This window comes from Plectrocnemia conspersa, unplaced genomic scaffold (assembly GCF_051122295.1).
Source record: "Plectrocnemia conspersa isolate PC_06_02 unplaced genomic scaffold, ASM5112229v1 ptg000005l, whole genome shotgun sequence".
Lineage (NCBI taxonomy): Eukaryota > Metazoa > Arthropoda > Insecta > Trichoptera > Polycentropodidae > Plectrocnemia > Plectrocnemia conspersa.
This window is the reverse complement of record NW_028277169.1, coordinates 30,953,284-31,097,462: the sequence shown is the minus strand read 5'-3', so window position 1 is coordinate 31,097,462 and position 144,179 is coordinate 30,953,284. Positions and strand designations below refer to the sequence as shown.

General features: G+C 29.3%; 2 protein-coding genes, 1 long non-coding RNA gene and 1 other non-coding gene across 5 annotated transcripts; 2 read left to right on the top strand and 2 right to left on the bottom strand.

Annotated features, from left to right (window-relative positions):
- The first annotated feature begins 652 nt into the window (after positions 1-652).
- On the top strand, positions 653-2,311 carry LOC148235422 (dehydrogenase/reductase SDR family protein 7-like). 2 transcript variants are annotated; one of them, XM_088187035.1, is made up of 6 exons: positions 653-688; positions 779-890; positions 955-1,098; positions 1,283-1,502; positions 1,571-1,816; positions 2,078-2,311. In XM_088187035.1, exons 2-6 carry the CDS (start codon positions 849-851, stop codon positions 2,287-2,289), a joined length of 864 nt encoding a protein of 287 aa, XP_088043161.1. In that variant the 5' UTR covers positions 653-688; positions 779-848; the 3' UTR covers positions 2,290-2,311. The 2 variants fall into 2 exon arrangements, with proteins under 2 accessions (XP_088043161.1, XP_088043160.1); XM_088187034.1 differs by lacking the exon at positions 653-688 and having other exon boundaries at positions 695-890.
- Positions 2,312-8,599, bottom strand: Pmi (Transmembrane protein Pmi). The gene is made up of 3 exons (XM_088187036.1): positions 8,527-8,599; positions 8,014-8,234; positions 2,312-3,328 (listed from the first exon to the last, which is right to left on the bottom strand). Exons 1-3 carry the CDS (start codon positions 8,553-8,555, stop codon positions 3,048-3,050), a joined length of 531 nt encoding a protein of 176 aa, XP_088043162.1. The 5' UTR covers positions 8,556-8,599; the 3' UTR covers positions 2,312-3,047.
- Positions 8,600-58,372: 49,773 nt separating this feature from the next.
- LOC148235420 (uncharacterized) lies at positions 58,373-132,508 on the top strand. Its single transcript, XR_015809506.1, has 4 exons — positions 58,373-58,456; positions 58,530-58,606; positions 131,512-131,562; positions 132,410-132,508. It is a non-coding gene; the product is annotated as an uncharacterized LOC148235420 (long non-coding RNA).
- A 6,914-nt stretch (positions 132,509-139,422) lies between these two features.
- On the bottom strand, positions 139,423-139,496 carry TRNAT-AGU (transfer RNA threonine (anticodon AGU)). Its single transcript has one exon. It is a non-coding gene; the product is annotated as a tRNA-Thr (tRNA).
- Positions 139,497-144,179: the final 4,683 nt, after the last annotated feature.

The window sequence follows — 144,179 nt, the reverse complement described above, 5'->3', positions numbered from 1 at the left end:
AGAAATAGAGATTGCCACAGATTTTTAAAAACATAAACAATGCACGATTACGAGACCATTCATAAAAGCCAGACAACGTACATTAAAACTTAAATAATTATGATCAATATTTTTATACACGTTTATCTACATTCAAGACAAAGACTTTTGTTCTTAATCATTCACGTAGAAGAACCGTAAAAATACTCTTATTTATGGATTGCAATCCAGTATAAATATACTTCAAACACGCTAATTAGAGGGCGGTGATTAAACATATGGCAATTGCTCTAAATAAACCCGTTCAACATTTATTAAGGCTGCTCGAGAGAAACATAAAAATATTTGCAAGAATTCGGACTACACACAGACATTCATTCGAGTGGCACTAAGACGTTTCATTTCTCCAGAAGCTCTTTGGATGCTTACACCACTACGATATGTACTTCTAATTTTAATGGAATACATATAAATTAATTGTGCTGACCCGATAGTTCTTATTTATACACAATTAATCTCTTAGAGCCACTTATCTGCAGGCTGGAACGGACTTTTTACAATTCTTCGACCATCATAATTTATGCTGCTACAATCTAAGTACACACTTTTTAATTTACCACATGGTCACAGTAGTGCACTTTTGACTTTAGAAACGTGGAATTAAAGTACAAATGTCGTTTTTAGTGTGCTTCGAGTAGCTGATTCAAGTGTTAGTTTGCATTTCTCTATTCAAACGTGTAGCATCTTTTTCATAAAAGATTTGAGTCTTAAGATTTACCATTATGGACAAACGTTACAGGTTCAGCGGGTTAGAGTGGTTGTCGACAGCAATTACAATTACTCTCGCATACAAATTCTTCAGATACAACATGTCGAGGATTGTGAAAAATGACGAAGTGCTCGTTAATAAGGTAAAGAAGTGAAATTTTCAACAGGCGATAGACTGCTTATTTTTTATTCATTATTATTTTAAAGGTGGTTTTGATTACTGGTGCGAGTTCCGGTATCGGCGAGGCGGCAGCCCATAAGTTCTTCGCAAAACGGTGTAAGCTAGTATTGGTGGCTAGAAGATTAGATGAGCTTGAAAGAGTGAAGAGAGACCTTCTAAAAAATAATATTGTAAGTAATTTTATAACAATAAATACTGCAACTCTTTCTTATCCATCAGTAAGCAAAAAAAGCGTCAAGCTAATTTTAAAACTGATTCAAAGGCCTATTTTGCATGCCAAAAATAAGCCAATTAAATATGAAGATTTTGTAAGTACCAACTTAATACAATACCTCTCATAATATTTATTTTAAGGACAATTGTGTACACGAACCGTTGGTTATGAAACTCGATCTCGAAGACATCAATTCCATGCCATCGATAATCGACTACATAATTAAAAATGTCGGTGAAATCGATATATTAATAAACAACGCAGGAGTCAGTTCCAGAGGCAAGGTAATGGAGACAGAGATAGAGATATACAAAAAGATAATGAATGTCAATTTCTTTGGACAGATTGCTTTTACCAAAGGTAATTGTCTGTTAAATTAATATAAATATTATATAACTGTAATCATATATATATACTATGTTTTACAGCGGTTTTAAAGCATATGATACCTAGAAAGCGTGGACACATATTGTTTGTGAGTTCATTCCAAGGTAAATATTGTTTGCCTAATCGTTCGGCTTACGGAGCTTCAAAGCATGCTCTACAAACGTTCACCGAAAATCTCAGAACTGAAATGCAAAGGTACAATATAAAGGTTTCAGTTGTGTATCCTCCGTATGTGAACACAGCATTGTCTATGAACGCTATAATGGGAAATGGAGAGAAATATGGAAGTGAGTTCAATTTATGAAATTTACATAGATCATGCAGATTTTTTTTATTGCTATTTTAGCCATCTATATTGAAATAGGATAGCTTTTTATTAGTTAACTTAGAAGTGGATATAACATTGTGCCTGCTGCGGTGTGAGTCGGTGCATGACTTACAGAAAAATCGTTTAGCAAATGAGAAGTTCTAATAGTTTTTTAAATGCTTAAAAAAATCTGCTTGATTTGCATATATTATTGGAGAGTAAAGTATTATTTTGTTTATAGTAACGGATCAGAACACGGCAACTGGAGAATCGACGGATGTAATAGCAGATGATATTGTTAAGACTATAATCGAAGAAAAGAAAGAGTTTACAAGATCACCATTAAAACCGCATATCTATCATTACTCGAGGACAATATGGCCATCGCTTTATTTCAGAATTTTGACGAAATTGCAAAACGAAGCCGACATGATGGCCAAAGCTAAATTGTAATCAATAAAGAAAGATCAACTTGTTCTATTGTTCATATTTATAATTCAACAGCTTTACAACATTTTATTAACACTAATTCAAACATTTTATATCGATTTATAATAAATACGGCACAATAGATACAAAATAAATTTTATATGGCATTTGAGCAATTTATAAATTGATATGTATTTTTACATATCAAAAAGATTGTACATTAGCATTTTGATAATGCAATTTTGATCTCTCAAATATACAGCAAAGAAGATTTGACTATCTAAGAATAGTGCAATAAAAAAATATTTCATTTGCTCTGAAAATAGTTCATTTAGGAAGCTTGTATCTATGTTATACATTCATAAATAAAATAAACACAATTATGTACAGGAAAGAAACTAATATCTAATCACAACTTAAGCAAATACGAGTTATAAAAATATATAAAAAAAACAATCGTTGTTATAAAAAAATCACAATAGTCTACAATCCAAATCCAAACTCTTAAAAATCATAATAAAATGTCAATTTTTGTACATAAGACCTAATAAAAATATTAAATATCACTTTTAAGTTTTCACTTAATGGTTAATGTAATAAAATTCATTATCTACAACCTCAACACTCCCACCTAACTCATGGGACATTAATATCGTTTGCGAATATATTTGACTAAAGCATCAGTTTTTAGGTACGTTCAACGGGGATAAGAGTCAAATTGACACGAGATATTTCTAACCTACGAAAGGTGTAAGCTAACGACTTATTTATAAGTATCGTTTTTATTTGATGCAACGATAAATTTTCCATATGCATACTGCGGTGGCGGCCAGTGTCACCGTACAGTGGAGCGCTATTTTCTTCTTGTTGTCTTTCCTGACTAATACTAGTGGAGTGGTCGACGTCAACTCGGTTAATATTGACATTCGGCCCAATTTCCTGGGATTTCTTTCTTGCTGGTATTTCGAACAGGCATCCGTTTGCCAAGATAAAGTATAGCAGCTGGTGCAGAGGACAGAGAGGACTCCGAATGGTACACATATAGGTGGCTGCCATAACAAACCTGAAAAAATTAAGTATATTTAGCAAATTTTTCTTGAGATTATAGGTTAAAACAAACTCAATATACATATATTTTTTTTATAAAATACTGATATATAATGAACTGTTAATGTATATTTTTATTATATAACTTATGTATTATTTTTGTTTATATCGTCGGCTTGAAGGAAGACTGTTAATATTTAAAATTAAATATGGCAAAATACGAAGAGTGTTGTGAGATAAGGGGTGACTCATACAAATCTTACTTTCGGCAAGTTTTGTTGAACCAACAGAATGGTTTTTATCCAATTCTTTTCAGTCACTAGCCTGTCTTTTACCAAAACAGTGACGAAATTCCTTGATGTGGGAGTACAAGTAGATGTTGTATATATACTGATTTTGAAAAAGCCTTTGACAAAGTTTGTCATAAATTTAATTAGTAAAAAAATTGTCTGGCCTTGTTTGCTGAGATGATAAAACTCGATTATTCAGGAGTTATTTGAGCAATCGACAGGACGGAACTTTTGCCCCCCCTCTATAAAACTAATTTTATGAATATTTTGTTTGAAAAATATATAAAAAAATAAAATTAAAATAAATATTGGACAAACTTTAACAAAGTAATATTATGTACATATATAAATAAAAAATATAGCAATTTATTATAGACAAATATTAACGACACTATAATCATGTTATTTATATTTTATTATTATATATACATACATTAAGGAAAGTGTCTAGGTAAAATTTATAAAAATTAACACATAGTGTAATGAAATTTGTTAACGAGATCTCTCTTCTGTTATTATGTAAAATACTGTATGTGGCCTTACTTTAGAGACAAAGATTTTTCTTTTCGTTTGTTCATAATAGTCGTTAGAATGACCTCTAAATTATAACGAATTGTGCAGGTGGTTGAAACCCTCATAACCGTATAATTTCCATAAGGATTGGGAATTAGCCTATTTTTCGTCATTATTGAAGAGAACATTATGTTTGATATGTGGTGTTTTCGTCGCAATACTTAAGAAAGAGAATTTGAAGCGTCATTTTAATGTTATATGTTAAGTTTCGATCTAAAGTTCTTGTTAATTTTAAAATAAGGAAAAATAAGTTGCAAGTACATAAGTCTAGTTTAATTAACGCTCGGTTATCTAGCGTTTATATTATGACTTACAATCTACAATAAATAAGAATTAAAATGAAGCATATCCAAAATGAAATTTGACAAATAGGAGACCGCAAAAAGCAATTATCCATTATCAGAAGTCAAAACTCCACATCAAAAGCAGTAAAATCGTGCTGTCGCGTAGCTGTGGGAACGCTTGTTACCGAGTGTTCGATACTTCGACAGCGCAGACACGATTCTATTGCTTTTGACATGAATTTTTGACTTCTGAGAAGTGATAATTGTTTTGCGTCCTCCTACAGACCAAAATTCGGTTTGAATGCACTTAAACCAATACGCTCATATGTAGTCTGTAGTAATATCGGTAAGGATAGCTATCATATTTTTAAAACATAGTGTAATATCGAAGCGCAGACAAACTATAGAGCAACTGTCTGTACTTCTTTCTCTTATTTTCTCTTGAGTGTCTTGGCTTAGTTTGTACAAATAGTCAGATACCGTGGCTCAGAAATAACAAACCAAAATTTTTATTTATAAATTTAAAAAATGAGAAAGCTTTTTTAAAATAGGTATTAAATACTAGTCTATTGACGATTCTCACTTACTTCAATCAATAATTTTTTTATTAATATTTTGTCACAAATTTTAATGAGTAGCTGATTGGTTTTGTAAAAAAACGAGTCAGAGGGCAAAGGGTTAATGTTAGCGTCAAGTATTCACCTGATTTTCTTATTTTTGACGGAAGAAATAAAAAGTACAATCTAAAAAAGAAAGTGCAATAAAAATATTTTTTGGTTATGTATATTTTGTATTGTATTGTTAAAATAAGTCAATCGAAGAGTGTCAGAAAAATATATAGTTGATCGCAATCTGGAACAAGTTGGCCATTCCTACTGTATCAAATTTCGTAAATATTTTTTTATAATTTTCAATTTTGAAAAAGATCATTCAACTGTTGCAACAAAAATTAGTAGTAAAAAATAGTTGTAATGGTGGAATACTCAATTATTAACAATTCGGTGAATTCTCTTATAGATGAAATTTTGGAAATTTTTGTCTAAAGTGTAGGTTATAACGACCATTTAAAGAGGAAAATGTAATAGATTTTCATTAAATCTGTTTTGCAATATTTCCGCGGATTTAAAATCAGAATCTTGCATATATAATAATTTTAACGTTGAACGAATGAAAACAACATGGCAACTCATTCTATTCCTTTTAAGCTAATTTATAGCTGAGTATTGATCATATCCAAACTTTTAATAAATACATTTATATAATAATAATCTTCAATTGTGTCAAAGTAATGATCATCTACCAAATCATCAAATTTCCTTATCTTGTTTTCAAATATAGGTTTGTTTTTCATTTAAAGGCCATCTCTATTGCTTCAGCTTTTGCTGATGCATATTTCTATATGTTTTTAATTCACTTGTGGCTGATTCTAAAGTGTCTATTGCAGTAATAAGGTCAATATCATTATTGTTTAATAACTTTATTGACCTATTTATTGCTGCTAATATTTTTGATAACAGAATGCGTGAAAATTTAAATTCGAAACGGTTCATTTTATTTTGAATTCTACACTTCTTTGCTCAGAGTTTTCATTATATCTAAAAAGCGAAGTTTGACAGCCAACAGTGACATATATTACATCTTTCAGTCCAGTGTGGGATTGAACTATTTTAACGTAACTTTTGAATTAATTTAGTAAAATTGGATAGTAGATTTCCTTTATTTATACTATTTCTAAAAAATGTATCAACATATTTAAGTATAGCGAAAAATGATCGAATTTCTGGAGAACATCGTTTATAACTTAATTTAAATTATGAGAAACACGATGCAAGTATCAAGCGTTTGGATTATATAATATTGGCAGTCATATCTTTGTCTTTATCTACATTCATTTAGTCGAATACCATTCTTTTCCAGTAATTTTAATGTTATTTCCATAAGTCCCATGAAATTTTTTCGAATGTTTAACACCAGATTTATAGGTATAAGCCCGTCAATTTGACAGGTGTTATTAAAAATAGGTATAGAGTGAGCAGATTTTCAAAAATAAAAATAGGGTTAATATATTCAAGTAAAAAAGGTCGTAAAAAACCCAGAAAAAATACTGTCTGATACAAATCGAATGAGAAACTTGTCAATTTGACGAGTGCCATAGTGTTAAAGTCTTCCGTTGATTTTTCATCATCCATAGGTAAGGTAAATTATAATAAAAACCTTTCTTTCTTATATTTTCATGGAAGCTATTTTCTGTTTCTCCCACTAGGTTGATTTTATTCATTTCGCTGTATTCTCCGACGAGAAAAAGGTATGTTAAATCATTCTAAAGTATTAGATATAGTTTCAATTTTATAATTTAGTCGAACCCGCTGGTAATCGCTTGTCTATATTTTTAAGTCGAAGAAATTCTCTTTCGAAAAATCCTTGAGTATTATTTTTTTATTTTTTAGAAAAGGATTCTTCCATTTTCATAGGCAAATAACAAAATCGGGAAAGTTGGTAATCTTTCTCTAAATGAATATTCATATTTTATTACCCTCATACCAATTCTTGTTTTTATTGTACTATTCTTCTTGAAAGTACTTGAGGAATATGGGTTCTTGCTCTCGCTTCTTTAAGTAAAGCTTTTAAGCCATTGAAAATGCATTTTCGAAATAAACGCTTTCGATCAATTTTGATATGAAATTTTTCTGTAAATATAATTATAAGTAATTAGCTCGACCGAAACAATACATATTACATACTGGAGGGAAACGGTAGAAAACTTACTATATTTCTTTAATTCACATTTATTTTATAAAATGGTAATTTTATTTTAAATATTGCTCATTTAAATTGTACTCGATTTTATTACAATAAACTCAAATTAAACATGATTTCAAAACATATAAAACTATTCCAGAAATTTTATAAGCGGTCGCTAATGCGCAGTTTATATATTTTAATGCACAATACAAATAAAATGTTGCTCTATCTATGCATCTATTTAATGCTCATTTATTATTATTGTAATGCATAAACAATCCGTTTTATGAAACAAAGTATTTATTTAAATGCTAAATCTCTTAAAATAATACCCTGTTAAATAGCACCCTTAATTTTTGACCATTGTGAGGCATTGGAATATCCTACAAGGTCATAATTTTGTAATTTAAATGATAAATAAAATAAATATGAATGTTTTCTCTGTTCTATATAATTATTTATAAATTGTTGACTTAAAATCATAAATATTTCATCATAGAACATATATATGTACTTTTTATGTATATGGAAAACATAATTCCATATTAAATGGACATGGCATAAGTGATGTTTTATAATACATGCATTTAATAATTATTTCAATTATATTTAAACTTCATACAAACTATTGCATAATGTAACATCATTAATGTTAACATAATTAAAATATCAATTGATAAAATATCAATAACAAATACTTTTTACATAGTCTAAAGTACACGACTATTAAACAATCGAAGGTCATTTACCAATACAATCATAATAAATTATCACTCAATTTATAGTGTTGCGAAATAATGACGAAATCTTACCGGTTGCTATACTAGACAGACCGCTGTACACCGCTATTCTATGCAACGCGTTTCCTAAGGAGATCCATCTAGAAGTTACGTCGGCCAAACGTTCCGGCTCGACTATGATTATGGCACACCCCGTTTCCAGGGCGTGCTCTAGTTCCATTTCAAACTTTAAAAGAAAATTTTCACTATTGTAGACCTCCCTGATGACGGCGACGCCCGAAGGCCGCAGATCACTGTAATAAAAAAAATACATTCTTGAAAATCAATATATCTAGAAGCTTAATCGATGCGAGTAAAATAATTTAAATATAACACACGAATCTAACTCGTAAAGTTATCAATAAAAACACGGATATGTGCAATTATAGTAATAGAATAAGTATTAATTGGACTTAGGAGATTGATATTGACAGTTGATTTTTAAATTGTCACAGATTGTAAGAGACTCGATCGATTTATGTAAAATTTTGCTTTAAGCTAGGTTATATATATAATAATCCAAAAGTTGTCCAAGAAAGTTGATACCTGAGGTCAGAACTCTGAGAGGCCTCCATTTCGCCGGCTCACGTGCACCCACGACGGCTTCACATTGTCGACTGGGTCTTAGCACAAACTTTTGCGGCCATCTTGTTATGTAAAACGTCAAAAGTAAAATTAAATAAAAACATATTTTTAAATTAAAATCACTTATTAAATTGAAAAAATATTTTTATTTTAATATTAAATAAAAAAAACATAATTTATTATTATTATAAATAATTGTATTAGCCAAATGTAAGTCAACGTTCGTAATTACCCCTTAATTTAAAACAATGATTTCAGTTTTTTTCAAGGGGTGGCAAAAGTTAGCTAGGCAGTGGTCGTTTTTTTAATATTTCCATTTCAATAATATTCATAGTATTTTATTACATAACATGCATTTTTCTGGTCAAATTCAAAGGGCTCCCTGATTAGAATCTATGCCAAAAAAAATAAAATCAGCAGTATTTTCACTGCTCGGTTATCTAGCATTTATATTAAGAATTTTTATAACAATATTACGACTATTAATAAATGAGAATCGAATGAAGCACGTCTAAACCGTATTTTGATCAATAGGACAATTTAAATACTTACGGTCTTTCGAGAAAGTATGAATATTATCATACATCTAGCAAGAACACATTCGGAAAGGTTTCTTATCTGAGCGGCTTCTTTTATTACTTAAACAAAAATAAGGCGATTTCGAGTGTTAAAAATTTGTATTTTTTTGCCATTCCCAGACTCCTATTAAAACCTTCCAAGAATTATGCAGATTAGGCATGAATCTGCCTTTATTTATGCAGTTTTATACAAAGGGCAGTGGTTGTAAACCCTTTAAAAACATTCGTACAAATTTAATTTTATATAATAAAATAGGTCTTATAAAATTTCTTGAGAAATTAGAAAGTTTTCTTACGCTATCTTCTCCCTTGTAAGATGCAATCATATTTATCTTGGATTTTACTACGAAATAATCCGTGACGTATTAAAATCATATGTCTTCTCAATTTATGCGGTAGATTGTCGGTTTGGGACTAGTTTCTATGATTTAATCCAGGAAGATGTACAATTTTATTATATTTCCCCCCTAATTCTTGGTCGTGCTTGATTAGTAGATCCGCGTAAAGGCGAGGGGTCGATTGGATATGGATATCGGTTATTAACTTTTTGTGTCGCTGTTCCAGCAAGCTCCCCCTATTTCTTGGTCGCGCTTGATTATTACATCCGCGCGTCGGTGAAGGGTCAATTAAATTACATGCGAAAATATTTTATTCCTACGCTTCCAGAATATCATAATGTGAAGTATTGAAATAGTGCTCCGCAATCGGCGGTCCCACAATTATTTAAAACGCGTTGCTTCTCAAACTTCTTTATAAAAATTTTTTCTTAGCGGTCTCTTTAACAATAATTGATGGCTCGCAGAAATCTTTAAAATTTAAATTAATTATAATTAACATACAGAGTAGACTTTTTTTATTTATGCTTTATAAAATTTGCAACGCTAAAAAAACCCTCAACTATAGACTGTGAAGTTGTAGAAGGTCAATTTGATAATGAGGCATTTTTTGAATCAGAATATCTGTTAGTTTCTATGTATATGTACTCAATTATTTAATTGTCGAAATACAACTTCAAAAACCACAAAATATTATTTGGGATCTCTTTGAATATTATTCCAGGTTCTTCATAAAACGTAGTAAATCTAGGTGGTAGAGTTGACGTATTAGTGTCGCTTTTTTCACTTCGGAGCAATGTGTGTTCTACGGTAATTGGATAATAGTATCAGAAGTGCTATTAATATGTATTATTTAATATAAAATATTATAATTAAATAAGGAATATTTCAGGACCAGTTATAATTTTTTCATATTTTTTTTAAATCATAATATATCATGTTATTCGATAAATTTTTGCATTTAAAATTTTTAAAAATTTAAACGTGTAATACTACTACTAAATTATATATACTTTGACGATTCAGAGGTGCAGAAATTGGTTGGCCAGTTGCATCTCTTGCATATTCGACCAATGAAATATGTTCATACTTTGAATAAGTGAAACTGCAAAATAAGCGCATTTCAAAGGTCGTTAATTCAAGGGGTAGAATACAATAGCGGGTTTTTCGCCAGAGACGCATTTTCTATTGCATAATTTATGAACAAAAGGGTAGTTTTATGGTGGCGGAAATTGACAGGGAAGTGAAATCTCCGATAATTATGGTATCTATTAGCACAATTGTTGCAATTGTAATATTGAGTATTATCTTAATGTTATTAAAGCTTTTGTTAAAACGCGTTGCTATTTCCTTTTCATAAGTTTGAAATTGTTGTTTGAATTATTTTGGTGTTAACTGCCTACAATTGATTAAATAGTAGGCAGAGTATATTATGGAAATAATTCACGTGTAAAACATAGTTGCTTTATTTTTGGACCACCCTGAATCTATAAGGATTATGTCACGCTGCTTTTACAAAACCACGTTTATGATCTTTATGAGATAACTTGTATTTAGGACACGCTGTACTGCGGTTTGCGGTTTGCAGGTCTTAAATGATAATACGATCACCTGTGAAAATTATTAACGGGTAAAACAAGCTGTATGTGCAATATTATTATTTGATAATATAAAATAAATCTAAAATAAGTATGTATTATAAAGAAAAAGTAGATGGGTTTAAAATTGATAGTAAAATAACTTTCTATAGGAAAAATATAAATTAATAAATGGAAGCAAATACATTATTAGCATATTGGTCAAAAATTTAATAAATTTAATTAACCTAAATATTTGCAAAAAATTAGGAAATTTAAATATAAAATATATTTCTGTCTTATATATTGCGCACTTACAAAATTTGTAATAAAACTAGGGGTAGTTTTGCAAAAAAATACTAGTATAAACTAGTAAAAATTTTGGAAAAAAATATTTTGGACTGTTTTTTCATAACCTATTGTATTAAAATATATTATTTTTTGAATGGTTTTCAATTACAAGTGTTTATTTGTTATACTTAAATAATAAAATCTTTGTGTCTTGAAACAACAAATACAAAAACGTAACGTAAACTTCTAAAAATTTGTGACGCACACATATTTGAAATAAGCGTTAAATTATAATAAAGGGTGGGCGTTTCCAACGTTTTGTTTCGTTCAACAAACGAATTCTATGAATTTCGCTCATAGTAGATACGCCGATAATGAAGCGTCTCATTGTCTCGCATTCCGAAACAAAATAAAGGTTGTTAATGAATAAGATAACAATATATTATAGATCTGTATTGAAAATAGTTTTCTACATTCGACATAGGGTTAACATATATATGCAAGCTAATCATGCTGTATTGCGTATTGTTTCGTTGTTTATTGTAAAAAACAGCGATGAAAGGAGTAGTCAGAACACGACCGCATTTATGGACAGGGCTACCGATCTCGCCGACCCTACAGGTCGGTAGTCACGCCATGTCTAATTTTATCTGCAAGATGCAAACAAATGTTCACGGCGGCCGCGTCCAATGCAAATACGCCGACCCTTTTGATCTCCAGACGAGGCCCTTGAGACAAAGGGTCTCCGTCCAGCGAGTGGCCTTACAGACTTGAAACTCGGATAGAGTCGTTACTGGGCGCTCTTAAGTAAGAGGTCATAGATATGGCATCGGGAATGGGTAATGAATATGCTACCTGTTCGACAAAAAGTACAATTGTTATTATAATTATTTATCCTAGATTAATTCCAAATTTAGACTAGTATTTCCCAATTTTCATGAAGACATGATTTTCTTTTTCTAACGGTCAAGTTTGTGTTTCAAGCTTAGCTCAGTAATGGTCGTTAATACAATTGAAAATCTTATATGAAAAAGTAGCAATGTCCACTTTTTTAGAAATTAATTTTATTGTTAAAGTGGATAGGGCTAGGTATTTTCTATAAAAAAACAAAATTGCCTCAAAAAAATTAAGGCAAAAAAATCATCACTTTTGGAAAAACAACTAATGTCCAAATATTTTGTATGAACAACTACCAATGTCCTGAACATTGGTGGTTATTTACATTAAACTGACTAAACAATACATTTATGTCTTTTTCCTTGAAATTTAAAAAGGTTTAAATAAGCAATAAAATATTTTTACTTATATCTCATATAAATATAAATATTTTTTTAAATTTCTCGTTTTTGTTAAATGCCAGTAGTTCACAGACACCAGGGTGGAGTTAAAAATAAATTAAAATGTGATGATATATGTATGTATAACTAAATAAACTGTCGATCCTTAGCGACCCTTTTTTTACACAGAAGGCTTGAGCACCACATATTACAAAAAACGCCGCAAAAACACATGAGCAAACGCATCACGTGCATACACAAAACAGATATTCTCTAGTCTGTGCCTGTATATCATGTTTCTGTTATATAAACAAATTTTTGTTTTCTTAAATATCGAGGGGATACTAATTTATTACATTACTCAAATAAAGAAAGAAAAAATGTGCAACATGTACAAATAATCTCTGTTTACATGCATTCAAATTTAAAAAACACATCAGTTGCAGTCATTTTGGTGATTCCTTTGTGATTTTTTAATAGCTTACATTTTATAGTAGAAAGTTTTTCATTTAATATAACTAGTAAGCCAAAAAACGCTTTTAGCTTTTATGTCGAAGAAAACATATCACGTGTTTCTAACAGATTGATTTGTATTTTTATATTATAATTTATAAATATTGAAAATAACATTGCGTTAGTTTTCATTAAATTTTTTTTTATATTGAGAATTACTTATGGCTAATATTTTACACATATGTTTAGTGAAGCGGATTATTTGGGTAAAAATATGTCTGAATGGAAATAAAAATAATAATATAAAAATAAACATGTACAGATAGAAAAAATTGTGTATGCAATACCTGCTTTTGTTTTTATTTCGCCAGCTATCCCTATCGTAAAAAATGAGCAAGCCACTGCGGTGTGGTCATTTCTCTGCTATATAATATAATAATTACAAGGAAATGCTAGGTACCGTTATGCCTCCTTTACACTCTCTCGAAGTTGCCCGAGCCGAAGTCGGCCGAGTAGCCTTCCACACTCTTATGCGACTCTGAGAGGATCTTATACGCGCGCGCGCTTTTCTTCTCAAATAAATTTCATTTGAGTATTTTCACAAATACGTACATATGTAATTTTTTAATTGAGGTTTGTTCAATCTGCTTAATTTGTAATAATTAAAAAAAAATTTTCTTACCATTTAATTTGTAATCCGTTTTTTTTATTATAATCAAAAGTGTTCCTTGACTTCAAAAAAGTTAAGAACCACTGGCTTATAATGTAATTTTACATAACGCTATTTTTTTTATAGAATGCAGTAATTTTATTCTTACTGAGATTAATGAAATCATCACTTATAAAAGTTTATATATAGCTAGAAATAATAATATGTATTATCGCCAGAAGATGTCACTAGTAATCCAGTTTTCAGAATATAATCATTCATGTATTATCACGGTCTTCAACAACTCTCGCTTTTATGCAATACCATAAACGATTACCGCCACATGGTCACTCAAATTAATTACACCGTTAAATTTAGACCATAGACAAACGTTAAACCAGTCTATTGCGTTTTCTTTAAATTTCCGTGAACGTATAGCCTCATCGCCCGTCACTCTCAGCCTTTGACCCGAATGTCTTTCATCATAAGTCCTAATTTATACATATATAATTTAATACATGGTCATCAGCCTACAGTGCGATGCTCTTAGAGTTCAGGGGTATTCGGTGGGCAGCTAACACCGAATGTGGTTCACCCACGTTTCCTGCCAAATAGTTATCCCACGTTCACTGTCCCTGTCGTTTCTGCACTCGAGCTGGTAATCGATTTGCTTCCAATAAATAATTCAGAGCTCTGCTTGTAGATGTGTCTAGAGGGCAAGTCCTTCTTTAAACGCACATGTGTCATGCACCATCAGATACGTCCGCGTGGTCATATTTCAACTGGCTACAAGCGCTGACTGGGGGCGATATATTATAATCACTGCGTGTATGCTGTTGCTGTGGCTTGTTACGTCGGTTGGCATTGCACTAAATCTGAATCGGGATTATCTAAATGGGATGAGACGGGAATAATTAGAGATGGAGTTGCAAGCACGTTTTCTTTTACAATGGTTTAAATCAAATTGTAATGTGAAAATCAGATTGCTGGATGTAACAAAGTTTCAGATTATATTTATTTTTCTTTACTTCTCCTAATGGTTTTAAGTGGTATTTTAATCAAAAAGGCTGCTATAGAAACCAGTAAAATTATTATAATAAATGTGAAAATAAGGACTCGAATTTAATGAGGTCCCGTCCTTTGTGCGTCGGACAAAAGCATCCCGACATAAGTGCGCCGTCATAATCGCGCAGCGTCATATACGCGCCGTAATTTGCGAGAATTAAAATAGAATTTGTATAAAATAAATATAAACTAAGATATACGGTATACCTACCGTCGATTAGATGGATTAGAGAGGTGTCAAACGGAATCCCAAATATGTTTGTTATTAATTATTTTTAAAATATTTTAATAATAATTAAAAAAAATGTTATAGCATTTATAAATAGAAATAGACAATATTTATTTTTATTTTTAAATGTCTTATATAATATCTCGCTTGCATATAAGCAGTTAGATGGGTTTATTTCGAGTGAGCGTTGGTTAGAATAGTGAATACCCCATGAATAACTTCCAACGAATCTGCAACGAGTCTATTTTATTGTATCCAGGACGCGAAGGTATTCAGAGGGACAATTGAAAAATGCATAAAGTCATGTATATCAGCGATACTTCAGTCAAAAGCGAGAAGGGTCGTAGTGATGGTTGTAGTGAAATTCTTAAATTGGTATTGTTGAAAGGAAATGTTGTCCGCGGGCGACTGTTTGTCTCTTCGAGTGTCTGCTGGAGTCTGCTTATGACTCACCGGAGTCCATGACTGAATATCCAAGGCTGCAAAGCTTGCTGACCAGTCACAATCATGCAGCGATCATCAAGGCGATTCTTAAAAAACGAAATAAGTGACATTTGATATTTACGAGGTCGAAAAATTGTGTAACGGAATGTTATACCTTTACGGTGCTATATTGTTTCCTGTGACCGTTTCATAACAAAGAAATATTCATTCAATGCAGCGGAGAACCCTTGTGTGTTATTTATGAAGGAATCCTTTGGTTTTAGTCGTCACAAGAGTCGTAACAAGAGCCTTTGTGTAAATCGCACTATTGTTAAATATCACTTTTGGTCACAAACGTGGGTATCTGTGTGGTCCACCACAAAATATCTAAGAATGTTTTTTTATCTCATTTATAATTCACCATGTTGAGAATAACTATAAAATAGTAGTAGAGGTACCGACAGTTAAAATTTAATACTATAAGTCTTATATTGAAACAGAAGTATTATAATTTATCAATATAAAATTTTTACTTATAATAAAATATGTAGAGTTTAGTGAAATTATTTTTATTCCCTGAAATGTATAAAATGAGGAACGAATGTACAGAAAATTGTTGATTTATTAATGCGTGTAGTACTAGTATATAATAATTGCAATTATTAAATCTCAAAATAAAATAGAAACCATTCTACCGAATGGAATAGACAAAATTAATAGCAAATCAGAATGAGTTTACCAAATTTCTTTTAACGATTGTGACAAAATTTACATTTTCAAGATAGAACATAGAAACGTGATAAAAAATCTACTTTGGCAAACCACACTTTAAATGATATAACCATCATCATATAATCTTTGATACAACTATAACTTTTAGCAAAATTAAAAATTCAAGTGCAAAAAATTATATAAAGTGAAAGAAAAATAGCACTAAATAAAAGATATTTCAGATAATTGGTTACGGGTTTTAAACCATGCTAAGTTAAATTTTAAGAATATTCATATACATATATATATATATATACATTTATTTAAACAAACCAATTCTAAAATTAATGTACTTGTTGTTCCTTTAGTAATGAACAAACGGAAAAATAATAAAACACAAGATCGAGCCAAGGACGACGCAGCTCAAGAATCTGCGGTGGCTGAGATAAGGGAAAAATTACGCTCAAGATGATGACCCCAACAACAGCGGTCGAAACGTCGGCAAACGAGATGAAGAAAAGGCGCGATATGAAAACCGTCACATCGTAAAAAGCTAAGTAACGTGTTGAATAAATTCGGTATAAACTTTAACAAAAATATAAAACGAGACGTAATTTAAAAATATATATAAATAATAATATTTATGTATATATATTTCTGCTTTTTAATTAAGAAATATTTTAAAAGCCACAAATGTGAGTGTTAACAGCCACAAATCGTTACGGGAACATTAGTATTATACGACACAATGAGTTGTAAATATCCTGGCGTGTAATGATGCAATTTTCATTGTATACCTCGATGACAATTCGCTTGTATTGGTTTGAAGGCTTTTTTATTCATAATACAAACGGCGATAATTACAATATTAATATAATCCAATCGAGATAACGTTCGTCAGCGTCCCATTTGGAAGCTGAGTGGGCCGTATCAACCCACTTGGACAAGTATGTTAAATGACAAGGTTCCCAAGACTTAAAAAAAAATGTAACGATATTGTGTGTAAGTGGAATGGAATCCAGTTTTAGCAAAGGACATCGAATCGGCTGCGCAAGAATCGTATTCCGGGTTTAAATCGTATTCAAAATATTTAGTTCAAGAATATTGGTCGGTTAATTGGCATCTGAGCTATTTTTGATAAAAATAAAAAGTACAGTTAAAAAGGTATAATCATTACCGGTTAGTAAAACTTGAGGAAAATAATATTTATAAATGTATTTGTTAAGCTATTTTTTTAATATATTATGCATTAAATACATACATAGTTTCAATATGATTTGATAGCCTATGAATTTTCTTGTATAATATTTTTAGCAACTTAATAAGCCTTTTGCTCTTTTTTGAAAATTGTTTATAAAATTTATTATTACCGCTTGTAAGTACTGCTTCATCGTCATTTGTTGAATTGATAAGAATTCTTTATTGAAAATAAGGTCATCTAAAATATTTTTATTATATAGCACTTCCGTTCTGAGTCGCTAATCAAAGCACTCTTTATTTGGAAAGGATGCACGGTGGATAATACGTTCTACCAGCGCATTAGATTATTACTCTTCTATTATTGATTTACGGGTTGGTTAACAATTGCTGAAGTGGCAATCTTAACATTTGTGTAAATTTTCATATACTGCCACAAATTTTATTATTCTATTTACTATATCGCTGATTCGATGCTTTTTAGAAGTAAATAAGTTTTAGGTTTCACTATAAATTATTGAAAATCCTTCTCTTTTTTTCATCATAGAAACCAGTGAATTAACTTTGGTAATTTTCTTTAGAGCGTGATTCTATGAGCTGAGTTAAATTTTTTTTGTGAAGGACTTGAGATGAATTCTACGAGCGATACACAATTAGTGTTCCAGCTTGTTAAGTTTTTCAATACGTACCATGACGTGTGCACCGTCTGTTACAATAAAAACTATATCATTACTCATTAAAATACGGTGCTTTTAAAATAAGTTTATATTTAAAATTTGTAATAAAATTTAAAAAACAATAGATTGTTTATTGAATTTTAAAAAAAATGTCACTTCAAATATTTTTGAAGGCATGAAGTATACAAACAAAAATTTCTGAGATGAGAACAGCAAAAGATTTGCCCCCTGAAATGTTTGCAAAAGAAAACGTGGACTAAGAAGTTGCATTGCGTTGCTTCTAGACGATGATTTAAATGCGTTGGGTTATATATGGGCGGCTTAATATGGCTTTGCTCTGTTATAAAACCTTCAATGAATGCCTGATAAACCAAAGGTTGGTTGAAAAAACCATGATGTCAAGGCAAAAATAGGACTGTGCATATCCTCTCTATTCTGTTAAACGACCCAAGATCTACTGTACATTTAATGGCTCAAAATTTTTGGTGTCGCCTGGCAGGGGAATCTGGTCTATCAGATGTTTTTAGAAACGTGTAATAAACGTGTTATGGCCTTTGGGTGTCAGAGAGGATAGAACACGTTTGCCACATTGTATTTATTGAGAAAAAAATATATTAAAATAGGTATAAAACCACAAATTAACTTATGCTCTATTCATAAATTACATTCAGTAGTCAACTTATAGCAAAAAAATCATTGATTTTCTAGCGTATGTCTATTAATATTATTGGTATACATTAGTTTTGACAGTATCCATAAGATATACATTAGTTTTGTTATTTAAAAAAAATAATATACTATACACAAATGTACCTAATGCTAAAAACTGTTTATTTTCTCATCGCTTAACAGGAGATGGTAAAAAGGTAATAACAAAAAAACGGTATGAAGCATTCGCGGGCATATAATCAACGATTACATCTGAAAAGATCATCAAGTCTCATTATCTCACATTGAGCATCTCACCGGCAATTACGTCGACGTTGATAGCTCTTGTTTGCTCTTTGTAATATTCTTCGACGTGCTCCCAATCAATCAAAGTTTGATCGTTAGTTGAACTTGGGTTCCTTTGAATCGAGTCTACATGTAATTCAGTACGTGTAAATAAATCCGTGTGCAAGAAGACCTTGACACTATAAACAGCAACAAATGACATAATACACCAAAGACCATTGAATGCAAATTTGAACCGAGAGGACATCCAGATAGCCAGAGGTTAAGGATGTAAACAATGGGTGCGGTATGGGGCTCCCGGTCGATTTATTAACTCGGACTCTTAATTAAGATGAATAATGTAAATACAGTGAGTATGGTAATCCTGAATATATAACACGGGTATTTACCTTGTGCATGGTAAGGATTCGTGCGAATGGTGCTCCTATAGTTTGCATGAGTGCTTTTATGGTAATACGATCGGCGATGGTATGGTAATAAGATTTACAAGCTATTTGTAATATTCTACGCCAATTTTACTATACGTAGAATTGCGTAAGATAAAATGGATTCATTATTAAATTTAAATAATATAATATAATACTTAAAATCCCAATAAATAGCTTATATATTTTACTCTCTGTTATCATTTTCAGTTATTGATTATGTTTTATTTCTTTCAATGAAAAACTGTTTTATTGTATTCTGTTTATGTTTTTCACTCATTTGAAAAAAAATATATGTAAATAGAATAGAGAATATTAAAATATTAATCATGCATTAAACAGAAATTTAACACTTAATTGACGCGTCATTTTTTGCCGCGTGATTTTCGCGCAACAAAGAGTTACATCAATACAATTATTTTATCAGTGGCTTGCATCCTGCATGAAAAATTAATTTAAATATTAAATTTCGCGCATCTGCAGTTTTAAATCTAAAGAGGCGAGTATGATGCCAGTTTAAGATATGTTTTATTGCTTAGCTTCACGCTTAAATAAAACTTCCACTGACATTTTACGATCTCTATGTATAAATTATACAAAGAAATAATTATATTTCCATACTAGAAAATATACATTTGGCATACTCCATTCCTATCTTTTGTCGTCGCCAAATGTCAGTTTGTCAGATTTTTTATGTTATATGTATATTTTTGCATTTTTGTATTATCCGTCCACTCACGATATTTGGTACATAAAATTTTATTCGAAATATTTTTAAATGTACTTGCATATTAAATTCCATTGCAATTAAAGTGCCATGGCGACGTCCTGACTCAAAAGGAACTACACTACTGGGAGTACCACAGTGATCCAATCTAGGTCCTCTCATTTTTTTGTTATTTATTAATGACATAAATGCATAAATTAATAATTTTGAATATTGAAGCGATTCAGAGTATTTGCAAAAAATCTGTTTTTTTAATCAGTACATCCTCCTGTATGTTTTAACTTTGAATCACGTAGTATTTTTGCTAGCGGATAATACGGGAACAAAATGAAAAGCCAGCTTGTGTTATAAATACATAAAATAAACAAGAATCGTCATGCGATAATATAGCAATCGTTTGATTTCATACTGTTAAATATATGATGGTAATAAACGATAATCACACGAGAGCATTATCTTCTTCAGCTAAAAGCATATTAAAGTATATGTTAACGCATTAGTCACGGGGTAATATGCTCAAAAATGCTTAAAGTCGAACTTAATCCATTATGGGCGGGGTCACATCAAACATTAAAAAATCTTCAATGAAACGGCGGGGCGGGTCTTTAATTCATCTCCTCGGGTCTTGTTAACAAACACGTACAATTTTAAAGCTATCTTGTGCAAGTATCGCGTCCTAGCTCAGCGCGATTATGTCGTGTGTTAGGGTGCTTAAACTGTTTTGTTAAATTAATAAATTCAATTAATTCTGAAAATAAATATAGCGGTGAAATAAAAAAATGTGATTGTGTTTTATATTATATTTTTTAATATTGAAATATGTTCATTCAAACGATCATTTAAAATATTATGAAAAGGAAATAAATGACTCGTTTTGACAAAAGGACTAACTAACAATAAACGAATATGCCATACTATAATTGTGCAATTTTACAGACAACGTAGATGTTAGCATATCTAACATTTAATCGCTCAAAAGCATAAAAAAACAACCCTTTTATGCGGAAATGACGCGCGATAGATGCGTCTAAGCGGCGTAAAAACATTTTGCATTAACGATCTTCAATCAATGTAATGCAATGTTAAATAATCAAGCGATGCAATTCGCCCACCAACATCCACATCTGTGATTCGCCAGAGCTGTCTTGAATCAAGAATATAAAAGATGTGTTGCTTTGTAACATTCAAGGCGAAAGGGTCAGACGTGATTCAAGGCATTTGAAGCAAACCAAGAGAGGATCGTATCCACACGAGAGACATCAACGGAGCGTCAAGAGGACATCACTTCTCAGTACACGAAATAAAATTCGACACTATTTATCTACGCTGGTAAATTGTACATAATATAAATTTATTTTGGCTGCAAAGTCACACTCCTTCAGCCGCAAAGCCCCCAAAAAATAATATTTGTCTGTGTTGCAAATCATTTAATTAATAATTTTAAAACACAGCTTATATTTTATTTTGGTACAAATACAATGTTGCATTAGGTTTACAATTTATATTTTCTTAAATATATAATGAGTTAAACACTGCAATAAAAATAGTAGCGACAATTATTATTACTTTGCTTTTTTTAAGCAAAAATATCTGTATGATATCTTAACTTTCCTAAATAAATTTAATTATTATAAATATTTTTATCGTGAAAATAGTAATTATTTTAGTTTAATTATTTAATTTACGTTTTTCTCATTTCATTATTTTAATTGTTTTTATATTTTTCGTTTATATTATTTATTTTTATATTTTATATTTTACAATTATTATTTATTTTTAATTAAAATTTAGTTATAATAATGTTTTTTGTTTCTGTTATTTTTAAACGATTTACAAACAAATAAATATGCTATAAATGGCAACAATTTTTAATATGTTTATAATCAATAAAATAAAAGCATTATTTATTTATTTATAGGTTTTGATGGCTCTTAAAATAATAGTAAAATAATATAAATTCAATTTACTTTTCTACAGTACCATTAAGCACTTATAAAGCTAAGAGCTATATAGAATAAATATAATAAAAAGCTCAACGACCTAAGAGCTTCATTAATTTTTATTATACATAGGAGGACGCGTTCCTAAGATTAAATATAACGTATATTATTAAAATATATATGTACATAAAGTATTATATTTCACTCCAGTTTATGTTTAAAGAGCACATTGTTTGTATTACATAATTATTTAATAACACATATCGATAATGATGATGAGGTTACTCAAATTTTGACCACCAAAGTTGAATTTCGTGGTTCTATTGTATTAAGAACACTAACTAAATGGTAACATTGTTATATGCATACATATACTTAATGTAAAAAATATCATGATTGCTTTCAATATTATTTTTATTTTTCTGATAGAGTAAATGTTACTGAAATACTGCCATATTAATAAATAAATAATATTAGTGTGAATAGTATAATATCTAATATAGATTTTCAAGAGCAAAAACTTTGTTTAGCTCCTTGTAAAAAATAATTGTTTTTTGAAAGAAAGCTAGCGAGATGTATGATACGCTTTGCTAAAGAACCAGCTTTTCTGATCTACTATCGGCCTTAGAAGCTCTAGACTTGTTATACATGCATAATAAAAAGGCTTTGGCTTAATTAAATCCAGATTGAGACGTTACCGAGGCGAATTTTTCAGCACTATCTCAACGTTAAAGATCTTTTGCGTCGATCTATGTGTGAGTGTGTTCAGGGTTGGAGGTTTAGCTCGTGACAATGGACGAGCTTTTATTTTCGCGGAATGCAAAAAGCTCTTCGTCATGGCATGGGTGAAGAATTTCGCTTTGGTACTTAGATCTAGGAAGTGCTGTGGCACCTGAGCATATTACACCGCGGGTCGGCTGCCTTTGAAAATTATACATAATCACACGTTTTTAGCGTTCGACCATAATAATCACGAACGGTAGCCGAGATGATGAGTTGTGATGTATCGCATGACTACCGGAATGTATAATATGATGAAAGCTTAATTTTCGATTAAATGCTGTGTGTTTAATTTTTCGTAATTCTATATACAACTTTTTTGATTTTTATTATTACACAATCTGTTTTTTTTTAGTCAGAAGTATGTTATCCGTTGTGTGCGCCACTACCGTTACCAGTACTAAGGCCCTACAAGTCCGACCCTTATGGGCGGGCACCCAGCTTTTTACGGCCAGATGAGCGGGATCCTCACCCCCCGTAGCGCTCAATATTTTATTAGAGCTGCATTAGTATTTATTCCAAGCGCTTGGGAAGACGCGCTATATATTTTCTTCCAGCAACTAGGCATCTAGAAAATTAAAAAAAAACATGTAGGAAGTCTTCCACTGGAGTAAGATAGTTTTTAACTATTCGAATATTGAATAAAATATTACATTCTTGACTTTTATCTATATTTATTTTTTAACCAATTGGTGTAAAAAAAATAATATATTTGATTAAAAAATATTTATTGGTTTATAATTATTATTTTAATTAATCATTAATTACTGTGATAAGTATTAAACTGTTTGACTTTTTAGAATAAACATAACTCAATACTGTGCGAATTACTGATCAGTGAAAGAATTTAATAAATACTTTTTTTTTATCATACTTCTTAATAAGGGAGGGACATTATTTTAGATTTTTCTAGAGTAAAGTAAAATTTAGCCAGTTTGTTCCCTATTTTCACTCCTTACCTCCCTTCTCATATAAAAAATTGTGCATATTTTTGTCTTCCGATGAAATATTGTTTCTCGTGACCGTCTCGTGATATATTATATGACAGAACCCTTATTTTTTTCTAGTGCTAATGAGGGCCTTTGTGCTCCCATTATTGTCTAGTTTATCCTTATTGATGAATAATCATTTTAGGTAATAGTAATTAACGCGAGTTTCAAAAATAAAATCTCCCACAAACGAGAGCATTTCTGTGGTCTGCCACATTTTAATTAAACGCTAAATTTTTAAAGAATTATATTTTATAATTGCAATTGGTCAGCAAGCTTTGCAGCCTGGAGACCACGAGACGTTCGTCGCCCGCGGACAACATACGATCATGAACACTACACATCCCGCCGCCAGCTTCTCTACCACCGCTCAGAGAATATATTGTCGTTGCCACACTAATCAGAACTCTGAGGATCGTCCACTGATATAATCTCTCAGCCAGCTTCACCAACACCGCTCGGAGAAAACTTTTTGCCATTTATCGTCTGTCGCAACATATGTAAATATAATGTAATAAAACTCTAACTAGATTCCACTCTAAGTCGCACTAGCTACGAAGTCACACCACTAGGGTTCTCAAACCTTCTCAAAACTTATCGGTCTGTATGATACGGTCTGGTTTCAGTAAAATTATTATTTAAATTTAATATAATTACTGAGTCAATAATCTGATGACTTTCACCAGCAATTATTTTTTAAATTTGCCGCTTTTTATGCTACACACAGTATATTTGTAGCAATAGAATAGCGAGATCTCGCAACCAAATAATTGCGTTAATAACTAGAAATATTGCATTGCCCACTAAATAGCACATCCATCCTGAGACGTTATTCACCCCTAGGTAACAGCAAAAATACTTTTTGCTTAGATAACACATACTACCCTGCGCACATTACTATTGTCCTATGACTCATTGGTTACCGATCGCCTGCGATTCGGCAGAATTGTATCGAAACACGACACGACACCCACAAAACTGCATTGAGGTTCTCTTTGTATAGCTAAATCTCTCTTGTCTGAAGTATTTTTAAGCGACTTTGGGCTGACAAGTTGATGGTATATAAAAGCCCTGCCTTCATTACCACTGTTTCGAAACCGAGAGCATTAAGCACAGCCACCGCAAACGAGGCGAAAATATAATCTGGAGCCTGAACGGAGTTAATTAACCGAGATTAAGGCTACCCATCTTTAGAGATGGGCGTAGATGCCTTTTGCGTAACATCGCCATCCGCGACACTGCATTAGTTTTCGCCTTGATTATTCTACCTGCATGCACTCTCTCCATAGTGGTTGGAGTATAATCGCTTCACGAATCACCAGTCACGATTTACACGTTTTGGACCCGATTGTCGAAGGCGACAAGAAGTCAATGTCATGACGTTGGCTTAATTCTGCCAGACATGACGTTATGGTATGGTCATTGCGTGGTTTGGTCGTTGCGACACTCGATCGTGTCGCTAAATAAGCCATAAACGTAAACGCGATAAGAGTATGTTACGTGTAGGTCGGAGAGATGACGATTCTGATTGGAGTGTGGGGATAATCAATTGGCACTGGATAAGTGACGAGTTCACTCACCGATTTTGTTTAAAAATTAATATAGTGAACTCCCATAAATATTGTACAAATTCAGGATTGCATTATATAACAGTTTTAGGATTTTTATGTCACAGTTCTATATTTTACACAAAAAACTGTGTCTTAACCTTTAAAAGTCCAGAGGCATGTATGTCATGGTTTTGTCATTGCAGTAATGAAAAATATAATTTATATTTTCTGAAGCATTTTTGTATGACTTACTGATGTATTTTCAGTAATTTATATCGTAGGTTACTTAGGAATATTACTAGTATAGTAATATCTATTTATTTTACTTGGAATTGTCAAATTATTAGCATAAAATATGTATATATCCAGCGATGAATTTTGATATTTTTTTAATAATCTGTGCCTATCGTTTCGCGAATGGCAAACATAAAACGATTCATGGTTCTCAATCAAAAAAAGTTTTGTTCTAAATTTTGTAAATATTAAATAAATTAAATATCTGTTACTAACTAAAAATCAATTGTAGTGATTATAAAGAGTTATATTTTAATAATTAAAATGTGTTTAAAGATGATAACTTATTTGACAAAGTACCATACAAATAATATTTATGTATGAAATTTAGGCAAATCTTTCCGATGGTGAAAATGATAATATCTATACTCTATTTGCGTTAACACAGTCAGTTGGAGAGCTATCCATTTCATCATTATTCATAATTGAGAAATAGATGGATCATTAATAATGATTTCAGTTACATTTTTCAATTTATATTCCTCATTATTTATAACTACATCAGAATTCAAATTTGTTTGCAGATATTTAGAAACCATAATCGATGTTTTTTAATATATATTATATATTTAACACTCAGTTTGTTTCGGCTTATTTCGTTATGAATCGGTTTGTCTGCAACATTATATTAAATCATAATTTAAAAATAGATACACTAACTGAACACTTAAAACACAATTTCAGGTTTCTAACACTGAGGAGCGTGACTTCGCAGTCAATAAGATGCAGGTGAAAACTAGTGAGAATTTTATTAGATTATATTACATATTGCACGTTGTTTTCTGAGTGGTGGTGGAGAAGCTGGCGCATGAATGATATCCGAGGAATATCATTAGAGTTCTAGTTGGTGTGCCAGCAACAGTATTGTAGTGTTAATATTTTTTCCGGTATCCTTCTGGTATTCATTGAAGACCAGCCTTATGTTTTCAGGACTGCAAAGCTTGCCGACCAATCATAATCATGCAGCGATCATCCAAGCAATCGTTGCACCCATTTTTTAGAACAACGAAATATGTATACGCCTTTAGAAAGTGACATTTTCTCCGAAGTCAAATTGTGCAAAGTTGCGGTCTTACGGTGCTTTTTATGTTCCGGTGATATATTGTTTCCCATGACCGTTTCGTAACAAATAAATATTTATTTAATGCACTGAAGAATCCATGCGTGTTATTTATGAGAAACATATATTTTTTCTAGTCGTAACGAAGGCTTTGTGTGGTCCCACTATTGTCTAGTTTGTCCGTATTGATGAACGATCAATTTTGCTCACAGATTTTAACGCGAGTTTAAAGAATAGGATCTCCGACTCAATACAAATTTTAACAAGGAATAATAATAAGTTAAAAAAAAATACTTGACCTCAATTAGTTTTTTTTTATTAATATTTATAAAATTTATTTACTGATTCATTTGTATGACGATAATCGTGTATGAAGCTGTCACTGCAACGAATGAATAAATAAGCGAAATATCCATCATAATATCGCCCTTCATAGAAAAAGTCATGTTTCTCCGTGTTACTAAAGTTCCGAACCTTCCTGAAGCCATTGTCGCGTTTTCAGCTATAAATATTTTTTACTTAATTAAAAATTTAATAAAGACATAAAAGTTTATTCATCGTATTTTTACCATTTTTTGAATATAGGCTAATTTTAGAAACCAACTGACTCGTCCAACTAGTTTCAGACTTTAAACCTTCGCAGCATAGAACTATCAGAAACAATTGTATGACATAATGCACTACCCATACACATAAAGAAAGTTGATTCTCAAGAGTCTGCAATAAATAAGAAAATATCTGTATTCATCCCAATTTATGATTAAAGCAGTAACTTACAACTTCGTTAAAGGATTTCAGGAATGCGACTTGCACCATTGTCACTGCGGATAACAAACATAACACACAAAGAAGCAAAAACTGAAAAAATGTATTTATAATTGAGATCAAGATATATTAATTAAAATGTTTTAATCTTGAATGGCTCTTCTTATAATAATATTTCATAGATTAAATCAAAGTTAACTTACTGGTTTTTCATGTCGTTTAAAGATTATCAGAGTACTATCGGCAATCTCATCATATACATCCATCAAGTGAAACAATTCGATTTTACAAGGCAATGGCTTCACCTTGGTAATTAGTCTCCATATCATCAGTTGATCATTTCTTTCTAAATTTGTGTTGCATTCACATAAATGACCGTCGATCAGCCTCTGATTTAAAATTCGCATGCGGCTAATAAACAAAGTCAACTCTGCGACGAGCTTTAAAGTTATTATGTCTGCCAACAACAATCTTGCAAAGGAAGCAGACTCATTTACGCCCGGTCTCCAAATGATACAGTCATTAATGTATATGCCCACGGAGATTATAAAATGAATTGTGTATAATATAAGTATATTCATCACCACGCCCAAGTGATGCTCTTCTGATGATCTTAATACCAAATCAATGTACTCGAACTTTTTAAGCATCAGTTCGTTTTCTTTACTCTGAATGTCGAAAGATATTAAGGTCCCCACGCAGAAAATTGTCTCTGTTAAAGAGATGCAGTAGTAAAACGTCTCATCACCGGTCGATAAATAGAAAAAGGTATAACTTATCATGGTTGAAGTAATCATTGCAATGGACACATAAGTCCATATCCTAAAGAAAATGTGCCTAGCAAAGTTTATGGTGTAGTAAATTGCTATTTGAAATCCAAAAAACATGTGTGTATATTTAAAGAATATTGATCCTATACGAGCAAACTTTTGCTTTAAGCTTTCAACCATTTTCGATAACGTCTCATTAGGGACTGATGATATTACAAACGAAAAAGTCCATTAAGCGGGTTCGATTATCATTTATATTTTACTTTTTTAGCTACGAATTACTCTGTAGCGTTTCCTTCAAATATTCCGTCAACTAGCTGAATTATTTTGGAGGCTCATTCTTGTAATTTTAACACATGGGCAATGGTGCCGAATGCAGGTGAATCTAACTGTTGTAGTCGTAGAAATTTGCTCTTGATGAGCTGATGTTTCTGTCTTTCGAAATGAGAAGTGTCTTTGCAAAATATTTATACCTTACCTGCGAATAACCTGAACTAATACGGTGAGATTCCGATCGATATTTATAAATTAATTATATAGATGAATATCGATATGATTAAACCCAATCGAGTTAGGTCATATATATTAAGTATAAACAATTATATTAAAGAGCTACTTACGCTAAAAAAGATAATGTATAAATAAAAATAAAATATCAGTGACATCTTGGTCAATTAATTCAAATGAATAGAAAAATTATTTGTCTAGCGAATTAATTCCATATTTTATCAACACTGCATTACATTGCTAGTGGTGATGATGTAGATACCGGTATTTCATTTTGTAATATCGGTATCACAAATAGTTCTGACCAATACACTGTTGCTGCCACCTACAAGACCTCTGAAAATCTTCCACCGACATCATCCCTCCGCCAGCTTTTCCATTACCGCTCGGAGAAAACTTTCACAATATAACAGTTTTCACTTACGTCTTACAGTCTGCGGAGTCACGCCCCTTAGGGTGAAAATTGTTCAATACAATGACTAACTTTGAGGTGCATCTTCTTCTGGTCTTAAGTTACGGATAAAAAACACAATAAACTTCTAATAAATTTAATTTGATTGTCTTATTTTAACATATTTCTATAGATATACGGTATAATTTTTGCTGCTTTTTAATTGTCTGGTACAGTTAATTGTTTTGCATAATAACAACTTCCATATTTAGAGTTTCTCGTGAATAATTGATTGTTTTAACCTTTAGAAGCGCAAAGGCATGTATGTCATGTCCAAAAATATTTAACACTATAGTTCAAAAACATCTATGTCAAGTCTAATATATTTTATATTTTTTGAAGCCTTTCTAAATGACTATGATAAAATTTTCAGTATTTTATTTCTACTCAGAGATATTTAGTCCATCAATGAATTTTGTAAACAGTTGTCAAATTTAAATGTAAATATGTAAGTAATAATTGTAATGTTAATACATAAATATTTTTACTGTTTTATATATCAAATTAATGAAAAAACAACCATAAATTCTGTGCGATTAAATATATGTTGAGTATCATTGGTATTGTGTGAATTAAAATAATAAACAATTAACTAAATACTATTTACAACGATAAAGCGAAACGTCATTGCACTTTTGTCAATAAGAAAATTTATAGTGTATATGATACAAATTATTGATTCATCTGTACGATGATAATCGAATATGAAGTTGTCACTGATGCAAACAAGTAAATCAGCGAAAAGTCTATGTTGATGGAACCCTTCATAGAAAAAATCATGTTTCTGCGTGTCAGCAATGTACTGAATCTTCTTGCAGCCATGGCTGTCACTTCAGCTGTAAAAATAATTAAAAAAATTTACGATACCTGAAACTATACTAAATCATATTTAATTACCATTGGTTGAATATATGCTTATTTTGGAGACCAACTGACTTGTCCAACTAGCCTCAGACTTTAAACCTTCGCAGCATAAAACTACTATTAGCAATTGTAGCAAGTAATGCATTCCCCATACATATAAAGAAATTTTCTCCAGCATAGACTGAAAAATAATTTTATATAATATACAAATATTTGGACTATAAAGATTCTTAAATTTTAAAGCTTACATTAAAAGACTTCAGAAAAATAATTTGTACTATTGCCACTATAGTTAGTAAAGCCGTCATACATAGCAGCAAAAACTGTGAATAAATAAAAATATAAAACACCAGTTTTAAACAGTAGGATTCAAGGTTTTATGACGACTTACTATTTTTTCAAATCGCCCTACCACACATTTCGCATTATCTGCTATCTTTTCGTATATCGACATTATATCAAATAAATTAATATACTTGCACTCTTTGCTCTCCCTGGGCATCATCCTCCACTTCAACAGATCATTGTTGTTCTTCATGTTCAGTATTTCGAGTCCGTAAACATTTTTTAAATTATAATTGAGCAGTCTCAGTCGAGACGTCAGTAAAACGATTTCTGTGGTGAAGTACATAGTTGCTAGATCGACATACACAGACCTGGTCAAAGATACGAATTCTACCATGGTATACCCCCACACAAAATAATCAAATAAGCTGGTTAAAATGAAGTATGCAATATATAAAGTGTACATCACAAAGACGTTCATAATAATATCTGATTTCTGCGATGTCGAAGTGCATTGGACATGGTCTATATATGACAGTCTTTCATTTGTGCTGATCTTTATGTAAGTGGATACGTTTGCATCGTAGAAGAGAGAGAAGATGCCTAAAAAGCCTTCTAATATGGCTACTACTATGAAGTATTTGGTTATGAGCGTCAAGGGCTCTCGCATATCTTCATAAATTTCATATCCAATGCCACACAGTAAAAATATCATTGGAATGTGACTGTAAATTTGCTTGTAGCGATTCAAAGACAACTTATTGTTGTGTAAATTAGCAATTTGATAACCAAATATTTGGTAGAATAATTTTAAAAAATGTGAAAAATGCACCACAAATATGTCTCTGTTCATTCTGGTGCGCGTCTTATCTACGTAAATTTTAATGTCGATTGAGTGAATTTTGGGCAGGCACTTCAACGACATAAATTATTGATTAATTTTCATGCGTAAGAACTTACGCATAGACAATTAATTAGACCAGTGGTTTCTAAACTGGGAACTATAAATCTTAAATGCGTCACGAAAATCAAAAAAACGATATATGGTATTATTTAAATACACAAAACATTATATAATATATTTTTTCTTTTCTAATATTAATACTGGTCTTATGACGAGCAATTTATTTTACTATGTATTTAATAGTTTATGTTTTAAGCACTGTGTTCATCCATTAACGTCTAAAAAAATTTTCTACACTACACAATCACTAATAGTAAATGAGACTAGTATAAAGTCTTCTTCAGCCGTCTTTTCAAGTTGTGCACGTTGAGGACTTTGTTGCCTTGATGTTGACGTGCTCATGTTTAGCAGCAAAACGTTTTATAGCACTAGCGATATCTTGAACATACGACGGTTTTAATGAGACACTGTTTGGCACATCCACTGAGTTGTATGCACGAATTTATTTTTGCGGCCCACGGAGCAATTATGTTTTTAAATAAAATAAAAAAAATGTGCTTAAAATACAAGGTCATCTCAGATATTTTTGTTCGTTTACCCAGGCATGGGTAAAATCGAGGTGACCATTTTTTTAAGCTTTTTGCCCCCCGAATTTTTTGCAAAAAAAACTAAAAGAAGTTGAATAGCGGTACTCTAGATAAAAATTGTGAAATCATGATATTGCAGTTTTTGGCGATGATGAACTCTCGATGAATTTGGACTTTTGTCTGAATAAGAAAAAACATTTTAGCTATAGCTTATTTAGAAAAATAAATTATTGAGTTGCTATTAAAGATTACCACAGGACTACACTCTATTTGCGTTAACACAGTCAGTTCGAGAGCTATTTAATTATTATTCATAATTGAGAAAGAGATGGATTATGGTGAAGTAAAATTGAGTTTACGCCCCTCTACTATTATTTATAAAGCACGATACAGATATACGTTCCATATATACATATTATTATCATTACTATATTTTTCCTATTTTGCAATTAATGATAAGTATATCGAACGCATATCCATATCGTGTGCATTACAGCTCTCGTACTGAATGTGTTACAACTACACTTCCTTAGTAAAAATTTAGCCATGTACAAACGTTAAACTTTTAAAGACATATAAAAAATAAAACTTATATTTGTCTCAATGATCTTTAAATCAAACAAATGCAATTTGTTAGATTTACTGTTTGAATACAAACATACGTTATCTAAACATTTTTTTAAAAAAATCGTCTGAAAAGTTTAATGATCTGCATCCATGCGAATACTGCTGTGACACCTGTAAGTATTCGGTACTTTTAACTGGTTACAATATTTTAAGAACTTCAAAAGAAATTTAAAATTTAATTTGTGAATTGAAAAAAAGATGAATTGGATGTAAATGTAATTAAAAAAACATGGGAAATACTAGGAACTAAATTAAATTGCTTAGTAAATAAAGCACTCGCTAGAAACTCATTTATTGATTCAATTTATCGTATATTTTATAAATATTATTGATTCATCTGAATGGCAATAATCGTGTATGAAGTTGTCACTGCCGCAAACGAGTAAATCAGCGAAAAGTCTATGTTGATGGAACCCTTCACAGAAAAAATCATATTTCTGCGTGTCACCAAAGTATTGAATCTTCCTGCAGCCATGGCTGTCACTTCAGCTGTGAAAATAATTAAAAAAATTTACGATACCTGAAACTATACTAAATCATATTTAATTACCATTGGTTGAATATATACTTATTTTGGAGACCAACTGACTTGTCCAACTAGCCTCAGACTTTAAACCTTCGCAGCATAAAACTATTATGAGCAATTGTAGCAAGTAATGCATTCCCCATACATAGAAAGAAATTTTCTCCAGCATAGGCTGAAAAATAATTTTATATAATATACAAATATTTTCACTATAAAGATTCTTAAATTTTAAAGCTTACAGTAAAAGACTTCAGAAAAACAATTTGTACTATTGCCACTATAGTTAGTAAAGCCGTCATACATAGCAGCAAAAACTGTGAATAAATAAAAATATAAAACACCAGTTTTAAACAGTAGGATTCAAGGTTTTATAATGACTTACTGTTTTTTCAAATCGCCCTACCACATATTTCGCATTATCTGCTATCTTTTCGTATATCGACATCATATCAAATAAATTAATATACTTGCCCTCTTTGCACTCCCTGGGCATCATCCTCCACTTCAACAGATCATTGTTGTTCTTCATGCTCAGTATTTCGAGTCCGTAAACATTTTTTAAATTATAATTGAGTAGTCTCAGTCGAGACGTCAGTAAAACGACTTCTGCGGTGAAGTACATAGTTGCTAAATCGACATACACAGACCTAGTTAAAGATATGAATTCTGCCATGGTATACCCCCACACAAAATAATCAAATAAGCTGGATAGAATGAAGTACGTAATATATAAAGTGTACATCACAAATACGTTCATAATAATATCTGATTTCTGCGATGTCGAAGTGCATTGGACATGGTCTATATCAGACAATCTTTCATTTGTGCTAATCTTTATGTAAGTGGATACGTTTGCATCGTAGAAGAGAGAGAAGATGCCTAAAAAGCCTTCTAATAAGGCTACTACTATGAAGTATTTAGTTATGAGATTCAAGGGCTCTTGCGTATATTCATAAATTTCATATCCTGTGCCACACAGTAAAAATATCATTGAAATGTGACTGTAGATTTGCTTGTAGCGATTCAAAGATAACTTATTGTTGTGCAATTCAGCAATTTGATAACCATATATTTGGTAGAATAATTTTAAAAAATGTGAAAAATGCACCACAAATATGTCTCTGTTCATTCTGGTGCGCGTCTTATCTACGTCAATTTTAATGTCGATTGAGTGAATTTTGGGCAGGCACTTCAATGACATATATTATTGATTAATTTTCATGCGTAAGATATCAGAACTTACGCCTAGACTTAATTAGACCAGCGGTTTCTAAACTGGGAACCATTAATCCTTTATTATAAAGCTTAAATGCGTCACGATGGTCAAAAAAACGATACTTAAATACACAAAACATTATATAATATATTATTTATTTCTAATATTAATACTGGTCTTATGACGTGCAATTAATTTTATTTTGTATTTAATAATTTATGTTTTAAGCACTGTATTCATCCATTAACGTCTAAAAAAAATTTCTACACTACACAATCACTAATAGTAAATGAGTTCCAGTAATGATTGTTTAAAGGGCTTAGTCTTCTTAGCCGTCTTTTCAAGTTGTCCATGTTGAGGACTTTGCTGCCTTGATGTTGACGTGCTCATGTTTAGCAGCAAAACGTTTTATAGCACTAGCAATATCTTGAACATACGACGGTTTTAATGAGACACTGTTTGGCACATCCATAGAGTTGTTTTTTTGCGGACCACGAAGCAATTATTATTTTTAAATAAAATAAAAAAAATGTGCTTAAAATACAAGGTCACCTCAGATATTTTTGTTCGTTTACCCAGGCATGGGTAAAATCGAGGTGACCATTTTTTTAAGCTTTTTGCCCCCTGAATTTTTTGCAAAAAAAACTAAAAGAAGTTGAATAGCGGTACTCTAGATAAAAATTGTGAAATCATGATATTGCAGTTTTTGGCGATGATGAACTCTCGATGAATTTGGACTTTTGTCTGAATAAGAAAAAACATTTTAGCTATAGCTTATTTAGAAAAATAAATTATTGAGTTGCTATTAAAGATTACCACAGGACTACACTCTATTTGCGTTAACACAGTCAGTTCGAGAGCTATTTAATTATTATTCATAATTGAGAAAGAGATGGATTATGGTGATGTAAATTTGAGTTTACACCCCTCTACTATTATTTATAAAGCACGATACGGATATACGTTCCATATACATATTATTATCATTACTATATTTTTCATATTTTGCAATCAATGATAAGTATATCGAACGCATATCCATATCGTGTGCATTACAGCTCTCGTACTGAATGTGTTACAACTACACTTCCATAGTAAAAATTTAGCCATGTACAAACGTTAAATTTTTATAGACATAAAAAATAAAACTTACATTTGTCTCAATGATCTTTAAATCAAACAAATGCAATTTGTTAGATTTACTGTTTGAATACAAACATACGTTATCCAAACATTTTTTTAGAAAAATCGTCTGAAAAGTTTAAGGATCTGCATCCATGCGAATACTGCTGTAACACCTGTAAGTATTCAGTACATTTAACTGGTTAAAATATTTTAAGAAATTCAGAAGAAATTTAAAATTTAATTTGTAAATTGAAAAAATAATAAATTGGATGTAAATGTAATTAAAAAAACAGTGGAAATACTAGGAACTAAATTAAATTGCTTAGTAAATAAAGCACTCGCTAAAAACTCATTTATTAATTACATTTATCATACATTTTATAAAAATTATTGATTCATCTGAATGGCAATAATCGTGTATGAAGCTGTCACTGCCGCAAACGAGTAAATCAGTGAAAAGTCTATATTAATGGAACCCTTCATAGAAAATTTCATGTTTCTACGTGTCACTAAAGTAGCGAATCTTTCTGTAGCCATGGCCGCGACTTCAGCTATAAAAATATTTTTAACAGCTTTCACGATACATGAAACAATTTAAAAGCATATTTTATTACCGTTTGTTGAATATATGATTATTTTAGACACCAACTGACTTGTCCAACTAGCTTCAGACTTTAATCCTTCGAAGCATATTACTATCAGAAGTAATTGTATGAAGTAATGCATTCCCCAGACGAGTAAGGAAATTTTCTCATTCATATTCTAAAAAATAATGTTATATATTATACGACGATTTGCATTAAACAGATTATAATATTTTCAAGCTTACAGTTTCTCTGAATGATTTCAGAAATACAATTTGCACTACTGCCACTATTGTCAGTAAAGATATAAGACAAAGTGCCAAAAACTGAAAATAAAAAAAATATATTTATGTATACAAGTTGCGGGATGACATCAGTGATTTGTTAGGCTTTAATTTTGCTTTCAAATAAATCAATATACTTTTTGCTCTCTCTAGGCATTATTCTTTACTTTAACAGATAATCGTTGTTCTTCATGCTCATTATTTTGTCTGTAAACTATCTTTAAACTGCAAACTATTGTGATTTTTCGTAATGTTTAATGGCGGAGTACTGTATATTCATCACCTTAAATATGTGCAATTCATCGAACGGATTTAAGATTATATTTTACTATTTATAAATATTCATAAATACAGGTTTGAAATGTAATATCATAATCTTTAATATGAATGAAAAATTTACAAAAAATATAAATATATTTTTGACAAAAATATTTAATAGAGGAATCAACGAGGGAAGTGTAAAAGACGATAAAAATAAAAATATGAAGCAAATATAGCTAACAGAATTATGAAAAATAAATAATAATAAAAAATAATTAATAGGCCGGCGATAAGCTGGCTGCCCATGAAACGCCTTAAACTCTTATTTTTCCGCTTCATTTTAAATTTCGTTGAAATAGTTACAGAAAAATTATAAAGATCAATTTTATATGTATCTGCTGGATAAAATGACAAATTAAGAAATTAAAAACAGTAACTGACGTTTCATAGTTTTTAATAATATATAAGTAATGGGCGATCAATTGAAGAATCGGTGAATTTTCCGTCAGTGAACTTTCAGGATATGACCGAAAAGTACGTATACTAATTTTATATCTAATTATATTTTTGTATATAATAATTTATACAAAAGCTATAAAGTTTCTTTAAGCTTACTTATAAATTAGTTATTAAAAATATTAACTCACTGGTTTTTCATGACGTCTCAAGATCATCAGTGTACTATCGGCGATTTCATCATATACGTCCATCAAGTCAAATAATTCGATTTTACAAGATAGTGGCTTCTCTTTGGTGATTAGTCTCCAAATCAGCAGTTTATCGCTTCTCTTCAAATTTGCGTTGCATTTACATAGATGACCGTCGATCAGCCTCTGATTCAATATTCGCATGCGGCTCATAAACAAAGTCAACTCGGCGACTAATTTCAAAGTAATTACGTCTGCTATAAATATTCTAATTAAAGAAGATAACGCAGGAAAGTCCATTCCCCAGACTATACTGTCACTAGAGAATATGCAAATAGAAATTGTTAAATGTATTGTATATACTTTGAGTATATTCATCACCACGCCCAAGTGATGCATTTCTGACGGCATCAAAACTAAATCTATGTACTCGAATTTCTTAAACATCAATTCATTCTCTTTGCTCTGGATGTCGAAAGATATCAAGGAATACAGACAGAAGATGGTCTCTATTGAAGAGATATAGTAGTAAAGAGGTTCTCCCTTATGCGATAGAAAACTAAAAGTATAAATAATTATACACGCAATAAGGAATACAGCCGCTACATAAGTCCAAATTCTTAAGAAAGTATGCCTAGCGAAATGCATAGTGTAGTAAATCGCTATTTGGAAACCAAAAAACATGTGTATGTACTTGAAAAATATAGAAACCAGATGTGCGAGCTTTTGTTGTAAGCTTTCAACCATTTTCGATAATGTCTCGCTAGGGACTGATAAAAAAAATGAAAAGCCCATTTAATAGGTTTAGTAATCATGTTTATTTTACAATATTTAGAATGCATTGAAATTTTATTTATAGAATTTAAACGTTTTTGATGCCGTATGTATGATAGCGATAAATATTAATTCTATTGTACATGCATAACGAATATGTTGATTGATTGTATGGATACGTTTTTTTTAAATCTGACACATTTTATACGTAAAATATTTTATTATGTACAATTAATGACTAATAGACAGTGCAAATATTGCACATAACTGACAATTTGAGTCGAATTTTATTGCACTAAAAGAAAGTAAGAATCCAAATACGGATAGTGCATATACATAACATAATAAAGTTAAGTTTATTTTAATTTTTTAGGAACGTTTTTGTAACAAAATAATATTTGTCGATTTGTTTCATTTAAAAACGACATTTTAATCAGGATTACTTAATATATTAGCTAAATGTATCTTTTGTTATGTTGATGCACATCTGAACTCTTAAATATATTGTCTTTGTTCACGTGTATTATTATATACACTGTACATACAAAGCGATACGATTTACAGAGTAGAAAATTGAACGTAGAATGTTTCATTTTAAAGCGATTGTGTCCGGAAGCGCCTTAGAACAAGTAGAAGGTAATTTATTAGAAGAATCTGTTAACGTGAAATAAGTATTTTTAAATTTTATGTATCAAATATACTTTTTAAATGCATATTTACAACTTGAAAATTTCAGATTGATTGAAACTCATTTATCACACATTTTATAAAAATTATTGATTCATCTGAAGGGCAATAATCGTGTATGAAGTTGTCACTGCGGCAAAAGAGTAAATCAGAGAAAAGTCCATATTTATGGAACCCTTCATAGAAAATTTCATGTTTCTACGTGTCACTAAAGTAGCGAATCTTCCTGTAGTCATGGCCGCAACTTCAGCTATAAAAATATTTTTAACAGCTTTCACGATACTTGAAACTATTTAATAGCATATTTAATTACCGTTTGTTGAATATATGCTTATTTTAGACACCAACTGACTCGTCCAACTAGCCTCAGACTTTAAACCTTCGCAGCATATTACTATCAAAAGTATCTGTATGATGTAATGCATTCCCCACACGTATAAGGAAATTTGCTCTTCCAAAGTCTAAAAAACAATGTTATGTACAACGATCTGTATTATACAGATTATAATATTTTCAAGCTCACAGTTTCTTTTAATGAATTCAGAAATAAAATTTGCACCACTGCCACTATAGTTATTAAAGCTGTCACACAAAGTAGCAAAAACTGAAAATAAAAAAAATATATATTGCAAGATGACACAATGATTAGCCATTAGTGTGCTAGGTTTAAATTTTGATACTTTGATTTTGCCTCACTTTATTAAACTCACTGTTTTTTCAAAACGTCGCACCACAGATTTGGCGTTATTTGCCAAGTTTTCGTAGATCGACATTATATCATATAAATCAATAAACTTGTACTTTTTGCTCTCTCTGGGCATCATTCTCCACTTTAGCAGATCATTATTGTCTTTCATACTCACTATTATGTGTCCGAAAACTTTCTTCAAACTGCAATTGACAAGTCTCAGTCGAGACGTTAGCAAAACGATTTCTGTGACAAAATACATTGTCGCCAGATCGACATACACAGACCTGTTCAAAGATATAAATTCAACTAATGTATACCCCCACACGAAAAAATCTAAAGAGGTTGAAAAAATAAAGTAAGTAATGTATATAGCATACATCACAAAGACGTTCATAATTATATCTGACTTCTGCGATATCGAAATGCCTTGGATATGGTCTATTTCTGACAGTTTTTCGTATGTGCTGATCTTTTTGTGAATGGATACGTTTGCGTCGAAGAATAGAGATAATATACCTAAACAGCCTTCTAATATAGCTACTGCTATGAAGTACTTGGTTATGAGCGTCGAGTTGTCCTGCATTTCTTCATAAATTTCATATCCTATCCCCGACAGCAAAAATACCATTAGAACGTGACTATAAATTTGCTTGTAGCGTTTTAATGATAATTTATTGTTGTGTAAATTAGCTATTTGATAACCATGTATTTGGTAAAATAATTTTAAAAAACGCGAAAAGCGCACCGCGAACACGTCTCTGTTCATTCCGGTGCGTATCTATTCTATGGCAATTACCAAAACATATGCTTTTAACTTTATGCCGAATAAGTAAATTCGATATTGACACTTTAATGGCTTTCATTATTGATTAGTTATTAAGCTAGAATCAGAAAAACCGCCTTAACTTACGTTAATTAGACAAATTATTGTTACATTTGAAGTATTGATTCTGTTTTTATTTTATTATAAAATTTTGGTGATATTAATTGATAATATTTTGTAACTTTCAATATTTTTTTTTAATAAATTTAATAAGTCTTAGATCACATTAAAATTCAAAAAGTTGGGAGGTCCGGTATCCGCACACTCGATAGCTTCGGTACCTCGCGATAGTGAGGTACCGACAGCTAGTTTACATAAATTATAAATATATTTTCGTAAAAAATATTTTATCTATAAACCATCGACCAATTGTAAAAGCGGTGAAAATCGATGAAGGAATTGCGTGGTCGGAAAATTTCCATTCGATAAATTTACCAGTCGGTAAACTTTACGATCGATGTATTGCAGTCGGTGAACTTTTCTAGAACAGCACACAATTTTCTAGTATTTTAAGAAATTTTATTGTTACTTGGAGAAGGTGTATAGTATGATATAAAATCAGTTATTTTGGATTTTATATGTAAATAGATTATTTTTAATAAATTAATTTACTATGTATTAGCTGTCGTTACCTCACTGTCATGAGGTACCGAAGCTAGCGAGTGTGTGAATACCGGACCAACAACTTTTTAGGTTTTAACCGCCCTACCCATACGAATATTATTTTTGCTTAGTAGTTATTTTTAAATTTAATGGTTGAAATTAGATATTAAAACTATTGTTTAGCTGCGCGATTTTGTATCTATTGGGAAAAATGGTTCAATCTATAAAAAATAACTTAACATTTTCAACTCATTTGAAAATAGGCTTACAACTTATCTAAATAATTCCAAAAGAAAAAAAATTATATTATTCGAAGTTAGGTTTGAAACTTAGATATTTAATGATAAAAATAAATATTGTTTAATAATAAGCTATAAACATTATATTACATTTTAAAATAAATTTGCAATTTCACTATAAAGGTTTGGAACATAAATAATAATAAAACGTAACATTTTGTATTATTTAAAAATAGGTATGAAGTTTAAATACACAATAATAATAAAAACACATATTACACATTTCATAGTTATAACATACCTAGTCAATTTGCAATCCTAATATTTATATTCAGTCAAATCGAACAACGCACATGACAAATTAATAAAAATTATTGTCGTGTATCAAAATTATTCTAACTGATGTCACGTTGATGTCGGCTATCTTGTTTTATTATACATTTGAATGCTTATTTTTTATTGGTCAAAACAATAAAACGCATTACCGGGGCTCGGAAATCAATCGAGCAAACTCAATTTTTATTTTTATTATTATAATTAAATATATTTTTTTGTTTACGAGTATTATTATATATACTGTTCATACAAAGCGATACGATTTACAAAGTAAAAAATTGAACGTAGAATGTTTTATTTTAAAGCGAGTGCATCCAGAAGCGGCTTAGAACAATTATATATAAAGTTGATAAAAAAAAATTATACAAAATGACCTGTTCTATTGTATTCTTAAAAAAAATTAGCAACTACTGGTGATTTATAAGATATCTGTAGTAAGAAGTCAAAGAAGTATTTTTAAATTGTATGGCTCAGTAAATGCACATTTACAACTTGCAAATATTAGATTGATTGAAACTCATTTATTAGTTACATTTGTCACGCATTTTATAAAAATTATTGATTCATCTGAATGGCAATAATCGTGTATGAAGTTGTCACTGCCGCAAACGAGTAAATCAGTGAAAAGTCCATATTTATGGAACCCTTCATAGAAAATTTCATGTTTCTACGTGTCACTAAAGTAGCGAATCTTCTTGTAGCTATGGCCGCGACTTCAGCTATAAAAATATTTTTAACAGCTTTCACGATACTTGAAACTATTTAATAGCGTTTTTAATTACCGTTTGTTGAATATATGCTTATTTTAGACACCAACTGACTCGTCCAACTAGCCTCAGACTTTAAACCTTCGCAGCATATTACTATCAGAAGTATTTGTATGAAGTAATGCATTCCCCACACGTATAAGGAAATTTGCTCTTCCAAAGTCTAAAAAATAATGTTAAATAAAATGATCTGTATTATACAGATTATAATATTTTCAAGCTTACAGTTTTACTAAATGATTTCAGAAATACAAGTTGCACCACTGCTACTATAGCTAGTAAAGCTGTACCACAAAGCAGCAAAGTCTGAAAATAAAAAATATAATTAAATATACAAGTTGCGAGATTACACCAATGATTGGACATACTAAGTGTTCTAGGTTTAAATTTTACTTTGATTTTGCCTCACTGACATTTCATGGTTTTTAATTAACAAATCATCGGTGATCAATTGTAACATTGATAAACTTTCCGTCAGTGAATTGCAGTCGGTGAACATTTCGGATACTAGTGCGATAAAGTACGTATTTTAGCTAATCATATTTTCGTGTATAATATTTTGTACAAAAGCAATAAATCTTACTTATGAATTAGTTATTAAAAATTTTAACTCACTGGTATTTCATGACGTCTCAAGATCATTAGTGTACTATCGGCGATCTCATCATATACCTCCATCAAGTCGAATAATTCGATTTTGCAAGGCAATGGCTTCTCTATGGTGATTAGTCTCCAAATCATCAGTTTATCACTTCTTTCTAAATTTGCGTTGCATTCACATAGATGACCATCGATAAGCCTCTGATTCAAAATTCGCATGCGGCTCATAAACAAAGTCAACTCGGCCACTAATTTCAAAGTAGTTACGTCAATCATAAATATTCTAATATAAAAAGACAATGCAGGAAAGTCTAATCCCCAGATCATAGCGTCATTAAAGAATATGCATATGCAAATTATTAAATGTATTGAATATACTTTGAGTATATTCATCACCACACCCATGTGATGCTTTTTTGACGGCATCAATACTAAATCAATGTAATCGAATTTCTTAAACATCAATTGATTCTCTTTGCTCTGAATGTCGAAGGAAATCAAGGAAAACAGGCAAAATATGGTCTCTACTATAGAGATGTTGTAGTAAATGGGATCTTCCTTTTTTGGTAGAAAACTTAAGGTATATTTAATCATGCACGCAATGAGGAATACAGCAGCTACATAAGTCCAAATTCTTAAGAAAGTATGCCTAACGAAATTTATAGTGTAGTAAATCGCTATTTGGAAACCAAAAAACATGTGTATATACTTGAAAAATATAGAAACTCGATGTGCGAGCTTTTGTTGTAAGCTTTCAACCATTTTCGATAATGTCTCGCAAGGGACTGATAAAAAAGTCCATTAGATAGGTTTAGTTATCATTTTTATTTTACATTATTTAGAATGCATTGCCATGTTATCAATAGAATTTAAACGTTTTTGATGCCGTATGTAGGCTAGTGATAAATAATAATTCTAGTGTACATGCATAACGAATATGTTGAGTGATTGTATAGATACATATATATTTAAATCTGACACCTTTATATATAAAATAATTTATTTTGTGAATTTAATAACTAATACTATTGCACAAAAATATTATTACTTTTCATATTGTAGTAATAATCCAAATACGGGTAGTGCTAATCATAACATTTTTTTAGGAGCGTTTTTGATACAAAATTCTGATTTTTTCTGGTTTAATTATTATTTTTTAAGATATCTGTTTTACCACATTTTTTTATAAAACTATTGTTTCAATATTGAATATAATTAGACCAACATGAAAGTCATTAAAAAATAATTTTTATAGTAATGATTTAAAACAAGATTATTTTTTTGTATTTTATAAACCATTTATCTAATTATTCGTCAAAGTATTAGGTTATTCTGAAATAAATGTATTTTTTTTAGCTGATTTTTTTGTTATGTTGATGCACATATACATTCTAAATTTTGATATATTAAAATAATTAGATTCCATAATTAATGATACAATGCCAACATTTTTACCAAGTAAAAAAATTATATAAAATTGCATGTTATATGAATTTCTTAAAAAAAACGGTCACTACAGCTTCTTAAAATATTTGTGGAGTAGTAGGTGATTTATTAGATATTTATTAATGTCAAAGATGGTTTAAAAAAATTAAACAGGAAATTACGTTATTAAGAATAGTTCTATATTTGGGAGACCAGAAGAGATAGACGATTATGTCCTTGCTACAGATATGGAAGCAAATGCTACCCTAACTATCCGTTAGTTGACCAAGACACTAAATTAATTTTATACACATTAAGCAGATTGAGAAGGTTTGGAGACAAGGTGTATGGGCTTGTCTTAAAATACAGTGGTTTTTAAAGGTGAAATATAAAAATCAATTTCGAAGCCTGGATTCAAAATTAATTATTGTATATGGCGAGATTGCAAAGGAATTGCGTTTTATGAAACTCTTAAACTTGGCCAAAAAAATAACAGAAAGCTTATATTATGATCAGTTGGATCGAGGATATACAAAAGCCTGCAGTTAGCCTTTCAATAGAAGTAAAATAATTATACAAAAATAATGCAAAATTGACTCGCTTCTTCTTTATTAGAAAAATCTGCAAAGATCATTCTTATAAAATAAGTAAATACTTATACAATATCACTAATTCGTTGATTAATCTAATTTTCAGGAAAATTAAATACATTTTTGCTATTTTTTTATTTTAAGTAGTAAATATGAAAATTTAGCTAAGATTTCTTTGGCGAAATCATTTTCAGATGATATTTTATTTAAAATAACTTTTAGATTGCTTTAAAAACATCTTTTGTTGCATAATTAGCCCAGATTTTTGAGGATTTCAACTACCTGCACAATTTGTTATAATTTTAACGATGATTTTGAATAACAAAAAAATCATTTGTCTCTAAAGTAAGGTTATTCACAAAATTTTACATTACAATGAAAGAGATATCTCGTTACCAAACAATGAAGTATTTAATTGAACTTATTATACATCCAACTCGATATGTTAATCAGTCGTAAGTACCGCTAAAAAACTACTATTTGTTTGGAAAGGACGCGCGCTAGACCATCTATTCCAGAGGTCCCTAAACTTTTTTGTCTCGTAGACCACTTGCCATGTTTTTCGGTTTTGGGTAGACTCCCTGCTCGCTTGATATTGATTTTTTGCAAATTCATCAACTTCAAATTTGTTTTTGACAACTGGTATCGTGCTACTCACTTTGAAAGATTTCTACTATCTGTGTATGTGGATTATTCCATTCATTGAAAGCCAAAAATAAAGTCACCCACATTTACATCTCATGGATCCCCAATTTTATTTTTCACTGACATGGACCCCTTGCAGGTCGTCGTCGACCACTAGGGATCGATATAGACCACTTTGAGAATCACGGTAGTATATCATTATGTGCAGGTTTTTACAAGCTCAAAATGTATGGTGACCACAAAGCGAATGCCTACATCCTACAACTTACACAATTTTATAAACATATATAATAATTTTTTACTTCATAGGTACTTTTATAAATAATGTATATGTCTTTATTTTATAAGATTATAATGTAAGTAAATAGGTACTATCAGTGGTTGTTGAGATCTATTTCAGTGGACCCCCAAATTTTTTTCACTGACGTAGACCCCTTGCAGGTTATCATTGACCCCTGGGGGTCGATATAGACCACTTTGGGAATCACTGATCTATTCTATTTTGGGCAAAATAATATTAATATTTTCTCTGTGATTACTGATCGCTGCTGGAGTGACCATCGGTACCATTTCTCTTTTAAGGCAACAGTACATTTTATGTGGTCAAGAAGCGATGCAATTGATTCGCAATCATCCTCATCTGTAATTCCTACAGATTGTCTCGAATCAGCATTATAAAATATATGATATTTGGTAGCTGAGAAAAGAGATGCGGTGAGAGACGCAGAAAAGAGTCGACAGAGAAAATCCATGGAGTCACAGCTGCAGTGACGAGCTAGGAGACTGCATCGATATGATAGACATCAGCGGATTGTCCAGAAAGCACCACGAGAAGACATCTCGACAACTCACAGCTGCTTCATTGAAGTCACAGCCACAGCCACAGCCGGCAATAATACAACTCGACACGCCACCGAAGTTCCATGACCCCCATTTCAACTCCACCGCCTGATAGCGACATCTATACGTTTCTCTATTTATGTGGTAATTTATTTATGTAAATAACTGTTACCAGCTTTTCCGATGTCTGAAAAGTCACACTTATTCGATCTAATCAACTAAAATTCTATAGATTCCCCAAACATACCCTTGTTTTATATTGACGAAATGACAATGTATCTAAAATATAAATGTGAAAAGCGGTCAGATATTTTTTATATTGACATAAAAAATAAGTATTTATTGATTCATCTGTATGACAATGATCGTATATGAAGTTGTTACTGCTACGAATGAGTAAATCAGTGATAAGTCCATGTCAATGGAGCCTTTCATAGAAAACTTCATGTTTCTGCGCGTTACTAAAGTTCCGAACCTTCTTGAAGCCATGTCCGCGTTTTCAACTGTAAAATTTATTGTTCATTACATTTTTTATTAACTGATTTATTATTTAAAACATTTAATTACCGTTAGTTGAATATATGCTTATTTTAGAGACCAATTGACTTGTCCAACTAGCCTCAGATTTTAAACCTTCGCAGCATAAAACTACCAGGAACAATTGTGTAAAGTAATGCCCTGCCCACACGTATAAAGAAATTTGTTGCCAAAAAGACTGAAAAATAAATAAATATATAATTGAATGCATACTACATAACATAAAACAATCTTACAGTTTGAGTTGAAGATGTTAAAAATATGATTTGCACCACTGCCACTATTGTTAGTAATGCGGTTAAGCATAGCAGGAAAAACTGTAAATAATAAATTTGTTATAGTTAATATATAATTAGAGTGTAATGTTATTTTTATTAAGCTTCTCACTATTTTTTCAAATCGCCCTACTATACATTTAGCACTATCTGCTATCTTTTCGTATATTGACATCATATCGAATATATTGACATATTTGGCTTTCTTGCCCTCCCTCGGCATCATCCTCCACCTCAAACAATCTTCATTGTTCTCGATGCTTACTAATTTATGTTCGTAAATTTTCTTTAAATTGTAATTTAACAGTCTCAGTCGACACGTCAGCAAAACAATTTCCGCGATAAAGTACAAAGTTGCCAAATCTGTATATACAGTTCTAGTCAAAGATATTATTTCAGCAAAGGTGCAATTCCATACGAAATAGTTGTATAAAATAGTATAAATAAAGTAAGTTGTGTATATAGCATACATCAAAAACAGATTCATAAGAGCATCGGTTTTTCGCGACATCGAAATGTTTTGCATGTGGTCTATATCTGCCAATTTTTTATAGGTGTTGATCTTGCTGGAAGTGGCAAAGTGTGTTTCTAGGAAGAGAGAGAGGAGGCCCAAACAACATTCGAATACGGCCACTGCCATGTAGTACATTTTTATATACCTCAAGGAAGATTGAAATTCAGTGTATATTTCATATCCTGTGCCAATCGTCAAAGCTACCATTAAAACGTATGTGTAAATCTGTTTGTAGCGTTTTAAAACTAACTTATTATTATGCAATTCAGCTATTTGATAGCCGTATATTTGATAATAGAATTTTAGAAAATGTGAAAAGCCAACCACGAATATTTCCCTGTTCATTCTAAGGAGCGCTTTGTCTATATTACTTTCCTAAATTGAACACTGCCCAATTTCATTTCGATTAAGTGAATTTGGTATTGAAACATTATATATTGTTGACTAATTTTGTTGAGTGAGTCATCAGAATCTACCACTATATCTTAAAACTAATTAACAAACAAATCGATTTTGGTTCGAATCATTTTTGTATTGCGGCATATATGAAATTGATCTCTATAATCAGTAAAAAAGCTACTGATAGCAAAAGCTCTATGGAAAAAAAATAATTATAGAAATGCAATATAATAAGGATGATGATAATGCTGATTAAAATTTACCACAATACAATAATGTGAATATTGAAAACGACTCTGATGTTAAAAATATAGAGGCGCAGTTTATAAATTGTGTATCATAAAAATATTTACAATTTATTTGTTGTAAACGAATTTAATTCGACGCTCCTTCTTAAAAAAACTCATCAATAACCGCATCATACAATATATTGTCTTTCATTAATTTGTCTAAAAGTTTTTTTTCGATTGATATTAATGCAAGAGTTGACAATCTATTCTCATTTTGACTATTTCTAGTGAATGTTTTTATTTTTTTCAAGCACTTGTCGCCGGTTTGTTAAAAAATAATTTTATTAAATTTAATACTACCGTTAAAATATATTTTAGTTCATTTTTAATAATCACATAATTAATGCAATTTCGTCGGGATGTAAAGTGTACGAGAAATGTTACACCTGCTCGGGTTTTCGTATATGAAACCGACAGTTCCCACTGCAAGACATATTCAAAACGCTAACCGCATGAACGGGCGACCCTAAGCACGAACGCGAGTAACAGCTGAAGTTCTAGTGCGCATGCGCGACCAATTCAATTCCCGATAAACAATTCATGACGCACGCGTATCGAATGCGCAAGACCGCTCGCCAACCAGCGCTGCAGTCCGCTCCATCGGTATGGTTGTAACTGATTTTCTGAGCGATTACGTTTCATAATTACGTGAATTAAAAAAAAATATACCCATTACACGTTCTTGGACAATTACTTAATAATTAGAACATAAAAATCTGCACATCGAATCTTCTGTCTGTTTTCAGCAACACACTATTTTTTCAAAAGGAGAACTTCCCGGTGAGTTCTTAATGCTGACTAAATTTATCAATCACAATAAGATCAACTTGAACGTGAATCGTCTATTTCCATTGGATTTCACATTTACTACATCAATAATAGCAACAGCAATGTCCTGTGCTGTCATTGTAGTACAGTGCAATTAAATTAAAATGCAAACGAAAGGTTGAGAGCTAATGTTTTTCATTATTAAATTAAAAAATATTGATATATATGTACATACAAAGCAATAATAAACACACATATAAGCAAATAACATTTGTAATCGATTTCTCAAGGAAAGTGTCAAATTGAAGCAGATATTAGAATGAAATACAAGCTGATCGCATTTAAAATAATATATGCCATATTGGGTTTTAATGTTTCTGCATCAAAATCAAAAATCTCAAGATGGGCAATAGTTCAATCAAGCGTAATAGTTTTAGTGTCAATTTTAAACGAACTACGAACATATATAGACGACATTTCACTACTGCCAGTTGAATCTGAATTGTTGTTTAATATTGCTACAATGATTTTGTCCACCTCAGAAGCTTGTGCTATACCCGCGTCTGTAATATTAGACATTGCCAATTCAAAATTGAAAAGAAAATCTTACAGAAGATACATTAAAGTAATGAAGTTGTTGAACTTTTCAGAGCATTACAAAAAGCTCTTATTAAACTATGCAATACTAGCTCATTTTGTTTTTATGTGCTTTTGCGCTGCTTTTATAACTTGTACCTTAATAGCCTGGAATAATTATGTGTTACAGATGATCAATATTTGTTGCACAGTTATTTTTGAAGCGCATATCACATGCGAAATGCTTTTTTGTTTAATTCTATTTAAAAACATTAATCAAAGACTAAGGAACATTTGTAAAAATGATGCTGTGGACTTAGAAACTACAAACTTATTTAAATGTAAAAAAATTAAAACTCAATATAAAGATAAAAGTGAAGATGTCACTGTATTAATTAAAACATATGAGATGGTTGTCAGCAGCTTGAATGATTTTAAAATTCGTTTCAGCAGGCAGGTGAGAAATATACAAAAAATAGCTATTATAATAAACAATTAAATAACCAAATTATATTTTAGTTTATTTTTAAGATAATAACATTTATAATGTCTTATTCCCTAACAATGTGCATTTTTTCAACAAAAACCTATATTAGCGATTATAAAACGGTAATTGTGCAATTATTATATTTTACTGATACTAATAGAAATATTTAAATAAAATTATTTCAAGAATATTTGGATGATTGGAGCTATATATATTTGGGCATGTAAAGAGATATCCTATGCCTTTCTTATTACATCGTTAGCAGAATTACTGAGGTCAGAATCTGAGAGAACTAGTGAGTTGAGCGTTAAACTAACCATCACTGTAAACGGTATGTACCATATGAATACATTATTGCTAATATGTTAAAATATGGATATTTATAAAAAAAATAATAAATTTTTAAAGTTATTTGCTTCATTCAAATGTCGTATTGGTAGGTATAGAAAAGCATCTAAAATAAATACTATATATTGGATATATGTGCAAATAACTAATAATAGGCATAATTTATAAAATGTGTTTCATTTAAAGATGCGCCTGAAATATGGTTATATGTATTTTACAAATACAAATCTTTTATAGATTATCATTTGATGGTTTCATATGTGTCATGCGTAAAGGATCCATATTTTTTTTCAGATGAATCAGTGCAACGGAAACTCAAAATACTGGCTAACATGAGCTTGAATCAAAAGGCGACTATTCCACTGTTGGGCTGTTTTTACATCAGTTATGAACTGCTCTTTTCTGTTTTAGCCACCATATTTTCATACTTGGTTATAGTGGTTCAACATTATCATTAAAAAGCTTTTCCTTTAAATTTTATTTAGATTTATACTCTGTTAATGGAATACATACATAATTATAAATTAAATTTAAAATGTAATTGTATACATTAATAAAGTACTAACTTGTGGCAGCAAGTTGAAAAAATAATAAAAAAAATTATTACTTTAGATTTTAATCTAATTAATGATGTAACTATACTAAATATATGATACATAAATTGTAAAATAAATGATTTTTTACATGTATTAGTATTGCCCATGTTAAAAGGCTACAAACAATGAATTCTCATGTACTTACAAGAAGATATACTTAACAACAGCCGCGTTATCTATTTTTAAAAGCGATTGATTGGATTGCACAAAGCTTTAAAAGTTTTTTGTATTAATATTGTTAATGGTCATAAAGCGCTGCACTTCAAACAACTATGTTTTTACTATTGAACACAACCGGCCGAACACGTCAGGATGCGTGGGCGTGAATGCGATTAGAGACCAGTGAGATCGAAATTATTATTGAATAATTTAATAGATGTTACTTTAAAATCACTATTTGCAATACGTTAAACTAGAGCTTCCAAACCGGTCAAAATCGAAACCGATTTTTCGGTAGATTTAATGTCATTATTAATCACTATTAAATCATGTACGAAATATTTAACCGAATATTGTATTAATGGATTTGAAAATATACAAATAACGAAATTATTAAATGTGGAATTAATTTTTAACAATAAAAAGTCTAATGTGTAGATAAAAGTAGCAATATTCAATAAGTAAATTTTGAAATCAAGACTAGTAATTTAATCTTAGATTCAATTCCGGATTAATCATTATTGATACATGAATTAAATCAGATTGTCTAAACGGTTTAATAACTTTCACAAAAAAACGTTCTATGTATTTAGCTTATTCATATTATTTTGCAGCGTAGCTTAAAACAATATTTTTGAATTTTTATTTGTTTCCAAGACATTCTACATTGTTTTTTTAATACAATAATATTTTTTATCGTAGCACGACGACGAGCGCTGGTACGCAAGAGCACGTTACGAAAATAAGTATATGGCGGTATACGTTCGTTCGTTAATGTAAGTAAATATGAAGCAAAACTGTACTCACTGGTTTTTCCTGCCGTCTTAAGATCATCAGAGTACTATCGGCGATCTCATCATATACATCCATCAAGTGAAACAATTCAGTTGAATAAGTCAATGGCTTCTCTTTGGTAATCAGTCTCCAAATCATTAGTCTATCGCTTCTTTCTAAATTTGCGTTACACCCACACAGATGACCATCTATCAACCTCTGATTCAAAACCCGTATGCGGCTCATAAACAAAGTCAACTCTGCGACGAACTTCAAAGTTACTATGCCGCTCAGCATAATTCTTACGGATCCAAATAATTCAGAAAAGCTCGCTCCCCAAGTAATAGAGTCACTAGAGTATATGTACACAGCGACTAGCAAATGTATTATGTATATTTTCAGTATATTCATCACTACACCTAAGTGATGCTCTTCTGAAGGTTTTATTATTAAATCAATATATTCGAATTTTTTTAGCATTAATTCATTCTCTTTACTTTGACTGTCGAAGGAAATTAGAGAAATCAAGCAGAATATTGTCTCTATTATGGAAATGTACAAGTAAATAGTTTCTTCTACGTCTGAAAGATATTGCAAAAAATACATTATTAAGTTTACAATGATGTATGCAATAACCAAGTAAGTCCAAATTCTTAAGAAAGTGTGCCTAGCGTAGTTTATGGTGTAGTAAACCGCTATTTGAAATCCAAAAAACATGTGTAATAATTTGAAAAATTTTGATGTTATTCGAGCAAACATTTGTTTTGAACTTTCAACCATTTTGGATAATGGCTCACAAGGGACTAGTGAATATATTACAAACGAAAAAGTATTAGTTATTATTTATTATTAGTCAAAATACATCGTCATATTTCGATTTTGTTAATCTAAGCCAGGGTTTCTTAACCTATTGAAATATTTAATGGGTCACAAAATATTTTGAATAAGAACAATATTTTATAGATAATTACAAACAATATTTGGTGAATAGCACAGCAGAATAAAAATAATACTAGATAAAAGCGGAAGAAAATAAACTTGTATGCTGACCTGCGATAACGCGATTCTTTTTTATAGAAGGTGTAGTAATTTGTATTAAAAATTTAGAATTCACTACAATTAATATGTAATCCGCTCGTAAAATCTGTCAACAACTTGAATAATTACAATACTTTTGTATATTTTATAATTAGATTTGCTTTCTGTAAGAACGACTTTGCATAACCGCCGTACCAGACTGGAGCAGGTGGAGATTCGGCAACATTTTAATGCAACATGTGTCGTCGAAAATTCGGCGTTTGTCTATATACTAGCATTTGTAAAGGAATCAAATATCAAACTTAGTTTATTGCCTATTTAGAAATACACAAAAATAAGGCTAAAAGAAGTTTTTTTATTTCTCTGTATTATTTCGTAACCATTCAAATTTGAACAAGTGGAAAATGTAATAATAATATTTTTTGTTATTCAAGGCACCAACCTGCTGTTGGTGATATTCCATTTGAATATGCTTATATCTTAGAAACTCCGATCGTCATGTACGTTGGTGAGTCGTAAAGACATTTTAATTTATTACATGTATTTTCTACTGGTTCGTGTAGTTCCTAAAAGCACATTCAAAGCACAGCATCAAAAATGTTTATGCATAGATTTGGTTCATGGTCCATTTGGGGATGCATTTATCTAATTCGTCCGAATCTTCAATCGTCATGTACGTCCGCATAACAAATTTGGCGGTCTGATACTTTAGTCTTATCCGAGCCTTAAATCAAATTATCAAAGACAAGAATATGTATTTCGAGAGTAATAATTTGCCAATATTAAAGAACTGCAAAAGTAATTCATTTAAAATAAAAGAGATAAAATACTTATTTTTTAAGGTTTGATAGCCCTAAGAGGTGTGACTTCGCAGCTAGTAAGTCGCAGGTGGAGAATTTTATTAAATTATATTACATAAGATTATCACGGGCGAGATATTTTCTCCAAGCAATGGTAGAGAAGCTGGCGGAAAGATGATGTCGTAGTTGCGGCGCTCGTATGATGGAGTCCCTCTCAGGATGTGAGCCTTCATGACCGTATGTTGTCCGCGGCCGGCGGGCGTCTGCAAGCATCTTCGAGTATCTGCCCTTTCCTCATTAGAATCCAGGCTTAAAGCTTGCTGACCAATTACAATCATGCAGCGATCATCCAGATAATCGTTGCACTCGCTTCTTAGAACAACGACATAAGTATACGCCTTTAAAATAACATATGATCACGCTTACGTTGCTTTGTATGTATTATTAAATTGTCATTTATATTGAACACATGTGTATGTTTGATTAATAATTTTAAATAAAAAAAAAAACATTTTACGTATTCTATTTTAATTACATTGTACTACAATGATAGCATATGACGCCGCTGTTGCAATTATCGACGTAATAAACGTGAAATCCAATGGAAAAATGCGATTCACGTTCAAGTTTATTTTATTATGATTTATAAATTTAGTCAGCGTAAAAAACTCGCCGAGAAGTTCTTCTGAAAAAATATTAAAATGTTATAAACCTGCAAATAGCTATTAAAATGTAGTATTATTAGTCTAAAAATCAATATGTTATAAATATAGTAATTAGCTTTCAATACATTTTTTGGATCTGTCTATAGAAAAGCATTTATATATATAATATGTATAACATAACATTTTATTTTTTATGAAGTCGTTATTAAAACTTTTAAATAAAATTTATTTTTTCAAGGTAAAATAATAAAAAAGTACTGGTGAATAATTGTGATTATTGTTGCAGCAAACCTGAATTTATTAATATTTTTCCCAAGAGGTGCCTGGTTCTGTTAGATTCTCGAAGAACGAGCTCGCATGGTATCGAACTATACAGTACGTATAAAATTGCTCTAAATCCCCATAAATATAGCGTCAAAACAGCATTGTTGCTCTTAAAAAATAATAAATACATATCTATATTTACACTACAGTACTATTTTATAAATAACTTACTAATTCGCTCCTGTGTTTAATCAGCATATTTACGCTTGATATTACAGTCATTAAAAACACAACCGATAAGCAATACAACTGAAGTTAAAAATGAACATGAAATAATCTGACTTAGGAAGTATGTAGTTTTATTTTAATACCGTAGCACTGAAGGTCTTGATCAAGTTCGCAGTGTTGTTTACAATCTTGATGTATGAATCTAAAATCTCGAGAGTCGAAAAATTGGAGTTGTTTAAAGTAAAGCGCTTTATTTTATGACCATTAACAATATTGACTCCGTCTTCAACAATTTCCCAATCTAGTAGCGTTTCGTTTAATCCTATCAATCTCTTTTGAAAATTAATAACGTCAAATGCGAACTGCATAGTGGTTAGATCCATGCACATCCTCTTGCACATTAGAATCCATTGCTTATAGCCTTTCTTCCAAGTGTAATACTCCAACACGTTGCAAAAAATCATAAAAGCAAAATATCCATAGTACAAGAATAACATCAATCCTTTTCTGTTGTCCAATGCTCCAGTGTCTATATTCAAAGTTTCATCAATCTCCAAGAGAGCTTTATATGCCTCAACTCTTTTACTTTTCAGACCGTAAGACACTAAGCAAACCACGACGCAAATAGTTTCTATTATTTTTAACATTATATAGACTGCATCAAATATTGCATTAGAAGTTTCTATTAATTTGTGATGATTGAAAGATCTTTCTGCTTCAGTGGCCACGCATAGTAAGATTAATATCCAAGTGAGCAACTTACACGTTGGACCTCTGTATCTATACAATTTTCCGTCATATTCTAGAGTAGTAAATCCAAATAGCCAATATACTGCCTGAACGAACCAGTACCCACCCATCGCTTTTACCAACTAATTCATTCCAAAATACATTCGATGTAAAGATAATCATAGTAACATGCATCAGACTTTATTAAAAAAATGTTGTCTTTCAATTATATCTTTCGTCGATGACATTAATATGATTACATATAAACAACTTCATAATCTCGTTAATAATGTATCAATTGAACGTAGATTTGATCACCCTAATTTTTTATATTTAGTGTTAGATAAAAATACTACAAAATTATAATAGTTTTTTTATATATATAATGATTATAAATATTTAAAGGAAGAGATATTATAAAAAAAAATAACATATGTAGATAAATTTACAGGAAAATTTAAAAATAAAATCTTTTATTTGTTCAATTGTAGCTAAGATATTACATAATAAAAACGAATTATCATATTTTTTATATATTTTTTCTGCTTTGGTTAAAATTAACATATCAAATATAGGTTCAGCTGCATGATGGACTATAAATCAATTAAAAATACGCTTGAAACAGATCTATTGATACCATTGCAGTATTATAACCAAGTATGAAAATATGGTAGCTAAAACAGAAAACATCAGTTCATAATTAATATATAATGAGCCCAGAAATGGAATAGTAGCCTTTTTATTTAAGCTCATGTTAGTCAGTATTTTGAGCTTGCGTTGCATTGATTCATCTGAAAAAAATATGCCAACATCAAAATTAAGGTTCTTTATTTAAGCGTGACAAATATGCAACCCTCGAATGTTAGGATGTGAATACCTATAAATGCTTACTATTACTATAATATATACAGGTACGTCATTTGCTACGTCCACCCCCCCTGAATTTGCCAAGAAAAATGCATGTCATTTAATGAATACTAAAATACTACATAAAAGTAACAAAAAATACATATAACATTAATTATCATATAGCAATGATACAATCCTATAATTTCATTGTTTTAAACAAATCTTTATACACAAGGATTAGCACTAATATCAATTCATTGATAGAGCATATTATGTCGAATTTTAATTTAACATTGACAATACTGTAACTGGTCATATTATATTGCTTATAGAATTTCTAAATAATGTAAAAAATTATCCAACAATCGTGAACTAATTAAACATATATTTAAAATGAAGTATAGAAAATTACAAAATATAATAATCTTCCAATTTTATTAGAATATGGCAATGGCAATAGAAATGTAGATACAAAACCTTAATAAAAAGCTCCGATAATATAAACATAGGCAACGTTCCATGGTTTGATGAACATATAAATAACTTGATTACAAATATAAATATTTGTCATTACAACACGGAAAAATATCTAGAAATGCTGTAACTGTTTATCGGAGAAAAAAAAAAGTAGTATACTATAATAAAATGTTTAATAATGCTAATAATGACCAATTTAAAATATGATAAAATCGTAAAACAATTATCAATAATACTCTAGAAAATAAAAATGAGGAAGATTTAATTACAGATGAAAAAATAAGCATTATATTTTACTTAAAACAATTCTATCAGATCAAATACAAATTGACATTGATGATATAAACACCATCACAAATATGGCTCAAGTTAACAGATCTATTTATTTTCACCGAATTCAATTAGAAGAAGTCGTAAGATATACAAACAAATTAGAAAATAATCTAGTTCCTGGTACTGATGACATACATAACAGTTAAAACAATCAAATTCTATTGCTCTTATTTTAGTAAAACTATTTAATAAATGTCTAAAAAAAGGAAATATTCCTCAATTGCCTAAAAATTGCAAAAATAACTCCTTTATACAAATCTGATGATAAGAGGATCACTAAAAATTATCGCCTTATATCTGTTTTACTAGTTTTAGCAAAAAATTTAGAATTTTTAAAAAGAACATTTTTGTAAGCACATATATAATATGGATTAAGAAACAAATTCAATACAAAATATGTAGCTTTTGATTAATTTAATGCAATAAAATAAAACTTTAGCATTATTTATATACTTAAAAAAGCTTTTGACATAGTAGATATATTATTAGAGAAATTAAAACATATTGGAATAGTAGGACCAACGCTAAATTTATTAAATAATAGACAAGTAGTTGTAAAAAATGGTACACAAAGCTTACGTGAGGTGGTGAGTTTGGAATTCCACAGGGTTCTATTTTTTTTTCTATTTAATCTTCTTATATATATATGTAATTGTTCTAAGCCGCTTCCGCTTCCGGACGTGCACTTTTTAAAATGTAACATTATATGCTCAATCCTTTAGGCCGGATGGATTTGCCCGGCACCAGGCCGGCGCTGTGTAGTGGGGGTGGTGTTGTATGAGCAGCGTCGGGCTGGCGCAGGATGGATTCGTCCGGCACGTCTGAAATGGTAGGTACTAGCCCATACAACGTCATCCCCACTAGACGGCGCTGGCCCGGTGCCAGATGAATCCATCCAGCACATGTGAAACCGGCCTGACTCTGTAAATCGTATCGTTTTGTATGAACGGTGTATAAATAATACACGTAAACAAAGGAAGTATATTTAAATATAATTAATAAAAATAGAGTTGGCACGATAATTTTCGTATTCTTTTGTTGTCGACCAATGAAAAATAAGCATTCAAATATAAAACAAGATGGCTGACATCAACGTGGCAACAGTTTAAATAATTTTGTTACACGGCACGCACGTTGTTCAATTTGACTGAATATGAATAATCGGATTGCAAATTAACTAGGTACGTTATAACCATGAAAATGTAATATATACATAGCGTGTGTAAAGATAATAAGAATACATTGTTTAACTAGATAAACAAGCAAGAAACCATCTTCATAATCAAATCTTCAAATTTTGAATATCCGGCGACGGGCTCCGAGACCGAAAAGTGAGTTTTTCCTTTTACAATACATAAAAATTATCATTGATTCTTATTAAATGCATATATGCGTTAGATTTGACGAATTGTAAATAAATCAGTTACATTTTAAACGTGAAATTGTAATATATCTTTAGTATGTATAAGGATTGAAAGTTAATGTCGTAGTGGGAACCCTATATAAATCAGCTAACAGCTTATAAATTTGTAGTTTCTTGGATGTTGTCTAATAACCCTTTCGTGGCCGGTGGGAATACGGTTTCCCACTTTCGAAATAGCCCTAAAAAGATCAGTGGGAATTACGTTTCCCAATTTTATTCACTACTGCCATCTAGTATTATTATTGGGTATTACGATAAAACATTTACCTACTTCATGGATTGAACTTAAAAGTGGCAGTTGAGTTTAAAATAACACGATTTGTATTATTTCGAGTCTCGTGTGTTAGATAAGTTGAATTTGTAACAAAACTTTTAAATTTTATGGACAATAAGGATTTTGACGGTTGATTTGAGTTATAAAGACATTTTTTTACTGTATGATATTTAGATAAGGGGTGATTTGATCTGAATTTTAAATTAGCCTTTAGAATATCTCTAGAAAATTAGTTGATCGGCAAGTTTTGTACGCTGAAACGACCATCAAGCTTTTTGGCTAATAATGCTCGAGTACTAGAGAATATACCCCTAGAATCTGTAGATAAACATATGCCTCTAAAAAGTGAAACTTTCAGAAGGTGTAGACTTTGTAGAGTAAAAAAGAAGGCGAAACAAACTAAATGCATGTGTAGAGGTTGCGATGTACCACTATGTACATATTTCACCATTTTTTGATCTTTTTCATAAGAAATGATTTTATTTTTATTTTTACCTTAGTAATATTGTTCTTTTACTTAAAATAAATTAGGTAAATAAATTAAATTCTTAAAAAAAAAAAAAAAGTTTTTCTTTTTTGCGCACAATAAGTACTCTACCAAGTATCAGTGGGAAGTATAGATCCCAGTAATTTTTTTATAAGTTCCAATCGCTTTTTTTTTAATATTTTTTTTCTATATTTTTTAATAAATAATAATGACTAAAAAATGCAAAAAATTATTTAAAAAAGTGAAAAAAAATAATTTGAGCACGAAAGGGATAAACGACATTTTACAATGATTATAAATATGTAATTGTATACCTGGAATAATCGATAGCCAAAATATCTAATAGTGGGTTATTTTTAATTCCGATGTAGCAAAATATGTATCTACGTCATGGTTTTTTATCAATTTTTCTTCTCTGCAATCATTTCTCTTTTGGAACAGCCAAATTCAGGATATTCAGTTATATCAAACTTATGTATTATGTTCTTTATAAAAAGATAATACTTTTTGACAGTGACTTCAACTTTTTGTCTATATATACCAATTCTACGTTGTCGTCATATAGGTCATCGAATTGTTCTATCATTGCTTCTGAAAAATAATTAAAATCAAGAGTTAAACATTGAACATGTTATAACTACTAATATAATCCATAAATGAAATTAACGTAGATTAGCATCACTTTTTGTTTACACTAATATGAGATTTTTAATTATTAATACCATTCTAATATGTTTAATTAATTTTGGTATGTATACCTTTAATTGCCGAATCACTGCTGTTTGCCTTTTAATATTTGATCCTAGAAAGTCAATAGTATTTTGTTAGAATAACCGTGATATATTAATCATATAACCAAACACTTACTTGCGCACTCATAATTAATAGTTTTAATTGTCTATAATTCCAATGCTACATCACTTCGAATCATCTTCAATTGACACTTTGTAAGAAAAACGTCGTGATTATAACATATTTCACTGTTTATTTAATTGCAAAGAAATGGGCGCAGCTAACGCTTGCCAGATGACACATGGAACTGTCACATGTAAGCAAATTTGAAAGGGAATTCCCCGGTTTTGGGCGCGCTTAAGAACGAACTACGAAATTGATTTTATCGATTTAAATTGTAATACACTTATCAAAATATGTATAAAAATCATCTAATTAAAAAAAAATATTTTTCTAAAATACATATATGTTTATGCGGGATTTAAAATATAATATAAATATTGTATTTGTATTCGCTTCTCTATACAGAAAAAGGTGTACTTAAATTTTAGCCAACGTTGGCAATTTAAAGTTATAGTTTTTAGGGAATTTTTAAAATTTTAAAAATTTGCTTATATTTATATAATAAAATTCTATTAGCAAATATCGCTTCTCAGAAGTTAAAAATTCATGTCAAAAGCATGAACGTTCGTTACCGAGCGTTCCTACTGCGACGGCGCCGTCACGATTTTATTGCTTTTGACGGGAATTTTTGACTTCTGAGAAGGGATAATTGTTTTTTATGCTCTCCTATTGGTTAAAATTTGGTATAGATATGCTTCAATCGATATATTTATACTAGAAAAAATATAATTTAACTGGTAGGCGCTAAAATGCTACTCTAAAATGTCTATGAAACGCAATTTGACAGTTGCGAAACTTCCATTTGCTGTTCAACTCCATTTCTAACAAAATAAAAGTTCTTAAACTAATTATTGTTTTAAAACTTTCGTTTGATCAATTCTAAAATACAAAATCTAAAATACAAGCGGAAGAATAAATAAAGATAGTCATCGCATCTCACATATTACTTCACTGTTTTTACTACATTTCGATATTACACTATGTTACCGATATTATTATGGACATCTAATATACGAGGGCTGATCAAAGCATTTTCAGACCAAATTTTAGTCAATAGGAGAGCACAAAAGCAATTATCACTTCTTAGAAGTCAAAAATTCACGTCAAAAGCAATAAAATCGTGGCGGCGCTGTCGCAGTGGGAACGCTCGGTAACGAGCGTTCCCACTGCGACGGCGCCGACACGATTTTATTGCTTTTGACGTGGATTTTTGACTTCTGAGAAGGGATAATTGTGTTTTGTGCTCTTCTATTGGGCAAAATTCGGTTTAGATATGCTTTTTTTATCGATTCTCACTTAATATAAGTCGTAATATTGTTATAAAAAGTCTTAATATGAACGCTAGATAACCGAGCGTTTACAATGCGGCGGCGACGGCATGATTTTATTGCTTTTGACGTAGATTTTTGACTTCCGAGAAGAAATAATTGTGTTTTGTGCTCTTCTATTGGGCAAAATTTGGTTTAGATATGCTTTTTTTTATCGATTCTCACTTATTATAAGTCGTAATATTGTTATAAAAAGTCTTAATATGAACGCTAGATAATCGAACGTTTCCAATGCGGCGGTGACGGCACGATTTTATTGATTTTGACGTGGATTTTTAGGATAACTGCTTTTTGCGCAAAATTCGGTTTAGATATGCTTCATTCGATTCGCTCTTATAGTCATAATTTTCCACTGCTGATTTTATTGCTTTTGACGTTAATTTTTAGCATTTCATTTAATTAAATACTATGAGTGTAAAAAAAAAAGATCACTGACTAGCCAACTTTTGCCTTCCTTGAAATGACGTTTCTGAATATATAGTAGCATATTAAAAGCACGTCCTAAGATGTGACACATTTCATAAATGATATATTGTATTATTAGATATTTATATATATCTGCAATATATAGTATGAAATTTAATTTCCGTCCTTAACCATTAAAATGCTAGCGACTCACCGGTGCGTCACTTGTTGATTTTTTAAAACATATTAATTATTTAAAATAAATTACCGAATTATTTTCATTGTTTTAATTATTGTATGTACTAGCTTTATTTATCAGTAAACCAAGTATTTTATATTTATTTTTAGAAAGGGATACTGACGTGTGCTTGACTTGCTGAAAAGTCGCTAGCATTTAAAGGGTTAAACTTGCATATGTTTGCTGATTTTTTTCCTTATACTGCATAAATAAAAATCTATGCTCAATTAAGTAAAGATCTTAACATTCGATTATTTCATATTTGTCTAACATATAGAGTAATGTAGTAATAATAAATATTAGTTTATGATACGTACTGTTCACAATGATGGTCAGTTTAACGCTTATCTCATTAGTTCGCTCAGATTCTGATCTCAGTAATTCTGCTAATGATGTAATAAGAAAGGCATATAATAGGTCTTTAAATGCCCAAATGTATGAAAATGCTATCATCCAAAGGTTCTGAAAATAATTTGCATTATATTTTTAAACTATTATCAATAAAATATTATAATTGCACAAATACCGTTCTAAAATGGCTAATATAGATTTTTGTTGAAAAGATGCACATTATTAAGGAATATGACATTATAAATGACATAAGCTTCAAAATAAACTGAAATTGAATAAGGTATTTTAGTAGATTAATGGCATAGATATTTTTTTAATTGATTACTCCTCACCTGCTTGCCGAACCGAATTTTAAGATCATCCAAGCTACTGATAAGCATTTCGTATGTTTTAATCAATACAGTGACATCTTCTGATTTATCTTCATAATTCTTTTCATTTATTTCACATACCCATATGCTAGTGGAATTAAAATCCACAGTACCATTCTTGCAAATGTTCCTTAGTCTTCGATTAATGTTTTTAAATAAAATTAAACAAAAAATCATTTCGCATGTAATATGCGCTTCAAAAATAAATGTGCAGCATATATTGATAATTTTAACTCCTAAATAATTCCAAGCCATGTATGCGCAAGTTGCAAAAAAAACGCAAAAGCACATGAATATGAAATGAACTAGTATAGCACAGTTAATCAGAAGTTTCTTGAAACGCTCTGAAAAGTTCAACAACTGCATTACTTTTATATATCTTCTATAAGATTTTCTTTTCAGTTTCGAATTAGCAATATCTAATATTACAGATGAGGGTATACTAAGAGTTTCTGATATGGATATAATTATTGTAGCAATAACAAATAATAATTCAGATCCAATAGGTAATACTGAAAAGTCGCTTATATAGCTATGTATCTCTTTTAAAAATGTCACTACAACTATTATGCTCGATTGAACTATGGCCCATTTTGAGATTTTTGATTTTGATGTAGACACATTATAACCAAATATGGCATATATTATTTTAAAAGCTATAAACTTGTACTTCATTCTTATATCAACTTCAATTTGACACTTTCACTGAAAAATCGATATCATATTTAATATACATATGGTGTATGTTTAATATCGCTTTGTATGCATTAGTAATATGTTATATTATATTAATTGAAAACATATGCTCTCAAACTATTTTTATTTTATTTTATTTTTAATGTATAAGACGCCGATGTTGCAATTAATATAACATAAAATGAAAATTAGCAAAGTTATTGTTAAAATTAAATTAAAACTCTTATTTGTGTAATGTAATTTGTAATATTTTTCAGCATTGATTTAACTTACCTTTAGCAATTTTCGGGGACACATTTCTTTAGCTGTATTAATTAAACATTACTTAAATAATTCATCATCCATAAATGGCATTTTTGTATTAAATAATAAATAAGCTACACGTGAATTGACTTTAGTTGTAGTTTTATTATACTTTATTTTATTTTGTTCTCATTTGTTGTTGCTTTTCTGTGAGTTGTGAATATCGTATCAAATGCCAAGTCTAGTAATAACGACATACATATATTGTATTGTAACTGCGTGACGTCACAGTGAAATGCGAAGCAATAGGAGCACCACATACGGTCATATCTCGCAACTCCTTAACGGTTGGCTGTTCCGTTATAGCGCAAACTTAAAATATTTAAAAATACAAAATCTAATCTTAACTTGCGGTCCGAATTAAAATAGGCATTGGGCCGGATTCGGCTCGCGAGCCGTAGTTTGCCAAACCAAATTGTTTGCTTATAATTTTACTAACAAGAGATTATTTTAGATGGGAAAATATATTTTTTTAATATTTACCAGGCGAAAATAATAGCTTTTAAAAATAATAGAAATGCTTTCTTTTTTTCGGGTTTTTCAGTTGAATGAAATTTGTCTTCTTTTATAATTTTTTCCCGTTCCTGTATAATTACTACGTCAATTTACTATGTTTTTTTTATGATTTTTACCGGTGAAGTACTTAAGATTATATTTGTAAACTATTTTCATATCAGGTTTAGTTTTATTTTAATTTAAAAAAAATAATAATGTAAATATCGCATTTTTAGCTATATTTTAGAATCAACTTTCGTAATCAAAGATTACCTTAGGGCTGAAGTCAATGTTATCTGTCAGAGTAAAAAACACTTAGTTTTAGTCTGATAACAGTTTTAGTCTGATATTATTTTTTTGTATCACAAATCTAAGTTGCTAAACTTACAAAGAGTAGCTCATGACAATCTTCGTCAAATGATTTTCGAAAGCCGTATATGGATCTTAAAAGCGAGGGATTTTGTCATTGTCTTCTGAAAGGCACAAGAGATTTGTGACTATGGAACAATGTGGAAGAAACCTGTGTTGTTGGTCTACTGGCGCTTGACGACAGTGATTGTGATTGTATATCTGTGAATAATAATTACATCTCCAAGATTTAACTTAGACTGACGCTATGTCATGGGATTAGAAGGGTAATGCGCTAATAGAGAGCATACAAAATGATCTGATACATATATTTTTTATTAAACATATTTTTAATTTCATTGAAATTATATTTAATATAAATCGATCTGGAAATAATATTCGTATTCAAAAAAAGTCTTCTCAAGCTGATTCAGTTTGGTTGTAGCTATTTTATTTGTTAATTTTCAATGAATTTATTAAAAAATGTATTTAAAGCGTTGCAGAAATAATTTATATTATACAATAAATAATCACTAGGCGTATTGGAAATATAAATAAATTTATTAAACATAGTTTTGAATATCAACGTGTTACTTTAAAGTCTTATTTCATGTTTTTTTTTTGTTAAAAACACTGATGTTACAGATTCAGTGCAACTTTATTTAATATATGTATTGAGCAGTAAAGCAGCACTGACAAAACTAGTTCAAAACTAGCAAAAAAGTACGACTTTAACCAAAAATCAAATTTAGAAATATACAATATTATTACTGTGTCCATTAACACAATACATTTTATAAAAATTACCGTTAATTAAAATAATCTGAATAATCTGTATGTTAGCTTCTGACATTTAAAGTAGATTTAGGAATTTAAATTAATTTATATACAGATTATAAATATTTTTTGTGCTAATTAAAAAACAGAGGTATTGAAAAATAAGATGTGTAGATAAATTCTACAGAAATTATTAAAAACAATATATTATATAATTTTCTTATAACAATTTCAAGATATTACATAAAAAACGAATTATTAATCATTTTTATATATTTTCTGCTTTGATATTACAATATTCTTTATATATATATATTTATCTTATAAATTAACATTTTAAATATAGATATGACTTAATCGACTTAAAACAGATCTATTGATACCATTGCAGTATTATAACCAAGTATGAAAATATGGTAGCTATAATAGACAACATCAATTCATAACTTATGTAAAAATATCCCACAAATGGAATTGTCGCCTTTTGATTTAAGCACGTGTTTGCCAGTATCTTAAGTTCGCGTTGCATTGATTCATCTGAAATAATTAGGTCAACTACAAAATAAAGCCACTTTTACACGTGATAAATATGCAACTTTCGAACGTTAAGCTGCTTACTATTTGACGTTTGCGTATTTATACAATATAGAAAACCATATCTGTGACAAGTATTAAAATAACATTCCACAAATGATCAGTACCATTGGTCTAATACATAGGATCATCTTTAAGGTGTGTTTTAAAGATGCAAATACGAAAACGTTTACTGTACATAGAACTCAAAATTCGAAGTTCCATATTTTTACAAAAAATATGTTAATATACATACCTTTTACTGCGATGATCAGTTTAACGGTTAACTCACAAGTTCGTTCAGATTCTAACCTCAGTAATTCTGCTAGTGATGTTATGAGAAAAGCATAGGCTATGTCTTTAAATACCCAAACGCAAGAAAATGTTATCATCCAAGTGTTCTTAAAATAATTTTATGCATATTTTATGTAGGATAATCAATAAAATTTATTAATTTAACAAGTACCGTTTTAAAATTCCTTATATAGATTGTGGTTGAAAAAATGCACATTATAATTGAATATGCCATTATTAATGTTATAAGCCTCAAAATAAACTGAAATTTTTGTATCATATATTATTAGCATAGCTATTTTTATTTTATACTACTCACCTGCCTGCTGAATCGAATTCTTAAATTATCTAAGTTACTCACAATCATTTCATATGTTTTAGTCAACACAGCGACATTTTCTGCTTTATTTTTATAATGCTTGTCATTTTTTTCACGTAGCCATACACTGGTAGTAGAAAAGTCTACAGTATCATTATTATTGCAAACGTTCCGTAGTGTTCGATTAATGTTTTTAAATAAAATTATACAGTAAAGCATTTCACATGTGATATGAACTTCAAAAATAAATGTGCAACAAATATTGATTAATTTAAGACCTAAACCATCCCAGGCCATGTAGGCGCAAGATGAAAAAAAAATACCGAAGCACATGAACATTAAATGAACAATAATAGCATAGTTGATTAGAAGCTTCTTGTAATGCTCTGAAAAGTTCAACAACTTCATTATTTTCATATATCTTCTATATGATTTTCTTTTTAATTTTGAATTGGCAATATCTAGTATTACAGACGCAGGTATAGTTAAAGCTTCTGCGGTGAACAAAATTATTGAAGCAATAACAAACAATAACTCAGACTCAATAGGCAATTCTGAAAATTCAATTATATAGCTTTGTATCTCGTTTAAAAATGTCACTATAATTATTACGCTTGATTGAACTAAGGCACATTTTGAGATTCTAGATTTTGATAAAGATACATTAAAACCTAATATGGCATATATTATTTTGAAAGCGATCAACTTGTACTTCATTTCTATTTCTATGCCAATTTGACACTTCAAAAAATCGATTTCAAATTTAATTTAAGTGCTTTTTAATATCGTTTTGTGTGTACATATGTTTTGTTATTTTATAGGATATTAATATGAGACGTGAGTTCTCAACCTTTGTTTAATATTTTATTTAAAGGCTGTAGTTGTAGTTGTTAAATACAAAAATAAAAATATTTTTATACTAGGTATTCATAATGTCTAATTTCCTTACGCAGTTGTAACGCATTGGGCACCCGCCTGTTACGTTAAAAATAAATAAATAAAAGTGTGTACTAAAAAACTGTTTTTTCATTTTAATTTTATTTTATTATCTATAATAAAATATTTTTCAACATTTTTTTCTAGGAATTTTTAACATAGTTTAATTTTTATTATTTATTTAAAAAAACATATTTTTATTTTATTTATTATATTAAACAAATTTTCACCTTTACTTTTTATATATTATATCATATGTACATATTAAATATTTTATTTTTTATAATTTTCAATATTTTGTATTTATATTATAGAAATCTCATTTCAGTTTTTTCTACGATTTTTAAAGCTATTTTTATTTATGTTCTTTTTTAACCCTTAAATGCATGATTTTTCCAAATTCAAAAATAAATATATTTTTATACTAAAATTAAGTTGAAAGTGACGCCAAAAATAATTAAAAAATATTTAGGCTTATTTGTTAATTATATTTATAAAAAAATGCTTGTAAATATGCAATTAAAAATATACAAAAAATATTTACAAGTAGAAATTCTTAAAGAAATTTTTCTTATTATTAAAACATAAGACCACATCACATTTTTTACACATTGTTTGTGAAATTCCATTGCATTTCGGCATTTTGCATCTCTTCCTCTTGGTCAATATGGACCAGTGTCTACAACTTCATGTTTTGTTTATTTTATGCAATTATTACAAAAAACAGAAATTAAAAATAAATAAACATTGGTAGACTAACATTTTTGGAGTATATAAATTAATTTTACTTCGTTTTATATCCACTTGCACTAATTGAAATTCCCAAAAATGTGACACATCTGCACTAAGCGTTTTTTTTAAACGGCATTTCACGCATACAGAGACATCTATCGGAATAATTTAAAAACACAATGGCTCGGCGTTTGCTACACATATGTAACACTATGCAATAGAGTTTCTTTATTGAACGTAGATTGAGTTATAAGCGCTTAAATAAATTGTTGCAGATTTGCAACACAATGCATTGAAGGGTTAAGTTTATTCAATCCTTTCAATCGGTTTTAAAAATAGATAACACGAACTGTGGTTAAATCATTTTCTTGTACATGAAAAACCATTGATTATAGACTTTTTAGTAAATTTACATTTAAATATATTAATCTTATATTTGTTCTAGTTACGCCATAAAATAAATTAAAATCTTTAGTAATAAAAAAATATTTTTGCTAGCTTAAAGATTTTTCCAGCTTTGGTACCACAAACTACTACTTTATTAATATAATATATAAAATTATATTTAAATTTATTATATAGCTGTGTATTTATTAGATTAACAGAGTAGAAATAAAAATAAAATTTAGTAGCCAACCGTTTTACATAATTTATTGATAATATTGCATCACTATAACCAAGTATGAAAATATGGTAGCAAAAACAGAAAACAACAGTTCATAATTTATGTAAAAACAGCCCAACAGTGGAATAGTCGCCTTTTGATTTAAACTCATGTTTGCTAGTATTTTAAGTTTGCGTTGCAATAATTCATCTGAAAAAAATAAAGTCGTGTAAAAATAAAAAATATTTTATGCGTCTCAAATTTGCAACCCATGAATAATAATCTGAAAAACACACTATATAAATTATGGCTACTATCCTCAATATAAAGTATTTATTTTAAGATGCTTCTCTATACTTATCAATACGATAAATTATAATGTTTTGCCAGATTTCATTTTTTTTGTTCATGTTTTATTGATAAAATCTATGCTCAATGAAGCAAATAACTTACCATTTGACAATAATTTTAGCAATATTGGATATTAAAATATGATACTTACCGTTTATAGAGATGGTTAGTTTAACGCTCAACTCGCTAGTTCGCTCAGATTCTGACCTCAGTAATTCTGCTAACGATGTAATGATAAAGATATAGGATATCTCTTTATATCCCCAAATAATTAAAGATCCAATCAACCAAATGTTCTTAAAATAATTGTATTTAAATATTGCAACATATCAGTACAATATATTAATTGAATAAGTACCGTTTTAAAATCGCTAATATAGGTTTTAATTGAAAAAATGCACATTGTTAAGGAATAAGACATTATCAATGTTATTATCTTCAAAATAAACTAAAATTCAATTAGATTAGTTAGTTGTTAATTAAAATAGCTATTTTTTATTATATATTCCTCACCTGTCTGCTGAACCGAATTTTAAGATCATCCAAGTTGCTGACAAGCATCTCATATGTTTTAATTAGTGCTGCAACATTTTCACTTTTATCTTTAAATTGTGTTTTATTTTTTTTGCATTCAAATAAGTTTGTTGTTTTGAAATCTACAGCATCATTTTTGCAAATATTCCTTAGTCTTCGATTCATGTTTTTAAATAGAATTAAACAAAAAAGCATTTCGCATGTGATATGCGCTTCAAAAATAAATGTGCAGAACATATTGATAATTTTAAGCCCTAAATAATTCCAACCCATGTACGAAAAAATTGAAATAAAAGCACAAAAGCACATAAACATGAAATGAACTAGTATAGCACAGTTAATTAGAAGTTTCTTGAAATGTTCTGAACAGTTCAACAACTTCATTACTTTGACGTATCTTCTGAAAGACTTTCTTTTTAATTTCGAATTGGCAATGTCTAATATTATAGATGCGGGTATAGCACAAGTTTCTGAGATGGATAAAATCATTGAAGCAATGTTAAACAACAATTCAGATTCAATTGGCAATAGTGAAATGTCCTCTGTATAGTTATGTAGTTCGTTTAAAGTTGCTACTAAGACTATTACGCTCGATTGAACTATGGCCCATTTTGAGATTTTTGATTTTGATGCAGATACATTAAAACCCAATAGGGCATATATTATTTTAAAAGCGATCAGCTTGTATTTCATTTTTATATCTGATCCAATTTGACACTTTCCTTGAGAAACCGATCAGACATTTAATTTGCTTATGGTGTGTGTTTATTATCGCTATGTGTATACATATGTATCATTATTTCATAGTTTATTAATGAAAAACATTAGCTCTCAACCTTTCGCATGCATCATAAATTAATTGCATTGTATTATAATGACAGCAAATGACACTGTTGTTGCTATTATCGATAAAATAAATTTGCATTCTAATGGAATAGCCGATTCACGTTCAAGTTGATCTTATTGTCATTGATAAATTTAGTCAGCATTAAGAACTCGCCGGGAAGTTCTCCTTCTGAAAAAAATAATGTGTTGCTGAAAACAGATAGAAAATTTAATGTCCGATACTTTGAGATATTTGTTATTTTTATGTTCTAATTATTAAGTAATTGTCCTAAAACGTGTAACAAAAAATGGTTTTATGCCTTAGAAAAAAGTTGTAAATATAATGTTTATCAGCAGAATCTATTATGACCGAAATTCGCAGAATTCATTTATGAAAATCAACGAAATAAAATGTTGAAAAGGCTCACCCTTTGTTAAACCTTTATATAAATTCTTGTGAAGTAATTTTATATTATTATATTATTATTTTTTAGTTTATTAATTAAGAACACTAGCTCTTAAACTTTCGTATGCATCATCATTTATTTGCATTGAAGATGATTCTTATTCGAGTTGATCTTATTGTGATTAATATATTTAGTCAGCATAAGGAACTCGCCGAAAAGTTGTCTTTCTGAAAAAATAATATGTAGTTAAAAACAGCCAGAAACATTAATGTGCGACACTTTGCGAAAGTTGTGATTTTTTGTGCTTATTATCGAGTAATTGTTGTCAAAAAACGTGTAATGTGTAAAAAGTGTAAGGATAAGCCAACAACGAAAGTATTTAAGGACGCAGCACAAAAATTACACATATTTATTTTCTGCCATTTTATTTCCAATATGAAAAAAAGAGTGGAAGTAGGATGAAAGGTACTTCTTGAGAGCTAAAGTTTTACATCGTGACTGTTTTTATTCACATAAAATTGTAACTGTTTGAAGTACAGTTTTAATTATATTGTCTATAACTTCAAGTACTATATCACTTATTTCACCGTTTATTTAATTGCGCAAAACTGTGCGCGGCGTGCACTTGATAGATGACAGAAGAGTTGTCATATGTAATCAAATTTGTCAGTTATGAAAATGCCAGATTTGGCACGCTTGAGAACGAACTGCGCAATTGATTTTATCGAGTCAAATTTTAAACCTTTTATATTTTTTAATTAAGAAAAATATGTTTCATTTATAAGGGATTTTAAATACAATATATGTATAATGTAGATTTGTATTAGCTTCTTCATACCGAAAAAAGGTGTAATTTCATTTTGGTGAACGTTAACAATTGAAAGTTTTATAAAAAACATTACTAAAAACATTTTCACAATGACAGTGCTGTCATTAACAAGTAACTACTCAAAGAAAAACAGTAATTTGCAAAATTCTGGAATAATTCTGCAAGTATTTAGTTAATTTTTTGCAAAAATCCCATTTACTTTAAATATTTTTATTAAAAAACACTAATTTAAATATTTTTTAAGTTGCAGAATTAAATTTAAATATTTCATTTCAACCTAAAAAATATTTCTTATTTTACCATGGATTTCAAATGTTTTTAGTTTATTATATATTTTAAATATATTTGGTTTATTATTAATTTTAAATACTATTATTATATGTATAATAAAATAAATAATGCTGCGCAAATAAAACATTTACTTTAAAAAATGTATTATATAAATCAAAATATTTTTTTTATAAAAATAGACAAGGTCTCAAAATTATTATTATTTTTAAAGCGCATATTGTGCTTCTGTCCAATATTGGTCTAAAGCAGCAAATTAGGTGGTAGATATTTACAGTTTATTGTTTCTTTCTAATTAGTAAATATAATTAAATACTGGATTATATATTTACACATGCAACATAAAAAACTTTTTTAATTATAAAGTAACTTATGGTGTAACTAAAAAACGTTCTTATTACTGAAATTAAAATTTATGATAAAATTGTGTTATATGTCAGTCATATGTTAATTACATCTCATAGTAATATAGTTAATTTTTTTTATATTGATATAGCTATTTAAACAGAAAAGCATCATTTCAAAAAATATTGCAAACTTTTTGGTATTATTTTTTGTTTTATTAATACTTAGAAAAGTTGCAAACCTATTTAAAATCGTAATACAATATTTAGCTTTACAATTTAATATCTTGGTTTTAAATCTTACTTTAAAAAATATAAAATATTTTATTCTGGAAATATTTAGCTAAGTTGTAAACCTATTTTCAAATGGGTTGAAAATATAAAGTAGTTTTTATAGATTGAACCATTTTGACCAATATTTACAAAATCTTAAATATTCATCTATGTAGCGGGCAAATTTACGCAGTATCGCAGTAACAGTAAGAATCTAAAACCAACCGCATATCTCTCGGAGGCGCACGTGCGATCTCTTCTCATTTAAATTGTAAACCGCACAGCTACACAATGGTTTTTAAATCTGATTTAAACTATTTCATTTTAAAAAATCAGAACGAAGCAAAAATAATATTTAAAAGCAAAAAAGTTAAGGGTTCAGTAACCGCACACTCGCTAGCTTCGGTACCTCACGACAGTGAGGTACCGAAGTTTAGTATAGTTACGTCATTAATTAGCTCCAAATCTAAAGTAATAAAAATATATTTTGTTTTTTAAACTAGCTTTATTATTTTTTCAACTTGATACTACAAGTTACTACTTTATTAATGTACATAATTACATTTTAAATTTAATTTATAATTATGCATGTATTGAATTAACAGAGTATAAATATAAATAAAATTTGGTAGTAAGTCGTTTTAATGATAATGTTGCACCACTATAACCAAGTATGAAAATAAGGTGGCTAAAACAGAAAACAGCAGTTCATAACTGATGTAAAAACAGCCCAACAGTGGAATAGTCGCTTTTTGATTCAAGCTCATGTTAGCCAGTATTTTGAGTTTCCGTTGCATTGATTTATCTGAAAAAATATAGTTATGTCAAAATGTGCTTCCTTTACGCGTGATAAATATAAAACCCTCAAATAATAATCTATAAAGGATTTGTATTTGTAAAATATATATGTAACCATATTTTAGACGCATCTTAAAGTGAAGCACATTTTATAAATTATGCCTATTAGTTGATTTTTGCACATATCTCCAATTTATAGTATTTATTTTAAAATGCTTTTCTATACATACCGGACATTTTCTTTAGGGACAATTGCTCATGCGAAAATTGCTCTCAGGACAATTGCACTCACGGACAATTGCTCTCGAGTTTTTTTAATTTGCTGCATATTCGTCAGCAGTATAAATTTCAATTGTCCCTAGAGCAATTGTCACCGAACCATTTTAACACATAGAGTAATGTTAGCAATAATTTATATTCATATATAGGTACGTACTGTTTACAGTGATGGTCAATTTAACGCTTAACTCGCTAGTTCGCACAGATTCTGACAACAGTAATTCTGCTAACGATGTAATGAGAAAGGCATAGAATATCTCTTTACATCCCCAAATATTGGTAGATGCTATTAACCAAATGTTCTTGAAATCATTTTATTCAATTAATATTTCAACTGATTTCAGTAATATATATTAATTTAATATGTACCGTTCTAAATTCGCTAATATATGTTTTTGTTGAAAAAATGCACATCGTTAGGGAATAACACATTATCAATGTTATTATCTTCAAAATATACTAAAACTCAATAAGTTTGTTGGTTATTAATTGAAATAGCGTTTTTTTATTATATATTTCTCACCTGCCTGCTGAACCGAATTTTAAGAACATCCAAGCTGCTGACAAGCATATCATATATTTTAATTAGTACAGCAACATCTTCACTTTTATCTTTAAATTGTGTTTTATTTTTTTTACATTCAAATAAGCTTGTGGTTTTAAAGTCCACAGCATCATTTTTGCAAATGTTCTTTAGTCTTCGATTCAAGTTTTTTAATAGAATTAAACAAAAAAGCATTTCGCATGTGATATGTGCTTCAAAAATAAATGTGCACAGCATATTGATAATTTTTACCCATGAATAATTAAAAGCCATGTAGACAAAAGTTAAATAAAAAGCTCCAAAGAACATGAACATGAAATGAACTAGTATAGCACAGTTAATTAGAAGTTTCTTGAAATGCTCTGAAAAGTTCAACAACTTCATAACTTTGACGTATTTTCTATAAGATTTTCTTTTTAATTTCGAATTGGCGATGTCTAATATTATAGACGCGGGAATAGTGCAAGTTTCTGAGATGGCCAAAATCATTGAAGACATATTTAACAACAATTCAGATTCTACTGGCAATAGTGAAATTCCGTATATATAGCCACTTAGTTCGTTTAAAAGTGCTAATAAAGCTATTACGATCGATTGAACTATGGCCCATTTTGAGATTTTTGATTTTGATACAGATACATTAAAACCCAATATGGTATATATTATTTTAAAAGCGATCAGCTTGTATTTCATTTTCACATCTGCTGCAATTTGACACTTCCTTTGAAAATCGATTACAAATTTAATTTGCTTATGGTGTGTGATTTTTATCGCTTTGTAAATACATATGTATCATAATTTTATAGTTTATTAATGAAAAACATTGGCTCTCAACCTTTCGTTTGCATCATAATTTAATTGTATTGCTACAATGACAGCATGTGACACCGTTGTTGCGACATCGACATGTTAAATCTAATGGAAATGGATAATTCACGTTCACGTAAGTGATTAATATATTTAATCAGCATAAAGAAGTGTTCCTTCTGAAAAATATTATGTAGGTTAAATCAGCATGAAAATTCAATGTGCGACACTTATGATTTTTATGTGCTAATTATTGAGTAATTGTTGTCCAATAACATGTAATCGGTAAAAAGCGTTAAGATAAGCAAACAACGAAAGAATATAAGGACGCAACACCAAAATTAATACATATTAATTTTTCGCCTTTATATTTCCCATATGAAAGTCGGATGAAAGGTACTAAATCAAGGCTTAATTTTTCCATCGTGACTGTTCTGCCACAACCAAGCTGGCGGTATCTACATTTGTCAGAATAAAATTAATTTAACTTAAGAGCAATGCATACCAGTAAAAATTTAAATATACAGTGACTCTGTCAACCTATCCAGGATAGTATATAATAAATCTGTATAAGACGAAAACGTCCAAAATCTCGATTCAGAAAAAAGTTTTTAAAGTTTAAATGTGTGAGTTTTGATTGCCAAGATTTTGGTTTTTAGCATATTTCACTGTAAATAAGAAAGATTTAATTTATTAAAATATGTTTCATTAAAGTTAAATATATAAGTTAAGCATGTGACAAAAAAAATATTAGATAAATGAGAGCTACGATTAACTGTTTAATATCCAGCTCTTTTAATTTCTAGCGATATTGGTTTGATTTTATTACAGATGATGTCTTTTAGTTGTTATTTAGTTGTAAACTCAGTTTTCAACAAATTTAATCTTATTTAATCCAAACTTATCGACTTAATTGAATAAACATATAAATTAATTCGGCATATTAATATTAAAACAAAAACATAAAAATATAATTTATCGTTGAAAGTGATGAACCTCGACGATAAAACATTGGACGGTTCACAAAATATTGCTGACGGTTTTGCGCAATATTTTCGTTCTGTTTTCGAGGAATATTTTTCGCCTTCTGCTCAGTCGCTTCCTTCTTCATGTTCTTGGTCTTCAGTACTGACCATCAGAGAAACTGAGCACTCAGATCTTAAATACGGATTTAATAAATTAAAGACAGGGCGTTATTCTGGACCTGATTTAATTCCCGATTTTATTTTGAAGGGTTGCGAAGTAAGTCTCGCTGCTCCTCTAAAATGTATTTATGATCTGATTCTCAAAACATCATCATTTCCTGATCTATGGAAATGCACAAAAGTCACCCCTATTCATAAAAAGGGTGACAAATTATATATAAAGAATTATAGACCAGTAGCAGTGTTGTCAGCTCCTGCTAAATTATTTGAAATAATTATTCATAAATATCTTTACAATCACTTTCAGCAAGTTTTATTAGACCAACAGCACGGGTTTCGTCCTGCCCGTTCCACTGTTACTAATCTTCTGTCGTTCACCAAAACGGTGACAACTTCTCTCGATGCCGGAATTCAAGTAGACGTCGTGTATACAGATTTTGAGAAAGCCTTTGACAAAGTTTGTCATACGTTATTATTAAAAAAATTGTCGAACCTCGGTTGCTCAGATAATTTAACTCGGTTATTTTCAGGTTATTTAAGCAATCGTAGACAGTTTGTAACCTATGGTGGCCGATTGTCAAAGGAATATTTTACCCCTTCGGGGGTTCCTCAAGGATCCAATCTGGGACCTCTGCTTTTTGTGTTATTTATTAATGACATAAATACAGCAATTAAAAATTCAAGTTTTCTTCTGTACGCAGATGATTTAAAATTATATAAATGCATTCGATCTGTTGCGGACTCCTTCTCTCTACAAAGTGATTTAGACTCTCTGTGGAGATGGGCTTCCGTTAACCGTCTGCCCTTTAGTGTCGGAAAGTGCCATACTGTGTCATTTTCTCGATCCCGTTAGCCATCAGCTTATTTCTACCATCTCGGTGGTAACATTTTAACTAGAGAAACTACCACTAAAGATCTCGGAATAACTTTCGAGAGCAAATGGAGGTTCTCTCTACACATACACGACGTCTGTGATAAATCTTCCAAGATGCTCGGCTTTGTTATGAGGAATGCCTTTCACTTTGACGATCCGTCAGTTATTCGCATCCTCCATGACACCTTAGTTCGTAGCATTCTTGAATCGGGATCTATAATTTGGAATCCCCGAATAGCCAAATATTCCCTTTTAGTGGAAAAAATTCAAAAAAGGTATTTAAGATACCTTTACAAAAGGACATTTGGTTATTATCCGTACTTATATCCCAGCGCCTTTCTTTTAGGGGCGTTGGGATATGATTCGCTGAATTCTCGCAGAAAGCTGTATGTCGCTAAGCATTTTTTCAAACTACTAAAAGGTGCTGTCGACAATCCAGCTATTCTCGAGGAATTCCAGTTTTGGGTTCCGGAACATTTTCGAGAATCACGATCGAGACCTCTTTTGATGGCAGTTAGGGCTAGGACATCCGCACTTGCCGACTCGCCTATAGCTGTGGCCATACGGCTCCTTAATACGCTTGCATTACATATTGACCTGTTTAATGTTAGCTACAAGGAGCTGATCCAGTTTGTCTCATTTAATTTTGATATTTTATAATTTTTTGTTATGTTTATTATTTTTAAGTATTGTTCTATTTATGTATATATACGTTTTTTTTTTGTTTTATAAATTTAAAATTTGTTTTCGACCATCGTGGCGCATTGGGGTAACCTGTTAGGCCACGATGGTCTTAATTTAATTTAAAAAAATAAAATAAAAATAAAAATAAAATCTCGCATTAATCATACTTTAGCAGATTTTAAATTACAAGTATTTTTTTAATTTCTTTAATTTATTGATTAAACATAAAACTAGCAAATGATTTTTAGCCATAATTTTTATTTATTTTATTTATTATAAATTATTACTAATTTTAAATTGAGCTTGCATATTAATTAAAAATATTTTGCATACAATGTCTTCATATATTAAAAGTTGCAAATTGATCAAAATTTATTTTTAATTTATTATTAAATAGTCTAATGACGAAATTTATGAAGAATATTTTTATAAATTTTTTTAAACTATTTTCAATCGCCACAATAAATTAGTCGTTTTTATTTTTAAAAATAATTTTAATAACTTTTTGATATAAATGAATATAATATATCTAGACTTATTATTATAAAAACGATTAACATTTTATTTAATTTTCTGTAAAGCAAGGGTTAAAGTTTAGGTCTTTATGAGGAGTATTTTTAACATAAATCCATAAATTCAGAAAATATTCTATAGTTTTTAATTTTTATAAAAGCAAATTCGAGTATTTTTATCATAGGGTATCAAAACACTAATATTTACATGATTTTTTTATACAAATCATTATCATTTATATCACAATTATCTTCATTCTTATAAATTAATAATAATTGTGCAAATTGCAGTTTGTAATGATTTTATTTAAATATATTTTTCTTACCTTAAAATAGTTGAGCATCTTAGCAATGATAGCGAAAAGAGCGTCGGTAATAATACGAAGGTACCCATATATTTTACTCTTTGCACCTCATGGTTTGTAACCATTATATTCTTTGCTCTGTGGTTACCATTCAGTTGTTTTCACCACTGTCTTTGTATCGTTGATATTTTTTAGATATATATATTTATTATTTTTTTATAATACGAAAAAAACACCATTTGATCACAAAATATAATTAATGGTTAAGTGGTATTAGATTATTATATTTTTCGAACACATTTTTCATATATGATGAACGCTAAATAAACTATGGCTATTTATGTTTTATGAGCTAAAATTGCGAACGACATAGCGAATTTGTTAATTTTTTTTAGTAAATATATGACTTCAACAAGATAGAAATAATAAAATCAAATTGAAAGATAAATATCCTAGTCGCTTAATTTCACGTTTAACTAACCATTAATATCTCATTAGGTAAAATATCTGCACCTAGATTTTTATAGAAAAAAAGTGTTTATAGGTATAGGTAAAAAAGCCGAAAATTTCGTATCTCAAATTAAATTGTAAGTCTTGATTTTTAAATTTCTAGACATTTATTCCTAAAAAAATATTTTTTTGTGAATTGTATTTTTATATAATACAACTAACAATTTTGTATTTTTTCAAATACATTTATACAATATTTAAGTAAATAATCCATATATGATTTAATAATGAATAATACTGACACTTCTTCTACCAAAAAAAAACTAGTTAATCGGTTTCGGTTTTTACCGGTTTGGAAGCTTTAGTTTAACGTGTATCACATAGTGATTTTAAAATAAAATCTATTAAATTATTCGAACATATTATGGATCACACTGGTCTCTAATCGCATTCACACTTCAGACGACCGCCCGTGCATCCCGACCCTAAAATCGGCTGTGTTCAGGAGTTGAAAAATTGTAATTGTATTAAGTACAGCGTTTTATTTTATTATCATTAATAATATTAACTCCATATTTAACTTTTAAAGCTTTGTGCAATCAAATCAATCGCGGTAACGCGAGCTGTGGTAAAGTACATCTTCTTGTACATGAGAACCCATTGATGGCTTTTTACCAAGGGCAAAATTATCATTCATATTACAATATATTTTTATTTTATATTTGGTTCAGATACAAGTTTAAAGTAATAAAAATACATTTTATTTTTAAAACTAAATTTAATATTTTTTGCTTGTCACTACAAGTTACTGCTTTATTAATTTTTATAATTACATTTCAGATTTAATTTATAACTGTGTATGTATTTAATTAATAGAGTATAAATATAAATAAAATTTGGTAGTAAACCGTTTTAATGATAATGTTGCACCACTATAACCAAGTATGAAAATATGGTGGCTAAAACAGAAAACAGCAGTTCATAACTGATGTAAAAACAGCCCAAAAGTGGAATAGTCGCCTTTTGATTTAAGCTCATGATAGCCAGTAGTTTTAGTTTTCGTTGCATAGATTCATCTAAAAAAAAATATAGTTGTAACAAAATATATATGCATCTTTTATGCATGACAAATATGAAACCCTCAAATGATAATCTGTAAAAGATTTGTATTTGTAAAATACATATAAACATGTTTCAGACGTATCTTAAAATGAAATACATATAATAATTTTTGCCTATTATTAGATATTTGCACATATCTCCAATATATAATATTTATTTTAGATGCTTTCCCATACCTATGTACCAAAACGACAAATTATAATGTTTTGTTGGATTTCTTTTTCTCATATTGTATTGATAAAAATCAATGTTGAATGAAGCAAATAACTTAACAAATTTATAATTTATTATAAATAACTGTATTAATATGGTACGTACCGTTTACAGTGATGGCCAATTTAACGCTCAACTCGCTAGTTCGCTCAGATTCTGACCTTAGTAATTCTGCTAACGATGTAATGAGAAAGGCATAGGATATCTCTTTACATCCCCAAATATTTATACATGCTATCATCCATATGTTCTTAAAATTGTTTTATTTTAATATATTTAAATTAATATCAGTAAAATATAATATTTGAACAAATACCGTTCTAAATTCGCTAATATAGGTTTTTGTTGAAAAAATGCACATTGTTAGGGAATAAGACGTTGTCAATGTTATTATCTTCAAAATAAACTAAAATTCAATAAGGTTTGTTGTTTGTAAATTGAAATAAATATTTTTTTATTATATATTGCTCACCTGCCCGCTGAACCGAATTTTAAGATCATCCAGGCTGCTGACAAGCATCTCATATGTTTTAATTAGAACAGAAACATCTTCACTTTTATCTTTAAATTGTGTTTTATTTTTTTCACATTCAAATAAGCTTGTGGTTTTGAAGTCTACAGCATCATTTTTGCAAATGTTCCTTAGTCTTCGATTCAAGTTTTTAAATAGAATTAAACAAAAAATCATTTCGCATGTGATATGCGCTTCAAAAATAAATGTGCAGAGCATATTGATAATTTTAATCCCTAAATAATTCCAAGCCATGTAGGCAGTAGTTGAAAACAAAGCACAAAAGCACATGAACATGATATGAACTAGTATAGCACAGTTAATTAGAAGTTTCTTGAAATGCTCTGAAAAGTTCAACAACTTCATTACTTTGACGTATCTTCTGTAAGATTTTCTTTTTAATTTCGAATTGACAATGTCTAATAATATAGACGCGGGAATAGAGCAAGTTTCTGAGATGGACAAAATCATTGAAGCAATATTAAACAACAATTCAGTTTCCACTGGTAATAGTGAAATATCGTCTATATAGCTTTTTAGTTCGTTTATGAATGTTAATAAAGCTATTGCGCTCGATTGAACTATGGCCCATTTTGAGATTTTTGATTTTGATACAGATACATTAAAACCCAATATGGCATATATTATTTTAAAAGCGATCAGCTTGTATTTCATTTTCATATCTGCTCCAATTTGACACTTTCCTTGAGAAATCGATTACAAATTTAATTTGCTTATGGTGTGTGTTTATTATCGCTTTTTATATACGTATGTATCATTATTTTATAGTTTATTAATAAAGAGCATTAGCTCTCAAACTTTCGTATGCATCATAATTTAATTGAATTGTAGATGATTCTTACTTGAGTTGATCTTATTGTAAAAAAATATATTTTTACAGCATAAAGAGGTCGCCGAAAAGTTGTCATTCTGAAAAATATAATATGTAGTTAAAAACAGCGACACTTTGCGAAAGGTGTGATTTTTATTTGCTAATTATTGAGTAATTGTTGTCCAAGGACGTGTAATGGGTAAAAATCGTAAGGAGAAGTTAACAACGTAAGAATAAGGACTTTTAAGGATATTTTTAATATAAATAAAATATAGAAGCAGATGAGAGGTACTCTTTTAGGGCTAAAATTTTACATTGTGATTGTTTGGCGATCGTATTATAAATAAACGATAAATTTATATATCTAATAAATATAATATAGTGTATCAACGCCACATGGATAATGGCGAAAACAACTGTATGGTAACCACAGAGCAGAGAATATAATGGTCACCAATCAAAGTGCTTACAGTAAAGCGATGAGGTGTATAGAGTAAAATATATTGGTACCATCAAATTATTCACGATGCTTTATTTGCTATTATTGCTAAGTTGCTTAACTATTTTAAGGAAGGAAATATATATTTAAATAAAATAGTATTTTGATGCGTTATGGAAAAAATACTAATGTTTGATTTTATATAAATTAAAAAACTATAGAATATTTTCTAAATTTATGGATTAGATAATTAGCACTTCTATATTCGATGGTATAAATACTCTTCATAAGGTCCTAAATTTAAACCCCTTGCTTTACAAAAATTGAATATATGTCAAAAAATTATTAAAATATTTTAACAAAAATAAAAACAGCTAATTTATTGTGGCGTTTATAAATAGATTGAAAGAAGGTATAAAAATATATTTTATAAATTGAATTATAAATATTTGTTAGTTTTACGTTTTTTTATTTAAGTATGTCTGTAGGCGTCTTCAAAGCGGGTTCGACTCTAGATACTGGACGTCGTGCAAAGGGAGAAGCGGCAGCTTCGTGTTTGAAGTTTAAACAAACTTCTGTGTCTGAAAAAGTTATTATTGGTTGTTCACGTTTTGTATTTGTACACATGACCCCTACATAAGATATTTTGTTTTCTGCCTATTTCGGTGGGACGGCCAATTACAAAAGAGTGGAAAATTTAAAAACAGATTTCCGTTTTGTTTGCAGTTCTGAATGCACGTGTTATTTTTATCAAGATACAAATATTTTTATTCCTTCAGATTTATGGCGGGTCCTTCACTTGCTCTGTAATTTTTTTTACGGTTATGCCCCATTCAAACAGAAAGCCTTTTTTGTCTTAAGCTGCTGGCTTTGTCATATAGCATTTGGATTATCACGCCTGTTTTTTTGTGAAAGATATTAAACCATTTAGACAATCTGATTTAATTCCTCTATTGAATGGTTGAATTATTGATTAAAAGGGTGATTTAATTGATGAATCCGAAATTGAATGTAAGATTAAATTACTAGTCTTGATCTAAAAAATTTTCTTATTGAATATTGTTACTTTTATCTACACATTTGACTTTTTATTATTAAAAATTAATTCCACATTTAATAATTTTGTTATTTATAAATTTTCAAATCGATTTATACAATATTCGGTTGAATATTTCGTACATGATTTTATAGTGAATAATACTGACATTAAATTTACCGGAAAATCGGTTTCAGTTTTGACCGGTTTGGAAGCTCTAGTTTAACGTATTTCAAATAGTGATTTTAAAGTAAAATCTATTAAATTATTCAATAATAATTTCGGTCTCACTAGTCTCTAATCGCATTCACGGCCACGCATCCTGACGTGTTCGGCCGGTTGTGTTAAATAGGCAAAAAATAGTTGTTTTTTAAAGTGCAGCGCTTTATGACCAATAACAATATTAATAAAAAAAACATTTAAAGCATTGTGCAATCCAATCAATTGTTTTTAAAAATTGATAACGCGAGCTGTTGTTAAGTACATCTTCTGATACATGAGTATCCATTGCTTATAGCCTTTTTAACACATGTAAAAAATCATTTATTTTACAATCTATGTATCTTATACTTAGTAGAGTTACATCATTAATTAGATTCAAATGTAAAGTAGTATTTTTTTTATTATTTTTTCAACTTGCTGCCACAAGTTAGTACTTTATTAATGTATATAATTATATTTTAAATTTAATTTATAATTATGTATATATTCTATTAACAAAGTATAAATATAAATAAAATTTGGTAGAAAAGCGTTTTAATGGTAATGTTGCACCACTATAACCAAAAATGAAAATATAGTGACTAAAACAGAAAACAGCAGTTCATTACTGATGTAAAAACAGCCTAACAGTGGAATAGTCGCCTTTTGATTCAAGCTCATGTTAGCCAGTATTTTGAGTTTCCGTTGCATTGATTCATCTGAAAAAAAATATAGTTGTGAAAAAATATATATGCATCCTTTACGTATGACACATATGAAAACCTCGAATGATATGTGTAAAATATTTGTATTTGTAAAATATATATAACCATATTTCGGACGCATCTTATAATAATGCACGTTTTTAAATTATGCCTATTATTAGTTATTTGCATATATCTTTAATCTATAGTATTTATTTCAGATGCTTTTCTATACCTACCAATACGACAAATTATAATGTTTTGTAGGATTTTTTCTTTTTCTCATAATGTATTGATGATAATCAATGCTGAATGAAGCAAATAACTTACTATTTGACTATTCTATATTTTTCTAGCATATAGAGTAATGTTAGCAATAATAAATATGGTACGTACCGTTTACAGTGATGGCCAATTTAGCACTCAACTCGCTAGTTCTCTCAGATTCTGACCTCAGTAATTCTGCTAACGATGTAATAAAAAAGACACAGGATATCTCTTTACATCGGCAAATAAATATAGCGGAAATCATCCTAATGTTCTTAAAATCATTTTATTTTAATATTCAATTAGTATCAGTAAAATATAATAATTGCACAATTACCGATTTATCGCCAATATATGTTTTTGTTGAAAAAATGCACATTGTTAGCGAATAAGACATTATCAATGTTATTATCTTAAAAATAAACTAAAATATAATTAGGTTATTTAATTGTTTATTAAAATAGCTATTTTTTGTATATTTCTCACCTGCCTGCTGAACCGAACTTTAAAATCATTCAAGCTGCTGACAACCATCTCATATGTTTTAATTAATACAGTGACATCTTCACTTTTATCTTTATATTGTGTTTCAGTTTTTTTATATTCAAATAAATTTGTGGTTTCAAAGTCTACAGAATCATTTTTGCAAATATTCCTTAATCTTCGATTAATGTTTGTAAATAGAATTAAACAAAAAAGCATTTCGCATGTGATATGCGCTTCAAAAATAAATGTGCAACAAATACTGATCATCTGTATCACAGAATTATTCCAAGTTATAAAGCTACAAGTTAAAAAAAAACGCAAAAGCACATAAAAATAAAATGAGCTATTATAGCATAGTTCAATAAGAGCTTTTTGTAATGCTCTGAAAAGTTCAACAACTTCATTACTTTAATGTATCTTCTGTAAGATTTTCTTTTTAATTTTGAATTGGCAATGTCTAATATTACAGACGCGGGTATAGCACAAGCTTCTGAGATGGACAAAATCATTGTAGCAATATTAAACAACAATTCAGATTCAACTGGCAGTAGTGAAATGTCGTCTATATATGTTCGTATTTCGTTTAAAATTGACACTAAAACTATTACGCTCGGTTGAACTATTGCCCATCTTGAGATTTTTGATTTTGATGCAGAAACATTAAAACCCAATATGGCATATATTATTTTAAAAGCGATCAGCTTGTATTTCATTCTAATATCTGCTCCAATTTGACACTTTCCTTGAGAAATCGATTACAAATGTTATTTGCTTATGTGTGTGTTTATTATCGCTTTGTATGTACATAGATATCATTATTTTTTAATTTAATAATGAAAAACATTAGCTCTCAACCTTTTGTTTGCATTTTAATTTAATTGCACTGTACTACAATGACAGCATAGGACACTGCTGTTGCTATTATTGATGTAGTAAATGTGAAATCCAATGGAAATAGACGATTCACGTTCAAGTTGATCTTATTGTGATTGATAAATTTAGTCAGCAATAAGAACTCGCGTGGAAGTTCTCCTTCTAAAAAAAAAATAATGTGTTACTGAAAACAGATTTGATGTGCGATACTTTGAGATATTTGTTATTTTTATGTTCTAATTATTAAGTAATTGTCCTAGAACGTGTAACAAAAAATGGTTTTATGCCTTTGAAAAATTTTGTAAATATAATGTTTAACAGATGTATCTACTATAATTGAAATTCACAGAATTCATTTATCGAACGAAATAACATGTTGGAAAGGCTCACCCTTTATTTGTTAAGCCTTTATATTATAAACAGGTGTGCGTCGCAAATTCTTGTGAAGTAATTTTTACGTTTTGGTATCTGTTGTTTAAGACGCAAAAATTATATGTTTAGCAGTTAAATAATTTGGTCCCTGTTAATTTATTTCTTTTTATTTAATTGATATGCAAATCCGCAATATAAAAAACGCCAATACAGTTATGATCCTCATGTACTATGTATTTTAAATTAGTTTAAAACATTATTAGCTATTGTATATATATATTATGCATATTTTACGTAATTCATAAAGTTAACGATAATGAAAGTTATTAATGATTAAAAAAAATAATGATTACTGGTCAACATTTTTAATTTTTTTTGTTATTTGCATAACAATACTAATTTTAATTAGATTAACTAGATAAATTCAAATTCTAAAACAAAAAAATTAGCACGTCAGATGTTTTAGTTAAAGATAGGTACATATCAGTGGCGTGCGGTCCATACATGCGGTAGATGCGGCGCATGCCTTATGATTGTAAAACGATTCTAATAATTGAATATTTTTATCATTTTTTAATTTAAGTAATAATGAAACGTAATCGCTTAGAAAATCGTCTATAAACAACCATACCAATAGAGCGGCTAAAGCCGACTGCAGCGCGGGTGACCTGGTTGGCCAGCTGTCTTGGGTATTCGATACGCGTGCGTCTTGAAATGGTCGCGCATGCGCACAAAAACTGTTTACAGTCGCCCGTCATCAACCGTTCATGCGGTTGACGTTTTGAATCTATCTATTTCTCTAGCCTTTTGGCCTTCATGTCACTATTATTTTTTAATTAAATAATATTTATGGGCAATAAATTGATTTTCTGCACTAATTGATAAAATAAATTACTGTCTGTAAAAAAATTATAAATATTATATATTTTAAAAATCGAATACTTAATATATAGTTATTAACCCTATTCGAGAATTTTCTTTAATTATCTTTAATAGAATCAGGGACGTCATTTTAGCTTCTAATAATATTTAATTATACTACATATTATTTTTGGACAAATTCAAGGGGGAGAAATGCCATAAATGACGTCCCTGCCTGATGGGAAAAGTTTTGATGGTTGGACGATGTGGCTGGATGATTAGAAAAGATGAAGAAAATTTTTGGAATAAGCGAAGACTCGTCTTTAGTTGTTGGGTCAATGATCTTCATAGAAAAATATTGCTTATACAATTATAGGACTGTGGTTAACATTTAAAGGCTTATTAAATTAATTATTGTGTAGCAAACCTGAATTGATCAATATTTTTCCACATAGTTGTCTAGTTTTGTATGATTCTCGAAGGATAAGCTCACATGGTATCGAACTGTACAGGACAAACATAACTGCTCTAAGCCCCCACAAATATAGCGTTAATATAGTATTGTTGCTCTGCAAACATAATTATTAGATAATAGTAATCATAATATATAATATTAAATCAGTAACTCACTATTTCGCTTCTGTGTTTTACTACAAGATTTACGCCCGATATTACAGTCAAGAAAAACAGAACTGATAAGCAACCCAGCTGGAGTTAAAAATAAATATAAAATAATCTGATTTGGAATGATGTTGTTGTATTTTAATAATTGTAGTTGTGTGAAGTAGAGCACTTATTGACTTTATCTTCAACAACTTTTAGTAGCGCTTCATTAAGTCTTACCAATCGCTTTTGAAAATTGAATATGTCAAATGCAAACTGTATGGTAGTCAAATCCATGCACATCCTCTTGTACATTAGTATCCATTGCCAATAGCCTTTCTTCCAAGTGTAATACTCGAACACATTGTGAAAGATCATAAAAGCAAAGTATCCGCAGTACAATAATATCCATCCTTTTCTTTTAGTCAATGCTTCAGTGTTCATGCCTAAAGATTGATCAATCTCTAAAAGAGCTTTATATGCTTCAACTCTTTTATTTTTTAGAGCGTATGACATTAAGCAAACTATAACGCAGATAGTCTCAATGATCTTTAACGACATATATACTACTTCAGATATGACATTAGTATTTATTACTTTTTCATAATGATAAATCCTCTCTGCTTCAGTGGCAACACATAATAATATTAAAGCCCAAGTGAATAACTTCCACGTTGGACCCCTATATTTATAATATTTTCCATCATAATTTAAAGTAGGAAATCCACAGAACCAATGTACTGCATTAATGAACCAATATCCAGCCATCGCTGTGACATACTAACTCAATATTGATTTTGAAAATAAACACAGTTATTTTACACACAACTTTATTAAAAAATGTTGTTTTTTAATTATCGTTTCTTTGATGATAACATTAATATGATTGCATATGAAACTGTCGAACTTATCATTGACGTCACGTAAGTAAAGTTCAAATAAAACATTCCACTTATTGAAACACTGATCTTTTGTCGTTTTACTAACCTTCCAAATTTATCGACTTCATGCATGTGTTTATCTGCAAATTTAATACATTTAAATGTAATGATTTAATGAGCTTTAATGGAAGTTAAGATTACCTGCAGTTATGATTAGCTTTCCTGCGAGTTGTTTAGTCCTTTCAGCTTCTTGATATAATAATTCGCATGGAAGAGCAAACAGAGCTATTAATATGCAGTAGCGTGAAGCCCAAAGTGATATTGATAAGATTTCCTTGAAAATTACATATTAGTATGATACATCTAAATGCGTAGAAATAGGTCAACATACATATACTTACAGTATTTGTACGAACTTTAAATGAAATTACTAATAAGTTGGCAATCAGTGCGAATGTTATTAGCGCAAGTAAAGATATGAATATTAGCTAAAACGTTAACAGCTTAAATTAATTTGATACAGAATCAGCAATTTATAGAAAAAAATCTATTAAATATTTTTTTAATATACTGTAAATTTTTAAGCGATATTTATACTGAAAATTAAATCATTGAAACCCAAAATTGAACAAAAAATTAATTCAATAAGTACAGCGCGTCATAGAAAATCATGAAAAAATATTAGTTTTGCCGACAATTTTAAAAAGTAATTTAAAAAAAATCTAAAAAAAGAATTGAGTATTTCTTATCTTAATGGCAAAGTTTTGTTAATCGATGGATAATATTATTTTTAAATAAATAAAGCTTTGATGCAGTATTTTATAATAAATATTTTTTAAACACATCATAAATTAAGTTCTGCAAATAAATACTTTAAGTAAGTCGTCGTAATTTTAACTTGCGAGATTTATCTCATTGTATTAAGATTAAAATATAGAACAATAATACTAATAACATATAATGCTTACTGGTATTGTTATATGTCTTATTAAAACTTTAGAATTTTGTATTATTGCTTCATATGCGTGTATAATATCTGTCAGTTCAACTATTTTATCATCCTTCAGTAAATCTTCCATTAAAAATAAATTGATCCTTTCAAGATCAACCTCAGCTTTAGAACTCTTTAAGTAATGATAAAATCTACAGTTCAGTGCGTTCAATCTGACACGATGTTGTTTTACCTCAGTATAAAATTTTAACACAGTTAAGTCAATGACCATCATTTTATACATCAAAATTAACTGCCAAATTCCTTTATTCCATTTGAAAAAATCCAATAAGTTATATAATGTATTTACCACTAAATATGCCATATATTTTCTCAATATACCACCAATTTCACGCTTAAAAACGTTTTCATCAACTGATAAATTTTCTTCGATTGATTCTAGTGTTTCATACATTTTTAACCTCTCTTTAAGATATAGAACCGAATATATTACCCAGCACAATATGGTTGAAATACTCTCTAGGCTTTTCATGGCGATGTATAGCATATATGTTATTTCAATTTCAGTTTTCGTCTTTCTTAAGCCGATTGCTATCCAATAATATTCCGTAAGACTACACGCTATAGATAAAGGTAGTGTTAAAAATAGCCATTTGGGTCCTCTTATGACATATTTATTTCCATTGAACTCTATTGTAGGAAAACCAAAGATCCAATAAATAACACTTATTAAATAATAAAAATTCATGCTTTTATTTGCCATAAAATATCTAAGAAATATATTTCAAAGTGGTCTTTATCTATCTGTTTATTTTATTATATGATTCAGCTTTTATAGACTTCTTTATCTATTATACAATATAAATATAATGTATTAAAAAATAAAATATTTAATCGCTCCATCAGCTAATACATACGACGTTGTTCATTATTTCAATTAATTATTTTGTTCAATTACTATTCTTATCTTCGTTGTTCCAATTATGTATTAAAGGTTCAGGAGTAAAAATATTTTTATACATATTTACAAAATATTTTAGCAGATAATTTGAAGTATATTCTTTCATAATACAATTAAATTTGCCATTTACAGATTTTGAAAAAAAGCAGTTTGGATAAAGCCTTTTAGATATAGAACAATGGATAAAAATTTACACGACTAGGTTTTGACTGTTTAAAAAATTATTGTATTGTAACAATTTTAGTAATTTAACAATTTCAGGTAAAATGGTTAGGAATTACTTAATCTTTTACCATAAAATATTGATAGAAGTATCTCTGAGTAGAGTTCGCTCGGGATAAGGATGCCGGTTTGTCATTGTGTGCGTGTACATGTATATGAGAGGGAGAAGCGATGTAGCGTGTACTTCGTTGTCTCGCTTTCTCTTTTAAGAACAGTCGCTGATTCGTCAACGCTGATATTCGTCATTAAAGTGCAGTGTGGCACAGAAGTTCGATCTTCTCTAGTGATTTATTTTAAATAATTTTGTGTTGATATTGGTTTAACCCAGATATGCCCACTGTCCCATGGGTAGGTCACTAAACTCGTGCCACTGTTTTTATTTATAATTCAATTTTAAGAGAACAAAATTTCTTGGGCATATCTGGGTTAATTGATATCAAGGCCTCAAATATACACTGTAAGTTATTCGTTCTCTTACCCGTGGATTAAAATATTTTAATTACTTTTCCATTAATCCGTACGTTGTTGGTTTTTTTACACTATTAAGTTATTATTCTTATCGTTGCGCCAATGATATTTTTTTAATTTATTCAATGGATTCTAATGATTAAATAGAGTCGTCGAGCCATTAAACAATCTGCGAATAATTTCTTTCCCCATTTTATATCCTTTTGCTTTTGAAGAATAGCTAAAGACTTCATTATTTTTTTGACTAGTGAAAGATTTTGAATTTTGCAAATATTTAATTAATGACATCAATGTCTGGTTTCTTCGATTATATAATATATTTTTAATTGTCCGTTGAAATTTCCAACTTAGCTCAGATGTATGTATGTTAAATAAACATATATTTTCTTTTAAAATAAAAAATATAATTATTCTGAGCGAAATTATTTTGAGCCACACAGTTCACGCACACAATAACAAACCGGAATCCTTATCCCGAGCGTACTCTAACTAATGAAATAAAATACTGGAAATTTTATTATTAAGGCATTTAAAAAGGCTTCAAAAAAAAGAAAAAAAAATAGGCATGGACTTCTAAATGTTAGCTGTACATTGCGCTTTTATTTTAATTGTATTATTATTATGTTTATCAAAAACAATTAAAAGACTTTTACAACCTTCAGTACATAAAAAAATATTTTATGTGTCAGTTAAAACAAAAAGTTTTCTCAACTATTATAGAATATATACATATTTATAAATGAACATACATCTCTTTTTCTAATCGTCTTTGCTCTCTCTTATTTAATGTTTCTGCATAATAAGAAAAAGAAGGTATTCAAGATAAGGTCGACGACCACGGTCAAAGTCTTTCCTTTTTCACGGAGGATTTTTTCCGCAAATAAACACACGACATGTCCAATTTTGGCAAGACAAACACGAATCGTTACCGAGAAGAGAATTCGCGCGGGCGTTGGAATTCTTCGGCATTAACTTAACACACTCGAAAAATTGTGGCTTCGACTTGTATAATCGAATCGTTCTAAACTCGGGGTCATCTCGTAATTCAAGTAGAAGAGTTGATTGATCGGCGACTCGCACTTGCGGCATCCGATGTAAAAATCGAAAGTACTTATTCTCGAGACAAGAGAGGAGAGATAAGATCTCGGAGCGTGACTTTTGTATAAAGCCATAGAAGCGTCCGTCTTGTGGACAATCGGACAAAATCGCCAGTTTCAGAGTCGAGATAGGAATCTGTGCGGTTGTCGCAGATGCTTATTCATTATCGCCCAGAATCCGTGGACCGTATTATTTATATCGGAACGAGAGACGATCGTAGAACACGATTTGCTAATTGAGCTCGGGATGAAACTGTGCACGTATTTATTAAAAACACGTATGCTTTGTGTGACTCGAAATGAACATAAGACAAATGGTTCAGTATTTATAACTAGAGATATAAATCAAGAGTGTAACATATTTTATAACTAGCTTTGGTTCCGGGATTCGCATATGTTTTGTTTCTTGGTATACATTGCATTTTAGTATCATATATATATATTTTTTTGCTATATACATAATATCTAAAAATAAAATAGCACCATAAATGATATCGTAGGGCTTAATGTACTTTTACGCGACTTATCGTAATAGGCTTACAAGCACATAGGAAGTACTAGTAGATTTAAATATATCTCCGGTGGAAGAATGAGTCAGTCGATGTCCATTGTTGTCTTGGCCGGTTTTGTCCGTAAACGGAGAATTTATGGCCGACTCGGTAGTCGGGCTAGGTGCGATATCATTAGTTGGCTGTTCTCAGCCACAAAAGAAGGGTGGACAAGAAATATGCTACACATACATTTATGAATAAATTTAATACCTTCACATTCATCACAGATGAGCCATCGAATATGTAGTATTACCCCCCGGGTGTTGTGCGACTATGGACCGAATGAGCGGATGGAGATATCTCTGTGTGTGTACGATGTAAAGAATCGATCATAAACGATCGATACAAACACTATAATTTAACGTCGAAAATATGAATACGAAATATGTTCTTTCCGGGAAATTTTCGGTGTTGTAATGAAAAAAAATAATTTATTTTTAGTTCATTAGCCGCAGGAAATATGCAGATAAATATTTAGTGATTAAATACATAATTTTATTTTTTACAATTAGCGTAATATAATATATAATATTATATAATATATGTCGGTACCTCACTGTTGTGAGGTACCGAAGCTAGCAAGTGTACGAATACCGGACCCTTAACTTTTTGCGCTTTAAATATTATTTTTGCTTCGTTCTGATTTTTTTAATCTATTTTTAATTTTGATGTTTGAATTAAGATATTAAAACCATACCAGTATAATAAAGCATTGAGTTCTTTTACGGCTTTATTGAACTTTGTTTTGTCGCTTGGTAATATTGATTATTGGCACTTTTTCCTGCTATTACGGGGTGATTTTATTTGTATTAAGATTAAGTGCGCCTTTCCATGTGGCTATTTGAATTGTCTTAGTTAGGTGTTGGACTGTTTGTTCTACTTCAGCATTGCTCTTTAATGAAATGTTCAAATCGGTAATTTGGTCAAAGTTTTATCTGAACAAATCCAATTAGTTTTATAATTATATAAATTCGTTTGTAATTTTAATGAAATAGGCGAATGGTCTGATGCCAGATAGAAACATGATTTTAGCTAGAATTCGTTTTACATCTATTCTTTTGTAAATGCAAAAGTCAATCAAGTGGGGTAGTTTTTGGGTTGTCCACAGTAAGTTATTTTTCACTGCCGCTTTGTACAATTCTTTTCCTGTATTGTTTATTAGTCTTAAACTCCATAGAGAATTTTTGGCATTCAAATTCCCTACAACAATAAATGTATGTCCCAGTATGCTGAAAAAGGAATGTTGTACTTTGGGGGACAATATACGGCAGAAAGTTGCGATCTTAAATTTTAGCGTTAGTCGCTTGATGGTATTCTTCTTGAAAATTTTCTTCTTCGTAATGTTGAATATTGTTTTTATTTCTTACTGCTGTGCCTCCATGTTCAGTTTCGTCTGTGTGTCTTGTGAAATAAATGCAGTATCCATATATTTTAAAATAAGTTTTTTCCGTGAAATGAGTTTCTGAGACTAGCAAGAATTTTTTTATTTCTTGTGTGTTACGAGGTTTAAAGTAAAAAATAAAACAAATCACATTAACAGACACAAATATAAAAAAAAAGCGCTGGGGTTTGATTTAATATCAGGAAAATTACTGGAATGAAAATTATCACAATAATATAAAGGCTGGAATACTTTTCTTAATACATTAATTTTCTTTTGTGTCTTCTGTCAGTATTTCTTCTCATATTTTACAATATGATGCATGTCATCTTTCTAAATGTGTTTTTTAATTCAGCAGGTCGCTCTGTGGATTTAAATTTTGAAATAAAAAATTAGCTAAGCTTAGAAATATTACGTATTATTTAAAATGCACTAAAATTTGAATGTTAGTGTCTCATATCATATATATAAATATATTTTTTTAGATTTATAATAGATATATACTACGAAATTAAATAATTTTATTATAAAAAATAGAATTGTTGAAATACCATGGAAAGTGTATAAATAATGCATTAAAAAACGTGTACACTGATTTGCTTGATCATCATGTTTTCCATAGCTATACAAAAATAAATATTTTCTTACTGTATTGTGATAAATATCCCTGGAATGTTATAGCGTGGCGGCGTTTAGCCTGTCATGCTTCCTCCACACTCTCTGGAAGTAGGCCATGGTTGGGCAAAGACGGAAAATATAATGTGTTAATTCGGGGCTACTTCAGTCGAGCTCGGGTCTGCCCGCTCTAATGTCTCGGCGACCTCGACCGTATTCGGTAGACCTTTGGTTCGGTAACTTCCAGAGAGTGTAGAGGAAGCATCACAGAATACGTCTAGCGAAGTCAAGGGGCAAACAGTATCCAAAACTACGCTATATGGGGGAACGCTATAGGCGGAATACGCTATAGGAAACTTTTTTATTTGTGTATTTATTGTTTTTTGACCATCGTGATGCGTTATGTTTACCTTTAGGACCCGATGGTCTTAATTTAATAAAATAAATTAGTATATGACCGTCTATACTTTACAAATCATATATTGTTTTTTAGGAAAACATGTTGTGACTTCTGAAAAGTAACTAAAATGCACTGATTATTTTACGGTAGAAACTTTAATTTTTGCTCATATTCTAAGGCGTTTAAAATAAAAAATGCTTTCTGCTTAATATTGTTAGTCTATGAAGAAAGACGTTGATTGATTATAATTAAAATAAAATAAATGTAGATGAAAACACAATTTTCCGATTTGTAAGACCACAAATAAAAAACTATCTAGTAAATCATTATTCGCTTAGTCATAATATTTTTCACAACAACGTACCGTCGCTCGTCGTCGTGTATTTTAATTTAGAAAATAATAATAATAGTCAGAGGTAGTTGTTGTGGTAGCACTTTTATTTTTATTTTTAACCCTAGAACACTGATTTTTGTATAAAGTTAATTTAAACATAGTTTTAGATTATTGCTATAAGCATGTTTATTAGATATCTTATATTCTATGCATTGCAAATCTCATAACATTTTCACATAAAATCTGATGTATACCCATCATGTTTTATGGAGATGACAACGCAATTAAAATATTTAATGATGTTTGGTTCATCTATTATTTCAAACCGTTTGCGTTTATTACAATGTTTATTTAATGAACTCTTATTACGTCGAATTCTATCCTGTTTTTTCGCATCAAGTGAGAAAAATAACTCACGGCAAAATTATATTATATGTAATTTTTTCCATTGTAATATTACAAAATATTTAAGCGAGGTCGTCGGACATCATCACATTGGGCGAAATCGAATTTTTTCGACTTTAACGACTGTCATTACCGAAGAAGACGCTAAGGCGATGATTGCATTTTGTGAAGTTGTTTAAGGAACAAAAAAAGAAGCAAATTCCGATTTCGCACACTCGGACTTCTTTAATGACTGAATAGTTTTAGAATATAATATTTCTAATAATAATAAAATCCGATGTAAAATTCTATAAAATGTGAATTTGCTATGTCAGGTGTGTGCGGTCGTGTCCGCCATGGGTCGTCTTGTCTTATTCTCGTTCTTCTTTGTTTTTTGCGTCCATTGTTCCCACAAAGACATTTTCCATAGGGCACCTAGGGAACGACCTCGAGTACACGAGATAACCTTCAACTACTTGTCTCTTCCTGGTTATGGATTTGCGATGGAAAATATATATTTTCAAAATGAAAATCATAGATGACCATTATTTATATGATTAACTAAAATAATTTAATAGAAATATGTTATCTAAGCGAAAGTGAAGTTGTAATATACATATACACTTCAAGCATAATTTATTTTAAATTAAAATTGGTTGATCGTATCTATGTAATAGCAAAAACTAGTAGTGTGATTAATTAATTCACAAAAAAATGTATCGAATGCTTTCCAAAAATATATGAATATATTTTTAAATTAACCATAAGGCACTGAACTCATCCATCCGTAAACTTTATTATGATAATAATTATACGTTTTACGTACGCATACAGTGCCGAGATAAAATTTTACTTCGGGCATTTAACGCCTGCGTTACCCAACAAAATCTTCAGGTCATCTAACTCGTTTTATACGCACAAATTTAATATAATATAACATTGAAAATAAAAAAATTATAACAATTCTTCGAAGAGAAAAAAAAATTAATTACAATGCGAGTGTCATCCGCGATGCATTAAGGTGGAACGGTCACGTAACGAAGCATTCCTTTGACAAGGTACAACAAAATTATAGGGGACGACCCGAAAGTTTCAAAAATAATTTTCAGAAAAAATTGTTTTTAATAATATTAATTAGGGATGCCATATTTTTTATATATTTATATAATAATAAATTTATTTTAAATTTAAGGTGTCAAAATAAAGTATGAGTTAAAAATAAATATATTTAAAGATATCTGTATTTTTTTAAAAATCGATACTTTAATTTATTGCAATATTATTTAATGCACTATGACTTGTTTATTAATTTAAGACGCAAATTAAATTATTAACATCGTGACATATTAGGTTACCTCAATGCATCACATCATAGTAATAAATAAATAAAATATCATAATATATTACAATTACTGGTAATCAACGACGACTACAGTACCTACTCGCAAAAAGCATCAACTCTCGAATCGATCGATACTGACATGCCTCTTTCTTTGCTTTAAATAAGCATCACTATATTTTTTTAGATAGCTCAAAAACAGATATGCAATGATTAACCAACGATATGTATTATCACAATTATTTTTTCAATTCAAAAACTGCCTGCATTGAAACGACATAATTGCTAATTTTAATTTTTTGAATGATTTGGAAATATTGATGTAAATAATATTCACAAAAAATAATCACTTATTATTATTTTTGCGATATAAACTTTCTAATGAAAAAATAGCTTCGTGTTTTCTTCTAAGTGAAAAATTGAATATAATATATTCTGAGTCATTCTTTGGCCTGATCCTTTAAAGGCCTGATTGCAAATTAAACTTCGTGGGTGTTATTAGTTACTAATGCAAATGCACACTTCATTTAACGATTCGTTTTATGTTAAACTTTGAAATGTATAACCCCTGGATTCCACTAAAGTAGTTATTACATGGCAGTTTTATCGAGTGAGTTTAAACATATAGAGTTTTATTTAGTATTCATCAAAGTGACACTTCCTAGAACGGGAGGCGAATATTTGCCGCGATTCGTGATCAAAATTTACCAGATTATCCCTGTGCGAAATCTGCCGAAAATTGCCAAATCAGTGTGTCATTGCCGGCTCGTGATGATGGTACAAAAAATGCTATTACGGCGTGAAATTGCACAAGGCCGTCGAAATTGAATCGATATATTGTTATGAGACTCCCACGTTTTTGCAAAGGTGTAGTGGAGCCTTAAAAAATAGTGCGATCAACACGTGTCATCAAAGTAGCATTATTAACTTTTCTCACGTCTAACAAAAAAAATTGTATGTCAAAATATGCCAGAGAAATTATCTATTTGCTTGTAACAGTTAACTGTTAAAGCAAAAATGAATGTGTTAATTTGAAAAAAATATTTCGTAAATTGCTCATAGATTTGGAGACAAACACTTTCACTTTTACGTTTATGGAGCTCATTAAAATAAAATGATTTATAAAATGCGTATTACTAAACATATAGAGTCTATAAAAAAATAATTGATTATGTCCGAATATTGGTATAATAATCAATTTAAGAGCAAATGGAATAGGGAAAAGTGTTTAAATATTATATTATCTATTCTAAGAATCAACTATGGCGTACCTTCCTTTATAATTTTCATCTTATTAACCCTTTTCCTTGATTATATATTGAAGTAATTTCAAGTACAGTATATTAGATATATAGTTTAGAAATATATGTTCTATGATTTAATTGAACATTTTAGCGACCTCTGTATTAAATTGTAAAATATTTTATTATATGCATGTGTTTAATTGTTTCATTAAAAGTGGTGATTAGAATTTAATCAAATAAATAATTACATACTGCTAATTGAACCGTGAAATGAAAGATTCGCACACCATAAATAAATGTGATATCCATTGCACTATGCCGCCACCATTATTCATTATTATATTATAAAAACTTGCTTTTATAATTTAAATATTAACAATAAGCAGTATTTAATTAATACAGTATTTTTATTTTTTAATATATATGTTTAATTGAAATTATTAAATTAATCAGTATTTATTTATATTAAAAATAAATATTTATTTATATTAAATTTTTGATTGACAACATACTATGAATGCTATGTGTCATTGTAATTGAGAAAAAAATACAATTTGATTTGCTTATAATTTATTAGGCTAGATTCGGGATTTGAGGTCAAGAGGTGTGACTTTGCAGCCAAAAAGCTTGTAAAATAATACATGTATGAATTACTACATAGGTAGGTCTTAAAAGTCAGTGAGCCTTCGCTGGAGTGTCGAGTTGAATTATTGTCGGTTATGATCTGTAGTGACGTATTCTTGTGATGATGTAGGATGACTCACCCGTGATGTGACTCCTTGGTGTCTTTTCTGGCGCGTCTCTGGTCGCGTCTTCCTCCCTCTACTCGTCTTCATGTGTTACATATGCAAAAAAGGATAATGGCGGTTCAATTGCATATTTTCTTGAACATATTCAAATGTGTAACATATTTAAAATTGATCGCTTAAATGAGCTTAGGCAAATGGCAGATGAATATATCCATGAATTGATTGCACATTTTCTTGAAATCACCTCTAATATGTGTTCACATCTTAAGAGAAAACACGGTTAGGTTAGGTTAGGTTTTGGTGCGCGTCTTCTCATTCAAGGGATAGTTTTTATTGGAGGTGATAATGGGTGAAGACTATCACTTCGATACCGTAGTAAATTGTACATATTAAACAAACTGTTATCATTTTTTCCGTTGGCAATTTGGCTACAAAATCACACCTCTTCATGGTAATGGTCATGGTACAATCATCGGTTACGATAAAGCATTTGACACAGTATATACATAATTTAAAAAAATATGTGTTTATTAATTACTATCATTTCTCAAAACGTTTTAGTTTAGCATAAAACACACATTATCGATTATATGTGGAAAAATTATAGCTTATCTTTAATCCTGTATAATTTGGTTAAACCTCAGGTTTAACGTCTAATGTGCCGACATTCGGCAAAGGACCTTTGCGAAACCTACACGCAAACTGCCTACGCTTAGCACCTTCGTGCGTGCCCACCAAGGTTCTTGAACTCGAAAAAGAACTAAGGGGATCCGATTTAAAACATGAATGTATTTTTAGCACGCTTATTTTGTTATCCCTATCAGAAATGACCCGGGGTGTCTCGGGGGCGGGATGAGCCCTTTTAAAAGCCGCCCACGAATTTAATGCCTCCATCGACGTAATAAATATGATATTGCTTCGACGTTGTGATATATGTTTATTACGTGAACGGTGTTAATGCACGCCACCCCACAGTGCGGTCAAACGCTTTATATAGTCTCACAATTCATTATCTTCGAAAAGAAAGGTTTAAATTGTTATTTATATGGTAATTTAAAAGAATTGTGCTATTATACATCAACAGTGATAAATGATATTAATCTCAAATTTAGTATCAAGGTAAATTAATAAATATGAGTTTTAAATTGAAAAAAAATCTATACAACAATTTAATGGTAAATCTGTATCGATATTGAGTAAATCTTAGGTATGAGGTAAATAAAAAATATATAAATATACAGTAATTTTGTGCTTCTTTTGAAGAAAAAAATAAAATAAATGACAATGTGTTTTTTAACAAATATTTATCAGTTTTATAAATTATTTATAAGTTAAAAGGCGTGTGAGCGCTTATGGCAGTATGTTGTCCGCGAACGGCGGGCGTCTGCTGGTCTCTTTGAGTGGCTGCTGGTGACTGCCTTCTCCTCATCCGAGTCGCTGACTAATCGCAATATGCAGCGATCATTCAACTAATCGCTGCAGTCGCTTCTTATGACGGCAATATAGGTATACGCCTTTAGAAAGCGACGTTCACTTGATGGGCATTGTCCAAGGGCGTATTGCATTGCAACGAGAATCTTATGAATCCGGTGAATAATAATATCCATGACCGTTTCGCAACAAAGAAATATTCTCACAATGACTGTAAGAACAAAACTCGGTGTTATTTATGCGATTTTTTTCTGGTCGTAACGAGAGCTGTGTGGAGTCCCAATCCTTTATGCTATTTTCTTGTTTCACTTATGTCACAGTAAATTAACGCAAGTTTTGAGTCAAAGACCCTTTCAAACCGTGTGTGGTTGCCACAGTATTTTTATAAACTTTAATTTTTTACACTAAAAAATATCAGTATTTATATGTGATTTTACAGCTTATTGTTATCAGTGTTTTTAATCTTATGAAAAATGTTTAACTTAAATTACAGCAATCATTAAAAAAAATAAAATAAGAATCCAAAAATTGTTTTACTAGCAATTTTTGAATAGAAAGTTTTTTTTATGATTAATATATAGCAAAGTTCAGCTTAAAATCAATAAAATTTAATATATATGTTGTTTTTACCAGGTTCACTTTCAAAGGTAGCAAAATAAAGGTTAAAAGCGCATCGATTCCAATCGTACGCCTGTTTGGCTTTAAACCTTCGTTCTTGGCCTTAACTATCCTACTTACAACTTGGTCTTAACAACTAATTTAATGGCTATTCTTGTAATATTAAATATATTTAAGTATATAAATGCAATATACTAATGTCAAAAACAATTTTAGTAAAAAAAACAATATATTTTATAAAATAAAATAATTTCTGAAAAAAATACCTGACCCAAAAAAATCTATTGATATAACTAAAATAACGGGTTTTAAACAAAAAAAATATTTTATGTATAATTTTTTCTTGATTTGTAATCTATATTTTATATTTATTTATTATACTAAAATTTTCGATAAATTAGCAAACCTCAAAAACTTTTCTTTATTTATTTTCTTTATTTTCTGTATTTAATAAATCTTATATAATAAAAATTTTCAGACGTAAATAATTTTTTTTTTGTCAATATCAAAGGAATTCAGCCCCATTGTTTTTTTATGGAACAAGTTTAAAGACCATTTATGAAATAGTAACAATTTATACGTAAGCTGCACTGGTTATTTTGCTGTAATAAAAAGCAATTAATCTGCTATTATTTTTCTACTACATATATAAATTTCAGAAAAATATGAATTATTGTGTCATAAAAATATTTAGATAACTAATTATGTGATTGTATTGATCGTAAGTGGCAAATGCTATGCTTCTTTTTGTTCTTATTTAAAAGGTCACTTCATAAAAAGTTAGTTTGTATATCGAAGTGATGTTCGCGGTTATTTGCTTGCGGGTATTATATTTGAGCAAACTTAATGCTTTTGCACTGTAGACCAAGTTGTTTAATGTTTCCTCGATTTGGTCATTCAACATGTGGGTGATTGTCCTTAGCTATTGTTGAAATGCACATGTGTATGTAAATATTGCAAATAAGATTATATTTGCATTATTAAATATATATCACGAGAGTAATGTTGGAAATATATTTTTTTTTTCTTTTTTATAAATGTCAAGAAGTCAGGTAGAAAATAGTGTAGGTAGCGTATTGCTTGTTCAGTTAAACTTAAGCTAGCATGTACATATATTTGTAAAAAATAAAATTAATGGTATTTTTCTAGGAACGTACGCCTTTTATGATTACTAATTTAAAGTACATTAATATTTTTTTTAGGTCATGTGTATATTTACAATATGGCTACATTCAATACAGCTTATTTTACAAATCTTTTTAATACAACTGGGTCACACACTTTTAATAATTAGAGAGACTTTTTCAGTGTCATTTGAAAAGAAAGGTTGACATCAATTAATGCATGTATTAAAGGGCTTCCAGTGTGAAAAATAGTTGTAAGATAACTTTCCAAGCGATGTTAATAAGTAAACACGTACACGGAATATAAATACAATATATGTACTCTGTACAAACAACATTTATCGCTTGTCTTTGTCGAAAGCTATTATTAAAGGAAAAGAAATCGAAAATCCGACAAGTAAAGATTCTAAGCCGTTATTTAAACATGCAAACATTGCGTCTTTACAACTTTGCAAATCGGTCGAAGACCTCGCAAATAAACTAAAGAATGCAATTAATACTTATTTAATTTATATTAAACAAAGTTATAGCTGTATATGTATGGCCATAGAAATATCTATACAAGAGCGAAAAAAATATTACAATAGCGCAAATTTCGATTTCAATACGAATCATAATATGGTATGCGATGATCTGAATCTCATCACGCTTTTTTTATGGTACCGGATTACAATTACAAGAATTGATTTTACAAGCAACATTCGCATGAATTATTACAGTCACGATCAAAGAGGGTATGTGCATTTATTATAAATAAAAAATAAATAAAAATGTATGTTCTTCATTGTCGTAAATATAACATCATTGTTCCGTAGTTTTATAAATGTATAATCCGATTAAAATATGGTAAGCACTTTATCAGATTATATGTGAATTGAAGGCTTAAATATATTTTATAGTAAACAATTTAAGTGTAGCGTTAATTTTAATTTTGTTCTTGGGTAGAATCATCTTAGCTTAAATGCTATGTTGACCTTCCAACAGACTGAATTGTTGAATCACACCTTAACATCCATCCATCACAATACTCATAAATACATCATCATTTTTCATCTCATCTAAATTAATAACACCCATACAGGATTTGATCCACAGCCCTTGACCTCTGAGGTCAAGTCATTAATTTCGGAATCGTCACACCACAAAAAAGCACCTCATCAATCTGCACATTCATACTCCGTGCTGGGTTTAATTAGTTCGGAACAATTTCGTACAACAATAAAGTTCGATATCGGCACATCCTACATAGGTTGAAGAGGGAAGACAAAAAAAATAACGACCAGGTCATGAAACCAGATCTGGCGGACAAGATCCGATTCCAGATAAAATTCTGCGGCCATCTCGTTGAGGAATCGCATATCTTTCCTTCACAAAACACTCATTAGGTCCATCGCCGACAAAGGTCGTGGGAATAAGCTTGTCCTGAGTTTCAATTGCTCAAGGATAGTGATTTCAATCGATGATCAATGTTCTAAAGTATTGAATGTTTCCTGAGAATTTGAGATTCTTCAATAAATTCGATCGTATGATTATGAAACATCGTATAGTTGTAAAGATAAACTAAACATATTAAAAAACTAGTATAAAGTTTTTTTCATCAAGATTGTGAACATTTTTAATGATTCCTCCGTATCTTTTGCGACGTTATTGTCAAAATTTCGAACATTAAATTATCCTCTAAGTTAGTACATCTATCTAAGGGAGGATATTCCACTTTCTCTTTTCATTTTGATGTTCTTAATGACAAAATTTTCAATTTAAGGTTTTTGCTTGGTGCTTCGTGATAGGTTTTTGTAATAAAACTGGGAATTTATTTCATACATATAATCAATCACCGTTTTTATATTATTTTATTATTTATACTATATATAAAATGTGTATATTATTTGTATTGGTAATCCAGGACTTTAGTACAATGATACTAAAGATTCTAAGGTTCAGTAAAAAGTATTTTTTTTTATAAATTTGTTATAAATGTAATAAAAATGTATGTTTATATGATTCTACTTTTTATAAAATCATATTTAAAATAAAATTTTGCATAGTTACTCTTAAGGATCTTTCTTAAAACAAAAGTTTTTTTACAATTCCATTTAGTTATCCTACTCTTTTTAGTGATATATGGAGGTACATGTGTTTCTAGATATAAATTTATTGCTTTTGCACATTTAAATTTACAGTTCCTAAGACATTAAACTATTTCCCTAATTAAAGGCCAGCAAAAAACTTTAAAAAAAAAATACATTTTTAATAAAAAAAAAAGTATTTTTATTTCTTTATCATTTCGTGTTGATGCTTTGAGATAATATAAATAAAACTTTTATTTATGTGCTCTTTTTGTAAAACAGCTTTTAGATCAAAGTGTATAATCAATAAAATTAAGCTAGAGCAAAAAGTATTGCATATATTGTATATATTTTCTCTACAGAAGGTAAACAAAAATATTAGAAAGTTAAGAAATATCTTTAAGTTAAAACCGAAAGTGTAAATATGAATACTTTTACAGCATAATAAAAATGTATTAATATAAATTTGATTTATTAGTAAATGCTAAAATTTTTGCAGGTCCTTAGGCTTGTTAGATTAGTTAACAAACTAATAAGATTTATGTTATTTAAAAAAAAATATATTAATTACTGTTCGACCGCCGTACATGTACGGCGGTCGAACTTTTACTGTTTTGAGGTACACTGGAAAATATATTTACATATAAAAATAATAAGTAAAAAACATTATTTTTGTAATTTGATTTAACGTAAATGATATTTATAAATAATAATGTACGAAAAAAATTAATATAACAAAAAAATATTTTATAAAAAAACACAGAGCCTCAGAATTTATTAAAAAAATAAAAAAAAATCGAATAATTTATAAAAAATAAGTAAAATAAATTAATAATAGAAAAGTATTTAAATACATTATTAAAACACACTAATACAAAAAATAAATCAAAGCAATTAAACATCATGAATCACTGATTTTTTCTATGATTTACTATAAATAAAATATAAAATAAGCAACAAATAACAACAAAAAATATTTTGGAATAATATGTAAATTTATCTTACTCCCAGCTGTATACTAACAAATTAAATATATGTTTAAATTAACTCATTACTCAAAGGGTTAATTTATATATACTTGTTAATTTGTATTATACACATAAAAGTGCGTTTTTTTCAATATTTATTTATTATTATTTTATATTACATTTATAGTAAATTATAAAAAACGGTGATTCTCAACTATTTATTGCTTTGATTTATTTCACTATTTCTTTTTATTAGTATGCTTTAATTGTTTATTTTAAATTTTCCTTAATAATAAATTTTGGTAATTTATTTTATTATATTATTTATTATATTTTATTCGGCTTTTGTGGATTTTTTTTATATTAAAACACAGGATCTCAATATTTTTATAAAATTATTAAAAAATATTTTTTGTTATGTTAATTTATTTCGTATTTAATATGATAATATTTTCTTAACATATCATTTAAATTATTGTTTTAGTAATTTATTTTATCGCTTTTCTATTATTAAATTTCGTTAATTTATTTTACATGTTAATTATATATTATTCGGGTTTTATGATTTTTTGTGTCAGAGGCTTTTATTATTTTTTTATAAAATTATTATAAAATATTTTTTTGTGATGTTAATTTAATTCGTACTCTTAAATTAACTAGTAAAATTTTCTATAGAAATCATTTTAATTTAAAAAAATACGTTATTCATTTATTATTTCTTTAGTTATACATATATGTAAATATATAGCAATTATATTATGTGTAAATATATTCATACCTCAAAACAGTGTAAGATCGACCGCCGTACAAGTACGGCGATACACTTTTAGATACACCAAAAGGGTTAATATTGTAGGTTGATATCATTTTATTTTATTTATTTTTTAATATTTGTAGGAGTTTTAAAAGTATATTAAATACTCATAAAATATACATTAAAATGAAATACTCACAAAATTTTTATTTATTTATAAGCAAGACTATTTATTTTATTGAAAAAATAAGCTTGAATCTTTTATGAAAATTTTTTTTTTTATTATTTAAATAATACTAACAATTGTTGAGCTTAAGAACATCGAAAATTTTTTTTTACGATTGTATAAATACATTTATAAACAATTATAAATTATTAATGTAACATAAAATTAGATTAAGATGATAACTAGTTGTAATACAGCTATTATGAAAACTAAATAAATAATAACTAAACTTTTAATTTTAAAAAGATTTAGGATTTATTATAAAATATCTCTTTATTTTATAAAAAGATATTTTAAATTAAGAATTCACTAAAAAAAATATTATTGCATAAGTTCCTAGAAAATTTATTTTAATTTTAAATAATTTGTAATGAGTATAGTTTTGAAAACTGGTACATTGAAGTGTATAAGCAATTATATAAAACAAATAAAGAAATCTTAATTTATATTGGAATTAAACGATTTATTTAAAAAGAAAAAAAAAGCAGCATCTTAAGTATTGTATTATATAGCAATAAAGTTTTTTTTGATAGATATTATACTACTATAAAAAAAGGATAACAACAGCTTCCAAATCTAACACATAACATGATAATACATAAACCTGTTAAAATATAATAGATAAACTAAATATCTATATAGATAACTTAGGTTACATTCTTAAGAAACTTAACCATTTAAGTATTGTATTTTCTAGCAAAAAAAGTTTTTTTTATAGATAATATAAAACAATCAATTGCCTAGCTTTTTAAATTAACAAACTTTTTCTATATAAATAAAATAAATATTTAATAATTGAGTACTAATACAATAGAGTTTTAATACAATATTAAATTTATGCATATTTAATTTACAAATATATTTTGATATTAAATATTGTATAAACTCTAGAAATAATAATTTTATTATTTTTTAAAAAATTGATACATTAAGAGGAGAAAAAAATAATTGTATAAAATAAACTTAAAAAAAATCTTTCTAATTTATTTGGAAGTAAGACTATTTTTTAATGAAAAAAATAAGCAGATAAAATCTTACAGCTCAACAATCAAAAGATTATTGATTTCCTTAAAAAATATTTTTTTTTATGAATATTTTAACAAAACTAATTTTAAACAGGATTTAGCCTTACAATATACAGGAAATATACCTGTAAAAAACACATGACTTTGCCATTATATAGTAGTAATAATTTATGTCATTTTTTAAAAAATATTTCATACCGCATATATTTAACAAATCTGCCGCGTGGGATAACAATCATAAAATATATTTTTAGATTTATATGCGACTCCATGTTACACTTTTTCTCCATAATCAATCTTTCAAACAACGGTAATTTCTCTTCACATAAAATAATAAAGTCCCATACGAATTTTCGAGTAGTTCATTGTGGAAACTTTCTATGTATCTTTCTTCACAAATAAATGTCATTAGCATCATTTGTTTCACCATAAAAAAACACTTGTTCTTCACTAGGAAAAGTGCAAAGGCGTATTTTAACAACCCACGTCATTTTATCCATTTGTTGCAGAAAAAATATCATCATTTACCGTTTGAAATAAAGTTGTGAAAACACCTCAATATAATAATATAATAAAAGCAAATTTAATATTTGGTTTTATTTTATAAATTTGTAAATTTGTCACAACCGCTGATTTAACTATTTTTTAAGAGCTCGTCGTAAAAATATGTTAATGCTTTAATAAACATTTTACGACAATTGAAAAATACACAAAGTACAAATATGACGCAATTATACATAATAAAATAATAGCTATAAATTGACGGTATAACGCGAATACTAATTTGCAGTTTATCATGTAATCTACATATATACAATTTGCTATGTGGGTGGCTCAAAAATTACAGTAATCCAACATTGATCGTTTGACTTTAGGCAAAATAAGCTAAGGTCTTTATTATTTAATGTATTATACATACAGATAACGTTGATAATATTATGGTGAATCATATCATACGTGTATGTTAGTAATTTTAATACGTTCTCACAGTTTTTCACCTTAATATATTGCTATAAAAAATGCTCATGCAAATTAAGCACCGCTCGTCCAATAAACCTGTCAATCCAAGTACAAAGAAAACGTGTTTAACATGGGCGAATTTAGTCGAGTGCTATTGTTTTCGCCATAGCTTTGGTGTCGATGAACGATTCTCAAAATACAGGATCATATAAATTTAAATTAAATTATTTTTTTAGCAAATCATCGATATAATTTTCATCGTATTATTTAGTACATAATGATCATATTCAATTGCTACTATGTTGTACATGTTTGATTATCGTGATATAATCTGCTATAAGAAATTGAATGCCTCATTCCGCGGTCGATTTTTTGCTAATCATATTTTACATACATTATGTGTGGTATACTTTTAAAACAATATTACCCTTCATATTTAATCATCCTGATACTATTAGGTTATACAGGATGAAGTTCTTATTATAATAAAATAAATTGCAATAATGCTTTCCAGATCAAGTGATAAATATATCGTTAGAATTAACGATTTCTACAACGACATATATTTTATGCAAATGTTAACTGGCATACATTAGTATTAAATAATTTATAATGCCTGCATTACTCTCTGGAAGTTGGCCAAGGTTGGCTTAGGACGGAGAATATAGTGGGTTACTTCGGTCGAGTTCGGTTCTGCTCGCTCTAAAATCTCTCGGAAGTTGTCCGAGGTTACCGAGAACGGGAGGTAAAGTGGGGGTAATTCAGTCGACTTGGCCAGCTTCGAGCGCTTCCGAACATTGTCGGCAAAAGGACCGAAGTCGGAGCTGCTCTTTCGAGCGCGAGCGGTGAGATACTTCCCGCGTCTTAAGTGACGAGAGTCAGAGAGATAATGATATGGTGTTTCGCAAACTGAGATAGAACGAGTAACTCGGTACAATTTCAGTATGCGCGTAGGTGTCCCATGATCAACACGCATGTCAACATCACATGCTTATCGGGGACTTCAACAGACTCATACTGACATCTTTAAATATTTTAGGGCACCAAAAGGGATTAATTATATTTTTGATAGTATATTCTTCTAACAGATATCGTTATTATATTTTTTTTCATATAAAATTAAATAATTTAAAAATAAATAGTGGTACTTGATTTTGTTAAAAAAAACGTATTTTCCTAGTTCGGTTTTTATAAATGTCAAGACCCTAGATAATGATCACATCATCATAGTCAAAAAGTCGGAAAAAGAAATCCTCTTATTTAAAAAAAATAGATACATAAAATTTTAAATGTTTAAATTATTTAAATCAAAGGCATTTGAAAGTCCTTAACTTAACCTTAATCATAACTAATATTTGTTATCGCCAAGTGGTTCAAGCACAAAGCGCAATTGTCGGCACTGACAGATATTATCGTCGTTCGATTATCGTTCTAGAACGTTTCGTGCCGAGTTTGAATGGACCATTAAATAGAATATTATCTGCACAGAGAGAACCCAACAATGCTGCTGTTACATTTTGCATGCAAATCGACTGCAATCGTGAAAAACGAAAGTGTCTGAAGCAAAAATGCACCACTTAAAGACGCTTTCAGCAACAGATTCTGCACGGTCCATTGTGCGTACAAATTTAGCAACCGAGAGCGAAATTTTAGCATAATGTTGTGCATCCAAATGCAAATATGCAAATCACAATAGGATGCTCTGAGAACTGACTCGAAACGATTTCGACACATGAACGACTCAAAATATAAAAAAAAGCTCAGAAGCTATTGAATTTTTTTTATAAAGATTTTAAAATTACATTTGTAACATCAGTTCTAATTAATTATGGATAATTTTTAACTATTATATACTCAATATTAATATCAAGCATGTTTAATATAAATATTTTTGGGTAAAAGTTAAAAAAATTGATGCAAAATATTAAATTTATAATTATTTAATTATAAATATATTTATTAATATAACATAAAATCTTATTTTTATTCTAACTGTGCGCTTTTACAATATTATGAAATATAATGCTTATTAACAGTAAACTTATATTTTTACTTGTGTTTAAATAAGATATACATTTTTACCGTTAAACTAAATTTCTACTAGTGGTAATATATTTTAACTGATAAGCGCTAGTGAAATTATATGCGGCTCTAAACTGTGTTTTGATTAGATTTATATTAATAAATCAAATTTATTCACGATTGAAATGATTCATTAATGCTGTTAAGTCGACCTGTGATAAATCAATTGTTAGGGAAAAATGTATTTTTTCGTTAAAATGGAACACCGTGAGAAACCTTTTAACGGCTTAAGCCACAAGGTATGTGCAATTAATCAGTACCCGTGATTTCGGTTTATCCTCAAAACAGTAGTTATTAATATGTTTATATGCCAGCGGTAATTTACAATATAAACAGTTACGTGCTGTATATAAATAATAAACAATCTAATAGAAATTATTGTGAAAATTCAACAAAACGATCGTATATTTTTTCAGTACGCTGTGAATTTTTTTAGCGATTAAAAAGTTTCTCATTATCTACGTTAAAACCTAAAGAAGAACTAAAAGTTAACGCAAAATATCTTATATAAATAATACAAATATGTTGGTAAAGTAAAAGTTATGCAAAACTATTTATTCTGATTTTTTTCCATAAATAAAGTTTTTATTGTTAAAGCTCAAATATGCTGTATAAAAGTTTGAATAATTCACATGTAAATTCTGCAAATGTTTTTTTTTGCTTGCAATTATTTAAATTTTATTGTAGTATCTTCTTTATTTAATATTATATAATATTGTGAATAAATAAAGAAAATTAAGGGTTTTATTTAATAATATAAATACTTTTACTATTTGGGAAATTTTTTTTCGTAATTAATATTTATTTTTCTCTACTTGAAAAATGTTTTTTATGGTGATATTAAACTCAAATAAAAACTTAATATTAAAAATATTATGTCTAAGTGAAAGTTTTGAAAAACTTTTTTTTCTAAATTAATCGAAAAAATAATCAAAGCAAAATTAAATTGACTAATCTTATTTTTGTTGAAAAATAATTTGTACATTGTATTTTTATTACCAAAAATGTAATTTTAACAGCAAATATAATTCTTTTTATTGTTAAAATAAAAAGTGCGAATTTAGTTGTTTATTAAGATTTATCTGTATAACACAATTTATTCTGCTTTATTTGATAAACCTAGTCGTTTTGATCAGATCATCTTCAATCATTAATCTTAACACCAACGGTCATACATTACAACCATTTATATTTACGTCGATGAACTCACACGTTGTTATGTCTTCGAACGGATCTAATAAATTATAAAGTCAGACAAAGTTTTCGATAAAATTAAGAAAAATCATATACCTAATCTGCCAAGGTCTCACAAAACACACTTTTGCGGTTATTACAAAAAGCCTTGTGCCAATACGCAGGGTCGGTTGAATAATTTACGAAAAATACATATTTTGTATAAAATAATAAGCAAGGAATTAAAATATAAATTTTGCATCCAACTATGCAGTTTGTAGATGATTAATCATTTGCATTTTACAGGTGACGCAAACCATTATTCAATTTGTGATAAAACTAACAACGAGCGACCGGAAAGCCATTATTTATTTATGAGATATAAATCACAATAATAAAAATGTTTTCCTTTTTATTTTTTTATTTATATAAGTTCTTAGATACACAGCATCCGTTTAGATCATCTATTAGGTAAGTGTTCTTAGTAAGAAAAATAATTAAAAGCTAATACTTGTACAATACGTGATCTTGAATAAATTCGATTCGAGTGTCCTATCGAGCGTGGATGGAAAACACATCAGTCATTGTCTTCTGAACCAAAAAAAAGTTATTTTTAAATATATAAATTATAATTATATGATGTAACTATCGTTTTTGGGATAAAGAAGGTCATTAATCATCCGATTTGCGGTTACGAAGATCATTACTGCGTTAATTTGATAATAGTTAACTATGTTAACTATTTTTTATTCGTTACAACAACATATATAAATTATTTAATAACAATGGAACAAAGAATAAAATGTTGCATTTATGAACCCTTTGCTGTTTATGCAGACGTTATTATTATTTAATGAATGATATGTGAGTGTATTGTTTAGCATGTTAACTATATGAGCAAAGATAATATATTTTTAACAATGTGTACATAAATATGTAGATATATTGACTGTATATGTTGTAGTTTATATCTTATATAATATATATTTTGTTAATTAATTAATCGAATATTAAAATATTTAATTTAACTACAAGCTTAATATGTAATAAATAGCTAAAGTTTCCCATCAATTATGTGCAATAAAAAATCGAACATGATTGTAAATACTGGTAAAACGAGGATTGGGATTAGCATGGGAAAATTAAGTTTATATTACTTTTTTATAATATTATAAATTAGCATTTTTTCAAGAGAAAATAAAGTCAGATAAATACCTGCTATAAAAATAATTTATGGATGATTTTATAGTAACCGACAAGTAATGTTTCAGACTACTTAAGAAAAATGCATATTGTTAATTACCGTTAAAATAAAATTTGCTTTATTTTTGGTTAAAAAAAGCAAGTTAATTGCACAAGTTTAAAACCTGTTCTTTTAATATTTATAGTGATAACTAAAATAATAAAAAATATTGTTGTATTTTATAAAAACACAGACTAATGTTGAAAATGCGCCTAATATGTGAAAATATTATTATAAATTTCATATGAGTATATTAAAAAAATATGTTAAATAAATATAATCAGTTTATATTTTTAATTTATTGAAAAAAATATATTTCTGATATGTGTCAAAAGTAAGAATAAAGGGCAGAGTATACATTGTTATTAATTATTAAAATTTATTTGAGTCTAGGTATAGCTTAATTTATTTTATATATTTTAAGTTCTCGTAGCCTTCTATGAATTTGATCAGGTTGTACTGAGATTCTGAAGAGAGAAGCGGCTGCTTTCTCGGTCTTCACAATATTAGGTGAGTTAATCAGTGACAATTTATATGACAGTACAGATTTGGATTGTCACTTGAATATGTGTAGGTTGTGTAGTTATAGTTTTCATTATAAGTTTATTTACAATAATACTAATAGGTAAAAAGACCCAAATAAATATCTATTAACTATTAGTTTTATAAATAAACGAGAAAGCAAATCGCATTGTTGATGATGTAATTTACAAGAAACACAATATAAAATACAAAATAGCGAAATCTGCCATTCTAGTGGTAATAAAAATTCGCTATTTTAACATTTTATCTAACATTCAAGATGAGAATTTCTTTGAAGGTCGTTAATCAAAGACTTCGAAGCACCTGCCCTTTTCGATAAAAGACACACAGCTACTTCTGGCTACCATCTCCATCTCTCCACGTCCCAAAGAATGTGCAGAATTTCTAATCGTCCCTGATGACCATAAAGCATGCGTCTCGCCGGCGTCCGTCTTGGCAGGATCGTGTCTGCTTATTGCTTTTGTTGTTTTGCATTTGCATAACGCGAGCCTCCGACATATTATATTTATACACACACAGCCTTCGGACGGTTGAAAGAAAATGCATCATACTCTCTTAACGGACGGATAACCATTTCGTATATGTGGAATACTGATCGTTTTCATAGTGTGTGTGTTTTTTTTCAGCTGCAATGTACGAATGTGTTTCACGCATGAGACGAGCGAGATATGGATCTGTGGAATTATTTCGTTTGAGGCTGACACTAATTTATGACATGGAATGTGTTCGTTTTTCTAGAGTCTACACTCGGGTCTGTATAACCGAGCAACAATGATGGATTAAAGTGATTTCATATTATAAAATTTATATTTTTAAAACCATCATACATGATAAACCAAAGAATGTGAAGGTTGTAAAATAATGGAATTTTTACAGAACATTTTAATGCAATTTCTAATTGGGTTAAAAAATCTAATTTAAATGTAAAAATAGTAAAATATCTACAACTAATATCTTTCACAACAAATAGCGATTCATTCATGGATCTATGAGTTGATACTTTATTAAAGTATAATCAATTTTATTTTTAAAGGTAATGTCAGTTGCAGCTTGTGTGTATATTTATTAAGAAACTAATTGAATTTCTTGATCCCTGAATCCTAAGAATTTGAATAAAAACAGTGAAATGTAATGTTTTTGAAGAGATTGTGCACGCATGTGATTTAAACTTGTATTTAGACTAGAACATTAATTTAATTCATTAAAGCCCTTATAATTCACATAATTTTTGATCTCAGAAATTTATCCCTATTTTATTTAATATTAAAACCACCTTAAATAAATATAATGCTTCAATTACAATTATTTGCATTTCAGATATATTAGATAATCCCAAAATGAGTGAGATGAGTATATGCTCAATATTCTACTCTGTACATCGTATAGCTTTGTATGAACGGTGTATATTATACAAGTAAACAAAGAAAATATATTCAATTTTAATAAAAAAAAAAAAAAAATTAAATCTGCTCCGATTGATTTTCGAGCTGCCGGTAATGCGTTCTGTTGTTTCGACCAATGAAAAATAAGCATTCAAATATAAAACAAGATGGCCGACATTACCGTGACAACAGTTTTAAATAATTATTATTTAATAACAAAATTTTGCTACGCGACAATAATTTTCATTAATTCGTCATTTGACTGAATATAAATAATCGGATTGCAAATTAACTAGGTGTGTTATAACAATCAAAATTAAATGTATACATAATGTGTTGAAGATTAGAAGAATACATTGATTAAACTAGATAAACAATCATAAGACAATCTTCGTAATGAAATCTACAAATTTTGAATTCCCGGCGACGGGCTCCGTTGCCGAAAAGTGAGTTTTTCCTTTTACAAATAATCGGATTGCAAATTAACTAGGTGTGTTATAACTATGAAAATTAAATATATGCATAATGTGTTTAGGCTAAGAAGAAAACATTGATTAAATTAGATAAACAATCTTCGTAATGAAATCTTCAAATTTTGAATTCCCGTCGCCGAGCTCCGAGGCCGAAAAGTGAGTTTTTCCTTTTATATTACATAAACATTATCATTGCTTCCGATTCAATGTACATATACGTTAGATTTGCAGAATTGCAAATAGATCAGGTATGTTTTAAATGTGAACGTGTAATATATCCTTAGTATGTATGAGGATTGAAAGTTAATGTCGATCAAATCGGCGCTGTCGCAGTGTCAGCCAACGGACAGCTTATAAATGTGTAGTTTCTTGAATGTTATCTAATAAAGGACATTTTACAATGATTATAAATATGTGATTGCATACCTGGAATAATCAATAGCCAAAATATCTAAGAGTGGGTTATTTTTAATTCCGATGTGGCAAAATATGTACAATTTTTGTTCTGTGCCATCATTCCTCTTTCTGAATAGCCAAATTTAAGATATTCAGTAACATCAAACTTATGCAGTATGTTCTTTATAAAAAGATAATACTTGCTGACAGTGACTTCAACATGAGAAGATTCACTCTTTGTTTATATATACCAATTCTACGTTGTAGCCATATAGGTCATCAAATTGTTCCATCATTACTTCTGAAAAATAATTAAAAAACAATAAGATCCTTATCAAGAGTAAACAATAAACACATTATTACTACTAATATAATCCATAAATGAAATTTAAACGACAACCGAAGAACAAAATTAACGAAAGTTACCGTAGAGGATTAAACACGTAGATTGGCATCACTTCTTAAACTGATAAGTTGTACGTCGTATTTTAATTGTTTACCATACGTAAATGTTATTAGATCTCTCATTGATTCTGAAAATTGACTGTAAATGATACTATTATATATAGTGGGTAAAATGTAACTCTTTATTTACACTAATATGAGATTTTTCATTATTACTACCATTGTAATATGTTTAATTAACTTTGGCATGTATATCTATAATTGCCAAATCACTGCCGTTTGTCTTATAATATTAGATCCTAGAAAGTCAATAGTAATTTTGTTAGAATAACCATGATATTTTATTCATATAACCAAACACTTACTGGCACACTGATAATTTATAGTTTCGATTACATATATAGTCTATAATTCCAAATGCTAAATCACTTTGAATCATGTTCAATTGTAACTTTGTCAGAAAAATACTGTGATTATAACATATTTCACTGTTTATTTAATCGCACAAAGCTGTATCCCGGCACGCGCTAACTGATGACAGAAGAACTGTCACATGTAAGCAATTCTGGGGAAATACCGGTCGTGGGCGCGCTTGAGAACGAACTACGAAATTGATTTTATCGATTTAAATTGTAAAACACTTATCAATATATGTATAAAAATCATCAAATTCTAAAAAAAAAATTTTTTAAATATGTTCAGCTTATACGGGATTTAAAATATAATATAAATAATATGGATTTGTATTAGCTTCTCTATACAGAAAAAGGTGTACTTAAATTTTGGCGAACGTTAACAATTTAAAGTTATAGTTTTTAAAAAAAATCTAAAATTTCGCTAGAAAAAAAACATTTTCAACAAAAAGGGGCCAAGCTTCAAAATAAATACTATTCATTACCAAGCAACTACTAAACACATAGTGTTGCAAAAATCGCTCTTACTGACGCCTTTGAAAAGAAAGTACACAAAATTGTATGACAGTAATTTAAATATTTTTTTTAATTATATAAAATTTCAGAATAAAATTTTATTTGAAATATCAGTAAAAATTTTGAGCGGATGTGTAACCGATGCTATTTATTATTATTATTTATTTAAACCGTAAACCTTCTTTTAAATTATACAAAATATTACGTTTTAATATTATTTTTTATGTTGAAAACATTTTGGTATTTTTTTGTTTTATTAATATTTAGTTAGGTCACAAACTTATTTTAAAAATTACTACAGTGAAATCTCTTTGTCACGAATACCGAAATAACGAAATAACCAGTATAACGAATCTTCAATTTGTCCCCGAAAAACTTTCATACAAAATGTTTTCATAACGAAGACTGATCTCAGTATAACGAAACATTTTGATCCGAATTTATGAATGACGTTACAATTTGACACAATATTTCTCTGAATTCAGTTCGTTTTTGACTTGGCGTGTGCCAGATGTGTTCTAAAGCGACATTACAGGTGTTTCGCTGACCCTCAAACTTTTTTTATGAAACATTTTTTTTTTAATTTTATTGTGCTTCATACAGTATCCTAAAAAATCGATGAAAAACGATCTGTCAACTTTATAAGAGGTTATTTTGATGCTGTAGATTACTACAGCACCAAAATAACCTCTTATAAAGTTGACAGATCGTTTTTCGTTCATTTTTTTAGGATACTATAGTATTTACACTATAGTATTTAAAAATAAAATAAAAATATATCATCTTCCTTACATTCAGTATACCGAAATTTATTCATTGTTTCCGTGAGCTTCGCTTTATTGAGATTTTACTGTACAATGTTTATTTTTTTATTATCTGTCAAAGTTTTAAACCTATTTATAAATGATATACAATATTTAGATTTATTATTAAATATATAAGTTTCAAATATAGTGTTAAATAATATAAAATATTTTTTTCTGGAAATATTTAGTCAAGTTGTAAACCTATTTTCAAATGAATTAAAAATGTTAAGTAGTTTTTTATAGATTAAACTATTTTACTATCATTAAAAATCCTAAATAATAATGTCCTATTTGAACCATTAAATTAAAAAAATTATCTTAAAAAATCAGAACGAAGCAAAAATAATATTTAAAATCCAAAAAGTTGAGGGTCCGGTATCTAGCTAGCTTCGGTACCTACGATAGTGAGGTACCGACAGCTAGTCTTAAATAATTGTGCAGGTGGTTTAAATCCCCACATATGCATTCGGTCTGTTTTTTTCTACAAAGTGATTTGACTTCTATATGGAGATGAGCTTCCATCAACTCTTTTACCAGATAAATCTAGAGATATTTCAACTTAAGATATTAGAATCACTATTCAGAGAGCAATTGAAGGTATTCTCTATATTTAAACGACTTCTAAATGCTGTAGCTGTAAAAATATAAAAAGCGATTAAAACAATGTTTTTGTTTATTTTTAGAGAATTATCATACTGAATTGTTTACTAAATAAAACATATTTAGTAATAAAATAACCTTAACGCATAAACCAAACCTAATAAAATATAATAAAAGATGTAAAGCTAACTTTTGAACTTTCATTAGGTAATGTTTGGGTTTGAACAGATAATAAACGTTTCGTAACTATCAAATCGAGTTTTATAGACATTTTAGAGTAAGATATTATTACACTAACTCATCATTTAAATTATATTTTCACTAATAGAATTATCTAAGTATATTCAGATATGATTCTATATAGCTTTAGGGTAATACATATTCACTGTTATATACATGTATATAATTATGCATTTTATTTATTATTTTAATTAATACATAAAATAATTTTGAACCACATTGTATGTTAAAAATACTCGAACATCTATTATGATTTTTTAATAATCGCCTCACATTAAATTTCCGATACATACCTCTGAGAGTTCGTCTATGGGCGTACTTAGGTCAAATGTCATTTTTTCTTAAAAGTCGTGTCAAATCCGCCTACTTTTTAACACGCCTGTATTTATGTTGGGATCAAAAACCTCCAAAGCATCATTAAGATGCAGCAAAAATTTAACTAAATTGTTAAAACGAAGTCAAGGCCGCATTTTCTCATTTAATATGCGGATCTTTGTTTTTGTTTCCTTATGATTGACCCAATCTGACGCATACACGTGTATATAAGATTGACTAATTAATTTTTCCTAAAGAACGAGCATACATAAAACGGAATTTTTCAATGTCGACTATATTGTGTTTGGAGTCCTTCAAGCATGAAGAGAAGTATCCTAGATGAACGGATGTGATCAATGCTACTTTTTTATGTATCAACAAATATGCGTCTTATCGACCTTACTTGCAACCCACAAACATCCTTAGAAAAAAATCTTCATTAATTGGAATCATATTTTTGAAACATTAGATATACATCGTTTTAATTGCAGATATTGCATTTTTTATAGTATCCGTTATTTTTTATCAGTGTTGTTTTGTATATTAATCGTAGATTAATAAAAAGATGCAATCATTGCATTGTGTAGATTTTAGCTATTAGTGAATTAATATTTTAATTAATTGCTATAATTATAAATAATCAATGATTTGATGATTAATTATTGGGAATGAAAGTCAAATTATGGTAGTAAAAACTTTTAGCTTTCACACAATTAAAAAAATATGAATAAAAAATTCACTATAGAAATTAATAGCTTCAATTAAAAGACAATAACCGATTAATTACAAGTCAAAAATTGGACTGGTGTTCAGCTATATAAAATCTCATGATCCTATAATGAATCTTGGACGATCGTCATCATGACATTGTCTGCCAGTGTCGTGGGATACGGCTGAATGCTTCACCGTTACGTTGTCGTTATGCTCAGGAAATTGCCCCGGGAATGCGTTCATCGCACTTTCCTACGACATTTTGTTTTCATACACCAGTGTCATAATATTGCTATGTTTATTAGGTTGTTGCGTATGAAATGTCGTATATCTAGTATAGAATAAGAATGTACTAGAGGAAAAGTTGTCTACAACAAAGTTAATGATTGAGAAAATTATTTTCTAGCAATGCTAAATTAATTTGCAAATATTTTTAACATCTAAAATACATGAGTTAACATTGTAAAAAATATTACTTTTTTAGCTTAATAAATAAATTGATAAAACAAATACGAATGACATGCAATCTATTTTATGCAATAAGATAATATTTTTGGTTGTAAAAAGTATTTATTTTCTTAATATGTGATATCCAAAAAAATGGTATTTCATATAATTCATTATGACTGATTGAAATACCTACATAGTTGGTACAGATTTTAACGCATTAGTATTATGCCTGTAAAGTTGCAAAATAATTTATTAAAAAATCAAATAATAATAAATAAAAAAAAATATCTGAATATATTTGATTATAAAAGTTGATTTTTTAAAGAAAATGTATTACCAGTTTATTAAATCATAAATTTTCTAAAGACTGACTTTTTAATGGTATAATAAAATTGCTAAGTTGAATTCCAGAAGCTCATAATACAAATTACTCGTAATACTTTTAAAGTGGGTTTCAGTTTTGGAATATCTTAATTGGATTTTTCCATTATGGCCCAATGTCTTATGTATGGCAATTATTATGTATATGCATTTTTTATTTTAAGTCAAAAACTTTAATGTACATCTATCATTGTTATCCTTTCTTTTTTTAACTGAAAAAAACATATCGAAACACAATTCATTTAAAAAAATATATAAACTTGTGTCATAAAAATAGGGTAATTTAACCATTGCTTAGTTCTAAACGCAGGTCATTTTTATATATGACTTTGATATTTTCTTAATCGACCTTGTCGTTAGTACATATATCAGCTTATATAAATCCATAGATCTAAATATATTGAAAACATTTTTTTGGTCAAAGTATCAACATAATAATATATAATTATTACTTGCTAAAATTATCAAAGTTGCTATTAAAAATACTGATTAAGCTAATAAATCGATACATATAGGTACATTTTTTGTTTTTATTTTTTACAGTAAAATGTCACTAAAAAAATTAAAATCAGTTTAAATGATTTATTTGTAAAATAAATATTAATGGCAAAATTATTATTATATATACAACTGGTTTAAATGTAATATTTTAATAGTTAAAAGTTGTTATTGTAAATTAATATTAAATATTCATTATGAGCGTGCTGCAGATATTGATATAGTTTATAATCAATAAAATAGTATATTGTATATATAATATATAAAACATCAGTGATTTAAGTGTTAATAAGATAATTTCATAATTTTTGATTCGACATGGAGGTGTAAACGGCTTTTTACGTCTCCTGATATTATTTTTTTTCAGGTGCAAAATTTGAGTAACATTGCCTTCATTAAAAAATGTTATGCTAGCATAGTAAAATTATTAAGTTATGCATTAAAAAGTAAGCAATTCCAAAAAAATCGAAAAATATTATATCTTGTATTAAAAAAACCTTTCTTGAGATTGATAATTTTTTTCTATTGCTATTGTTATCTGGTTGATTTCCTTAAAGAAAACTCTAGTGCTTATATTAAATAAATAAATAATAGTTTGAAGTTATTAAATAAATATTAAGTTAGCGAGCTATGCTTTAATCATAGTACAAGAGCAATTCACTCGGGTGGCTATAATTTTATTTATTATTAAGAGTTAGGATGTATAATTTATAATAATGGGTATTAATAAAAATAATGGTGACTTAACCAAAGAATAGGAGTGCAAGTACTTTTTTAGTTATTAAAATAAACTGTGTTTATATGATTTTAATCTTTCACGTGAAAAAATATTTGGACTTCAAATTATCTTTTAGGATATGTAGATATTATTATACACAATAAAATAACAAAAACAAACTAAATGTATACAGTAATTACTATACAGAGAAGTGCGTAATTTTTCAGACTAATAAACTGAAAATATATTTAACTAAATTAAAAAATGGTTAATAAGATAATCCATAGTTAAACAAGTTTATTTAAAAAATAGATGTGCAGTTCGATTTTTTTTAATTATTTACACATTACTAAAATATCAATATAGTATATAAATTTATTTACTCACTGAGTAAACTTTGGAATCTTTTAAGCCCTTAATTTATAAATTTAGAAGTTCGCTTTTAAAATTATGGAATTTGCTATGCAATTTACAAGAAAACTGTCAAATATTCTACTTATGAATTGCTATTTTATTTGAGTGGCAATAACACCTTTCAGAAGAAAATTTTCATTTATCCAGTAATAATAGATAACAAACACATTTTTTGCCTGTATTATCTTGTTTTTAAATAAATAAATATAATAGATACGATTGTGAAAACATTAATTTTTTATTCAGAACAATTTTTTAAATTCATAAGTACCAAGTCACAGAATAACTATGATGATGCTATGGAAAAGAGTTGATTGTAATATAAATGAAACAGTAAAATGTTATAAATCTTTTACATTTGATTTATAAAAGCACTACCATACTCTAAATTGACAGTTTCATACTATAAACGAAACATGTATGTTTTATATCATGGTTTCCACAATTTACATGGTGATGAAATTCATATGTATACATGGGATGAACCAACTGCATCCGAAGGATCACAAGAAGTAGTTTCTTGTTGTTTAAAACAAGCTTGACCGTTACCCTTTGAGGAGCATTGCCGTACATGTACGGCGGTCGATCTTTCACTGTTTTGAGGTACTCCAGATGATTATATATTACATATATAACTGAAAAATTAATTAATAAAACACTTTTTAATTGTATAATATTTTTCTAATTAATGTAAATGATTTCTATTGAAAATAATACCAATAAATTAAAGAGTACAAAATAAATTAACATAAAAATAATATTTATATTAATTGAAAATTGATATAAAAAATCCACAAGAGCTGAATAATGTATAATAAATATATTATTTAAATAAATATAATACACTTATACAAAAAATAAGTAAAATAAATCAGAGCAATAAAACTTTGCAATATAAAATATTATAAATAAATAACAACAGAAATAAATATAGAAAAATACGTAAAATTTACTCTCTCCCAGGTGTATATTAACAAATTAACAAATATGTATAAATTAACTTACTACTCAAAGTGTTCGGTCTAGTGATAGCAATATAGATATTATTGAACATAAATTCTTATTATCTGGACATTCATTCTTGCCAAATGATCGTGATTTTTGTGTTGTAGAAATTACATAAAAATATAAAATAATTTTATTATTGCTTACTAATATTTTTAAATCAATTTATTATCCAACAATAACATTTTATGGACTTGCCCTACTTTCTAAATCAACGGCTCATATATAGTTATGTATTTTTCGTCTACAAATAAAACGTAAAATTATAAAAAAAATATTGAATTCTATAAATTCCAAGTGATTCAAAAATTGTCATCAATAATTTTTCCACCATCATCTAAATATTATGTTATTAATTTAAACAAATTTTAATTACTAATATATTCATATAAATAATTATTGCTACACATTTCATTTTTAATAAGCGTTTTATTAACCCGATGACCCTTGGATGTATACACGATATTTTTTTATATCTAGGGTCATTTTTTTCTCTCAGGCAAGTTCAAGTCAATATTAGCATAATTACTTAATTCGCTTATCGTACAATTTTGACTGATACCTCAAACCGGCCGGCAGTGGTTGAGCGGTCGAGGTCAACTTTTTGCTTCTTTACCAAACGGTGGTAAGCTACGAGTGAACTGTGGGGTCAGCCGTTGAACCATCTAGCACGATTCAGCTAACGAGCTTATTAATATAAATATAAAGGAGCATTATTAAAGCTTTAATTCGATTTTACGTTAATTTATGATGATGGCTAATATATGGTCTACCGTCTGACTTCCCACGATTTTTTTTATAGAACAACTTTTTCATATGCTTTTAAGAGATTTTCGTATAAATTATATACAATTGAGTTAACGATATCTATAAGTCAAACTTCGCTGCTTATATTGATTTGATATCACCCACACTTTTTAGTATTACATTTAAATAATTAGTATTGTGGTTCACAGATATTCATACTAAATATTTTAAGAGGCCACTATGTGTTTGCTTGCTTTACTATATGTGAACATAACGTGCGATTTAAACGAATGCGGCAATTAATCACAATTGATTTAATTGCGGTATATCGAGAACCATACATCATGGTGGCAAATGATGAAAAATCTTTATTGTCTATCCCGAGATACGTGACCGAGAGTAGTTCACGATAATCGTTTCTCAGGGGATCAACCCGTACACCATGATGATTTATTTAAAGGCGAGCTGTTCTTAAATCAATTTGTCTTTAGTTCAAGTTGCATGATTGTTACGAGCGATTGGAACGAAGGGGGAATTTCGCAAAAGGTACAACGATACGGTAACCTCTGCGGAAAGATAGCGATCTTTGAGGTGTTGCGGATTGAATGACACCTCAATCATTTTGGCGATCTAATCTTGACAACATCAATGTGAGGATTATGGGATAAGTCTGCCATGTACGTCGATAGATGAACTGGCATTTTTGATACATGTACAATGTACTTTAAATAAATCTGACTTCTACGCTTCATCATTCTATTTATGGGTATTAATATGTGAAACTCTATAGCCAGTGTTTTATATATGGTGTATATATACAAGCCTTCCATTTCGTTTACAATTTTTCTCGCAGTCTTATTTTGGATTTGCAATTGTGTTGGGAAACATTTTACGCTATACGCTATAGAATTTAGGTCTGGTGACTGTGTAGATCATCCTAAAAGCGCCAAACCCTTTGATGCAAAGTATGGCTTGGAGAATTATTTTCTGGAATCAGATGATAGCGTGGTCTGTGCTTAGAAATATTTTCAAGTAGGAATCCATTAAAATGGATTCAAACCATCGCATGTGTACATATTTCCTACCCCTGCTGCTGCCATGCAACCCCAGAACATCGCTTCCGCCACTATATTTGACTTTAGGTACTACGCAATCAGTAAGATATGCTTCTCCGACTCTTCGACGCACGTCAGGAATCCCAAAATGTTAAAAAAAGTATGATTATTTAAAAAAATTATTGCTTTAAATTTTTTTTGAATAAATTAAGTTTTTAATATTTTATTTATATTAACTAATTTTTATTTAAAATTATCTTAAAGCTGCTTTCATGGGACTAAATGACTTTTGCCTAATCTTCAGATGTCCAATCTCGGGTGCACTCTAACCAGGCTTTACCATTGTTGAGCTAAAAAATGGATGGCCCTCCGCTTGCAGGGTTCAGCAGCCAGATTTGAAGACATGACGAGCAGTTGTCTTTAGTTTTCTTCTAGTTCTTGGCTTTGATTTGTAAGAACCAAATTCTTTGAACTGTTTCAAAGCATTTTGGACAGCGTGTCGTGAACAATTAACGTGTTTACTACTTTTCAATATATTCAGTCAATATATCCGATAATTTTAATATTAAAAAATCTGGTCTTTTTTTGATAGATATAGAAAAGGCCTTTGATATAGAATTGCATGACGTATTAATGTATACAATTTTAAAATACGGATATTCTTATAATAATATCTACATTTTACAGCCATACTAGATTAATAAAACTATGTTGTTTTGCTAAATTTATATTTTACTCTTTTTTTTTAAATATGTATTTTTCCTTAAATTTAATTTTAGTTACGGATCATATTTTATTTTATTATATACTTTCAACAATTGCAAGCAATGACAATGGATATTATCGAGTATTGTGCTTTTAATATATCTGTATGCTTTTTTGTACATATGTATATTTTTGTAATACATTTTTATAAAAAAAATATTTTTAGACTTAAAATACGTATTCTTGATTTTTTCAATACGATGTTATGAATATTTGATTCGAGAGCATTATCGTACAACTTTCGTAGCAAACGTTCAGTCAAAACACTGATAATATCGATCTTCACCCGAGTCATATATAGTTCGTAGAAAAAACAAATTATTTCATTCCGTCATTATAAAGTTTCTGAAACGCTTCTCGAAAGCATACGCAAGCCTTTAATACAATATAAGCTGAGAAGAGTAGCTGATTCTCCTTGAAACCTTCACAACAGGATCCATCAACGACACGTAAAATAGCATCATAAAATTGTAATATTATATCTTCTTAGATGTGTGTTTTTTTACAGTGGAATTCATTCGGATTTGATCCTTAATTTGACTACCTGTTATGTTGAACCTATACCTAAATTCATTTTTTATAGCATCGAATTAACGGGGCTCCACTGTACGCATTTGGCTCGTTTGAGGACATCTCGAGCCCGACAGGTGGCAGACGGAACGGCTCGAATTAAACTGCAAGAAAAAAAAGATACACCATCATCCAGGTAGATTCCAATCGAATCGGATGTACCGTTTAAGATAAAAGCGAAGCAAGTAATAATAAAATGTAATTAGAGGCAGCGTACAAAGAAATACACTGTAACTTTGTGTGTAATTAACACACCCACAGACCACCAAGATGAGCCGCGAAGTAAATTTCGCGTCTCTAGACTAGGGCTCTTAGGAGAGGTTTGAGAAGCGCTGCCGGCGCGACAATGACTTCATCTGCCCTGATGACGTCACATAGTCATCGACCTTCGTCTGATGACTCGGCCGAAACCGCATCGGTATGATCCTCAAAAATGGGAACCGAATCATAAGCTCACCCACGATCTTGTCTATTTTTTACTTGGCAAAAATTGATTTGATGAAGTTTTCCGTTCTGAGAAGATTGGCGAAGTGTGTTGGCAGTTAGGGACTTGAGGAAATAAAAATGCAATATTCATATATAAATAGTCATTTAGACATAGTATAAGAGCTTTTTTGTCAATCTATACATATATCAAATATTGCTATTTTTCACTTTATTTAATTTGCATAGTACAGGCATATATTAAATTGTAAATTAATGTAAAAAAACTTAGTATCGTACTCATTTCAATCAGTATTGTACTTGTTAAAAAATCGAAATTAAAATAGTTTAAATGGACCAAAATTTTTATATATTCTGTATTTATAAAGTTATTGTATTATTGAATTTTATTGCAAAAAAATATAAAATATAGACTAATAGATTCGGTAAAATTATATTCGTGTCAAGTAAATAATTAACCTTTCAAGCTAACTAAAATTATTTAAGTAATATTATTTACTGTTTTTTTTTATTAAATAACACATTTTATTTAGCTGTTAATAAATATTCAGGATAAGATTTATATATTTATATATAAGAAATAAATTAAAATAATTATGTCTCAAATAAATATATTAAAACTTCCACTAAATTGTGTTTAAAATAAAAAAATATTTTCCATCAAAATTGGTTTTCTTGAACTCTAGTTTTAAATATGATATAATCATTATTAAAAAATCAAGCATTCGCATATAAAATAAGCTATAAACTACAATGATACAATTACATTTTTTGCTACATCACTTTTTCATACTAATAATTGTCCATTATATAATAAAACAATAGCAAATTATCATTACTGTCCAAAAATGGCTACTATTTTAACCATTAAATAGAGGTTAACGAACACCGTATATAATCAATAATTTATAATGAATGCAGTTATATTTAAATTATTTATTACTATTAAATATGCGTTTATATATTTAATTATTGATCGCCTTATTAGGCGCTTATAATAAAGTAGTAAATTATTCGGTAATTATTATACTAATGCAAGAAACGTTAAATTTTACGATCACATGGTAAGAAGATTCTTCCTTTAAGTTTAAGTACACATAAATCTAATATAGAAAATTCATTTAAATATTATTTATTGATTATTTTATGATGGAATATATCGTTATAAAATGATACACAGGGACGGGAATAACATGAAACAATTGATCGACCGTGTTCGTCGTGAATTTTACAAATATTCATCTCAAAGCGCAATCTCTGGAATTCTAAAGTTATTGAACTTCCAAAGGTTTTGAAAAGCGCCGACAGAGACAAACATTTGACCTTGGTTTTTAGCTATGCATCACCGACACAAAATTATATCTTCGTCTAACAAAAGGTATTTGATGAATTCTCTCACAATTTTCACAAATGTAAATAAAATTGTATACATTGCACAATCGTTTATTACAATTTAATTTCTTCGAGGTCTTTGCAATATGATGAAACTCCGCGATAATTTGCAGAAATTTATAAAATACAACTAATACCTTTTTAAGAGTTAAGGCAATGAAAATTGTCAATATTAAAATGCATACATTATGGGCATAACATTAAATGGCGAGGCATTAAATATTAAAAGTGCCTTTGTCTATCCTTTGCCTTCTATAACATGTCTAATGAATATTAAAATTATTATTTATTATGTATCTTTGAATATTAAAATAAGCTTTTAAGAATAAGATATAATATAGTCATTAAATAAAAATCCATTACTATTTGTTTTAAACCATTACATAAAGAAATTTGTTAGTGTCGGTTTATCTCCTCAGAGATTTTATTAAATAGTTTAAAGGTAACATATACAGATATATAATATATAAATTAAAATATATTATTAAAATTATTATCGTTATTATTTATTATATAAATGAAAATATATTATTTTTATTTATAATTCAAAGGAATGCACGGAGTTAAAAATATATTTATATATAATAATCAAATAAATGACATTAATTTGCAATGTAACATATTAAATTAAAGTAATATAAAAAAATAAAATGCAAATAATTTTTTTTAATAAATGAATAACGTCGAACGACGACGATAGACAACACGTAATGCTTTTTGCGAACCCCTATCTTTTCACTTGACCAAAGACGTCTGCTAAAACAAGTAAATATGCAATCCTAACTTAAACAATGTTAACAAAACATAAGTTAAGCCATTTAACAATTTAATAGGATACTATTAACAAGCCCAGTCTCCCCTGTTGTACTTTCATTCGTCAAAATGAAATTATTGGACAAGTATATTCAGGGAATAAAATATTAATATAGTAAGATATTATCGGGCGTCAGTCGTAAGTTCTGAGTATTAGTGCCTACATACATATGCACGTATTCAGAGGTATTAAAAGCTCTGCGACTGGTTTGTATGGTTGGTCTACAAGAGGTTGGCGGCCGCTCAAGGCCGTTCTGCGACCCCGCAAGGGCGCGCAGACCCATTTGTCAAGATGGACGCTCGCAAATTGTGACTAACTGGACCGCGGGCCCGCGGTGCGCCACCACTGCCGCCGTGGATTAACGCCATTATTCATAATAACGGGCAAAGAATGCTGCTGGGATCGCATTTATAATGCCGTATGTATAACTTGTGTGTTTGGACGTGCGTAATTTAATATATGCAAAATGGTCGCATTTGTGACCATAACGCTTATGTAAGCGATTAACTATCAAAGTACGGGTTAAAAGTTTATTTTTGTTTTGGAGAATCATAGAGATGGTTCATATTGTGGCGCCTTGCGCGTTAGATGTATTTTTTATTTGTTTGTCCGTTCAGTTACAGTCTTTTATCACGTTCATTCTTATAATTGTCGTGGTTACGGTAATTTAGTGCACGAGTTTAAGGAAGAACCCCCATAAACCCAAAACAAGAATTTAAATATTCACAGCAACTTCTTGAATTTGGGTATTTTTCGTTAAAAATATACTTGCAAAAATATTTGTCCAAAAACCTAGCTTTTAAAAAAAATATTACATTGCAAAGTAATAATTTTATTTAAAAGCAATATATATTCAAAATTAAATAGCTTCGAAAATTTATTTGCGTCTGATTGAATATTCACGTCATCTTAATATGGACTTTCTGTATTTTGGACGAAAATTGCCTACAACGAAAAATCCACACAGCGAAATTTCTGAACATAAATGATTATTTGATTGTCAAATATATTTTATTTTTGTAAAATTGGTGTAAAATTAAGTCATTTTTTTTTCGTCCTTACATTGCATTTGAAAAAGTGATTTTCCTTTAATCATTTTAATATTTTTTAATAAACAATATCTATTACACTTAAGGATGCCAGACCCGCATAATAATGATTTGTCCTGCGTCCCGCATAAATAATTAAATGATAATATTTATGAATTTCAGGAATCGCACTAAAGTGACAATAAAAAGGCTATCTTGGAAATTTTTGTTTTTGCAAGACAAAGAAAGACAAAAGGAGAATAACATTTTGGGGGAATGCGATCTTACTCAAATGAGAACAATCCTCCTCAAAGGAGGACATCTGGCCATGTTAGTTGCACGCTAATTGTCGCGGAACGCGTTAGATGTTAGGGAATCCTCGAGCCGCTCGAGTATTTTTGAACGTAAACATCTGCGTAAATCGTCGTATGCCCAAACGTTCAAAGTGTGCGCGCCGAAGCTTACGCCACGAGGAGTTGACAGAACTCTCAGTCCCCGCGCATCATGAGGCGTATGTAAAATTTCTAAAGAATGTATGTTCAATATTTCAACCATGTTACGATTGTTGAAGTATATTAAACTATTAATAATGTAAGGCAATCTTTGATTGAGCATAAGAATGAATGCTATTATCTACAGTAAGGAGGATTGTCCTCCGCAAAAATGTTGTCCTTCTTTGTCCCTTTTATTCTTCTTGAGCAAAAATTTCCAAGATGCCCTTTTTATTTTTAGTGTCTTCTTTTGCTATTTTTAAAATCTGTTAATCTTGTAATATTAAGAGAATTATCATAATTCGGCATTGCACTGAACTGTATACATTGCGTATCATCCTCGTAACAGCACCACCTTCCAGGTCTACGAGGGGTATTTATGCTGCCCGAGCCCTTTGGCACACTTGCGTTACTCTGCTATGTTTTGTTCCTCCTAGATAGTGCCTTGCGTTCTACCTCACTTCCTCTCAAGGGTTTGGATTTTAACACAAACGGTCTCTTGCTATCCCACACTGATGAATGGCGTGCGTCCAGCGTTTGGTAGACTGGCGCTTAATGAGATGCAGCAATCAAAAATCACAACCGACAATAATACAAATCGACACGCCACCAAACACTCTCTACATTTCCATTTCTAATAGCGGCATCTACATTTCCCTTTATATGTGGATATTTATATATAGTAATAACTGTTACCAGCTTTTCTAAATTTCCACTTTTTTGGCATCAAAGCCGATTGTGATTACGTTGATATTTTTTGTAGAGATATGCATGTTTTTTTTTATTATATAGAGTGAAATACATATAACGAGTGTTTTTTTTTTTGATATTTTTTCAGAGATATGCAACGCATTCCTTTGTATTTGCCTCAGACCATCACATTTTTAAGGTAAGTGATTTCACCGTTTTTTTAATATTTGCTCACATACGCTTTTAGCAAATCTTGTAGCTAATTTTGTCGCAATATTATGATAATTTTATGAAACGTAAGCACTCAAAAATATGTTGTTTATCAGTCACTCTGTATATTTTTATTTAATTTAAAATATTTATTATAGTAGAGGCGCCATATGCTTTTTGTTAAAATAAGGTTTTTTATTGAAATGTGAAATATTAATTTTTATGATATAATTATATTGCATTGAGGAGTTAAAACAGGTATTTTCTGAATATGAACGATAATCTTATGAATTACACTATACCGGTAGCAATAATAATAATATACATTTAGATATGTATGTAGATAAATAAATAAGTTTATTGTAGTTATATGGTCTAATAAACGTTTTCATTAAATATTAATTGTGATTTTTTTTTAATAAATTATTTAAAATATTTCTGAACAGTTTAATTGTGAATTAAACGAACTAATTAAAGCTAATTATACTATTAATGGTTATTCAACTATTCCATGAGAGTAATAGCTTAAGCATTATATTATTTCTTACAGTAATTTGCTAAAAAGTATATTAAAAATTAATAAATTAATTCTCGCTGCAAGGTTCTTTGTTTTTATATGTAAAGTAATAGCTTTAGTGGAAATAACAATTGCAATTTATAATATAAGTTTTTGCGGATTTTTTCATATTTTTATGAAAATATATATTGTTTGAAATAGTTGCGAAAATGCCAGTGAAACGAATCGATAGCATAGCTGCACTTTTTGTATAAAGCGTGAATCAAGGTCATATTTTTTGACATTAAATTTATATATTTTTTGCTGAATGCGATTAAAGTGATGGAATAATTTGCGAACCACATCGACTTCAAGTAATTGAATCTGGGAAACGGGAAAAACCTGATGTTGTAGATAATCGGCGACAACATGATCTATCATCCAATTAATAGCGATTATGTTGTATTAATGTAAAAACAATTATTTATCAATAAAAAATGCGATTACAGAAGATAATCTCTTAATAAATACTATGGCTCACTTTATTTATTATAGCGTCTTTAATTTTTTTATCAACAAAAACATTATAATAAATAAATATAAAAGTGTTTATATTTTACATTATATAATAATACGATAGAAAATCACTAAAGCGTGCCTAACATCAAAACCTAATTTCATTACAAACACTATGGCGTTAATTCACAACGTACCCAAATCTCACACTCCAGGGGTCCATTCAAAAGGATGCTCCCAATTTAATAACGTCAAGATTGACTACTTCATCAGACGGTAGAGATTGATGATCTTAAGTCCGAGAATAAAACGATAAAAATCACCAAGGACAAGCGGATAATAAATATTTGTTAATTGGACAGTTTTGCACTTCCTTTTCATGAACTATCTCTTACGGAAGCTTTTAAAAATAGTTATTCCGGTTAAGATGGAATATTCATTGGAATTATATAACGTGCTCACTGGAAGGATGTTCTCATGATTTAATGTGACAGTTGTCGCTTTGCAGAAAGGAAGCGTCTGTCTCTGATCTTTCATCGACGCTATTAATAACGTGAATTGAAAACTATTAAAGGTGATGTTAATTATATTGTCAGGTTAAGAGTTTACACCCTCGTTAGTATTAAACGTGGAAGAAATATAAACATTATTATATTTTTATACTACCATATGACAAAATTAAATTACAATAAAATATATATTAAATGTCTATCAGTGATTCATCAAGACAACTATAAATAAATTATTTTTTGACCAATTTATTGGGATGTTTTTCATGTTTTTCTTTCATAATTTTAACAATTTCTGTGGATTTCATGAATTTCGACAATGATGGCTAAAATATTGCATCATCTCCAGATTCTTATGAAAACATAATATTTTAAAGTTGGTACCTATTTCTGTTTTTTATTGAATAAATAAAAGTCGGCAGCCGGTCAAAAGAGCGTGCGTCAAATGAGCGCCGTCATATAAGCGCTGCATTATAAGCGCTGCGTCATAAGAGCGTTGACCAAAGTAGCGCTGTAACAAAATAGCGTGCGTCAAATGCGCAGAGAGTCATATTTTTTTATTTTATTTTTTCGATTAAATTAAGACCATCGTGGCCTAACAGGTTACCCCAATGCGCCACGATGGTCGAAAGCAAATTATAAATTTATAAAACATAAAAAAACGTATATATATAAATAAATAAAACAATACTTAACATAACAAAAAAAAATTATAAAATATTAAAATTAAAAGATATAAACCGGATCAGATCCTCGTAGCTAACATTACATAAATCAATTTTCAATGCCAGCGTATTAAGGAGCCGTATGGCCACAGCTATAGGCGAGTCGGCAAGTGCGGATGTCCTAGCCCTAACTGCCATCAAAAGAGGTCTCGATCGTGATTCTCGAAAATGTTCCGGAACCCAAAACTGGAATTCCTCGAGAATAGCTGGATTGTCGACAGCACCTTTTAGTAGTTTGAAAAAATGCTTAGCGACATACAGCTTTCTGCGAGAATTCAGCGAATCATATCCCAACGCTCCTAAAAGAAAGGCGCTGGGATATAAGAACGGATAATAACCAAATGTCCTTTTGTAAAGGTATCTTAAATACCTTTTTTGAATTTTTTCTACTAAAAGGGAATATTTGGCTATTCGGGGATTCCAAATTATAGATCCCGATTCAAGAATGCTACGAACTAAGGTGTCATAGAGGATGCGAATAACTGACGGATCGTCAAAGTGAAAGGCATTCCTCGTAACAAAGCCGAGCATCTTGGAAGATTTATCACAGACGTCGTGTATGTGTAGAGAGAACCTCCATTTGCTCTCGAAAGTGATTCCGAGATCTTTAATGGAAGTTTCTCTAGTCAAAATGTTACCACCGAGATGGTAGAAATAAGCTGATGGCGAACGGGATCGAGAAAATGACACAGTATGGCACTTTCCGACACTAAAGGGCAGACGGTTAACGGAAGCCCATCTCCACAGAGAGTCTAAATCACTTTGTAGAGAGAAGGAGTCCGCAACAGATCGAATGCATTTATATAATTTTAAATCATCTGCGTACAGAAGAAAACTTAAATTTTTAATTGCTGTATTTATGTCATTAATAAATAACACAAAAAGCAGAGGTCCCAGATTGGATCCTTGAGGAACCCCCGAAGGGGTAAAATATTCTTTTGATAATCGGCCACCATAGGTTACAAACTGTCTACGATTGCTTAAATAACTCGAAAATAACCGAGTTAAATTATCTGAGCAACCGAGGTTTGACAATTTTTTTAATAATAACGTATGACAAACTTTGTCAAAGGCTTTCTCAAAATCTGTATACACGACGTCTTCTTGAATTCCGGCATCGAGAGAAGTTGTCACCGTTTTGGTGAACGACAGAAGATTAGTAACAGTGGAACGGGCAGGACGAAACCCATGCTGTTGGTCTAATAAAACTTGCTGAAAGTGATTGTAGAGATATTTATGAATAATTATTTCAAATAATTTAGCAGGAGCTGACAACACTGCTACTGGTCTATAATTCTTTATATATAATTTGTCACCCTTTTTATGAATAGGGGTGACTTTTGTGCATTTCCATAGATTAGGAAATGATGATGTTTTGAGAATCAGATCATAAATACATTTTAGAGGAGCAGCGAGACTGACTTCGCAACCCTTCAAAATAAAATCGGGAATTAAATCAGGTCCGTATTTAAGATCTGAGTGCTCAGTTTCTTTGATGGTCAGTACTGAAGACCAAGAACATGAAGTAGGAAGCGACTGAGCAGAAGTCGAAAAATATTCCTCGAAAACAGAACGAAAATATTGCGCAAAACCGTCAGCAATATTTTGTGAACCATCCAATGTTTTATCGTCGAGGTTCATCACTTTCGACGTCGACTGAGTAGCGCGTTTAGTGCTAATGAATTTCCAGAACGCTTTGGGATCATTAATAATTTGTTTTTGGCAATTTTTGTAATGATTGCGATGACAGGAAATTATTAAACACTTAACGCGTGCTCTTAATGAACGAAATTCCTCGAGAGCAGATGGATGTCCCGATCTCTTCCATAACTTATGAAAGGCGTGCTTTCTTTTTAGCAATGAGATGATCTCATGAGAAAACCATCTAGGATATGACATGTTAAGCACTTGAGGGCGCTTTCGAATAAAGAGCTGGTCGAATGTACTATAAAGAACCTCATAGAAGGCCGCAAGGGAAGATTTAACATCAACGCACCCGCCAACTCGGCTCCAGTCCATACCTAAAAGTAAATTATTTAATAAACCAAAATCTACACAATTTCCAAACGACCATCCGAAATCATTCCGATCGCTCACGCATTCCAACTCATTCGTAGTTATGCCATTTTTATTTATATTTAATTTTATCATTAGCGCCGGGTGATAATTATCTTCCGACACCAATACGAATTCGCTCTTAATTACTATGCAATTATTTACATTTGTATAAATTAGATCTAATTTGTCACCAAAATTATTATTTACACAATTTATTTGATTTAAATTAAAAATATTACTTATTAAACTTAATTCAATTTGGCACTAATGTTCGTAGGTAAATTAAAATCACCCAAGATGATACATTTTTTCTTAAAAAAATATTCAGATTCCGACTGAATCTTACGAAAAAATGCAGCAGTGACGTCTTTTAATTGATTCGGCGGAAAATATAACACGAATATAACGATTGAAGTTCGTTTCGTCTCGACGAGGATCCAGAGATATTCTCTATGATCTATGAGCGCTTTTAAAAAGAGCGCACGTCATAAGAGCGCAAAAATACTTGGAGAATATGAAGTAATGAATATTTTAGGAATTAGGTATATAAAATATAAGTAAATTGTGAGAACTTTACAAAGAATTAAAATTCACAAGATATAGGCGGTAAAATTAGCTATCATTAGATTTGTTTGGTAGTGTTTATCATTATTTGTCAATTTAATGAAACATTACAGAACAAATGTAATGATAAATTCAAAATCAGCGTTTCATTTTAGTAAAAATATATGTATATCGTACGTATGGGGATGGGGAGCCATACTCGAGTATGTACGTAATAATTAATAAATAATAATGTTTTCATTGACTAATTATTTTAATCGTCATTACGCTCTGGTACATAAAATACTAATTTTACCACCTATATCTCGTAAATTTTTATTTTTTTTAAATTTCTTACAATTTACATATATTTTGTATACCTAATTCCTAAAATATTCATTACTTGATTTTCTCCAAGTATTTTTGCGCTCTTATGACGTGCTCTCTTTTGTCAAACGCTCATATGGCTGTCTGCGCATTTGACGCACGCTATTTTGTTACAGCGCTACTTTGGTAAACGCTCTTATGACGCAGCGCTTATAAGGCAGCGCTCTTTTGACGCACGCCCATTTGTCCGCGCTCATTAGTGACGTTGCCATAAAAGTCGTATTCCAAATATTTTTTTTCTGTTTTTTATAAAAGCTCACAAATGCTTATATAATTTCAGGAAAAACTGCAGATCAGTGCATATATTTTAAATAAAATTTCAGATGACATCACACAGTCACAATTACTTTTACAGCAAATTTAATTAGTTCGATTTGAATTGTAAGCTAAGAGTTCCTTGTCATCATTCTATCATCCTCGTTCCAAATTAATCATTAAATCAAAATAACTCTTCATACAATTCTACAACAAGTAGTCTAATAATAATAATAATAAAACCTATTTGGCTTATAATGCCACTACATTATCGAGTAACTTTCATTCGCGGCATGCGGGCCTTGCAGTGATAATTAACTTTTTTTTGAAAAGGTACGGGCAACGTTACGAAAGTGTCAAGCGGAAAGTATTGTATGCATAACAAGTTTTTTTAAATTAAAAATTATATCCATTTTTGTAGTAAGGAGAGTGAGGAAGGAGCTCAATTGTGAGAAAGACTAGCAAAACTGGATAGGTCGTAGAACTTTGCTCCGACGTCGACAATATTGTCTTATTTTGCAGTTTAATAGTAGCTCTATAAAGATCGAACGTTTGTAGATAATGGGTAAATATAAATAAAATACTAAAACTAAGCTTTATACCCATTGAGATAACAACTAAATTTAAATATTCGTCTCTAAGCTTTTATCGAGTTTCGTCTGTATAATATCATATTAGGACACTTTTGCTCTAGGAAATATTTAATTTATTAACTTAATTATTATTTGCAGATTATATATTTTTAATTATTAATAGTAAACTGTTAATAAATTTAAGCTCTTGGTCTTTAATCTCACATTTGCAGCAGTTATTTGTAATATTTGCAAAGTTAGTTTTTTGCAAAAGATTTAACTACTTACATATTCTAATTGACAAATGAGATTTTCGTATTTCCATTATAAGTAATATTTAATTTTATTAGCGAGCATCGATTATTGTAAAAAATGTATCCTGTATTTCAATATAAGGTATTAAAAAACTATTTTTTAAATTAAAAATATCTGCATAATAAATACATAAATTTCATCTATGACATCTATGACTTGCCACACACGACCTATGTCATTTCTATAATCGCTCGCATGACTCATGCGTGTGTTTTTTCAATCATCTACTTGAGTTTATATTGTACAATATTTATAATAAACACAATATTCAATCACGATTTCGTGCGTTACTGTGGCTCGTTTGTTTTGTGTCCAGTTGAAATGTGATGACAGCGAGTAATGACAAGCACGCGTTTGAGAACCACCAGTTTAATGGACCAATTAATCGTCGGATAAGCTTAAACGGAGTCCGTCGGACCGCGACCGTGAAATGTAAGGTTCACCGAATGCAGGTACATGGGTAATTAAAACCAGCGATGGGCAACCGTTTATGGGAATCAATCAATTAGGTAAACAGTGCCTTCTATTTATTATATACACTCAAAAGCAATGAGATATTTAATTAAATTTTAATTTCACAAGATCATTTTGTTAAAAATCTACTCCAAATTAAATTATTAGAAATTTTCTTTTTCTTTTTACTAAATTCAGACCGCCGCTTCTCTCTTCGCATCCACTGAAGTACGGAAATCAGAGCGAACCCACTTTGGAGACGTCTAATGAACAATCTTTATCATAACAATTCGAAACAAACAATCTTTATCATAACAGAAACAAACCCCTTTATTACCAGGAAAAATTTATACTTTAAAAATAAGATGTCACGGTTTTCCGGATGTTGTCTGTGTTATTCGTCCATTGAAGATTCACATTGAATTATATCCATTCATAGATGTTATAATAATAAAATAATGGAGATATTTTCAAAAAGAGGTAGGGATACTGTGAAATATGAATACGGTTTGACTTTTTCATTCACTAATATTGTGGTAATGTCGGTTATAACAATCACGAAATTCATTTACGAGTCATGGTTTTGGATGTTAAAAAACTGACACAAACCGCGAAACTTTACCTTGAATTTTAATGATTACAAGTTCACTTAATTGTTCTGATAAGACTTGGAATATATTACTGAAATTTTATTTTATATAATTTAAAATATTTTTTAATGAAATGTGCAATAATTGTATTTTTTTAAAAATGTTTAAAATTTCCTCTACTTATAAACTTTAAAAGTGGTGGGGGTTACACAATAGAAGGTCATTAACCACTTGGCGGTCGGAAGCGGTTTCGTCATCAACGCTGAATAATAGCGAATCAAGGTCGAGACTAGAAGCCTCGATTTGACGACAGAGAGACGTTAGAATATTAAAAATACAATAATAATAAGAAAAAAAACGTTTGAATATAAAATCACAGCGATCGTCAACTCCGTTTGTTCAAATACATAATAAAAAGTACATACCCCATAGGCCCCGGCGAGATTCGAACTCGCGATCTCCTGTTTACTAGACAGGCGCTTTAACCAACTAAGCCACGGTGCCGCTGGCAAACCATACGATCATAACCCTGAATTGCACTGATTTTATTTTTAGCGTTAATTATGATTTTTATATGAACCGGTATTTATCTTGCTCTACTTGTATGTATTTTTAATCAATTACTGCACTGTTTGAATTTATTCTTGAAAAATATTTAATAAACAAGATAATAACATACTATCTTTGCGGTTATGAATTAATAACCATTATACTATGGTTCCAAAATTGACATAGAAATAAATACTGCTGTCAATATAAATATGTTTGTTATAAAATGGCGTATTTAATAAGATAATATAATAATTATTTACAAATTTAAATATAACGAGAAAAATAACAAACTAAGAAATAAACAATTGAATTTATTCTAAAAATACACGTTATTTTTAAATGTCATTTTTATAAGAAGATATGATTTTTTAGAGTCTTAATTTTTTTATTTCTAACAAATTTAAAAAAGTCATTTTGGGTTATATATCTATATAGTTATTTATTTCAGCTATAATTTTACTATGTATTTTTTTCATTAGTATAACACATTTCTATAGAATTATTTTTTTATTTTGCAAAAAATTGACATATCTTCTTATTTTATAAAATATTGAAGAGGTGCTTTAGAATTCTATATTACTTCAAAATTTTTATTCTATTATGAATTACCAATCTTGAGAAAATTATTAAAAAAATTGTATGGAGGGACGATCAACTTATTATATAAAACTTTTTTTAAAGCAAAAAACTATTTTTATGCCATATTTTATTTTTTTGGCAAATATTATAAGGGTCATTAGGAGTTGTATTTTATAGCAAAAAATCAAGTCTTGATCTTTAAAACAAAGGAATTAACAGCATTAAGAAAATTGCAAGTCTTATAAAAGTTTGTAAGGAGGTCCGATCAACTTAATATAAAACTTGTTTTCGAGCAAAAATCTATTTTTTTAATATTTTATTTCGATGCAAGTTTAGCTTCTAAGCGATTTACAGTAAGAAAACTGTTTAGTAGAATTTTATCTGAAGAAGTTATGACATTTTAAGTTTTTAAATTTGCCATCACTTTGCAAAAAAATATATTTTTTTAGCAAATATTATAGTGGTGCTAAAGAATTCTATATTACAACAAAATTCTGTTCTTAGTAACTAAAAAAAAGGAATTATCAACGTCAAGAAAATTGAAAAGTCTTATAAAAGTTTGTATGGAGGTCCGATCAACTTAATATAAAACTTGTTTTAAAGCAAAAAACTATTTTTTTAATATTTTATTTCGATGCAAGTTTAGCTTCTAAGCATTTTATATCAAGAAAATTTTTTTGTAGAACTTTATCAGACGAAGTTATGAATTTTTAAGATTTTAAATTTGCTATAATTTTGAAAAAAATTGACATATTTTTTTTAGCAAATATTATAGGGTTACTTAAAAATTGTATATTATAACAAATATTTAATTTTTAGTTATTAAACAAAGGAATTAATAGCCTTATAAAAGTTTGTACTGAGATCCGATTAATATATAAAACTTGTTTTAAAGCAAAAAACTATTTTTTTTTTATATTTTATTTCGATACAAGTTTAACTTCTAAATGTTTTATATAAAGCGTTTTATATAAAGCGGAACTTATTCAACGGAGTAATGAATTTTTAAGTTTTTAAATTTGCCACTATATTGTAAAATATTAACATATTTAATATTTTTAGCAAATATTATAGGGTTGCTTTAGAATTCAATTTTTTGCCATAAAAACAAAGGAATTACCAGCCTAAGACATAACTATTTTTCTACTAGTTATGTTTTAAGATTATACATAATTCATGTCATGCTGAATATAATTTTATGGGAGATGGCTTGCTTCGAAGCGATTTTGATGCCGTGTTTAGACTTGGTAGCTCTGGTATTTTAATGCCAGATATCCTTATTAGTTTTTTTTCTGGTGTAAACCAATCTGATTTTGTAGCACATATATGCGAATATACTCCACTCAAAATCATCAACGCATTGACACCGTCAATATTAGACATAGTTGTAATCAAATACAACTTTAAAATCTCGGTGATGCGCTGTATCAAGTATTTATCTTTAGAGCATCTCCTAGTATTCGATTTGTAGAGAGCTGATTGGAAAAGGTTCAGAAACTATATACATTGCGTAAGTCACTAAAAAACCGACGATGATATTATTTTTTTCACATTAGTAATTAAACAGGAAAATATTTTAATAAATAAAATAAAAAAATAATGAATAAAATATTTGTGTTATTTTAACACAAATATTATTAAAAAATAAAAACGTCACGTAATCACGTAAACTATAAAGTCTATATCCGGCTAATAATTCCTTATGAAAAAAACAAAATCCTTGAAAAATAAAAACTCAAATATTCTACTGGTAAAACTGTAAATAAGTGGTATAGAAAAGTTTGAGACGGTAGTAAGTGCTTTTTCGACATCATACGTTGACACAAAAATATACACACGCGCAAACACATACAAAAGTCGCATCGGCGATAGATAATCAGGCAGTTGACTTAATAAACTTAATTTTAAGCTACATAAAAAAATATTTTTACGTCTATTTAAATGCAAAGTCATATCTAAAATACATAATTTATATGAAACACAAATAAAAATGGGCTTAACAAAGATACTTGCTGTACTTTCTGAGACAATTATTTTTATTACCCGTTCCTTTCTGGCAATTTTTATTTTATTACCTGAAATTTGAATCTATATATTATAAATACATATCTAACGGTATTGCAACTCTTTTTAAAAATAGTTTAATGACTACTGTTTTTATTAAAAATATATTGGGATTGTTTATCGCAAGCCAGTTGACCTTAAAATATTAATTATATTTAAAATTATATATCAAAGGATACATTTTGTCATTTAAAGAGATGAGAATAATTTACGACAAGTGTCAAGTGATAAAATCTGCATTTCATTATCAAGTGTGTAAATAAATTGGATTAAAACATAATTGCAACATGATATTCACAAAATTTAGTATAAAATAAAAAAGACTATTCTAATCATTTTTCATAGTAAATATATATAATATTTCACATGCTTTATAACAAGGCACAAACTATTGATTTAAATGTTCGTTGTTTTTACTCGTTATTATTATAAGTAATATGAATGAATTATTCATCAAAATAAACCGCAACATGATCTCATACCGTAACATTTCTTTCAATAGTTTTATTACATAATATTTTTTATGTTATTGCCATTAAAATATTAGAAGAGCTTTTTTGAACATTAGCGAAAAAATTATACATTGAGACGAGTTTTGACCCCCGACCTTAAAACCGCAAGACCTCCACAATGTAGCGGTAAAGCCACGCGTTCGCACGATTTTTTTACTATTAAATTATACCCATTTGAGAAAATTGTTATTGATTATGAATTTGAAGGTATTTTTAATATCAGAATAATCGCTGTATGAGGTTAGATTAAATAAAAAAATCAATAACTGTAAACGGAAATTATTTATAAAAATAAAATGTATAGCGTTTGATTTTCACGTTTTCCTTATTATATCTGCTTTAAGAATGGCTAACATAAAGCGGTAGCTTATAATTAAATATGACATAAATCATCGTTGTATAAAGATACAAGAGTTTGAACGAGTCGATGAACATATTGGATAATGCAACGAAGGAGTGTTAAACCAATTATTATTATTTTAAAATAGCGAATCATTTTTTCATGATGATTAAGATTTTATTTTATATACTGTAATATTTTGCAATAGAATAGTTATTATTGTATTAAGTATTTTAATATATTATAATTAGGCATAATAATGTATTTAATTAGTACTTTTAATTGTATCATTTTTAGATTTATTTAAATATTTTTTCTTAAAAATATATATCAACCGATGATTTCATTGAAATGACATGTTTTAAAAAATATTTTCGGTATAGATTTAAGATTTGATTCAAAGAAGTTTAAAACATATTGGGAAGGTGTGGAAACAAGGCATGTGGGCAGTGGCGTAGCAAAGGTAGGGGGGTCTGAATCGCCCCCTTGGCGGAGCGCAGCCAGTGAATTTATTTTAATTAAATATAAATTACAAAAATTATCTTGTCTTTTTTCTTGACAAAATTCTTGCTACGCCACTGCATGTGGGTACCACACGCACTAAGCGACGAGAACAAAACCACGCGCCTGCCCCATACTGCGAAAATCACATGAGAAAAAAATAATGAAATTTCGAACTAAGCTCAGAATTGATATTGATATAGGGGCAAGTGCACCCCACTTGACCCTTACAAAATATTTTACTCTTATTAGAAAGTGTCTTTTTCAATCCAAAATTTGCGTCTTTTATACGATTTTTTATGTATATATATACCATTTTTATCAATTATTATAAAATTTTAATGTAATATAATTAGTTATATAACAATAAAATTAATTAATAATGATTATGATTTTAATCTTAGGTTCGATACCCCTGAATTTAATATACATGCACACATGATTGTCAAACTTTTTTAAACGTATCAATCTTGCAAGGAAGTCCTTTTTTTATTACTCTGTATAATTTCACGCTTCGCCCTTTAATTATTTATTTATGAAAGGAAGCCCACCGCCTCCCATGCAGATCCTGTCAGACAAGTATTTTTTACCGGTATACTCTTTACAGTTACGCACCAATCGATCAGCTGGAGATCGAGT

Excerpts from the sequence above, each read along its gene's own strand:
- LOC148235422 (XM_088187034.1), top strand. The coding sequence starts at position 762 with ATGGACAAACGTTACAGGTTCAGCGGGTTAGAGTGGTTGTCGACAGCA. Across the intron at positions 891-954 it reads ACGAAGTGCTCGTTAATAAG|GTGGTTTTGATTACTGGTGC; the intron begins GTAAAGAAGTGA and ends ATTATTTTAAAG. Across the intron at positions 1,503-1,570 it reads ACAGATTGCTTTTACCAAAG|CGGTTTTAAAGCATATGATA; the intron begins GTAATTGTCTGT and ends TATGTTTTACAG.
- Pmi (XM_088187036.1), bottom strand. The coding sequence starts at position 8,555 with ATGGAGGCCTCTCAGAGTTCTGACCTCAG. Across the intron at positions 8,235-8,526 it reads TCTCAGAGTTCTGACCTCAG|TGATCTGCGGCCTTCGGGCG; the intron begins GTATCAACTTTC and ends TTTTTATTACAG. Across the intron at positions 3,329-8,013 it reads TCTGTCTAGTATAGCAACCG|GTTTGTTATGGCAGCCACCT; the intron begins GTAAGATTTCGT and ends TAATTTTTTCAG.